Here is a 144,179-nt window from a genome sequence, read left to right on the forward strand (position 1 = left end):
TGAGATAATTCAAGGAACTTCTGGGACAACTTCAAGTGTAGCAACAATTGCATAATAGGGATACCAGAAAGAGAAGGGAGAGAACAATGGATCAAACAACTATTTGAAGAAATAATGAAAAATTCCCTAACCTGGTGAAGAAAAAAGACACACAAGTCCAGGAAGAATAGAGTGTCAGAAACCGATCATTGTCCCCACTAGCAGAGAGGTGTGGACAAGAAACCCGGAAGGCTGGTTAACCTTGGAAGCTCTGAAAGGTCAGAGCTAATCACTCACTGTCTAATTGAGACAATGATAGCTGAAGCAACTTCCACCAGTCAATTTTATGTAAATCCTTGCTGATTGGCTATTCCTGGAATTTCCTGACTCTATGGGTAGATCCCAAACCTTAATAAAAGGGATAGCTAGGCCAGAGCGGGGGTAGTCCTCCCACTAGAGTTGGGCTGCTGCCTGGCCCCCAATATCACCAAATTAATATTTTTCTAGTCTCTTTGATTTGTGTGCAGCCTCCTCCAGAACCTGAACCCTGAACCTGAACCCTGAACCACATGGGGCATGAAAGGGGTTCCCACAATAGAGAGTCACAAATAAGATGAACCCAGAGAGACTCATACCAAGATACATTAAAACTCAAGTGCAAGTTAAAGACAAAAGAGAGAATCTTAAGAATAGTAAGTGGAAAGTAGTTAGTTACCTACAAGAGAGCTCCTGTAAGACTATCAGATGACTTCTCAACAAAACTTTACAAGTTAGAAGGGACTGGCATAACATATTCAAATTGATGAAAAGAAAAGACCTACAACCAAGAATACTCTACCCAGCAAGGCTATCATTGAGAATCAATGGATAGATAAAGAGCTCTCCAGACAAGAAAAAGCTGAAAGAGTTCATCACCCTTAAACTAGAATTACAATAAATGTTAGAGGGACTTATTTAAAAAGAAGACAATAAAAAATCTGAAGAAAATATCAGAAAGAATATATTCTCACTAAGAAAGGTAAACATAATATAATCAGTGGATCAACAAACACTAATGCTTGTACAAAGGTTAAAAGGAAAAAGTAGAAAGATCATGTGTAATTACAACAGTAAATTAAGAGATACAAACATACACAAGTAAAAAATAATGAAAAAATATAGACATGTTAGGGATGAATAAAAATGGTAATGATTTTAGAAAGTGTTAGAATTTAAGCAACTATCAACTTAAAACAGACTGCTATACACATAATTTGGTATATATAAAGCACATGGTAAAAAAACAAAACAAAAATTTACAAGAGATATACAGGAAATAAAGAGAAAGGAGTCCAAACACAACACTACAGAATGTCACTAATATACAAGAGAACAAAAGAATAAGGAAGGGACAGAGAATTATAAAAATAAACAAAAGACAATTAATAAAATGGCAATAACTTCATAACTATGAATATTTAAAATTAAATGCAAATTATTTAAATACTCTAATTAAAAGATGAATGGATAAAGAAGAGATGGTACATATATTCGGTGGAATATCACTTGATCATAAAAAAGAATGAAATCTTACTATTTGTGACAACATAGATGGACCTAGAGGGTAATGTGCTTAGTGAAATAGTCAGAGAAAGACAAATTATTTCACTTCAATGTGGTATCTAAAAAACACAATAAATGAACAAATAAAACATAAATAAACTCATAGACAGGTAAAACAATCTGATGGTTGACAGATGGTAGCGGGGTTCAGGGACTGGGTGAAAAGGGTAAAGGGATTAAGAAGAACAATTGGCAGCTACAAAACAGTCATGAATATGTAAAGTACAGCTTAGGAAATATAGTTAATAATGTTTTAATAACTATGCATGGTGTCAAGTAGGTGCAAGACTTATGGAACGTCACTTCATTAGTTATATAAATGTCTAACAACTATGCTATATACCTAAAACTAATATAACATTAAATGTCAACTGTAATTGAACAATTTAAAACATTTTTAAAAAATCAGATCATGTCATCCTTCTGCTTTCCACTGCACTTGGAATAAAACCCAAACTCATTATCATGGTTCTCAAAGTTCTACATTATCTTCCCCCTGCCTACTTACTATGCCTTATTTTCTACTACTCCTTCACTTTTCACCTAATTGTAGTCACATAATGATTATTGCTCCCTTAAACTCTCTAAGGCAGTTACTACCTCAGGACTATTATAGCTACTGATTCTTCTCTGTGTTGGCACCTTATCATCATTGCAGGTCTCTTTCAAAACACAACTTCTCAGAGGGTTCCCTTACCACTCTAAACTTCCTGCCCCCACCAGTCATTAGCATAGAGTCGATTTTATCATCACCATGACGCTTTTCTACTATTTCCCCTAATGTTTTCCCAGCACCTTGCACAGTGCCTGGCACATAGTAGGTGCTTATTAAATGTTACTTAGTTGATAAATTCATTGAGTCTAAACCTGCTAGATTAATTCTAATGATTGTTTTTAAGAGAGAAAATCTGTGAGTGCTATATTAGGAGACTACTAAGTGATCAATGAGAGGGCTTCCTCAAATCTCACCTGTAACAGAAGCCTTCCTTTATTCACCTGCCAAAATGGTACTTTCTCTTACTATGGCCCAGCAACCAATCTCTGTATACCTCTTTTATATTATATCAAAACCACTTGTAAATAACTCTTTCCGGTATGCTCATATCTCCACTCAGGTTTTTACTTTCTGAAATGCAGGTGCTGTTCTTTCCTCATTCACATATCCTACCATAACCCTCTGCACACATCGGGTGCTTTAGCAATCCTGTCCAGTGGCTGAAGGACCAAAGAGGATGTGGCCCTTTAAAGAAAGCTCATATTGCCAAAATGGGGGAGGTACATACACAACATACTCACCCACAGGGTCTTAGTATTGAGGATGCAAACAGTCCCCACCATATAAAAACGATCCTCCAAAGGAAGCTCAGTAGTAGATGACTCAACATACTTTGGGCTGGGGAAGAAGCGAGTCAAAAATCCCAAAGGCTCTAAGGGAGATATAGACACACATGTGACAATAATAGAAAGACAGGCAAGTTACACAAAAAGATGGACACCTGCCACCTTAGTGTGTGTTTGCTAGGCCATCAACAACTTTTGGAATTCTGAGCCATGGATTTTTCCTATCTTCCTTCCATTCCAGTTACCTTCCCCACCATGGTGTCCACCAAAATATGAAGAAGTCATTACTAAGAAATAATTATTGTAAGTTCAGGGCAATTTTCAGTCCTGTGTTCTTACCCTTTCCATGATGTTTTAGTTTCCAAAAGAAATTAAGCTCCCTTCTTTTATCAAGACCACTTGAGTACTAAGGGTGACATGTAATTTGTGTGCGTATGTAGTCAAGCAAGTTTCCTTTTAAAGAAAGGTATCTGAATTTTAGTTTCCAAGACACACAAAAACATATCAATCATTGTGTGAGCTAATTTTTGTTTATTTACTCATTCATTCATTTTATTTGTTTATTATGTTAAGACCTCAGTGGCAAAAACTGAGTTAATTATACTCTTATTTCATGGCGTGTTATGAACACAGATAAAGTCTCTGCCCTTTTTATTTTTCCTCTCTGCCCCTTCATCACTCAAACACCCACTGTCATCTGCCACCTTTAATATATACTTGTAAAATATGCAGTTTGGTTTTATTTATATATGTTTACAATTTTCAAAGGTGGCATTGGGTGATAGGTCTCATTCTATTTCTTACTTTTTTCAATCAACAATATGGTTTTTAAGATCTATGTTGTAGTATGTATATCTTGAGTTCATTGCTTTAAACCAGTGGTCCGCAAACGGTGGCTCGCAAGCCATATGCGGCTCTTTGGCCCCTTAAGTGTGGCTCTTCCACAAAATACCATGTGCGGGCGTGCATGTACAGTGCGATTGAAACTTTGTGGCCCATGCGCAGAAGTCCGTTTTCGGCCTGGGCGAGTCTATTTCGAAGAAGTGGCATTAATACACTCAAGGAGCTAAAGAGCCGCATGTGGCTCACGAGCCGTGGTTTGCCAACCACTGCTTTAAACTATTACAAAGTTTTCCTTGTTGTATATTTCTCAAATTCTACTTGTCCATTTCCCTAATGATGCCCACTGAGGCTGTTTCCAACTCTCTCTTACCACAAACTACATTATGGCATACATAGTACATGTACCCTTAGACACAGATCTCTCTGAAAGTTTTTCTCTGAATTATTTAAACCCAGTGATGTGATTGCTAAGCCATAGGATAATCAACATAACTTAAATTCACTCTGCTTTTCAAGAAGGCTTATGAGTTTACATTTCTGTCAAGTATATTAGTTTTTATAGTACTCACATTTTTATCAATGTTTGGGAACATTCACATTTCTAATTGTTAACATTCTGATAGGTGTATAGAACTCTCATTGTTTTTTTGTTTGTTTTTTAATATTTGTAATATATTTATATTGATTTCAGAGAAGAAGGGAGAGGGGAGATAAAGAAACATCAATAATGAAAGAAAATCATTGATCAGCTGCCTCCTGCAACTGGGAATCAAACCCGCAACCTGGGCATGTGCCCTTGACCGGAATCAAACCCGGGACCCTTCAGTCCACAGGCTGATGCTCTATCCACTGAGCAAAACTAGCTAAGGCTCTCATTGGTTTTTAAATTTTTCATTCTTTGCCCTGCTGGTTTGGCTCAGTGGTTGAGCATCTACCATTCAACCAGGTTGTCACAGTTTGATTGCTCAGTCAGGACACATGCCCAGGTAGCAGACTCGATCCCCAGTAGGGGGCATGCAGGAGGCGCTGATTGAATATTCTCTCTCATCATTGATGTTTCTCTCTCTCTCTCTCTCCCTTCATCTCTGAAATCAATAAAATAAAAATATATTTTTTAAAATTTTTAATTCTTTGCTTACTAGTAAGTTCAAGCATCTTCTCACATATTTGTTGAACTATTTATCTCTGATTCAAGCCTTAGATGTTTTAATGGCCCCAAATCCATGCTTTTTTTTTTTTTTCAAATCCATGCTTATGTTAATTTCTCAGCTTCTAGCTCCTGAAAACTTAAAAACTATAAATTAGGACCCCATATTCATAGGACACAGATCTGGCTTTTGATTTCCTATAAATGACACTTTTTTTTTCCATTCAAATTCTGAGAGATGGCAACCTTACTCTTCCTCTAGACCAGTGGTTCTCAATCTTTTTAATACCACGAAACTTTAATACAGTTCCTCATGTTATGGTGACCCTCAACCATAAAATTATTTCCATTGCTACTTCATAACTGTAATTTTGCTACTGTTATGAATCGTAATGTAAATATCTGTGTTTTCCGATGGTCTTAGGTGATCCACAGGTTGAGAGCTGCTGCTGTAGAGCCTAAGACCATTGGAAAACACAGATGTTTACATTATGATTCATTAACAGTAGCAAAATTACAGTTATGAAGTAGCAATGAAAATAATTTTATGGTTGGGGGTCACCACAACATGAGGAACTGTATTAAAGAGTCGCGGCATTAAAAAGGTTGAGAACCACTGCTCTAGACCAACAGAAAGAATTAACTTATTTATTAAGTCTCTAGGTTTTATGTGTAGGTCCTTGAATGAGTGTAAGAACTCCTGACCCCAAACAATGGAGCCTATGTATTATTTAAAAATCACCTAAGCAACTAAATAATCAGCTCCCTCTTATCACTGTGGTTCTGTACTTCATCCATTAACTTCTGTTAGACTTTCCTTTCTTTTAAGCTTGGCTATGCATTAAACTTCTTTTGTTATTTTTTAACAATCATTTCCTTGTTTTTGTATAAGGAAAGAACCATCCTTAACATCTCAGTTCACCATGTTACCATATGACCCCCACCTTGTAAATTTCACTATTAATTTTTAAGTCTAATTCATGTCTGTAACCAAAACCTGTGATCATATGGCTATCAGAGTTTGAGTACTGACAGCAGAAGGACATTTATGTTAACAACAAAGGGCTGCATAACTCATGAACCTTATATATATCAAATTAAAAACTGAACTGCTTACCATCAGTAACATCTTTTAGACACAGGAAAAATTTTGAATGTTCATAAGTAATTTTGTCATCATCTTGAAGATCTCCTCTTTTCAAATGACAGCAAAACTCCATACGTCTCCCAACTTTAAAAAAAAGAAGAAAAAAACAAATACAAAACAAGGCTACATTTATATTTTACCATATTCTTTGGGATTATTTCATATGACTACTGTCTCAGACTAGATTTTAAAAAATTATTTTCTTTCCATGAACATCAGCACTTGCATAACTATCTATGCTGTATCTGTAGAATGGGTTACCAGCTAGAACATTATTTCTATAACACTAATGCAATTATACAGAAACTGAAGCAATTGGGGTTAATAATAAAGAACAATATTCAATGTAGAAGAGATTTTTAACACTAGAAATATAGTTTGTAAAATTACATTAACCTTTTGCACTCGGATGTCGAGTGCAAATTACTCTTTGATTGTATCAATAATTTGAAATATAAAAAATCCAAATAAATAAGTTTATATGAAAAGAAACTCCAGTTTTTTATTCTACTGCCGCTCTTTGTAAAATCTGGGGTATTTAAAAAATTAAATCCTGAGTAGAATAAAGGAATCGAGAAAAAAGCAAGCGAGTACAAAGGGTTAAGTCAAACCAATATATAATCAGCAGCTATATTGGCTCCTAATGTCTTTATTTTTACTACTCTTCAGAGTGTTACCTGTTTCTTAAAATCTAAGAATTTACCATTTGAAAAAAATCTATACCTGAGTTTGACACAGGAAGTTTAAGACAAATCTTTTGGAAGACATCTCTTTTCTCTTCCTCAGGCAAAAGGCTTAGTAATTTTTTACCCACAATTTCATCCTTAAGAAGGAAAGAGAGAGATAAATTTTGTTATATGTGCTACTACTGTTCACTTTATCTCCTTAACTTCAGTTAGCTTATCATCTGCCCACCTCAGCCATTTTATAGTCATACCTATTGTTCCTCTTAAAGTCCCAATTCACATTACCCCACTCTGCGACTATCCCCTCTTACCTTTCTGGTGCACTCATGCAAGTACCACACCTCTCCAATAACTATGCTATCAACTGAAAACCTCCAGTCCATTCCTATCACATTTTCACTGTGCATTATCTCCTTCAAGTTGTCACATCCCTCCCTACTCAGCTCAGATTTCATAGTCAATCACTATAATCCCTCCCATGTGCTCTTTCTCTCTGAAATATTTGCATGCAAAAATCCCAACCCTGGTTAATTACAGCTCTTCATCTCCTCTGTACCTTCACCAAAGCAAGTGAACGTATATGGAGAAAAACCCACAAACATGCTGTGTATCATTTATAAATAGGCACTTAGCTCTGTCTAGAAATCATTTCACATTTTCTTAGACAATTCACTCTCCTACTCTTCAAGATAACTATTTCTTGCCTACAATTCACTCTCTGACTCTCCAAGCTAATTATTTCTTGCCATTTCCTCCTTTTTCAAACCTCCAACCACTCACCCTCTGCATATTCAGCCGGGTTTCTCATTTCTTATTTCAATGAAAAACAAAGGGGGACGGCAATGCTAACATCGTCCTGACACTAAATGTATCAACTTATCTCTTCTTGTGGCCAGAGAAAATGTATCAATGTATCTGTTCCTGTGAACAGAGACCTACTTTTTCTTCCATGTCAATTAATAAGATTCTACTTAAGTTTAGTGGACTGCCTCTCATCCTCTCTTGACTTTTCAAGGACATCATTATAGAAAATTTCCCTCACCCCCACATCATCACTCTATTTCTTTCTAATAGGTCTTTCCCATGGTATGCAAATGCTATATCAGAGATGCTGTAATAATATGTTACCTCAAAAACAACACAAAATCCAAAAATCCAAAACCTTCCTTGATACTACATCCTCTCCTACAGCTCTATTTCTCTGGTCCACTTTAGAACAAAAATCTTTGAAAGGAACTATACTTGTGGTCTCTCATTTCTTCACTTCTCACTTTCCCTTGAAACCACACTAATCAGATTATTATCCTAACCATGGCACTTTTTTAAAGGTCACCAATGACCTCTACATTTCCAAATCCAATAGTCAATTCTATACCCTCATCTTACCTAACATTTTAGCATTTGGTACCACTGACCCTTCCTTCTTCCTTGAAACAGAACAGGTAGAATGATCCATTTAAAACATAAGTCAAATTTCTGTTCACTATGGTGGAGTACATAAGTATTGTGCTTGGCTCCTCCCAAGACCACATCAAGATTACAACTAAATTATAGAATAACCCTTAAGAACCACCTGAAGACTAGCTGAACAGAACTCATATAACTAAGGATATAAAGAAGTCATGCCAAGACTGGTATGAGGGGTGCAGATTGAAGAAAGGGCAGGTCCCACACCCAGGTGTGGTGGTTAAGAATTAGGAGCAATATCTCAACTGCAAAGGTCCTTTCTGAGGAGCAAAGGGTCCCAGCCCCACACCAGGCTCCCAGCCAGAACCAACAGTACCAAGAAGAGAATTCCCCACAACATATGATTGTGAAAATCAGTGGGGATTCCATCTGAAGTGGAGGACTGCTGGAGTTCTGGGTGTTCCTCTTACAAGGTACCCACATGAACTTATTTAATGACAGACTCACCTACTCTGAGCTCAAGTGCTTGAGCAGCAGCTCAAAAAGCACCAGGGACAAATGAGGCAAAAAAAAGAATTGTCTGGCTATAGGGCAAGAACTGGAGGAGCAGCTGTCTCCAGGAAAAAACTGCTGGCAGGTTCCACTGTTCTTTTATTAAGCCTTCCCACCAAACAGCTGGCAGGTGGACCCCATTGTTTCTTTGCTAATCCCTTCCCCAACCCAAGCAAATCTGAGATTCCGTCTAACTTGCCCCATCCTAGCACCAGCCTGAACCTCTTTCAGTGGCTGTTCCTCACAAGCTGCCAGCCTTGGCGCATATGGAGATGTTCATAATATCTCTCAAAGTGCCACAAACCCAACATTACCAAGTGGCCCCTGGTAATGTTGGCAGTCCTGCTCTGTTTGCAGCACAGCCTCTCTCCAGTGCCTCCATGTCCAGCATGGGCAGCCACCAATCACAGATCACTTTGTAGCTTTTACCAGGTGGCCCCGGGCCAGACACGGGCAGTGGTTGACCTGGGACAGCTCCCAAGCCCCCAAGCCCCTCCTAAGAGGCTGCAGAACCAACATACCTGGTGGCCAGCTTCTCACCACAATAGAACACTACCCAATTAGCTACACTAATTATAAACTCAAAGGGTGAACTTGACAGGCACCAGATCCTCACTACAGGGAATTTCACTGTGTGGGTTCAGCTCCCACACTATAGTTCATCTGCTGTATTCATGGCTAGTCCTCACAGCCAGTCAGACTGAGGGTCAATCCCACCCACTGATATGCCAACAGCAATAAAAGCTCAACTACTACAAGAGATCATAAAGGACCCATACGAGGGTTACTCCTGGAGCACCTGGCTCACGTGAACAGTTAAACTGCACCACTAAGCCCCATAAGACATTTACTGCATAAGGTCATGCTACTGAGACTGGGAGGTGTAGCAGATGTACGTGATATATAGAAACACACACAGGGAGGCAGCCAAAATGAGAAAACAAAGATACATGTCCCAAATGAAAAAACAGGATAAAACCATAGAAAAAGAACTAAACAAAATGGAGGCAAGCAATCTACCAGATAACAGAGTTCAAAATACTGGTTATAAGGTTGTTCAATAAACTTTGGGGAAGAGTAGATGAAATCAGTATGAATTTATACAAAAAGATAGAAAGTATGAAAAAGAAACAGTCATAAATGAAGAGTATAATAACTGAAATGAAGAATATATTAGGATGAGATTGACAGCAGATTAGATAAAGCAGATAATTAAATCAACAATTTGAAAGGAAAGGTAGCAGAAAACACCCAATCTTAACACCAAAAGGAAAAAGAAATTTAGAAAATGAGGATAGTTTCAGAGACCTCTAAGACAATTTCTAGCATAACAACATCTGCATTATAGGGGTACCAGAAAGAGAAGAGATAGAGTAAGGGATTGTGAATCTACTTGAAGAAATAATGATGGAAAACCTCCCTAATTTGGTGAAGGAAAAAGGCACACAAATCCAGGAAGTACAGAGAGTCCCAAACAAGATGAACCCAAAGAGGCCCATACCAAGATATGGTTAAAGACAATGAGAGAATATTAAAAACAGCAAGAGAAAGGCGGTTAGTTACCTACAAGGGAGCTGCAATAAGACTGTTAGCTGATTTCTCAACAGAAACTTTGCAGGCCAAAGATGGATTGGCATGAAATATTCAAAGTAATGAAAAGCAAAGACCTACAAACAAGATTATCCAGCAAGATTATCATTTAGAATGGAAGGAGAAATAAAGAGTGTCCCAGAAAAGAAAAAGCTAAAGGAGGTCATCACCACCAAGCCAGTGTTACAAGAAATGTTAAAGGGATTTGTTTAAGAAGAACATAATATAATATATATATATATATATATATATATATATATATATATGGCAATAACTACATACCTATCAATAATTACTTTAAATCTAAATGGATTAAATGCTCCAATAAAAAGACATAGGGTGACTGAATAGGTAAGTAAACAAGACTCAGACATTATGCTATCTACAAGAAACCAACTTCAGATCAAAAGACACTCAGGCTGAAAGTAAAGGGATGGAAAAAGATATTTAATGAAAATGGAAATTTAAAAACTGGGGTAGTACTTATATTATACTTTTATCAGACAAATAGATTTTAAATCAAAGGCTATAAAAAGAGACAAAGAACATCCTATATAATAAAAGCCTAATATGCACATTGTCCCCTTGACCGGGAGTTTGACCAGCAGTTCGACCACTTGCTATGATGTGTACTGACCACCAGGGGGTGACACGGAACATGGTGGGCATTGGCGATACAGCATTGGCAGTGGGTGGCAGTGGAGGTTCCACAAGCCCCAATGGGTCTCAGCAAAAGCTGGACTGCGGAGGGATGATGGAGCAGGTGAGTGGACGGTGCCAGGCCAAGGTGGGTATACGAGCGGGGCCCAATCACTCCACAGATTGCCTCACAGATGGCGACCAACTGCGGTGGCAGGGGACGGGGTCACTGCCCAGCTCCCAGGCACTGAGGGAGCCAGTCAGGGGCCCAATCACCCCGCAGACAGCAGGTGGTAATGGGTGGCGGCGGCAGTGGAGGGGGTGCTGATGCCCAGCTCCCAGGTGCTGAGGGAGAAAGGGAAAAGAGCAGTATTAAAATATTTTTTCCAATTATTTTCCTTTCAATGTGCATGAATCAGTGCACTGGGCCACTAGTTTCATATAAAATAGCCAAGATATGGAAACGACCTTTGTGTCTGTCAAGAGATAATTTGATAAATAAGTGTACAATGTAATATGACTCAGCCATTTAAAAAATAATGAAATTTTACCATTTGCAATAACATGGATGGACCTAGAGGGTATCATGCTAAGTGAAATAAGTCAGACAAAAACAAATACCATATGATTATTTTCCTTAAATGTGGAACCCTAAAAAGAAAATAAACAATCAATCAAAAGAGAAACAAATTCATGTATAAGAGAAGAAACTGATAGTTTTCCAGTGGGAGGGGGTTTGGTGGACTGGATGAAAAATGTGAATGGATTAATAAGTACAAATTGACAGTTACAAAATAGTCATAGGATACAACATAGGAAATATAGTCAATAATATTGTAATAACTATGTATGGTACCAGGTGGGTAGTAGACTTAGGAGGGGATTACACTGTAAGTTATATGAAAGTCTAACCACTGTTGTACACCTGAAACTAACACAAAATAATATTGAATGTCAACTGTAATTGAAAAGTAAAAGTAGAAAAAAAAAACATTTAAATAAAACATAAATTATAACAGGTGAATCCTCTGCTAAACATTTTCTACTAGTTACCAAAGTCATTCAGAGTAAAAGCCAAAGTACTTACCGTGGCCTTTACAACTTTACATTCTAGTTCTTTGCTGCCTATTGACCTTAGCCCTCTCACTGTCCCTTTTGCTCAGTGTAGCCCTTCAGTGTAGCCCTCCAGGTACACTGAACTCCTTATTCATATTCAAATACAACAATCAAATAGTCTTCTCCTTGGAGCCCTTAAATTTGTTCTTCATTAAATGTGTAACACTCTTTCCCAGATATCTGCAATGACTTTCTCCTTTACTTCCTCCAAGTCCCTACTCAAAAGTATTGTAATGGCAGCAATTCCCTCACATTCTCTTATCTTTTTTATAACACTTATCATTACCTGACATTATAGCCACATGTGTTTATCTGTTTATATTCTGTCTCCCTCAGTAAAATGTAAATTGCATTAGAATAGAGACCTTTGCTGACTTATTCACTGCTACATCCTCAACACCTAGAAAACAGCTTGACACAAGTGAGTACCCAATAAATATTCGTTGACTTAATTAATAATATTGTATCATGTAACTAAAATATGGTGACACATAGATAAATAGAATATCAACCAAAAAGTTATGAGTTTTTAATGTGATAGGAATAAAGCAATAAACAAAGTATCCCCCCCCCCTCTCTCTCTCTATCTCTCTCCCCCTCCCTCCCTCCCTTCACCCTACTTCTCTCTCGAGATCAATAAGAGAATATCCTGAGGTGAATATTTTTTAAAAAGATGGACCTGATATGAATTCCAATTTCAATGAATACATAGTTCAGTAGGACATATATGCACAAATAATTATGTGATGCAAAGTACAAAATATTATAAGAGTTACAAAATGCTATAGCTCACCAGTTCTTTTATTAGTAGAAGAATGTGATAGCACTGTAACTTAAAAGAATTCAAAGTAAGCAGTCTTCTGATAGTGTACATTCCCTTGGATGGAAATAGTGGCCATGAGTTACTTATTAACTACATTCTTCAAGAAAGGTAACAGTGACAATGAAAGCCTTATAACTGACCACCAACTAAAAACAGTGGATATAACGATCATTCCAGTGACCCTACTCATAATTAAATAAAGGGTAGAAACCTCAAAGTATTATCAACAACATGCTACTTTTATAAATCTTTGGCATTTGCTCTTCTTGTTACACAAGGCAGCAAGATCAAGATACTTAGAATGTAATGAAACAAAGATAAATATCAGTTAAAAATTAAGGAGATTTTTCAAAAGCCAAGTTTGAAAATACCTATTAGTTATCCCACAAATATTACTATGGTGAATCTCAGTCATACAAAAAAAAAAGAATAAAGAAATTTACTCCATGACATTTACTGAGAATCCAGACAAGCCGCATTTTTTGCTGGCAGAGACATTCACATTAAACATGCATTAGAAAACTGTACAGAGCACCAGGAAGGTAAGAGCCTCTGTACCGGACTGACACTACCCTGAATCAAACAAGATTAATCATTAATAATTTACCTATTATGCTATAAATTTCATAGGGACAACAGAGCAAAATTCATCACAATTATCACAAACTAACCATATACCTATGATTAAAAAAATGCTGAAGTCTCTTAAATACTCAATGCTGAGAAAGTCCATGATGAAATTTGTATTTTTAAAGTTTCATTTGTATGAAAACTATAAAAGAGAAAAAAATTTTTTTGGAGGGGGGAAGAGGGATGAAGTAAGGTGAGTAGGAGGGCAGACTGCTAGGAACAGAGGGTAGTGACAACAAGTTTTTCCAAAGGAAAAACTGTCAAGGAAATCAATGACTAGGAAAATGTAATGGCAGATTTCGAATATAAGTTTAATACCATGATGATAATAGCCATCATTTTATTCATAGTATGTGTTATAACATCATAACTTAGTTCTTCTCATCTTTTTATCACACTCATCCATTTCATCAGCAAAATGTATCTTGCTTACAAAATGCTAATTCCACATCTACCTAATGCAACCAATTACCATCTATTATTGCCTGGACTATTACAATAGCTTTCTTTGCAAATGGACTCCCTACTTCCACACCTGCTCCCATAACCAATTCTTAACACAAGAACTAAAGTGTTTCTGATGAAACTGAAGTTCTGATCACTTCCCTCATCTGCCCCAAACTCCCCAATGGCTTCCTCCCATCTCATAGGAAAACAAAAAGTCATTGCAATGGATAGAAACAAGGTGGACCTCTGATACTGCTCTGACCTCATTACTTCCTAGTACTTTTCCTTTTGCACACAGTACTCAATCACAATGGCCTTTTACTGCACCTTTTGTACACCAAGCACATTCTGCTTTAGTGTAGTCTCACTTGTTCTTGCTTCTGCCTGGAACACACTTGCTCCAGTTATCTGCACTACTCACATTCTCACTCTATTTAGGTCTTTGTTCAAATGTCACCTAATCAGACAGGTCTTCACTAATCACACCATTTATAAGAACCCCCTCCTGTTACTCTAAGTAATATATTTTTCGATTTACAGATGAGAAACTAAAGCTCATGTAGTTAGTGAGTGACAGAGCTAAATTTTAATATGCAAATTGACTCAGAAGACCAAATTCCTCCTATCCCACTTGCTATTAGGTTAGAGTTGCCCAACAGACAGGAGCCTAGATTTTTAATGAAATTGTAGATTCCTAGGGCCAGGCATATATTCTATAATTGGTTTGGTCTCCATATTAATATAAGATGTGTGATTTATAAAATATTTTTAATCAAAGCCTGAAAAAAGAGTGCATGTTACAAATTAGGAATAATTAGGATTTAATGAAGAAAAAATGTAAAATGCACCTCAGGTATAGTTCTTTTTAACCCTGTTTTATAAGAATATATAACTTCATTAACATTTGCCGAAACCGGTTTGGCTCAGTGGATAGAGCGTTGGCCTGCGGACTCAAGGGTCCCAGGTTCGATTCCGGTCAAGGTCATGTACCTTGGTTGTGGGCACATCCCCAGTAGGGGGTGTGCAAGAGGCAGCTGATTGATGTTTCTAACTCTCTATCCCTCTCTCTTCCTCTCTGTAAAAAATCAATAAAATATATTTAAAAAGAACATTTAATGTTTATGTACAGACATAATAGTTATAGCTTAATTTTTTTAATATTCATAGTTGGTTATTTTTTATTTTTAAATATGTGTTTATTGATTTTAGGGAGAGAGGAAGGGAGAGTGAGAGAGAGATAGAAACATTGATGAGAGAGAAACATCCATCAGCTGCCTCCTGCATACCCCTAACTGGGATCGAGCCCACAAGCCAGGCATGTGTCCTGACCAGAAATCCAATTGAGGAACTCTTAGTTCATGGGTCGATGCTCAACCACTGTGCTACACCGGCCAGGCGATAGCTTTATTTTTTTAATTCTTTATCATTGAAAGTATTACACATGCCTCCTTTTTTCCCCATTGACCTCTCCCAGCCCACACCCATTCCCCATCACAGACCCCTACCCCCTGACCGCCTGCATTCATCTGTCAGGCCCATATGCATGCATACAAGTCCTTTGGTTGATCTCCTATCTCCCCTCCCACCCTCTTCCGCCCTCCCCCTGAGGCCCAAAGGTCTTTTTATAGCTCTATTTTTAAGTATAGCTTTATCTCAGGCAATCAAGTCCATGGTATAGGATTAGTCATTCAAATCTATCATGTCCCAGACACCTTTACTTCAGAGTGACTGTGTGTGTGTTTGCATGTGCATGTGTGTGTTATTTGTGTATAATACCTCAAATGTTGAAGGGTGAAAGAGTCTCTTGAGACAGAAAATTTTGAACCAAAATATATAAAGAATCAAGAGTAGAATGTCAAACCTCAGGGAAGGTAGGGAACAGTGGGGGTAAGGGGGAGAGATCAACCAAAGGACTTATATGCATGCATATAAGCCTAATCAATGGACACAGACAACAGGGAGGTGGGGCATGAATGGGAGGTGGGGGGTAATGGGGGGATAATGACACATATGTAATACCTTAATCAATAAAGAAATTTAAATAAATAAATAAATAAATAAATAAATAAATAAAAGAATCAAGAGTAATATCATAATACCATCACTGTGAAAAATCCCCATGTAATAGGAAAAAGTCACCAATCTCAGTAAATGACCAATTTGGTATAAGTAATATCTAAAACCATAAAAATTGGAGTAGTTCTCTCCTCTTTGATATAACAAAATTTAGTATGTAATGGGTCATACTAATACATTCTTTCTTTTAATACAGATTCAGTAAGATAACTTCCCTTCCATGATATAAATACATTAAAGTCCAATTCAATGAATATGTCTAATATCTGTATTTTATTCAGCTCTTTTAGTATCCTATGAATATAAGCTGAATTTGAAAATGTAAAGTGTTTTTTAAAAGAAAGAGAATGAGAAATAAAGAGACAGATCACATTATCTGTAAATAAAGACAAAAGAGTAGAAAAGTTCTCTGGGTTTCTAAGTGAGCTAGGAATATGCCAGCTGGAATGGCATACCTAGTGGAATAGTAAGCTTCTAACCCACTTCTAACTTAACTAAAGGGAAACACTGAAAATATCTTTCATGAGTTGTATGTTCCTGAAAACAAAACTTCTATTGATGTACACATTCCAAACTTGAATGCTATAGGTCTCTGGGTCAGGGTTTGCAACTTTGTGGAGTAGTGAAGAATATACCATGAAGGCAATAATCCATATATTATTAACATAAGCAGCCAAATGACAGAGACTTCAGGAGTGGTTGTGGTGGTAGATGTATTCTACACAGCCCTTCTTCACATACATGCAAGAGTGGAATATGAATGTTTTAGTACTTCCATATTTAAGTGACATATTTGTTAGGTGTGCAGCCTAAAGATGCAGAAAAATTTAGGAAATCCTATATTCTAAGTCAATGATAGTATGAAGATGGAAAACGCTTTCCTGAGAGGGGCATAGGAACATCAAAGGGCTCAGGATGAGTGATCATTTTAGACACCGGAGACCCTGATTACAACTCATGTGGAAAAATTTCTCCAGCAATTGCTAAACTATGCAATCATTTTTGTATTTTTCCTAAATAATATCATAATTTGTTATCTATACTAATAAAAGGGTAATATTAGACTGGACGTCTTCCGGATGAACTTCCGGACATCCTTCCTGACAAAGCTGGGCTGGGGTGAAGCCACCTGTGGTCCTGGGCACCTGCAGAAGTGGCTGGCCCAGGAGAAGCCACCCCTGGTCCCTGGCACCTGCGGCTGGCCCAGGTCCCAGGTGCCTGTGGCTGGCCAGAGGGAGGGAAGCCTGAGTCTTGGGTGCCTGCAGCCGGCTGGAAGAGGGAAGCCTGGGTTCTGGGTGTGGGAGCCGAGGCTGAGGCAGTTAGGGGCAATCAAGCCAGCAGGGGAGCAGTTAGGGCCAATCAGGCCAGCAGGGGAGCAGTTAGGGGCAATCAGGCAGGCAGGCAGGTGAGTGGTTAGGAGCCAGCAGTCCCGGATTGTGAGAGGGATGTCCAATGGACATCCTCTGAGAGGTCCTGGATTGGAGAGGGTGCAGGCCGGGCTGAGGGACTCCCCCATCCCATGCACAAATTTCATGCACCAGGCCTCTAGTCTTACCTAATAAAACAGTAATATGCAAATTGACCGCACCTTCGCTACACCCATAAGCCACGCCCACCGGCCACGCCCACCGGCCAATCAGAAGCAAATATACACGTTAAACCAGCAAAGATGGCCGGGGGAGGGGGCAGCACCTATGCCAGTGAGATCCAAGCCATGATGGTGGACTGGGGCAGGCGGTTAACTCCGCAGCCGCCTGCCCAGGTCCGCCATCACCGATTGCGGACTGGGGCAGGCAGCGCGGGTTAACGCCCACAGCTGCCTGCCCAGGTCCACGATCACCGATCTGCCCAGGTCCACCATCACCGATCTGCCCAGGTCCACGATCACCGATCGCCCGCAGCTGGCTGCCCAGGTCCGCCATCACCGATCTCGGACCAGGGCAGTTGGCATGGGTTAGCGCCTGCAGCCGCCTGACCAGGTCCCGGATAAGGGCTTCCATTCAGCTGCTGCTGACAGCGGCTGACTCGAAGTCCCTATCAGGGATCATGGACCAGGGCAGGCGGCGTGGGTTAAAGCCTGCAGCCAGCTGCCCAGGTCCGTGATCACCGATCTCAGAGCTGGGCAGGCGGCGTGGGTTAACGCCCACAGCCGGCTGCCTAGGTCCGCCATCACCGATCAGGGACCAGGGCAGGCGGTGTGGGTTAAGGCCTGCAGCCACCTGCCTAGGTCCACGATCAGGGATCATGGACCAGTTAAGGCGGCGTGGGTTAGCGCCCGCAGCCGCCTGCCCAGGTCCACGATCACAGATCACGGACCAGGGCAGCAGCCTGCCCAGGTCCACGATCACCGGTCTCGGAGCTGGGCAGGCGGCGTGGGTTAAAGCCCGCAGCCGCCTGCCCAGGTCCGCCATCACCCATCTCGGAGCTGGGCAGGCGGGGTGGGTTAAAGCCCGCAGCCGCCTGCCCAGGTCCGCCATCACCCATCTCGGAGCTGGGCAGGCGGCGTGGGTTAGCGCAGGCAGCCACCTGACCAGGTCCGGGATAAGGGCTTCGAGTCAGTTCCCGCCAGCAGCAGCTGACTCAAAGCCCCTATCAGGGATCATGGACCAAGGCAGGCAGCGTGGGTTAATGCCTGCAGCAGGCTGCCCAGGTCCCCGATCACGGATCCAGGTGGCGTGGGTTAGCACCCACAGCCATCTGACCAGGTCCACGATCACGGATCACGGACCAGGGCAGACGGCATGGGTTAGCACCCGCAGCCGCCTGCCCAGGTCCCCGATCACGGATCCAGGTGGCGTGGGTTAGCACCCACAGCCATCTGACCAGGTCCACGATCACGGATCACGGACCAGGGTAGGCGGCATGGGTTAGCACCCGCAGCCGCCTGCCCAGGTCCCCGATCACGGATCCAGGTGGCGTGGGTTAGCACCCACAGCCATCTGACCAGGTCCCCAATAGGGACTTGGAGTCTAGCATAACGAAAAGAATAGTCAGCAAAAGCAGGAGACAAGGTTTCATAAGTTCTCCCCCAGGTCACCACTGTTCTCTTATACATTTTAATTACCCCAGACTTTGCATGATGGGATTTGATTTGAATTATGCCTGATAGAGATTACGTGGCATGAATTGTAGGCTCATTCTTTCTTTTTGTGGTTGCCTGACTGAGAAAGGCCTTGGAATGAGAGAAGGCACTTTTATTTTCCTTTTCATTCTTTAGAGGCTGAGGAATTACAGTTATATGAAGAACTTAGTGAGAGAATGAAAGTCTCATGCTGTATTTTTCTGTAAGTTTTATCATGTGGACTATCAAAAACTTGGTGGGATCCTTTTCAAGAGGTGTTACAAAAATTATGTTGGAATTAACATTCAAGAGTAAAAGGAGAGAAGTAAGTGGTGGGTAAAGGAAAGAATTTTGTCCTAGAAACCAAATAAAAGCCACATAAACCTTCAGATTCTTACTCATTGTGCTTTGGAGGTATTAAAGGATAATTTTCAAAAAAGTTAAAATCATGACTTATAATCTGTATAGATAAAAGGCTAAGTGACCGACATTTGTCCATCCGTCCGACCAACTGGTACATATGATGCACTGGAAATATAAAAATAAACTTTGACTCGCACACGTGCCATACATATAAAGCTCTCGCTGGCGCTAATTTGAATGTTGCATTTGGTGGGAAAGTTCTTTTCAGAGGGGATTTTTGTGTTGCCATGCTATACGATTGGCCACAGTACAAATAAGTTTTAAAGTACTGTAGTGTTTGGGGATGTTTCAGACAGTTGTCTCTTAAAACAAATATGAGATCAGAGGATTCTGCTTATAGTGAATGGTTAGTAAAACTTGGAGATGGCAAACTTGATAGCAGTTTTCATTTAGGAATGGATATTATTGAAATTCCCCATGAAATGATTTTTAATGGATCTATTATTTAAGCCATCTTTGGAAATAGTATATCTATAGATAATATTAAAAATATATCTAAACATGCAATTCTTTGTTCAAAAAATGAGCACGTTCAAAAATTAAATGAAGAAATTTTGGATATACTTGATGGAGATTTTCACACCTATTTGAGTGATGATTCCATTGACTCAACAGATGATGCTGAAAAGGAAAATTTTCCTATTGAATTTCTTAATAGTATTACTCCTTCTGGAATGCCGTGTCATAAATTAAAATTGAAAGTGGGTGCAATCATCATGCTATTGAGAAATCTTAATAGTAAATGGGGTCTTTGTAATGGTACCAGATTTATTATCAAAAGATTGCAACCTAACATTATCAAAGCTGAAATATTAACAGGATCTGCAGAGGGAGAGATTGTTCTGATTCCAAGAATTGATTTGTCCCCATCTGACACTGGCCACCTATTTAAATTAATTCGAAGATATTTTCCTGTTATGCCAGCATTTGTGATGACTATTAATAAATCACAAGGACAAACTCTAGACAGAGTAGGAATATTCCTACCTGAACCCATTTTTGGACATGGTCAGTTATATGTTGCTTTCTCTCTCGCTTTTTTGAAAAGTATTTTTAAAAAATATTTTATTAATTTTTTTTACAGAGAAGAAGGGAGAGGGCTATATAGTTAGGGACATCGATGAGAGAGAAATATCGATCAGCTGCCTCCTGCACACCTCCTACGGGGGATGTGCCCGCAACTAAGGTACATGCCCTTGACCGGAATCGAATCTGGAATCTTTCAGTCCACAGGGCAATGCTCTATCCACTGAGCCAAACCAGTTACGGCTGTTGCTTTCTCTTGAGTTCAAAGAGCATGTTACGTTAAAGTTAAAGCTGTAAATACTTTATCTCAAGGGAAATTAGTCAAGCACTCTGAAAGTGTTTTTACTCTTAATGTGGTATACAGGAAGATATTTGAATAAGTTTAATCACTTTATCAATCATTATTTGCATCAATGTTGTTTTTATATTATGAGTTTGTTATTGTTATATCAGTTTGTTATTGTTATATCATTTTGTTATTGTTTATTTATTAATAAATTTATGTATTATTTTCATATACATTGTACTCATTTCCTTTTATCTCTCACACTTTTATTATAAAGAAAGGGCAAATAGCAATATTAAAATATTTCATCTAATTAATTCCCTTTCAATGTGCACGAATTTCGTGCACCGGGCTACTAGTTTAATATAAAGGGACAAAAAGCAAATCAGAACTGGAAATGAATGTCATGAGCCAGCATGAACAGATTATGACATTCATCATTTAATCAGTACATGTTGGACTTTAAAGGAAATGGACAATCAAACATACCCACACCGGGGAAAGCTGCCTTGTTTGCAGCCACCTTGGGGACCATCCACTGATTCTGAGGAGAATGCTATTTCAAAAATCACATTCTTATTTGGAGATTGCCTTCAGGGACAGTTTACAAGCCACACACACACACACACACACACACACACACACACACACACACACACACACACAGGTTTCATTATCTCATATCAGAATTTGTTTTTATAGATTTAAGCTGAGACCAATGGAGACATCAATAGAACAGGTGCACATTTTGACAACACTGAAAATATCCTTCATCAGTTGTATGTTCCTGAAAACAAATAATAACCCCCTAAACAACAAACCAAATGATCCTTTCCCAAATTGAGCTGAAGAACTTACTATTGTATAGCCAAGGAGAGGAGAGACGTTTTCCGTTGCATAAATGATCACTCCATCTGTGCTCAGTATTATAATGAAGGTACCTACGGACTAATGAAGAGAGAACAATAATGTAAGAGTGGAATAATAATAACGTGATAGCTTTATTTCTAAATGCATAAATAATTATAATAGCACACTGAAAATGTATTGTGGTCCTTAAATATCAATAAAGCAGACACAGACTTAATAGAAATTCCATTATTCTGCCTCCTACACAGAATCTACTTAACTATAAGCATGAGATGTTTATCGAAGTATGTGTCACTTAGAAAATGGATTTCAACGTACACCAAATTAACACAAAACTCTCCAACACAAGCTAGGAAGATTCATTTCCATGTCTAGGTTGTTTCACATTTAGTTCAAAATTAATTTCAAAACATTAAGAATATTTTGGAGGCCATTTTCATTTGTGGTTAATTTAGTCATCTACTTATAAATATGGATATTGCCATCACTTTCCTGCTACATAATGGATTAGATATCCAGACAAATGCCTTCTGGTAGAGAACACCTAAAATGATGAATAAAATATATAAATACTTGTATTTCAAAATAGGACCAAGCTTCTGGTAAAGTAAGGAAAGAAACCTGATATCAGGAATTATTAGAACATGGGAATTAAAAGGTAGGGTGATATTGGAACTTGTATTTTCCTTGAGAATACTGCATAACACTAATAGCATAGAGCTTGGAGATAAAGAAAGCAAAGCCAGGGCCTGCACAAGGTGGGAGGTGAAATTGGAGTTGCTTGTATAAAGCCAGGCCTCCTAAATAGTAACACTCTCAGCAAGAACAATAGAAAGATCTTATCCAGCAAAGGGAGACAGGAATGTGCATGCCTGCCTCAGTTTCGGCTAAAAAAGAAAAGAAAAACTGGTCTCATCTGCTTATAGCTAAAGAGAAGCACACACTCACATAGATTCTGAGCTGTAATTCACAAACTACCTGTGTAACCCTCAACACCTCAAGCCTATTATTTAAAGTTTGACTACAATTATTTTAAAACCAAGGCTCAAAGAATTCATGCAGATAAAGTTTCAAAAGCATGAGCTTATAATAAAACATTAATAAACATAGGAAAAATGAAACAGTGAATGAGGGGCAGTGTAAGTAATAAAATGAAGAATCAGATTTTTAAAAAATGGAATTCTAAGAGATAGAATAAAAATAAATATGATTAATGTGCTTAAATAAATAACAAAGGGTATTGAAAATATTATAAAGAAACAAGAGACTCAAAACTAACCAAGCATATGTGAAAATAATCAAACAAAATGTCTAGAAATTATATTAACATAAAAAATAAAAACAATGTATAGGTTAATGAGCATCTTAGAACACAGCTAGAAAGACAATTTTTGACTGGAAATAGAGCTAAAGAAATGACTCAGACTGCAACACAAAGACATAAGAATGAACAATAAAAAAATTAAATGACATGGAGAAGAGAGTGAGAAAGTGCACTAGACAATTTATACCTGTTTACTTTATTCTAACAACAACTAAGTGAAATAAAGATTTTTAACCCAGTTTACAGAAAAAGAAAGCAAAGCTCAGCAACAAAGGCACAATTCATACCCTTGTCTGATTCAAAAGACAATGGTCATGAAGGCATTAGTTTGTGGCCTTTGAACTTAGTGAAACTAAACATCTCATGTCCTTGAGGGGAAAAAATAAGATTTAAAGGTTTATTCTTTAGAGTCTAACAGTCTATGTTGAATGAGTCTACCAGATAATTACTAAATGTGACACTAACCTATGCAAGGACTTGTGCGTATTTGTTATCACCCAAGATCAGTGGTTTTCAAAACACAAACAAAACGGAAACAGATACGAATACAGAGAACAGACTGATGGTTGCCAGGGGGAGGGAGTTTGGAGGACTGGGTAAAAAGTGAAGAGATTGAGAAGTACAGATTGGTAGTTGCAAAATAGTCATGGGGTGGTTGGTAGAGTATAGCATAGGAAGTATAGTCAATAATATAGTCATAACTATGTATGGTGATAGTTGGGTATTAGAAATATTAGGGGGAACACTACACTGTAAAGTATATGATTGTCTAACCACTATACTGTACACCTGAAACTAATTCAAAATAATATTGAATGTAAACTAACTGGAAACAAAACAATTTAAAACAATAAAAATTTAAAAAAGGAAACACTATTAAAAAAAACTCAGTTGGCATAAGAAGTGTCTGGGAAGCCTGTTAGAAATTCAGGCTCCTGGCCTTACCAGGATTGAAATTCTGATTCAGTTTAAGGTGGGTCCCAGGATTCTGTATTTTTACAGAACTCCCTAGGTAATTATTTTATACATGGTTTCCCAATCGCGCTTAGAAAAACACTATTCTTTATCTTCTACTGCAGGTATTCTACATATGAAGTAATCAAAGAACACACTCTTACCTGTAGTATGTTAAGGTGGAAGTCGTCATAGCTGTGAAATGATGGAGCGAAATTAGGCACCGCTTCAGAGCTTTCTGGATTGCCTTCTTCTTAGAAAAAGAAATAAAAGATAGAAAATTGTCATATTAAAATTATTAGCTATAGGTATTATATTTTTCAAAGTTAAAATTAATTTTATAAAGAACACACATGAAAAAACAGAGTGCTAGTGAGGGATCTGATGTAGGCTGTTTATAAATTATCATAAACAGAAGTGTTTGGAATTGAAAAAGACCTTGAAGATCATTCAACTCGATTTCTACTATACACATTATGACCTGTCCAACAACTTTAAGATTTTTTACCTCCTGTTCTTTCCTTTTATTGACAACTTTAAGTCTTTTGAATTCTATCAGACCCAGTATTCATGACATGCCAGATAAGATATGGCCTGTGTCAAGGGCTCTAGGTATATCAAGGCACCTAAAATCTTCTCCACCCCTGGATGACATAAGGAATTACACAATTTAGTTTCATCTAATAATTAAGCTTTTATCGAGGGCCCTTACCTAGATAATCTTTAAGCCCCATCTTTTATCTCTTCAATGCAAATGACACTGTTCTATCTCCTACTCATCCTTCTCCATTCTTCAAGGTTTTCTGATTTTCCCAATGATCAGTGTTTCTGCTACTATACTAACTCAGAGCCCTCTCCACCCAGGCTAATCCCACCTACTCCATAACTTCACTAATTCATGGACTTCAGTAACACAGCCCTACAATCTCCAGTAATTATAATACATGTCAATAAATGCTAGTTTCTTCTCCTCACAGAAAAATTAGAGACCCATGGCATACAGCTTTGATCCCTATTAAAAATGTTAAATGCCCTGGCCCATGTTGGTTGGGTGTCTTCCCATGCATCTAAATGTTGCTGGTTCTATTCCCGGTCAGAGCACATGCCTGGGTTGCAGGCTAGATTCCCAGTAGTGGGCACCCAGGAGGCAGCCGATGGATATGCTGCTCTCACATTGATGTTTCTCTTTCTCCCTCTCCTTTCCTCCTCTCTCTCTCTCTCTAAAAAGAAATAAAAATCAATAAAATATTTTTTTAAATGTTAAATCCCCTGACAAGGACAATTCTCTTTTTTAATGTTTTTATTGATTTGAGAGAGAGAAGGGAGAGGAAGAGGGACATAGAAACATCAATGAAAGAGAAACATCAATCAGCTGTCTCCTGCATGCCCCTACTGGGGATTAAGCCCATAAACTGGGCATGTGTCCTGACCAGGAATTGAATCAGTGACCTCTTGGTTCATGAGTCAACACTCACGAGTATGATACTAAAGAGGGAATGAGAAGAGGGTGTATAACTCTATGGGAAGTAGAAATATCGTGAAAAATTAACTCACCAACTGCACAACTGCCTCAAGATCAGGGTTCTTGACCACTATTCTAGCCTGGAAACTCAATTCTTGTCACAGCTCCTCAAACTCAGGAAACAACCTATGACACTCTCCCATAGCTGATTTCTAAAGTCATTTTCCCACTGACTTTCAGCTGTACCTAGTGACTCTCATCTCCTATACATCTTTTCAAAGAAATAAAAAAAGACATAAGAGTGTCCATGTATTTCGAAGAAAAGAAAACCAATGCATTTTATCAATCAATCATAAAGGGCTTTCTAATTCACTATTACCAGTGAAATTGTTCTTGTTTTGTTTCTAGGTTGAGTGTCATATCCAATTCTTCACTAAAACCCCAGTGTCCAGCATAGTACTTAACTCACAATAGGGACTTGGTAATTCTTGTTAAACTGAACCCTATTCATTATTTAATAATTACCAAGATCCTACTATGCATCCTGCTCTCTTTTTAGAGACTCAGGATACAGTATGAACAAGATAAACAAGGTGACTGTATTTTGTATCTTATAGCCTGGCTATAGGGGTTGACAAATAATTAACATGAAACCAATAATTTCATATATCTTTTAAGTACAATAAATTAGACTGGGTGATCAAGGAAAGCCTTGCTGAGAAGGTAAAATAGGAGCCAAAATCTAAAAGACATCTCAGGCAGAGGAAACCAAGTACAAAATGAGCCAGGGAAGAATTTGGCCTATACCAGTGGTCAGCAAACTCAGTCAACAGAGCCAAATATCAACAGTACAGAAATTTCTTTTGAGAGCCAAATTTTTTTAAACTTAAACTTCTTCTAACACCACTTCTTCAAAATAGACTCGCCCAGTCTGTGGTATTTTGTGGAAGAGCCACACTCAAGGGGCCAAAGAGCCGCATGTGGCTCGCGAGCCGCAGTTTGCCGACCACAGGCCTATACAAATAACAAACAGGGGGCCAAAGGGGCTTTAGTACAGTGACCAATGAATAGAGTAAAAGGAAATGAAGTCTGAGAGATAGGGTATATGTAGGGTATATGGTAAGGAGTTGGCATTATTTTAGTGGAACATGAAGTCTTTTAAACATATAAGTAACACGTTTTTAAAAGATCACTCTGGCTGTGAAAATATATCAAAATGAGGAGCAAGTGTAAAAGCAGAGAGTCTAGCCAAAACCGGTTTAGCTCAGTGGATAGAGCGTCAGTCTGCGGACTGAAAGGTCCCAGGTTCGATTCCGGTCAAGGGCATGTACATTGGTTGCGGGCATGTCCCGAGTGGGGGATGTGCAGGAGGCAGCTGGTCGATGTTTCTCTCTCATTGATGTTTCTAGCTTTCTATCCCTCTCCCTTCCTCTCTGTAAAAAAATCAATAAAATATATTTTTTTTAAAAAAGAAAAAAAAAGCAGCGAGTCTAACTAGGAAGCTTCTAAGAAAGTAATAAATGATGGTACACCAATGTTAAGGAAATAGGGAGAAATGAATGGATTTCAGATATATTTTAGAGGAAAATCCAAAAGGATTTGATGATGGATTGGGTGATGTGATGAGACAAATGGAGGACACAAGAATTATTTCTAGATTTTTAGCTATAGTACCTAGGAGAATGATTGGTAGTACCAGACACTAAAATTCGGAAGCTGGGGGGTAAGGGTGTGGTAGGAAAGCCAATGGAGTGAAGAAGAATCAAGAGTTCCTTGGTTCTTTTATTAGATATCCAAGTGAAAGGTCACATAAGAAACTCTCTTACTGGTTTAATAAAAAAAGTGGGGGTCACTGACATCAAGGTAGAACTTCAAATTTAGGGACTGGAGGAGATTACCTAGGAAATAAAGGTGTATATAGAAGAGAAAAGGTCCAAGGACTGAGCCCTGGGGCACACCAATATTTAGAAGTTTAAAGGGACAGTAGGGAATGCAAAAAAAATAACAGAGAAAGAGTGGCCAATGAGCTAGGAGAGAAACCAGGTATGTTCTCCTGGAAGCCAAGAGAAAAGTGCTTCAAGAAGGAGGGACTGGTCAACTGTCCAGTGTTTCATAAAGTTAAGAAAGATGAGGACATTTAAGGAATGGAAGTATTCAGCAATGTGGACGTCACTGTTATTTGTAAGAAAAGTAGTTGAGGAAAGAATAGGGCATGAGGAAGTTGAGACAGGGTTTATACACTCATTTCAATAATATTTTCTGTGAAGGGGGTACAGACATAGGTCAATAGCTAAAAGGTATCATGGAGGTCAATAAAATATTTTTATATTTTTATTGATTTCAGAGAGGAAGGGTGAGGGAGAGAGAGAAACATCAATGATGAGAGAGAATTATTGATCGGCTGCCTCCTTCATGCCCCCCACTGGAAATTGAGCCTGGAACCTGGACATGTGCCCTTGACTGGAATTGAACCCAGGACCCCTCAGTCTGCAGGCCACTGCTCTATCCACTAAGCCAAACAAGCTAGGGTAAGAAAATATTTTTTTTAAGGTAAGAGATTTTTACATGCTTATGGGCATAACCTGCTCAGATATTTTGAATTAAAGATACTTAAATATTATGAGTACTATTTTGCACCCCTGGGGCCATGTTTCCCTTACCAGCATTCACCATATGCCTTTAAGTGCCTAAAATACAGAAATCTGCCTATTGCTCAGTATACCTCTACTAATTCTCATTTCCTTATCCCACTTTTGTATAAACGGCAATAACATTTTCAGCTTCAACCATAAATAAACTTATGAATGGAGAGAAATTAAGTATCTATGTATTAGAAGGTGTTTGAGAATATACCCTAGTAATTTATCCCTCTCAAAGATGTTTGAGCTGTCTCACCCACAACTAATTTTCAATATGGCTATCAAAAACCTATAAAGACAGGTTGAGATGCTTAGATCAAACCTTCTTTCTTCTGTGAAAGATCAGTAGTGTTATGCAATGCTTTTTCTCCCCCTTCTTTTTCAGGATAGCCATGAGTGTGCAGGAAGGTACGCAGTTGAGCAAAGAGGACTTTGTGACGGCTCCTTTTAGTTTCAGATAGAGTAGGTGAATCCCTAATTGGTAGGAAAAAAAAATCAGGGTTATTAATGGTAAGGTAGGGATGGAAATTCAGATAATAGAATAATGGATAGGGAGAAATAAGAAGAGAGAAAGGGAAATGTTAATGTCGACATTTGAGCAAAAATCCAGTCCCTTAATCACTCATAGGACAGCAATAACTGTCAATATGAAAACAAGGAAATGAAAGCCAATCTCATTTCCCTTAAACTGTGAGGCTCTTAACGATAGGTACCAGAACTGTCTGTCTTCTATAGCAAAGCCCAGCACAGTGTCTAACATTGTGGCCTAAGAATAATCCTATATAATAAAGAGGTAATATGTAAATTGACCCTCATGCCCTCGCATCATAAGATGGGCTCCCCATGTCATCACAAGATGGCTTCCCCCACATCATCACAAGATGGCCATCCCCACGTCATCACAAGATGGCCACCCCCACGTCATCACAAGATGGCCACCCCCACGTCATCACAAGATGGCAGCCCCCACATTGTCACAAGATGGCCGGCGGGGGAGGGCAGTTGGGTGCAACAAGACCTGCAGGGGAGGGCAGTTGGGGGCGACCAGGCCTGCAGGGGGGGGCAGTTGGGGGTGATCATGCCAGCAGGGAAGCAGTTAGGTGTCAATCATGCTGGCAGGGGAGTGGTTAGGTGTCAATCAGGCCAGCAGGGGAGCAGTTAGGGGGCTATCAGACTGGCAGGCAGAGTGGTTAGGGGCAATCAGGCAGCCAAGCAGGCAAGTGGTTAGGAGCCAGAAGTCCCAGATTGTGAAAGGGATTGGGCCTAAACCAGCAGTCAGACATCCTCCAAGGGGTCCCAAATTGGAGAGGGCGCAGGCTGGGCTTAGGGACACCCCCCAGTGCATGAATTTCATGCACTGGGCCTCTAGTCCTATATAATAAAAAGGTAATATGCCAATTGACCATCACTCCAACACACAAGATGGCCACCCTCATGTGGTCAGAGATGGCCGCCCCGACGTGGATAAAAGATGTTCAGCAGGGGAGGGCAGTTGTGGGCAATCAGGTCAACAGGAGAGGGCAGTTGGGAGGAACCAGGCCTGAAAGGGAGGACAGTTGGGGGCAATCAGGCCTGCAGGGGAGGACAGTTAGGGGTGACCAGGCCAGCAGAGGAGGGCAGTTGGGGGGGACCATGCCTGAAGGGGAGGAGAGTTAGGGGGGACCAGGCTGGCAGGGGAGGGCAGTTGGGAGGGACCAGGCTTACAGGGAGGGCAGTTGGGAGAGACCAGGCTTACAGAGGAGGGCAGTTGGGGGGGAACCAGGCCTTCAGGGGAGGGCAGTTAGGGCCAACAAGGCCTGCAGGGGAGGGCAGTTGGGGGCAACCAGGCCAGCAGGGAGGGCAGTTAGGGGCAACCAGGCTGGCAGGGGAGGGCAGTTAGGGATGAACAGGCCTGCAGGGGAGGGCAGTTGGGGGTGACCAGGCTTACAGGGGAGGGCAGTTGGGGGGGACCAGGCCTGCAGGGGAGAGCAGTTGGAAGTGACCAGGCCTACAGGGGAGGGCAGTTGGGAGGGACAAGGCCTGCAGGGAGGGCAGTTAGGGGCAACCAGGCTGGCAGGGGAGGGAAGTTAGGGGCAATCAGGCCAGCAGGGGAGGGCAGTTGGGGGTGACCAGGCTTACAGGGGAGGGCTGTTAGGGGCAATCAGGCCAGCAGGGGAGCATTTAGGTGTCGATCAGGCTGGCAGGGGAGTGGTTAGGGGGTGATCAGGCTGGCAGGCTGAAGCAGTTAGAGCAATCAGGCAGGTGAGCCGTTGGGAGCCAGCAATCATGGATTGTGAGAGGGATGTCCAACTGTCTGAATTTTGTGCACCAGGCCTCTTGTCTATATAATAAAAGCCTAAGCAATCATTATGGCGTAATGACCAGAATGACCGGTCGCTATGATGCGCACTGACCACCAGGGGGCAGATGCTTAATGCAGGAGCTGCCTACTGGTGGTCAGTATGCAGAAGCTGGGCTCATGGCTGGTGAGCACAGCGGCGGTGGTGGGAGCCTCTCCCACATCTGCGGCTGCACTAAGGAGCAGCCAGCCGAGCATTAAGGAGCAGCGAGAAGGCAGGCAGTAAGGAGCAAGGGGTCCCAGACTGTGCGAGGGCACAGGCTGGGCTGAGAGACCCCTCCCCCTCAGGGTACGAATTTTATGCACTGGGCCTCTAGTATAAAAAAAATTAAATCCAAATTAATTTGAATTTAATGGTTGGTGTTTGTTCTATCATATATTCTTACCTGTTTTTACAAGAGTACTCCTGATTCAAGAAAATTCTTTCTAAATTATCTATAATTACTCAAGAGGCTCTCTCAAAGTCATTTCTCCTCAGAGAGCGGGCTGAACAATAAAATGCTAATTGGGGTGTTTTTTTTTACTTTTAAAACACATAGATCATACATACTGAAAAAAATTTGACAAAAAAAAACATTTTATCTGTGCAATGCAATTACTTCCAATGCCTAAACTAAAAAAGAAAAAATAAGGTAATTTATCTTCTCAAACATAAATTAATTTAAGTTCTAGGCAAGCTGAAGCCTTAAAACAGACTTCTAAACCTATCAGGGATTGTAAACCATCCTACCTAATAATAGACAACTATGCAAATTGACCGCACTTTCGCTACGCCCAAGCCACACCCAGCAACCAATCAGGACGAGTATGCAAATTACCCAGCAAAGATGGTGGCTAATTTGCATATCAAGACAGCGTAGAAAGAAGCCAAGAGCTGCAGAAGGGAGCAAAGCTGCAGAGAAGCAAGCAAGCCAGGGGGGAGGAGAAGGGAGGAGCGGAGGCGGGGCTGGGGGCGAAGGAAGGAGAGCAGGTGGGCTGGCGGAAAAGGGAGAAAAGCAGGCAGGCTGGCAGAGAAGGCAGGGCGGGGGAGAAGGGAGGAGCGGAGGCAGGGCCGGGGGGAAAAGGAAGGAGAGCGGGCGGGCTGGCGGAGAAGGGAGAAAAGCAGGGGGGCTGGCGGAGAAGGCGGGGTGGGGGACAAGGGAGGAGAGCAGGCGGGGCGGGGTAGAGTGTAGCAGGAAACCCTATTGCAGGATTTTTCCTGCAACGGGAATGCTAGTGTATAATAATACTAGTGGCCCAGTACATGAAATTCGTGCACAGGGGTAGGGAGTGTCCCTCAGCTGGCCTGCACTCTCTCCAATCTGGGAACCCTCAGGGGATGTCCAACTGCTGGGGGATGTCCCTGTGGGATCAGGCCTAAACCGGCAGTCAGACATCCCTCTCACAATCCAGGATCACTGGCTCCTAACCACTCACCTGCCTGCCTGCTTGCCCCCAACTGCCCCCCCTGCTGGCCTGATCACCCCCAAATGCCCTCCCCTGCCAGCCTCATATGGCCCCCCAACTGCCCTCCCCTGCCAGCCTCATGGCCCCCAACTGCCCTCCCCAGCCAAAGGCCCTGCGCGGCTGGGCACTGAATGCTTGCCTCGTCACTGGGGCAATGACACAAGCGTTCCCTGCCCCCGGCCGCTCCGTGCCCGCTGCCCAGAGGCCCTCCGCAGCTGGAGTGGAATGCTTGCCTTGTCGCTGTGGCGATGAAGCAAGCATTCTGCCAGGCTGCTCACAGTGCCCGCTTTCAGCAGCCACCCCCCAGGAACTGGGGTACTCCGGTGGGGCTGAGAGGACTGGGCGCCGCCATCTTGTGGCTATGGGAGCCACCATCTTTGTGGTGGAGTAACAGTCAATTTACATATCCCCTCTTTATTAGATAGGACAAGTATAATATGACCTTCCAGACAAAGCCTAGGCTGCAAGGGAAGCTGAGGTCCTGGGTGCCTGCTGGCAGTCAGAGGGAATCCTGGGTCCCGGGTGCCAGAGGGAAGCTGGTGCTAGCAGCCAGGGGAAGGAAGGCCTATTCTTGCATGAATTTCATGCAGCGGGCCTCTAGTTTATTTAGTGTTAGCTCTGGGAAGCCACTGTGTAAGGCATGTAGCACAGAGTTTGATGAGGGAGATGACAGATACATAGGTAATGTACTAAATATTATAATAGAGTCAGGGCTATGGGGTTATGGGAAACCCACTGGAGAGACCAAATTTCCATGAGGGAGTCAAACTTCCCCAAGGAAATAGGATTTTTCTAGATGTTAAATGGGAACAATGGATGTGGTACAGGGCTTTTATGGAAGTATCAATCAGTTATGAATTCAAACCTGTTCTCGTCTTCTCTTTTATCCTTATCCATTATTCAATGATGCAACAACGAATTCTGAAATCAAAGTGGAGCAACATTTTACTAAGAAATCAGTCTATGATGCATCACAATAAAGCAATAAGACTAATCAAAATCCTCAATGGCTTAGCACCTTTCCCTCAAGGAATGCCTACTTCATTTAAAAATAGAATTTCATTAAGTACCAATAACCCACTTACATGTTATGTAGATATTTAAAATCTACTTAACTGTGTTATCCCCAATGAATACTTGTCATAACATTACAAATAAATTTATTTGAAAAGTTACAACATTCTGTGAAGTTATATAACTTAATCCAAAAACCAAGTATTTGCAGTTTTAATACCATACTCTTAAATACCTTTAACTTTCCACTAACTTCAAGAGTACTTATTGTAATACAGACAGATGTGGGTTGAAAACTTCATATCTAACCACACACAATACCATGACACAACAAACAGCCTGCATTTTAGTGTTGACATCATAGAAATCCTGGGTATACAAAAAATGGCCATGAAATCACCAGAGTCCTCTGCTTTGAATTGTATAATTAGATTCACACATCACCTCAAGGTCAAAGCTTCAAGGTAGAAATAATGACATTCAAATTCATATGTACTAAGTAAGAAAAAAACATTTAAAACATAGCAAACATCTTTTTAAATTCTCTTAAGAAAGTTAGGGAAAGCTCAGGGGTCAAAGAACACACTGAAATCCAAAGCCTGTTAGGACACCAGTCTACGCTGCTATGGGGATGGGGAGTCATAGCTATGCAATTGGGGGCTTAGTTATTAAGGCCCTCTTGGGTGAAGAAGAATCCAAGGAGGGAATAGAAACTAAAACCCACTACCTCCTCCCTATGTATATCCAAGACTTCTAGAGGATATAATTTCATTTTAAAATTGTCCCACCAACAAAGTAAGAAAATAAGGAAGTTTCTTTATCTCAGCATGCTCTCCAGGTGGGAAAAGAAGGGTATTACTAGACTGAATCAACTTTAGGGTTCCAGGAAAATCAAAGACAAACCCATTCTGGAGGAATTCTTTCTAAATCCAGTTTCCACCGAATTTTGACATATAAAGCACCACTGAAGATGACTTCATCATCCAAAATTAGAATTTATGTAAGGAAATACTTCACCATATATCAGAATTAGCAAACACACACACACACACAGCAGCAGCAGCAGGAGACCTCCAAGAACTTCAAATAATTAAATATCTGAAATCCATCCTATATAATAAAAGCATAGTATGCAAATTGTCCCCTCAACTAGGGGGTGGGGCTGGCTGGGGGAAGGGAGGGTGGCCCCCCTGGCCAGCAGCTGTGGTGGCAGGCAGCCAGGGGAAGGGAGGGAGTACCTGGGCAGCCGCAAGGGACCCTAACAGTGTATGAATTTCATGCACTGGGCCTCTAGTTATAAAATAATTCTGTTTAAAAATAAAAAAGACAAACTAGATAGAATTTAAAATATGAGAAAAGACCAGGTAAACAGGAAAAAGAACAAAAAAATTCTATAAAGGCATATTCAATGAAATTAATTTCAAAAAGATGGATTAAGCAATGTATTAAGACACACCAGTTTGGCTCAGTGGATAAAGCATAGGCCTGTGGACTGAAGAGTCCCAGGTTCAATTCTGGTCAAGGGCACATGCCCAGGTTGTGGGCTCAATCCCCAGTAGGGGATGTGCAGGAGGCAGCCAATCAATGATTCTTTCTCATCACTGATGTTTCTATCTCTCTCTACCTCTCCCTTCCTCTCTGAAATCAATAAAAAACATTTTTTTAAAAAAAAACATACACCAGATAAGAAAATTAGTAAAACAGATATGAGGAATTTTACCATATTACCTTTATAGCGCAATAATAAAATGGAAAATATGAAATGATGTTATGAAACATGAAGGACAGCTCTGACCAGTGTGGCTCAGTTGGTTGGAGTGTTGTCCCATGCACCAAAAGGTGGCAGGTTCAATACCTGGTCGGGGCACATACTCAGGTTGCTGGTTCCCATTTGATGTTCCTCAAATCAATGTATCTATCTATCTATCTATCTATCTATCTATCTATCTCTATCTCTCTCTATCTCTCTATCTCTCTCATTCTCCCACTTCCTCTCTCTCTAAAATCAATTAAAATAACAACATAACCTCAGGTGAGGGTTAAAAAATTTTTAAACATGAAGGAAACATAGTAAGACCTAATACATATCTAATAGGAGTTCCAGATGAAGAGAATAGCAAGAATGGAAGATAAGCAGTAAAGAGTTAATACTTGAATTTTTTTCCAGAATTAAAAAATGTGACCAAATCTAGATAAATTAAAATAAAACCACATCTAGTAATATCAGAACACAAAAGACAGCAAGGCCATTGTAGGCAATCAAACAGATCAGAAATATCAAAGAACAGTATCATATAGACCATATGCTCTGGCCCTAATGCAACTGAATTAGAAATCAAGAACAAAAAAACAAAATAAAACCTTTCTGTCTTGAATATTTAAAATAATAGCAACACCACCAACAAAATCTCCTAAATAGCTCTGTAAATCAGAAAATATTCAGAACTGAAGTATTGTAGGAATACTACATATTACAACCTATAATACGCAACTAAAGCAGTACTGAGAACATTACACTTTTAACTGCTTATTAGGAAAAAAGACAATAAATGAGCTAAGAAATCAATAAAACAAATTATAAAAACAAGAGTGAAGCTAAAGAAAGGAAAAGCAAAGATATAATAAAGATAAGACCAGAAAACAACATAATAAACAATAAAGATATGCCCAGCTGGCGTGGCTAAATCAGGATGTCATGGTTCAATTCTCGGTCAGGGCACATGCTTGAGTTTCAGGCTTGATTCCCCACTGGGGGTTGTGCAGGAGGCAGCCAAAGTGATGTTTCTATATATCTCTCCCTCTCCCTAAAAATCAATTAAACACATTTTAAAAATAAAACAGTATTACTAGATTAATCAAGAAATAAGGGAGAAGACACACTGTGGAATGAAAAGTGCATACTTATGAATAAGAGATGGAAAACAGCAGTATGATCAACTCTGAGTCCATAAATTTGAAAAGAGAGAAAACAGCATACTTCCCAGAAAAATGTATTTTACCCAAAGCTACATAAGAAAACAATGAAAATCTGAATAAAGCCTGCAAATGTAAAGAAATTAATTCAATAATTAGAATTTCATTCACAGAGAGAAAACCTAAGCAAACAAACAAAACAGCCTCAATGTTTTCACAAATGGATGTTTCCAAACATTTAAATAACAGGAATTTCATATTTCATTCAAATTATGCCAGAAAACATATAAAGAGAGAAGCCACCCACCCAACTTATTTTATAATGCTAATGTCTTTTCTTATTTTTAATTGTTTTTGCTTTTCAATTACAGTTGACATACAATATGATATTAGTTTCAGGTGTACATCATAGTGATTAGACTTTATATAACTTCCTAAGTAATCATTTAAATGATATTAGTTTCAGGTGTGCATCATAGTGATTAGACTTTATATAACTTCCTTAAGTAATCATTCCAACTGACACCATACATGGTTATTGCAATATTATTGACTATATTCCCTATGCTATATTCTTAATCCCAGGACTGTCTTTATGACTGGTAATTTGCATATCTTAATCCCTTCCCCTTTTCCACCCATCCCCCCAAACCCCTCTGATCTGGCAACTATCAAAATGTTCTCTATATCAAGAAGTTTGCTTCTGTTTTGTTTGTTCATTTACTTTGCTGTTTAGATTCCACACTGAAGTAAAATCATATGGTATTTGTCCTTCTCAGCCTGACTTATTACTTCACTTAGCATAATCCATGTTGTTTCAGATGGCTAGATTTCATTTTTTTATGGCTGAGTAATATTTCATTGTATGTATGTATCATCTCTTTATTCATTCATCTATCAATGGACACAGGTTTCTTCCATAACTTGGCTATTGCAAATGATGCTGCAATGAACATAGGGATGCATGTCTTTTCAAATTAGTGTTTTGGGATTCTTCAAATAAATATCCAGAAGTGGAATTACTGGGTACATTTTGTCTCTTGTTATAGTCTTTGTTTTAAAGTTTATTTTGTCACCCAGATGGTGTGGCTCAGTAGTTGAGCATTGACCTATGAACCAGAAGATCACAATTTGATTCTCAGTAAGGACACATGTCCAGGTTGCAGGCTCAATTTCCGTGAGAGGGCTTGCAGGAGGCAGCTGATCAATGATTCTCTCTCATCATTGATGTTTATCTCTCTCCCTCTCCCTTCCTCTCTCTGAAATCAATAAAAACATATTTTAAAAAATAATAAAGTCTATTTTGCCTGATGTAAGTATTGCTACCTCAGCTTGTTTTAAATTTTCATTTGCATGAAATATCTTTTTCTATCCCTTTACCTTCATTCTGTGTATCTTTCAATCTGAAGGGAGTCTTCTGTGGGCAACATATGTATGGGTCTTCTTTTCTAATCTATTCACCCACTCTATGTATTTTTATTGGAACACTTAATCCATTTAAATTTAAAGTCATTATTTATAGTTATGTAGTTATTGCCATTTTATTATTCCTATTTTTAATCTTTTTTTTCCCCTCTTCCTAAAGAAGTCTCTAACATTTTTAATAATGCTAATTTGGTAATGAGGAACTCCTTTAGCATTTTCTTGTCTGAGAATGCTACTACAGTATATCCTTTATACTAAACCAGAAAAGGGCAGCAACAGAAGGAAAACTTTTACAAGGCAATTTTATTTATGATCCAGATTCAAAATTTTAATAAAAGTATTAAACCCAAACCAGCAGAGTATTTAAAAAATCTGAGCTAATTTCAGAAATACAAAGATAATTTCACATTAGAAAAATATACACTGAGTGGCCAGATTATTATGATCTCTGAATGCATAATAATCTGGTCACTCAGTGTATATCCTATATAATAAAAGGCTAATATGCAAATTGTCCCCTCGACCAGGAGTTCGACCAGCAGGCAGGCCGGCCAACCGCCCATGTCCCCTCCCCCTGGCCAGGCTGGCCGGACCCCACCCACACACAAATTCATGCACCAAGCCTCTAATATATATATACATATATATATATATATATATATGGTATATATATGTACATATATATGTATATATACACACACACACACACACACACTGAGTGGCCACATTATTATGCATTCAGAGATCATAATAAATAATCTGGCCACTCAGTGTAATTCAATATATCAGACAAAAAGAGAAAAAGAATGTGATCATATATAGTATATACATATACACACTAGTGGCCTAGTGGTCCAGTATATGAAATTTATGACGGAGGGGGGTTCCCTCAGCTCAGCCTGCACCCTCTTCAATTGGGGACCCACTGGGGGATGTCCAACTGCCAGTTTAGGGATCAGGCCTAAACCGGCAGTAGGAAATCCCTCTCGCAATCTGGGACCACTGGCTCCTAACCACTCACCTGCCTGCATGCCTGATCACCTCTGTCTGCCTGCCTGATCACCCCTAACCCCTCTGCCTGCCTGCCTGATCGCCCCTAACTGCCCTCCCCTTCCAGCCTGATCTCGCCCCCAACTGCTCTCCCCTGCCAGCCTGATCTCGCCCCCAACTGCCTCTGCCTGCTGGCCTGATCTTGCCCCCAACTGTCCTTCCCTGTCAGCCTGATCACCCCTAACTGTGTCTGCCTGCCTGATCACCTCTAACTGCCCTCCCCTGCCAGACTGATCTCGCCCCCAACTGCCCTCCCCTGCAGGCCTGATTTCACCCCCAACTGCCCTCTCCTGCTGTCCAATTTGGTTCTGATTGGTCGGTTTCTATGCCAGTCAGCATCTCCGGGCCTATCTCCAGGCCTGATCAGGGAGGTGGGACTGATCAGCAGCCCCAGGAGGCCCAGAGAGAAACAGAGGCACAGCTGCTGGCAAAGCCCAGAGAGAAAGAGAGAGGCAAGGGCTGATCAACAGCTGCCACAGAGGCTGCGGATCAGATCCTGCCTCTCTCTCTGGGCCTCTCTCAGCCTGATCCGCAGCCCCCTCAGCAGTAAGTACTAGGTCACTGCGCCTGTACCAGCAGCAGTCAGTGCTGGGTAGTCACGGCAACCCAGCACTGACTGCAGGACTGAATTCCAGTGTTCAGTCCAGCCTTCAGTCGTTGTGGATGTTATGGACCCTGGGTTTTTATATATTAGGATAATTTTTTAAAATATCCTTAACAGACTAAATATATAGACAAGAACTTCCTTAACCTTATAAAACAAGTTAAACAAAAACATACAATACAGTTAAAGGTGAAACATTAGCCGAAACCGGTTTGGCTCAGTGGATAGAGCATCGGCCTGCAGACTGAAAGGTCCCAGGTTCGATTCCGGTCAAGGGTATGTACCTTGGTTGCGGGCACACCCCAGTAGGGGGTGTGCAGGAGGCAGCTGATCAATGTTTCTCTCTCATCGATGTTTCTAACTCTCTATCCCTCTCCCTTCCTCTCTGTAAAAAATCAATAAAATATATATTTTTTAAAAATGTGAAACAAAGTAATTTTTTAGTTTCAGGGAAAAAACAAGAGCAGATGCTAAAACATCTATCTATATAATAAAAGCCTAAGCGACCTTTGTGGTGGTACAACCATCAACCATAACAACCGGTCACTATGGTGCACACTGACCACCAGGGGCAGACGCTCAATGCAGGAGCTGCCCCCTGGTGGTCAGTGCGCTCCCACAGTGGGAGCGTCACTCAGCCAGAAGCCGGGCTCACTGATGGCAAGTGCAGCGGTGGTGGCGGGAGCTTCTCCCGCCTCTGTGGCAGTGCTAAGGAGCAGCAAGCCCAGCGGTAAGGAGCAAGCAGGTGGGCGGTTAAGGAGCAAGGGGTCCCAAACTGTGAGAGGGATGTCTGTCTGCCGACTTAGACCCAATCCCTGGGGGATCAGGCCTAAGCTTGCAGGCAGACATCCCCCAAGGGGTCCTGGACTGTGAGAGGGTGCAGGCCAGGCTGAAGGACCCCCCCATGCATGAATTTCATGCACCGGGCCTCTAGTTTAACCTTTTGCACTCGGATGTCGAGTGTGACTCGACACGGTTAGCATCGGTAGCAGCTCGAGAAAAAAGCAAGTGAGTGCAAAGGGTTAATATATAGTGATAAAATCACTAACTAATGTGTTAAGAAAAATAAATAACTCTTGGAAAGGAAAAGTGTCCTCAGTCATGAACACTAAGATTATCTGCATAAGAAAACCAAGAGATTCTGTAATCTACTGGGAATAATAAAACAGTTCAGCAAGGTTGTTATATATAAGATTAACATTTAAAAATCATTTTTTTCCCTATATGCCAGTAAACAAAGTTAAAAAACATTTTAAAATTATTTTATCCTTTTTATTGAATTTATTGGGGTGACAGTGGTAAACAAAATTATACAGATTTCAGGTGCACAATTCTACAACACATCATCTGTACACTATATTATGTGTGTTTCACCCCAAGTCAAGTCTCTGTCCATCATCATTTATCCCCTTATATCCTTATCCACTGGATAAGATAGGCATAGACATAGGTATATCTGTTAATGCACTTAAGTCTTTTCCACAAAGTAGTCTATTCTAAAAGAAAGACTTATATACTTACTAGAGGCCCAGTGCACAAAATTCGTGCACGGAAGGGGGTTGTCCCTCAGCCCAGCCTGTACGCTCTCCAATATGGGACCCCTCGAGGGATGTCCGACTGCCCGTTTAGGACCGATCCCGGTGGGCAGTCGGATCCCTAAACGGGCAGTCGGACATCCCTCTCACAATCCAGGACTGCTGGCTCCCAACTGCTTGCCTGCCTGCCTTCCTGATTGCCCCTAACCGCTTCTGCCTGCCAGCCTGATCACCCCCTAACCACTCTGCTCCCAGCCTGTTTGCCCCCAACTTCCCTCCTCTGCCGGCCTGGTCACCCCTAACTGCCCTCTCCTGCAGGGCTGATCACCTCCAACTGCCCTCCCTTGCAGGCTTGGTCCCTTTCAACTGCCCTCCCTTGCAGGCCGGGTGCCTCCCAACTGCCCTCTCCTGCTGGCCATCTTGTGGTGGCCATCTTGTGTCCACATGGGGGCAGGATCTTTGACCACATGGGGGCATCCATATTGTGTGTTGCAGTGATGATCAATCTGTATATTACTCTTTTATTAGATAGGATAGAGGCCTGGTACAGAGGTGGGGGCCAGCTGGTTTGCCCTGAAGGGCGACCCAGATCAGGTGGGGGTTCCCTTAGGGTGTGGGGCGGCCTGAGCAAGGGGCCTGTGGTGGTTTGCAGAGCAGCCACGCCACCTGGCAACCCAAGGGGAGGCCCTGGTATCTGGAATTTATTTTCCTTCTACAATTGAAACTTTGTAGCCTGGAGTGGAGCCAAGCCTGGGGCTCCCTCCGAGGCCGGTAGCCATTTGTGTTGGGGTTGTAATTGAAACTTTGTTGCCTTAAGCGGGTGGGCCCGGCCAGGGTGTGCGAAAAGCTTTGCTTCCCCTGTTGCCGGCGGCAACCCTGGCCTGCTCTCTCAAGCTCCATTCGGCCGCCATTTATTTGAATTTGTTTACCTTCTATAATTGAAACTTTGTAGCTTGAGTGGAGGCTTAGGCCTGGCAAGGGCAGGCGGAAAGCTTGGCTTCCTCTGTTACCTAGGAAACCTTGCTCTCTGTGGCTGTAGCCATCTTGGTTTGGGTTAATTTGCATACTCGCTCTGATTGGATGATGGGTGTGGCTTGTGGGTGTGTCGGAGGTATGGTCAATTTGCATATTTGTCTATTATTATATAGGATACCAGTGAAAGAACATACAAGGACTAAAAAGCAATAAGGCTAACCTCTCAGGCCAAGAGTAGCCAGCCTTCCTATTCAAAGTAATAATTAATTTGTTCAGAAGAGCAGAATTATGTACTGAGTGCCTTTTCCCCCATATAAATGGGAAATAATCTAAAATCTCATCAAATTTTATTACTGCAGTATAATATAAAGGTCAAAAAGGTCATGCATGCAAAGCTTTCTTCTTTTTGGGAGACAAGGGGAGGGTGTTGTTCCCATCCACTTTTAATTTTCTGGAGGGTGTTGTTCCCATCCACTTTCAATTTTCTGGTGCTTTTAATAAAAGCATAATATGCTAATTAGACCAGACAGCTGAACAACCTTCTGGATGTCATTCCAGACATCCTTTCTGACGACCTTCCAGATGAAGGCACGGTGGCGGGGCCAAGGCAGAGGTGGCTGCCACAGCAGGTGGAGGCCAAGGTAGAGGTGGTTAGGGGCAATCAGGAAGGCAGGTGAGTGATTAGGGGTGATCAGGCAGGCAGGCAAGCAGTTAGGAGTGATCAGGCAGGCAGTCAGAGTGGTTAGGGGCAATCAGGCAGGTGAGCAGTTAGGAGCTAGCAGTCCCAGATTGTGAGAGGGATGTCCGACTGCCAGTTTAGGCCTAATTCCGCAGGGATTCCTGTGTGATCAGGATCACTGTGGGATCAGGCTTAAACCAGCAGTTGGACACCCCCGAGGGGTCCTGGTTTGGGAGAGGGTGAAGGCCGGGCTGAGGGACCCCCCCCCACCATGTACGAATTTCATGCACCAGGCCTCTAGTATATATATATATATATATATAAAATGGGACTATAACATGAACTGATTTCTGTAATTAATCATTTTCAATCTGTGGTTGAAAATCACTTATACAGATACTTTCTAGTGTGGCAATTATGACATAGGTCATCAGTGTTCAATTTAGATAACATCCTCAACCAAAGGAATCTTCACTCTTAATCTCTCAGTATCAAAATTGCCAATACCAAATAATTTATCTGTTCAAGCTCCATGACAATACCAATCTTCTAGTACAAGTGACTTGCAGAATCTGAATTATTACACTCTGCAGCTGGGGAAGGGGAGAAACTAGACAGAGGAGCAACAGAGAAGCAAGATTATGACTTTCTCTGATGCATATCTAGGGCTGTAGAAAAGTCTTAGAATAAAAACTACAAAATTATAATCCAAGGAATTTACTTAACTATCTGAGGGCTGATGACTTTTCCAACAAATTCTCTCCAAATTCAGATAAATACTTGGACTCATCTACCCGTGCCTGCCTGAGGATTTATAAAGTTAATGAAGTTCCACATGAAATGTCTATTCTTGTCACATTCTTCAATTTGAAAAAAGGAACATTTATCTAGGACTGGGAATCCAGGCTCCCTTCATCGTTCCTCCGGAGAGTACATTTCTAATTTCACGGAAACTCTCAGCATTTATGACACTCCCCAGTAGATTTTTCATGTTTTTTAATCAATAGAGGAAACTGAAAAGCATGTTTGTGAAGAATCTGTATTATGAAGAAATACTTGTTAATTAGCTAAGAAAGGGGTCACAATGTTGTATATGCTGTATCAATCAGCCTAATCATATAAAACATGATACACAAATGAATAAATAAAGTACTATGTAGAAAGCAAACTAGAGAAATAAAACATTCAGAGGTGTCTTTGGGTGATGCAACTATGAGCAATTAAAATATTTTTTGCATTTTTTTCTTTTCTTTTATAGTTTTTCTGGTTTGCACTTTCAAAGTTTGCTATAATTAGTATGTCTGACATTCAAAATTAAGAAACACCTCTCAAAAATATAGGAGACAGTATTTAACAGTGAAGAATATGGCCTTTGGAATCAACTGGACCTTGTTTCAAATTCCAACTCTACCTCTTTATAGTTGTGTAACTTTTGGTGAGTTCCTTCACCTTCATAAGTTTCAATTATCTCAATTGTAAAATCTTGGTTTTAATATCTACATGTGAAAGTTTTTGTGAGAATTAAGTTAATGTATACAAAGTGGCTGGCACTGAATCTGGCACATAGCAGCCATTTAATAAATTGTAGCTTTAATTACAACTACTAATATTAATACCAGTACAAAATCTAAAGGACTGTGAGTAAGATGCACTCTAAGAGAGGGAAGCAATAGCAAATATTTGGAAATAGAGGTTTCTTTTTAAAAAATATATTTTTTTATTAATTTCAGAGAGAAAGGAAGAGGGAGAGACAGAAACATCAATGATAAGAGAGTATCATTTATTGGTTGCCTCCTGCAAGCCCCCTACTGGGAATTGAGCCAGAAATCTGGGTATATACCCTGACCAGGAATCGAACCATGACCTCCTGGTTCATAGGTTGAGCCAGGCCAGGCGGGCAAGAGGTTTCTTCATACCACTTGTGGTGAGAATGGGAGAACCGTGAAATCAAACTCCATGCAGTGAGCCAGCTGGGTAAATAACATGTCATGAATAAGTGGTGTCTCAGGCCTGGATACCGAGTCAGGGTATAATGACACCTAACATATGCCCTCATCGTGGGTAACATGTGACAGAAGAGCATGACCCCATAGTAGTACTGAGCTGCACAGAAGTGACATTCTTCTCCAGCAGCACTCAGTAGCCCATATACTATAAGAATGGAGGAGGAAGGAGCTCAGATTTACCCTTGATCAGAGTTTTTCTGGGCATGAAGGAGAACAAGAGGCTCTAAGGATATTGGCCAGAAAAAGAAGATGAAGATTTGGACTATAGTACAAAGATTAACTAAGTCAAGAAGTTGTGGACAAGGATGGGAGAGGTTCACTGAGAAAAAAAGTACAGCAGTCAAGGGACTGGAATAAATTTGAGTTGGGCAAAGAATAGGGGTATTAAAAGTATCACAGAAATAGCAGTAGAAGAATAGAAGGCTCTGGCATAATTGGAGAGAATCAGTTGAAAATGATACTGGTAGTTTCTGGTGATACCAAATGCAACCATGAAAAATATTGTTTCAAAGAGAGAGAGTAAGAAAGAGAGCACATCTTCACTCTTCCACATACAAAGAGGCTGAAGTTAACTAGTTAGTACTCTATAACCAGGAACAGCTGCCCTTTCTGTGGGGTTGCCTGAATCCCAGGCAGTCACTGGCAGACATATGAGTTATTTAACAGATTTAGTCCTATTTCAAGAGCAGCCAGAAACCAGAAAGATGCTCTCCTGATCAGTCTGTGCTCCCTGCCCTCCTCCCACCCACCCCCCGACCGGTCTATCAGTCAATTCAACTTACTGACAGAGAAAAGGAAACCTCTGTGGCCTTCACAGTGCAATAATGGCCAGAAAGTGTTTGGCTCATGTAAACATCATTTAAAAAGTTTATATAGAATTTTAAAAAAACCCAGAGAGGATCTGAAGAAAAGTAGAATGTAGAGGTGAATATATCTTAGACTATTTCTCTGGTTACGATATTTATTTATTTTAAAGTAAAAACCTCAAAGTATTTAAAATGCCATTGTGGAAGATAGTCACGCCACATATTTATAGTTATAAAATTTTCTGTGCATTATCAGGGATCAACACTTTCTATACAGAGATACGCACCACATATTTTATAAACAAGTAATTAAGGAAAGTGGTCTTTCAAATCTCAATATGATTCTGGGGATTTTTTTAAGCTTATAGGGGGGAATGCATGATGGCATGCTTCATCAATTTGAATAAGGTCATGTTATCTCACTCATATAAGGTGTATTAAAGATATTTAATCAGTGAGAAAGAATAAAACATTTACAATTCTCATGTAGACAGTAATGATATTAAATGTGTATAGCATATCAACCAAGTCAGTGGAATTTTCAAATTTATTTTCAATCAAATCTTTCTTAAAAAATTGTAACTCATAAAACTGTATTTTATCAGTTACTCATCCATCTTAAGGGAACATAATTTTCCAATGAATAAAATCAATAATGGAAATTAACCAGAGTGGACTATGTAATACTAGAGGCCCAGTGCATGATTGAATCATGCACATGTAGGGTCCCCTACACGCTTTTGCTTTTCGCGGTGGAGCTGGGTGCCTGTCCACTGGTGCACCAGGCCTTTCAGAAGCCTCCAGCTGGGCGGAGGCTTCTGAAAGGCCTGGTGCCAGAGCAGACAGGCACCCAGCTCCCCCACTTTTGATGGTCCACGGCCGCTGAGGAGGGCTACCCTGCTGTTGAGAGGTGCAGAGGGTGGGACTCCCGCCCCCTGCGCCTCTCAACGGCAGACCGCTGAGGGGGGCTGCCGCGGACACCTGGCTACCCTGCCGTTGAGAGGCGCAGCTGGGTGTCCGCGGCAGGCCCCCTCATTGGCCCCGGATCTGGCCGTTGAGAGGCACAGGGGGTGGGAGTCCCACCCCCTGCACCTCTCAACAGCAGGGTAGCCCTCCTCCGCGGCCGTGGACCCCCTGTGCCTCTCAACAGCAGGGTAGCCCCCCTCAGTAGCAGCGGATCCGTGCCTCTCAATGGCCGAATAGGCCACCCCGAGTCCCGCCCCCCAGCCTCCCACCGCCCAATCGTGGGCATAGCGGAGTGATGGTAATTTACATGTTACTCTATTATTAGATAGGGTGTGTGCCATGTATCACACCAAATAAGCCAGAAAGGGGAAAGTGGCAAAGTCATCTTTCAAAAGAGATCCAGAAGCATGACCAGGCTTCTTGATTCCTTTGGAGTATCCCTAGTGCGTGGCTTTTCTTTTCTCAAACCTGAATTCCTTCAGCAGGCTCTCAGTGCACAGGCATGAGCCCTGGCCTGGGTGAGGGAGGTGGTGGGGAAGCCAGGCAGTGAAGGAAATGAGCCATCTGCACAGAAGCACACACACCTACACAGGTAAAATGTCCACTGTTTCCTAGACCAAAGCTGAGGCTCATTCTGTGCACATTCTGTGGTCCCTTCTGAGAACAGGGTCAAGTCAGTTTTGTCCATTATTGTATTCCTAGCACCCCAAACTGTTCCTGGCAGAAAACCCATGCTGAATAAATGTTGGGTGAATGAATAAATGAAAGAAGAAACACTGAGTTCTACCTGGCAAAATGCTGATGAGCAGCCAAAGATTAATAAACACCTCTCGCCCATCTAATCCTGTTTCTAAAAGACAGACAGGCAAAAAAAAAAAGACAAACCCAGATCCTCAGAGAAACAATGTCATCTCTAAAGGGGGAAGGTCAATTGGGGAAAAGAGGAGACATATGTACTACTATTTGTAATACTTTAAACAATAATAAAAAATAAAATAAAAATAAAGGTGTGCCTCATTGGTTTCACACTTTTGGGAATTCCATATGGCATGTTCTCCTAGCCTGAGGCAATAAGGACTATTATGAAGCAAAAAGTTTCTTACAACCTTCAACATTTTGGCCAAATATTGCATGTTTCCACAGGGACACTAAAAACTGAACCTGGCCCTGAAAGAGATCAGCAATCCATTAAATTCCTAATCCTAGTTTTATTCCTTTAAGTCTCTGGATCTTCCACAAAATCCTTCCATAGTCCCGCAGATTCTAAAATTTCAGCAATTTATTCAATACCTGTCCCCTCTACACCTTGGCAGCACACAGGTTTACAGGGAAGAATGACACCTATGTAAGTCCATTGATTCAAGGCAAGGTGTTCATCGCTACTGGACTAGAAACTTCACAGCAGGTGGCATCTGAGATAATTGCATAATGGATGCAGAAGACCTCAACTGGTGAATGGAGAGAAAAGGTCACTGCAGGAATAAAACAACCTGAGTAAGGACACTGAGGTGGAACATCACAATATGGTGATATCAAATTGTTCTTACTGCTTCCTAGTGTGTGAACTCAGGCAAGTTATTTGGCCTTTCAGGGCCTCTCATCTATAAAATAGGAATAATAAAGCACCATTCATTACACAAGGCTGTTGTGATGATTCAATGAAATAACGTATAGCAAAGTGCCTAGCTGGCCTAGTGGCAGATACAAAGTAAGACCTCAAACAAACTTTGATAAGAGTCAGAAGTAAAATAGTGGTTACCAGGGAAAAATGCGGAGGTATCACTTAATGGAGACAGAGTCTCAGTTTGGGATGATAAAGTTTGGAGATGGAGAGTGTTGATGGTTGCACAGTACTGTGAATTTACTCAATTGTATGCTTAAAAATAGTTAAAGTGGTAAATTTTATGTTATGTACATTTTACCACCACAATAAAAAATGCAAAATATAAACAAAAATAAAGTGCAAGGTCTGCCTAGCAAGCAGCACATTGTGACTGAAATAAAGGATACTTAGGAAGGTAGGCTGAGACCAGAAGCAAAGAGCTTTGAATGTCAGGCTGAGAAGTGTGAACCTGATCTACCCTAGTGCTCCCTGGGGACACTTGGAAGGGTTATTATTTGAATTGGAATTTAAAAATATATCATTGATATTTATTTTTATAAAGATAACCCTGTGGTTCTTGCTGATTTGGCTCAGTGGATAAAGCATTGGCCCATGGGCTGAAGGGTACTGGGTTCGATTCTCGGTCAAGAGCACGTACCTTGGTTGCAGACTCGATCCCTGGCCCTGGGTCAGGGTGTTTGCAGGAGGCAACCAATTGATGTGTCTCCTTCACATTGATCTTTCTCTTTCTCTGTCTCTCTCCCTCTCTTCCACTCTCTCTACTAGTAAATATCAATGGAAAAATATCCTCGGGTGAGGATTAACAAATAAAATTTTTTAAAAAAAAGATAACCCTGTGGATGGATTAAATGATTAGAAAATAAATTGAGGCTGAAAGGAGGGATGCCCATTAGACTTCCACTATTTAAAGTGTGGTCCCCTGCCAAGCAGGATTGGTCTTATCTGAATGCAAATTCTCAGCCTGCCCAGACCTTCTGAATCAGAATCCTTGTGCTACAGGATTTTAGGTAATGCCCATGCACGTGAACCTTTGAGAAGCACTGGATTTGAAGACCAGAAGAGTCCAAATGGGAGAGGTTGAGTACTTGCAGTGGAACTTTGACAAAAAGAGGTGGAACCATAATCATCAATATTTATGGAGCTTACTACATATAAACTAGGTTCTGTGTATTTCAAACACCACCAGTTAACCCTCAAAACTGCCCTGTGCAATAGGTACTATTTATTCCCATTCCCCACATGGAATATTAATTAGCCATGAAAAAGAAGAAAATCCTGTCATTGGCAACAACTTGGATGTACCTTGAGGTCATTATGCTAGGTGAAATAAGTCAGACAGAGAAAGACAAATACTGTGTGATCTCAGTTATATGTGTAACCAAAAAAAGAATAGAAACAGAGCACATTGGTGGTTGCCAGAGGTGGGGTCTAGGAAGTGAGGAAAATGGGTGAAGGTGTCAAAAGGTATAAACTTCCAGTTATAAAATAAATAATTCTTAGGGATATGTATAGCATGGTGACTGTAGTTTCCAAGAGAGTAAATATTAAAAGTTCTCATTACAAGGAAAAAAAAGTGTAACTATGTTTGGTGTAAACTTAGTGTGGTAATTATTTTATAATATATACATATATCAAATCATTATGTTGTGCACCTTTGTGGATGAACAGGGGCCACATACTAAACCTAACAAGCTCAGAGAAGGCCTGCATGGTGGCCTTACAAACTCAGACCTAAAATAACCTTAAAGGATGGTCTGAAATTAAAAACTGTTTAACTAAAAGCAGTTCATGGTGGGTAGTCATGTCCTAGGCTAGAATCTTCCCTGACAAAGGTCAATTTTCACCTTAATTAAGCCTGTCTATTGTCTTATTACATCTATGATAGCACATCTTTGGAATGTCAAAGTAATTTCCTTTTTCCAGATCCCTCAAAGCACAGGTACCACACCAGTGCAGAGACCACAAATCCCCTCACTGTTATTGAGTTAATTGTTGACTGTTAACTATCCTTCACCCACCTATGTAAAAGAAGTATGTGTCTATCATTTTACTTTTCATCCAATCCCAGAGGTTTCCCCGGAGTTGCTTTCTCCTGCCTCCCTAATCTATCACCAGTGGATTTCATATAACCCACTTACATCTTCTATTTTGACTATAATGTATAAAATAAGACGCAAAACTGCCTTTCTCTGGAGCATTTTCTCAATTCATTGAGATTTTGCTTCCCAGCAATTGTAGACAGTTTGGCTCAGATAAACTCACGAAAATTCTCTACAGGTTTGAATGTTTCTTACACTGACACCTTAAACTTACACACTTGTATACGTCCATTATACCTCAATAAAACTGGGAATTTTTTAAAATTAGAGTTGAAGTAATTTGTCTGAGGTTACACTGGTAGCACCTGACAGAACTAGGATTTGAAACAGTTTGTAAACGTTTGCTTTATCATCTCCTCTGTACTGCTTTTCAAACCTCACTTTCTTTCTCTGTTATTATACTCTGAGATGATTACACTAGAGGCTCTCTAAACTATTTTGGAGGTCTATCTGATGTGGAAATAGCATATGAATAAATGGAAAACTTCTGATCTTTCTAGCTTACCATCACTCAGATTCAATCTTCTATATCCTGTCTTTCAGCCTTTGCCTGGGTTGTACATGAAGCCTCTAAAGAATCTGATTCTTCATCTGTGATCAAATTTAGTGTCTCTTCTGCAACCCTGTCCTCCATAATCCCAAGACTATGTAGGAATTTGACTGATCGGTGGCAGGAAGGTATTTAATGGATGTTTCTTCTCCTTCCTTATTTATCAACAGAACTCAACATTTCCTTCCCTCGGTAGCAACAACAAAAGTTCAAAACTAAATTTCCACTGTATTGTACAATTACCCTCTAAAAGGAGTAAAAAATCAAATTTGTCATCTTTACCAAGATATTAGCAGAGAAAAATCCCAGTTATAGGACAAAACTCCTCAAACATGAGTATCATCAACCTATTCCTGCAAATGAAGGCTGCCAAGTTATCTTTCATAATTTTCTCTTCCTTCTCTTCCCTTATCTGGGCCCATCTGATTGGCACTCATGGCCTCTATGGATCCCGCCTCTGCACTGTGACTCATGCCTACCTGCTCCTGCTTATGCTCAAAGACTGACCTCAAGCTCAGGCCTTTCACTTTAATTCCTGCAAACACCTCCACATCATGGGTCTCCACTCTTGCCCTGCTCCAGTCCATCCTCACCTAGAGACCAACATGATCCAATTAACCAACTTAATCCTGTCCCTCCTCCTAAAACCCTGCCCTGGGTCCTCCACTATCCCAGACTTACCGGGAAGCCCTAATCTCTGCAGCAAGTAACTTATTTGATTTTCACATTTCTGTGATGTATATTCTGATGTTATCATCTCAGTTTCTCAGGAAACTCAGGCACAGAAAGATAGTTCAAGATCACCCAACTAGTAAGTGTTACATCAGATAATTGATTCTAGAGAGTCTGGTATTGGAGTTAAAAACTATACTAGACTGCCTTCCATCCCTATGTCACTATTTCCAAGAAGTCTTCCCAGATTTCCCGTTTTCCTTTGAAGACCTCTATACAAACTGTGCCCTGTGTGCATTAAAATGTAAAGTCCCTCATGGAAGAGACATCTTATTGTACTTTCTACATTCTAAAGTATCTAAAATCATTCTCAATACACACTAATTTCTGGATATTTGTTTAATCCAAATTAATGTGCATAAGTACAAAAGACAATATAGAGAATTTATTTCCTATCGTGAGAGTGCCAGGAGCAAATTATTTCACCTTAACATCTCTCTGTGCAAAGTTCATAGTGGCAGAATATGGTCCTACACACCCAGATAACAGAAAAGAAAGAATGGAATTTAGAATGCAAAAATCAAAGGGATGTGGTCCCTGGGAGTCCAAGGATTTCAGAGAAGAAATGTTTCCAGAGAAGTCCAGCCTATTAAATGTCCAAAGTTAATTTTGTGTGAGGCTTATGAAATCTATCATGTATTAAGCCATTTTAAAGAGTTAGAGAATGGGTAATGGCCTATGAAAACATTTACAAGATCAAGGAATTCCAAGTTTCTCACATCTAATGGTTAAAGTGCTGTTTAGCACTATCTTTAACTGTCCAGGGCTACCTACAATCCAAATAGGAACAGGGAAGGTCAGCATTGGGCTGATTTCCAGTAAATGAACAAGGCATCTCTGCAGGAGTTAACTTCTTCGAAATGTAGAATTGATCCACCAAAGTCTCTGCTGCTCTTATGAGCACATTATATTTGCTAGCTGAAATAGCTAGACAATGACAAAACCTATTGCATGAACCCTATAGATATCTAGGTGACAAACAAGATTTTAAGTTGAATTCAGTCAGCCTGTAGAACTTAATGTTTCCTATTATTCCCAAAGCATGTCCTAGTATTAAACACAGACATCAATCCTCATAGAAATAGAAGCTCTAACCCCTGAGATGGAAAAAAGAAACTTCAATAATGGAAGAATGATGAGGACAATACTTCTGTTTTTCTTCTGGATGCCCTATCTGACACTATCTTTCCCTGTTTCTTTCAATCTCTATTACTTGGGCTAGCTTTCATTTCACAGTGAAAGTGCTCTACTATAGCATCTGGAAGGGAATTCTATTTTTTCCAGCTTTATTGAGGTATAACTGACAAATAAAATTATATTTATTTAAGGTGTACAACATGCTGATTTGATATACATGTACATTGTGAAATGATTACCACAATCAAGTTAATTAACATCCATCACCTCACATAATTATTTTTTTATGATGAGAACACTTAAGATCTACTCCCTTAGCAAATTTCAAGTATACAATACAATATGATTAACTACAGTCACACTGCTGTACATTAGATCTCCAGAACTTATTCATCCTATAATTGAAATTTTGTGCTGTTAAAACTATTGCTCGCCAAGTCCTTGCATTTCTAGCTATGCCACTGTATACCAATCTTCATTTTTTATTAATCCACTAAATTTAGAATATTCTCCTAATTGACATTTTTTAAAAATCTGAGAACTAACAGGAAGCATCTGTATATTTGTATCATACCTCTTTTTTATCTTCTTTTGATTTCCCCTAGACTTAGTCTGAATTCTTTTAGGACTAGGATATATGAAAATACCATAACTTGAAAAGCTAAAGTACTTCACTTATCTCCAATTCATTCATGGAGTGCCTACTCTTTGCTGGGCTTGGCAAGGCCAAGCATGGGAATCTAAAGATAAAGCTGACGTAGGTTTTGCTCTAATGAAATTCACTGTCAATAATGGGGAGTGTTTAAACCAATACTTATAACCCCTCACTTAAAAAGAAATTCATCAAGTTAAAATAGTCTGTGAATTTCAAAAGCCATGTCAAACTGAAACATACTGCCAACTTTTTCAATTTAATTACCAAGAGCATGTTGTTGTACTTCCCCTTTGAAATCACAAAGAAACTAGGGTTGGACTTATTAGGAATTTGTCTTCAGGCCCCTTGCTATAACAGTTTCTTGGATATTAAAACATCCTTATTATAATATTATTTTTATATTTAATCAATAAATCTCCCTTGGAATTGGGTGCATACTCAAGCACATTTACAGAATTTAGCTTTATAAGTAGTAAGAAGACAGATTTTTTTAAATTAAACATAGTTGTAACATTAGGTGACATTAATTAAGCACTTACTATATTCCAAGCTCTATTATTATCTTTCCCATTTTACATATGAGGAAAATGGGTTTCAGAGAGATTAGATAACTTTCCAGGCTGCCATGAAAGTCAGTGACAGTTACCTGAATATTCACTCACTAATATACTGCCTCTCCATGACTTAGCATTGGCCTTCTTTCAAAACCCTTGCCCATCTGCTAATTCATTGTGTCATCTCCCACCTACCCTCCTTCCCCCCTGCCTCCATTCTCTATCTGTGACCTTCTAGATAACTAGGAATAAACACAAACACCTCATGTTTCTCTCAATTCTGGTTCCCCAGCCCATTGACAAACTACTTTGAAGTTCTGTAGCAATCATATTTATGGCCAATAACCTTTCTGCAATTGATCATGTCCTTGAAACTCACCAAATATTATAAATATGCTGACAGACTGTCTAAACACATCAATGTTCTTCACTGAAAAACATATGGAAGTTTATTTTTTATCCCTGTGAGGGCCCAGTCCCTTGACAGTGATTTGTGAGACCCAAGATTGAGCACTTGAGAATCTCTGCTCTACAGCAGAGTGACAATACAGTATACTTTGAGACTCTAGACAGCATCAAGGCCGAAGTGCAGCAGCCCTCAAGCTTGGTAGGTGGTAAGAATCTTGAGGTGCATTCCATAGACTCTTTCCCAACTCTCCTCCCTCCAGTGGTTAAAGATGATGGGTTCCAAGCCCCTGCTACTCCTCTCTCCAACCCAACAGCTCTCCCAGATCCTTAGAGTGTTTATTACTATTTTTATCCAAGTCGGCCATAGCATCAAATGAAGTTTAATACTCTGAGACTCACTGAAGACCCAAGAACACATTGTCGAGAATACTGCCCCTGAAGTCTCCTAGTCATATATTTATTTACACAGAAAAATGTTAGTCTATCCTGAACATATGTCTCCAAGGACATAAACTCGTAACTTTGTCCTATCTATTTTAGCTACTTATTGATACTGTGCAGAACTGACAGAACTGGCTGTGCACTGCTTTTCTTCCCAGGCTTAGTCAATAGATACTTTCTTCCTCTACCCTGCTCATTTACTCTCCCCTTTTTTCATCGTTTAGTCACCATGTTCCAATATAGTTTCATCTCTAAAGAATTAACCCAATAATTTACCAAACATGAAGAACAAGAAACACGAAAGTGTCGTTGATAGTTCATCTGTTTAAAAAAAAGTAGTAAAGAGAACTGAGCATTCTGTGACAGTGGTGCATAAGGACAGGCCAAGGCCACAGGCATGGACTTCTGAGGTACAACCCAGGCTGCCAGGGTTCATCCTGCTCCTAAACTGAGTTGCTAATCAAGAAGCTCCTTACAAAAGCTTATTAATAACTTATTCTTGACTTGAATGCTACAGATCTGCATAACACTTTAAAAACTCCTCTGCTATAACTCATGGAGGGATAAAACTTTATTGCACATTACATTAGAACTTATAGAAACTAGACATTCACCCAATTCAAACACTTTATAAAAATGGCCAACATATACTGCAATTAAGTCGGAGGCTTATGTTATATTTTCTAGTTTTTTACTTACAAGTCTTTACTAGCTCATAAGATAAACATATGGTCTGAAATTGTCCATTTTAGATTTACCTTATATGCAATATAAAGAGATGCTGGTATTTTTAATTGTGTATTAAGTAAAATTCCAATTCAATTTATTGAAAAGAAAACTCACTGAAACTTGATGCCAAGAATTTCAAAACTTTGCAGAATCACTGCCCTAGCTGGTTTGGCTCAGTGGATAGAATGTCGGCCTGCGGACTGAAGGGTTCTGGGTTTGATTCTCGGTCAGGGCACATGTCCGGGTCGTGGGCTCGATCCCCAGTAGGGGGCATGCAGGAGGCAGCTGATCAATGATTCTCTCTCATCATTGATGTTCCTATCGCTCTTTCCCCTCTCCATTCCTCTCTAAAATCAATAAAATATATATATATTTTTAAAATTGGCAGTATGGGGAAATTACTTTTTTTAAAATATATATTTTATTGATTTTTTTACAGAGAGGAAGGGAGAGGGATAGAGAGTTAAAAACATTGATGAGAGATCAGCTGCCTCCTGCACACTCCCCACTGGGTATGTGCCCACAACCAAGGTACATGCCCTTGACGGGAATCGAACCTGGGACCCTTCAGTCCACAGGCCGACGCTCTATCCACTGAGCCAAACCAGTTAGGGCAGGGAAATTACTTTTTAGTGTTTCTTTAAAGAAAACTAAATTTGTCAAATCACAGGCAAGCTCATTTTTCTAAAATGGAAAAAGATAGGTTCTCAGCAACATGGAATTGAATTTGGTCTGTGACCTAAATGGCTCAACAGATGTTTCTTTCGAAAGAAAGAAAATCAAATTATATTCTGAAACTCTTTTCTTTAACTCTTCTCTAAAGGAACACACCCTTCCAGCTTCCTTGGAAGGAGAGGAGCCTCTGTTTGCCACAGGTATAGTGATGCTGGTCCCTCCCTGCACTTTGTCTCCAAAGACATAAACTCAGTTACCAAAGTTCATCCTCTCAAAGACATTCAGTGAAGAGGGAGAGAGAAGAGATCTCTGGAAAATGTCATCCCTGTGCAGCAGCATCTAAGAGCAGAGGGAACCATGTCAACAAATCTCATTCTTAGTTTTGGGAACTCGAGTTGTTTTCCACCTTCTCTGCAACAGAGAAAGTGCTACACATATAAGGCTAGTCTCTGAACCAGCTGGAGATACCCCAAGACCTTCAAACCTCCTGGAACTTAAATCACTGCAAAAATTCATGGCCAGTTATCCTAGAAAGTTTGAAGTTGCAAATAAATGCTGGTATTCTTCTTGATCACAAATAGTTTGTCAACCTTATTCCTGGAGAGTTCAAGAATGCCAGGGCCAGATGTTATTGCTCACTTATATGAAATGGCTTAATGCAAATAACCCAGACTTTCTTAAAAGTCATTGCTCCCACAGAACACTAACACCAAAGGAGGTTGAAGCATCCCTTGGTTGGGTATATTTGGAAAATTCTGAGTTAAATATAGTGAAGCAGATTTCGTGACTATGAGACATCTCAGGACTTTTTATAAGTTTAGGAGCACTCCAAGACACCTTCACCGGGTCTTTTTTTGCTTTACCTCCCATCCTCAAGCACCTTCCATGGCAAGATGAATTTTAGCTTATAAATGACAGAAAGGACCTTTGAAAACCTAACAATAAATACTTAATGATATCGGGGATAAAAATAACAGTCTGGGATACCCCCAAAGATTATGAAGTGTCCAGGGAAAGGGAAAGGTGATAACTGCAGAGGTCATTTTATTCTAGTTTACTGATTTAATCCAAGGTGCTCCTAAAAAGGCCCCCAGCATAACCTGCTCAAACATCTGGGACACAACTCAGAGGATAAAGGACTCTCACCTAGCGTTATTAAAAAAACAAACAAACAAACAAACAAACAACAACAATTGAACCCTCAATGGTTTGGCTCAATGGATAGATAGAGTGTCAGACTGCGGACCAAAGGGTCCTGGGTTCGATTCTGGTCAAGGGCAGGTATCTCGATTGCAGGCTCCTCTCCAGTCCAGGCCCTGCTCATCGGGGTGCTTGCAGGAGGCAACCGATTGGTGTGTTCTCTCACATTGATATTTCTCTTTCTTCCCCTCTTTCTTCCAATCTCTCTAAAAATCAATGGAAAAATATCCTCGGAGAGGATTAAAAAACAAAACACACAATTGCAAGGAGTGCTCACTTCGGTAGTACATCTGCTAAAATTGGAACGATACAGAGATTAGCATGGCCACTATGAAAGGATGACACACAAATTCATGAAATGTTCCATAATATTTTATATCAGGTGTGCTATATTTTTTATCAGTTGTACTTCAACAAAACTGCAATTTCAAAAAAAAAAAAAAAAAACCAAACCAGAATATTTTCTTTCAGCGTAAAAAATAACAAATGCATGCCAAAACCGGTTTGGCTCAGTGGATGGAGCGTCGGCCTGCGGACTGAAAGGTCCCGGGTTCGATTCCGGTCAAGGGCATGTACATTGGTTGCGGGCACATCCCCGGTAGCGGGTGTGCAGGAGGCAGCTGGTCGATGTTTCTCTCTCATCGATGTTTCTAGCTTTCTATCCCTCTCCTTTCTCTCTGTAAAAAATCAATAAAATATATTTTTTAAATAAATAAATAAATAACAAATGCAGTGATGTACATAAAAATGTGTCTCTCTCTGAATTATATATGTAAGATAATGTTCTCCTTTGTGCAAAAAAATATGAACCATAAATTAATATGCACTTAATTCCTAACATCTAAATAATTTTTGAAGCGAAGAACAAGGTAAAATCTGTTCACTAGGTGTACCACCACACTGAAATTCCTATATTAAGGAAATATTCCCATATGGAATTTCAAGGATGCACAAGGACAATTTATGTTTCTATTGAGATATTTTTATAAAATGAGCAAGTTGGCATGAGATACATATGAGTCCTAATCAATTTTTGAAAATATATTTGTGAATTGGCAGTTACAAAATAATCATGGGGATATAAAGTACAGCACAGGGAAGTCAATAATATTGTATTAACTATGCATGGTGCCAGGTGGGTACTAGACTAAACGGGGGGCGGGGAGTCACTTTGTAAGTTATATAAATGTCTAACTACTATGCTATAAACCTGAAACTAATATAATATTAAATGTCAACTGTAATTTAAAAGTTAAAAATTATATATATTTGTGGAACTGATAAGTTGTATACCTGGGAAAATGCCCCCTTTGAAAAAAATATGTGATAATGATTATAATTATTACATCCTAATATTTATATGCCCTTTTTCCACATTTCTTCAGTTTTTCACCACAGAGGTATCAAAGTTGCCAGAGAATCTAAAAACCAAATTACATTTATTGCAATATATATATTTTATACATCACAATTTAAAGGAAATATATAAAGTTATTTTCATTTATGAGAATATGATCATATGCATAACTATATAAATATATAATTAGATGCAAAAATTAACATTCAAGTTTAGTTCTACTTGCATTTGTTCTACATGCAACACACAAACCTCAATGATCTAAAATGTCTAATTTATCATAAACAAAACATATTTTATTTCCTTCATTTGATTTTATAATTCTCTCAGGGAAATGGGTAGAGTGCTACATTTAGAGCGATCAGATAGAATCTCTTAAGATAAAATATAATTTGCATTTTAAATCTGTAGCTAGTGAAAATCAAAGACACCTGTAATCAGATATTTTTATTATTCATGCTACACAATTCCACATGTATTTAATTAACAAGTGTTAAGAGTAAACTGTGGCCATAGCCGGTTTGGCTCAGTGGGTAGAGCGTCATTCTGAAAACTGAAGGGTCCCAGGACCATTTCAGTCAAGGGCACGTACCTCAGTTGCAGGCTCGATCCTGTGTGGGAGGCAACCAATCAATGTGTCTCTCTCTCTTTCTCTCTCTCTCCCCCTCCCTTCTTCTCTCCCACTCTCTCTAAATATAATGGAAGAATATTCTCAGGTGTGGATTTAAAAAAAAAGAGTAGATTGTGACTACTGAATGATGTTATATCTTGATTTGTGCTTTAAACCTGACTGAGCATGTCTTCATTGTATGAATTATTGACTAATTCAGTATTATTACTTTAAAGTGTAGCTCATTACTTAGATTTTCCCAAATCACTTACAACTTGTTGATCATTTTCAAAACACAGGGAACTCTTACTTTCATTAAATTATTATAAGTGCATGTTAAAATATAAAAGGTAAGCATAAAAGAAAAGTCTAAAAGATAAAAAATGTTCTCTTACCCAAGAACAAGAAATGAAGAAACTGATGAGTGTTGTCTGTAGACACTGGAGAGTCTATCCAGAAGACCTTAAAAGAAACAGATGTTTCCAAATCAAAAACAGCCCTTACAGAAATACAAGGGAAGTCAATTATCATGTAACTGTACATCCTATATAATAAAAGGCTAATATGCAAATCGACCAAACAGCAGTATGACTGGTTGCCATGACGCGCACTGAGCACGAGGGGGCAGATGCTCAAAACAGGACCTGCTCCCTGATGGTCAGTGCACTCCCACAAGGGGAGCGCCGCTCAGCCAGAAGCCCTGAGCTGGCTTCACACCTGGCAAGCACAGCAGCAGTGGAGGGAGCCTCTCCTGCCTCCGCGGCAGCGCTAAGGATGTTTGACTGATGGCTTAGGCCTGGGGGAGCAGGCCTAAGCCATCAGTCAGACATCCCACAAGGGTTCCCGGACTGTGAGAGGGTGCAGGCCGGACTGAGGGACTCCCTTGAGTGCACAAATTTCATGCACCAGGCCTCTAGTTTAAAATAAAGAGAACCCTTTTTAACTACCAAGACTTTCCAGGTTAGAGAAACTGGGATTGCTCCTCACCCAAGAATGTTCTTCAAGTACTTCTAGATTCTGCATGAAGTTTAATTTCTTTAGTCTCTTAATTCTAAGCCCCTTCAATCACCATCGTAGCCTCCTTGACCAGAGGGTCTAAGCTTTCTGATGTTATCTTGCCCAGTGGCCTTGATACAAGACCTAGAGATGATGAGATCTGCCTCTGTACTAATTCCTTTTGTGCAACTCTTACTTGTAATCCTTAACTCAAAAAACTCTTACTTGTAATCCTTAACTTGGTTTATAGATATAGAAGTGAATGTTGATGTTCATGAATTTCTTCTAAGAGGTGCTATGGAGTTGCTTTGCATTAGGCAGGGAGTAGTCCTGCCTTCTCTAAGGGACACACAAACCTTGAAACAAAATGGCATGGTCCTAAAATAGAAATCTGTTTCTAATGTTTGGCAAACATACTCCACACCATCTATGAGGCCTAAAGGTATTTGGGGATCTGTATACATGGTTTTGGATCCAAAACGACATCATTTTCCCCAGTTTTATCAGAATCATGTAGAATGCTCTCTTGTGCATGCTCTCCACAGATTTCTCCTTCCTGAGCCCTCCAGAGCTCTTTGTCTACCACTATCTCAGGAGATGTCACTTTCTAGGATGTGTAATTACTATCCAAGCCCTTGTCGGTCTCCCCCACTAGAACATGAGCATGAGGGCAGAATCTGGGCTCATTATTCCCTGTCCCAAGCACCTGACACAGAGTAGAAGCTTAGCATCCACTTACCCTGCCAGGTGGCTCAGTTGTTTGAGTCATCCTGTGCACCAAAAAGGTTGTGGGTTTGATTCCTGATCAGGGCACATACCTGGGTTGTCTGTTAGATTCCCAGTGAGGGCACATGCCTGGGTTGTGGGTTTGATTCCCCGTCAGGGTACATACCTGGGTTGCAGGTTTGATTCCCAGTCAGGGCACATACCTGAGTTGTGGGCTTGATTCCTGGTTGGGGCTCATATGGGAGGCAACTAATTGACATTTCTCTCTGACATCAATGTTTCTCTCTCTCTCCCTCTCTTCTCTCTCTAAAATTGGTGAAAATATCCTTGAGTGAGGATTTTAAAAAAAGAAGCATCCATTGAAGGGAATCATGGCCATTCCTCAACAGATGACCTTGGTTCACATTAACCCAAGAGCATCTGCAAGAACTCAGCTGGGTGCCTGTGGTAGCACTCATGCACAATGCTTATTCCACTGGTAACTGGCATCTAGGACTACTTGTTTGGTACCGTCCTGACCTTGAGAAATATCTTCTAACAAGATTCATCACTTGACACCATTATGAAGCAAGCAATGATGTATATACTTTGGAGCCCAAGTGCTTCCATTTACTTATTCAGTTATTCATGTCCAAATAGTTATCTACTATAGGCAAAGCACTATGCCAGCTGTTTTTATTGTGTTGTTGTCATCATTGTTAGTAAAGCTAAAAAACCTACAGAGAAATAATAATTATTATTTCAAAGAAGAGTTACATAACTGTAATTTATTTTTTTTTTTTTACACTGAGCAGCTGGAATGTTGAGAAGTATAGGAATCAAATGGGAAAATAAATGCAGTCAGACAGGCTGGATTCTATTTCAATTGTAAGATAGCTGGTCACTACTGCAAATTTCTGCGAAGGGACTAACAAGATCATGTCATTTTTGAGAAAGATGATGCAAGAAGCTCAAATAGGCTGAGAAACATTTGAGTTTAGAAAGTAGTTGTAGGGGAAAGAAGAAAAGAAAGTTGTAAGAGAAAATTGATATCAGACATGCTATATAGGAGACCTCCTAATATGAGAAGGGACAATGAGTAAGAGGTAGATGTGATACCATTATGGGCCTGGGGACAATAAGGGCTGAAGTGGCCGAGGGTCAAAAGGCCAGAGCTATTCTTTATTAAAGGAAAGCTTGGTAATAGAAGAGTCTGGAGAGAAAACCCACCAGCTAAGGGTTATTTTACATATTGAGGCATCAATGAAACATTCAGGAAAACCTACCCTATATCTGACAATTATTAATTTGACCATAAAGACATGATAGGTAGTTGGACAGATGACTTGGAAATCTCTTCCAGTTTGGAGAGTCCATTATTCTATAAGATAGGGGTGGGGAATGTATGGTCCTCAAAATCATTTGATCTGGCCCTGCCAAGGCATTAGGGGTGAGTTCATTAAATGTTTGACTAAATATAGCAGGCTAATTTTAAGTTGGTAATTTTGTATGGCCCACAAATGACATTATAAATATCCAAGTGGGCCCTTGGCAGAAAAAAGGCTCCCCACCCTTGCTATAAGACATGTGGACCAAGAAATTCAAGTAATCACTAGAGTGCCCTATGATGAGAGTGACCTGAGGACAAGAAGATAAAACCCTGGAAATATTCAATTAGAAGGACGGAGGAGAAAAGCAGTAGCAGAAGAGAGAAGAGAGCCAAAGCAAGTGAGGAGGTAAGCACAGAAAAAGCTTCTCCACTCCAGATAAAAACAAGGAAGCCCAGCATCAGAAATGAAACAGTGAGAATTGGAAACAACAGATAAGGATATGATACTTTGCATAACATCAAAGAACAACAATTTCAGCACTCCTGAACTCTGTGCCACTCCAATATGTTCCATTTGAGGAATAATTTGTTCTTTACCAAAAATATCTTAAGCACAAGAAGGTTTTGCCAGTGTTCAACTTATTAGCAATGCCATTTACAAAACCATTTTATTCCACTTGTCCTCCTAGAATAAGGTGACCAGACGTCCCGCTTTTGGCGGGACAGTTCCGATTTTTAACAATTTGTCCCGCTTCCCGTGGCGTTTTAAAAAAGTCCGATTTTTGGAAAGAATGCACGACAAGCTAGGGAATGGTGGGAGAGCGGGAAGGGAATATACGGTTTTCGGAGGCCATGTGGCTATTTAGCCAGGATATGAGTTTTATATTATTTTTGTTAATTTTATAATGTTAAACTTTAATAATAACAAATAATTGTTGAGAACTGATTATCGAGAACTGCTTATCAAAGTTTGCATTGTTGATCAGTTGTTAGAATTCGACCAACATTGTTTGGACTTAATGAACAATGGCATTTTTTGGGATTGGCAACGATGAAAACATTTTGTAACTGTCTCTCAGACGATACACATTGTACTGCGTGCTAGTAAGCTAGTTAAACAAGTGATGTCATTACAACTCAGCTATTCAGATAATTTAGGTAAGTAACTTATTTATTTATTTCATAAATACATAAATTTTCTTGAATTTAGCAGACAGTACTCGTATTATTTATATTTTATAGTGGCGGCAAAAAGTCTAGCACCAGCCTTGAAAGTGACACTTACGACTTACATTACGGCAAATTCAGAGGAAAAATAATACAAGTTAGTATTCTTATTATTTAGAAAGAAATATAGGATTAAAATTAAAATAATTTTTAAAATATAGTTACTTTATAACAATCAAATTAATTTAATTTATAAACAATAAAATATGTTCATGTAATTATGTACCCACTTACTGTGTTTTTAAGCAATATGTATATAATAATTTATAATATAATTTTAAATTATTTTTTTAGATTTTTAACATAATGAGTAAGAAAAGAGGATGCAAATTCAACGATGATCTAAGAAGTGAATTTCCTTTTATTAAAAAAACCAAAAGCGATTACAATATAGACAAAATTTTTAATCAAGAACACCCACTCCCCCCACCCCCCCCCCACCCCAGTCAATGGTGTCCCGCTTTACCAATGTTAAAATCTGGTCACCTTATCCTGACCTAGAAACATCTAACCTGGTTGATCTCCCTCCCAGCCCTGCTGCCTCTGGTGGCGGGGAGGGGGGGGGGGGGGGGGCGGGCTGGAAGGAGAGGCAAGACTCTGGACAAAGAAGAGGGATTTGCATAAAGGTGGCTGGTTGAGTAAAGCCCCTATTTGAGGCTGCACAGTGCTGAAAGGACCATTCTTTAACCTGGCAGTTTAATCCTAAAGGAGAACTTTTGTCTTAGAGGCTGTGGTGGGCTGCTTTATTCAGCTGACAACCCATAGTAAAAGAATGAATGAACCACTTCCTTTTGGTAAAGCTAAGGCAGCTGGCAGCCCACAGGCCTCACAGCTTACCAAATAAGAGGCAGGACCCAAAAGGTGCTCCTTAAGGGAGTGCCCTCTGCTAGTGTTCCTGGCTGCATGCTGGGTGTGCACCACTCAAGACAAAGGTCCCAGAGCCCAACCTCCACATAGGAAAGGGGCTTTGGGATCTGGGAGCTCCCACAAAGCCCTTTCCTACAATACTTCCTAAAGAGATCAAAAACCTTTCACTACTATGTAGAACTATATAATCATTTCCTATTAGAATGCTGGGAAAGAGCCAGGCTTCTTGCTTCTTTTGAAATTTCATTTTTTTAAAACAAATTTATTTTCGTTTTCCTATTTTTGAGAGTGTTAAATTTACAAAATAGAACAGGGAAACAATCCTATATAATAATCCTATATAATAAAAGGGTAATATGCAAATTGACTGAAAGGCAAACTGACAGGAACACCTGCAGCCCCTAGCCCCAGCTGGCCCCGCCCCTGAGCGGGCACCCCCACCCCGATCAGGGGCAGGGCTGGACAGCAAACTGCCTGTGGCCCCTCACCCCAGCCATCACGCCCCCGGTTGGCCCCCATCAGTGTATGAATCCATACACTGGGCCTCTAGTATCAACATAATTCTACCACTCAGTGGTAAATATTACCATTTCAGATGATTCCTTCCCAATATTTTTTATGTAACTGTGAAAATTGTAAACACAGTTCACAGGGCAAGTCTAATTGACCCCTATTTTTTAACTGAGGAACAAGCCCTTTCAAAATTAGGTGGTTTCTCCTAACTTATTTTAGCTCCCTTGTTTCAGGTAATTCCTCAGCCTACACACCAGTTTGCCTGAATCCTATTACATGGTTCCATATACCTTAGGCTGCCTTATCCAAAAAAGCAGGGAAATTATCTCCAGAATATGTTGAATATTTTTAAAAGGGGCCATGTCCACAAATAAAAATCCATATGCAACAAAATTTAAGATCATTATATGAATTATGTGCCAATATCACGTGAAAGATAAAAGAAATGACATCACCTTAGTAAAAAGTAAAAAGGTGCTCAATGTATTAGCCACACAGTTCTCAAATTAGAAGTACAAGCCAAAGAAACCTTCCATTTCCTGAATGAAAGACTGGACCTCCTCACTTAAAATGATCTCCTTAATTGTTTCTGACTCCTGGCTACACCTATGACAGATCCTCTCCTCCCTATCTCACTCTCAGCCCCTGCTCCCACACAATTCCTTTTCTCAATACTTATGGTTAAGACATAGCCACATTAAAGCAAGGCTACTCAAATGCCCTCACTGACAACTACACTATTCTGCTCAATACACTTCAGATACCTTCTGTGATCACATATGTTGGCGCTTTACACAAAATGTTCCAGCTTGTTTCTTGTGGAATGCATAGAAAAAATGAAACAGCTCTTACTGAGAGTTTCCAGATTCTTCATGGTGATTAACTTTGTTTGTGAATTTCACCTCAAAGTACAATCATTTTGTACAGACAGACCTTTCAATTTCCTGGTCAAACTCCTGTCTGTTACTTTAAAGCTTTCTCATTTCAAAGTGCTGTGTGGTCCATGCCTTAACGCACAACTCACAATCTGGGTTTCTTGAGAAGATCAGAAAATAGAACTGATACCAGAGAAGGCAAAAGAGTAAACAACCTTTATTAAGTTCTGTCTGCAGAGTATCCAGGGATGTTTCAAAGTGGTCTTAACTCAGCCTCAGGAAGAGAGTGAAGCTCCCACAACTTATTGCCTATACTAAGGAGTATACTTATTGCTTTATACGAGAAAACAACTGCCTTACAAGTTCATTCTCCCAAATGGAAGACAAAGTTAGAGGCTAGCAAACCAATATATATCTTTATATATAAAAAGCCAGTGACCATAATACCATAAGTTCTAGAATGACCAGTGACTATGACGCCCACTGCAGCCAGGCAACTGGACCGATCAGGGGGTGGGGCCAGCTGGCCAACCTCCCACGGCCCCTCCCCCCAGCCACCCTGCCCCTGATTGGCCTCTCCCACCCTAATCAGGAGGCAGGGCTGGCAGACTAACCTCCTGCAGCCCCTTCCTCCAGCTGACCTCACCCCTGATGGGCCCCCACCACCCAGATCTGTTCATAGCCCCTCCCCCCAGCTGGCCCCACCCCTGATTGCCAACCCCTATCCCAATAGGGGGCCTGGCCAGCTGGCCAACCTCCAGAAGCCCCTCCCCCCAGCAAGCTGCACCCCGATCAGCCCCACCACTCCAATCAAGGGCAGGGTCAGCCAGCCAACCACCCATGGCCCCTCCCTCAGGCCGCCAACCCCATTCTGGGGTGGGACCAGCCAGCCCACCACGCACAGCTCCTCCGCACCTCCGACCCCACCCTGGATCAGCCCCCACCACCCTGATCAGCCCGCAGCCCCTCTCCCCAGCCAGTTCTGCCCCCAATCGCCCCCCCCCAACACCAATTGGGGGTGGGGCCCACTGGCCAATCACCCACAGCCCCTCCCCCCAGCCAATCTGGCCAGGATTGGGCACCTATCAGGGGTGGCCAGCCGGCCAACTTCCCACCTTCTCCTCCTGAAAGGCCTGGCCCTGATTCTCCCTGATTGGGGCCAGGCTGGCTGGACCCTAACCATGCATGAATTCGTGCACTGGGTCTCTAATATATATATATTATATATATATATATTTATAGAGGCCTGGTGCACGAAATTCGTGCACAGGGGCAGGGGGTGTCCCTCAGCACAGCTTGCACCCTCTCCAATCTGGGACCCCTCGAGGGATGCCTGATTGCCCGTTTAGGCCCGATCCCACCAGACATCCCTCTGACAATCCAGGACTGCTGGCTCCCAACTGCTCGCCAGCCTGCCTTCCTGATTTCCCCCTAACCACTCCCATGCCAGCCTGATTGATGTCTAACTGCTCCCCTGCCAGCCTGTTTGCCCCCAACTTCCCTCCTCTGCCGGCCTGGTCACCCCTAACTGTCCTCCTCTGCAGGGTTGATCGCCTCCAACTGCCCTCCCTTGCAGGTCTGGTCCCTTTCCACTGCCCTCCCCTGCTGGCTATCTTGTGCCGGCCATCTTGTGTCCACATGGGGGCAGGATCTTTGACCACATAGGGGCAGCTATCCTGATCTTGTGTGTTGGAGTGATGGTCAATCTGCATATTACTCTTTTATTAGATAGGATAGAGGCCTGGTGCATGGGTGGGGACCAGCTGGTTTGCCCTGAAGGGTGTCCTGGATCAGGGTGGGGTTCCCTTGGGGTGTGGAGAGGCCTGGGCGAGGGGCCTGTGGTGGTTTGCAGGCCAGCCACACCCCTGGGGACCCAAGCAGAGGCCCTGGTATCTGGAATTTATTTACCTTCTACAATTGAAACTTTGTAGCCTGGAGTGGAACCAAGCCTCCTGCTCGATCCGTGGATTTGTTTACCTTCTATAATTGAAACTTTGTATCCTTGAGTGGAGGCCTGGGCCCGCCAGAGTGTGTGGAAAGCTTGGCTTCCTCTGTTGCCGGGGAAACCCAAGCCTCCCTCTGGTAGCCATCTTGGTTGGGGTGGGGACCAGCTGTTTTTCCCTGAAGGGTGTCCTAGATCAGGGTGGGGTTCCCTTGGGGCGTGGAGAGGCCTGGGCGAGGGGCCTGTGGTGGTTTGCAGGCCAGCCACACCCCTGGGGACCCAAGCAGAGGCCCTGGTATCTGGAATTTATTTACCTTCTACAATTGAAACTTTGTAGCCTGGAGTGGAGCCAAGCCTCCTGCTCGATCCATGGCAGCCACCATTTCTGTTTGGATTTGTTTACCTTCTATAATTGAAACTTTGTAGCCTTGAGTGGAGGCCTGGGCCCGCCAGTGTGTGTGGAAAGCTTGGTTTCCTCTGTTGCCCGGGAAACCCAAGTCTCCCTTCTGGTAGCCATCTTGTTTGGGGTTAATTTGCATACTCGCCCTGATTGGCTTATGGGCGTGGCTTGGCTGGTGGGCGTGACTTATGTAGCAGAGTGATGGCTAATTTGCATATTACTCTTTTATTAGAGAGGATATATATATATATATATATATATATATATATATAATATACTTTAATCCACACTTAAAATATTATTAACCCATTGGCTTATCTAGTGGAAGTTGCAAAACTATGGAAATCAACAATATTATTGAAGGCAAAATGCTTGGGATCCTGTCCCAGCTCTGCAGTAGCTGTGACCTCGTCTCTCTGAGTACCTGTAAAATGGTTCTAATCCTTGACTGCTCACCCCCATAGTCACCCTCAGGAGGTCAGATACCATAAAGAAGGGGAACTTCGATGGAAAGTCTAAGATGCATTGCACACCCATGTATTTGCGAGTATCTCAAATAAGGTTGACCTAACCTTGAATGTTAAGGTTCACATTAACAAGGAGACAAACAGCATGATAACACCCTGGGAGTTCAACACCTCTTAGGTGGCTTTCTCCTGGCAAACAATAGCATTCATGAATTCAACAAATACTGCAACAACAAGTAAAACATTGTCAAAAATTAAAACAAAAAGGAAATACCTTGGAACACTGTGTGCATACATATATTATAATTAAATATCAATGCAGAGAGAACACTAATCAAATACACGAATTTATTCTTTAATTTCAAAGCTAAATTATTAGTTTGATGGTGTAATATTTAGTATGTCTTGATCCAAGGTATTAGCATATGAAAGATCTGACTGTCCTTAACTACTGTCCTCCCAAAAGTACGACTTGTATATTTAAATATGGGATATATTTATTGGTGGTCATGAACAAACTATAATCAAAGAACAACCTGTTACTTAAACAATGTGTTTAATTGTTAGAAACAGAAACAGAAAAAAAAAACAAACTCACCAACCTCCAAAACATCCTTCCCTAGTGGGACATTAGGTAGATTCAGGTCAGGACACATACTCCATAAATATGGATCAAATAACAAGAACAATATTCTCTCTCTCTCATAAACAATGTTTATCAGTTCATTTAATATTTATGAAGTCTTTGGGAAAAGCCTTACAGAGATCTTAAGCTCTTTATAAAGGACAACTGGAAAATATAGTTTCTTTATAGAGTGTAATCTGGGAGGCCTATGTTTGTCTTATTTTAAAAACTGACAATTGTTTAGCTCTTGTCTTTCCAGAGACTGATGTTCTAGGATTGTCACTTAAAAAAACCCAGTGGGGGCCTTTGTCACACACAGCTTGCAATTATCAACATTCAGACATAGCACAAGTAACATGGGTATGACAGGAGACATAGCAGCTTTTTTATGGCTGCAGTGGGTAGGTACCAAAAATCCATAGAAGCCTCTGACAAAGCAAAACCTCCATGACTCTGGGTCTTTATTTTAAGCACAGGCTGCTCCCTTGCATTCTGTCCCTGGCTGCACATCCAGGTTTTGTTTTGTTTTGTTTTTTATTTTTGTTTTTGTGGGGGGTTTTTTGTTTGTTTATTTGTTTTTGTGTGTGGGGGGGGGTGTGTGGCGGGGAGGAGGTTTTCCCTATATGTCTCACCCACACCTCACATTCAGGTTCAAAATGAAACTTGCCCAATCTGCTCATGCTTCTTTGGGTACCCCCATCTTAGTGAGTGAAACTAGACACACAAGTCAGAAAGCTGCGGGTTTATTCATGGCAGCTCCCCTTCTTCATCGCCCCAAATCCAACCATCCCAGCAAGTCCTGATGAGTCTACCTCCCATCACATGTGGGATCTGTAATCTCATTCTTTCTTAAAATCCTGTCATGGCTCCCTATTGTCCAAGAAATGAAAGACATTTCCTCAAAATGTCCCTTCCATCAGATGCTGTCTCCTCCTACAAAGGCTACAGGACTAGCTACCCTCCAGTGACCACCTCCTGCTTTGGAAAATGCCATGCTTCTTCGCTCCTCCTTGTTTCTGTTCATGCATGCCCTTCCCTCTGCCTTCTCCTTTTAGGGATATGGAACTCATCCTTCAAAACCCAATCTAAATCCTCCTCTTTAAGAAAGATGTGCTGAAGCCCATCCCCCAGGATAAGTCAGTCTCTCCCTCTTCTGCAATACCAAAGATACTAAGTTACAAATTCAAGCACAACGTAAACACTTTGGAGATACAATGATTCATTTCCAAGTCTTTCTGCCCCTTTAGCCTGTGGGCTCCCAGGAAGCAGTTTTTATTCCCACTGGCTTTTCCCTAATCCCCAGCTCCAAGAGCACCTGTAACAATGGGAATGTGTGTTGAATGAAATTTGAGTAGAAGCTAAAACCAGAAGAATTAAGCTATGCTTTTATCATATTTTTTTGTTTTTGTTTTACCACCATTAACCAACTGCTTTACCCACAACTTTAATTACCACATAAACCTAAAAATCTTTCACTTAATTTAAGAGGAGTAAGAGAATTTTAGTCCCTCTCATTCTTATCGTTCGAAAATCTTGGTACTTATGAATTGCTCTGTAAACAAATTTGCACACAATGGTCCTGGCTAGGTGGGGCAGGGAAGGGTAGGGCAGACCCTACAGCTGCCCTTGGCTGATTCGGAAGAAGGGTCCAATTCCTTCCCCTTCTCCCAAATGCTAAACCTGTCAGAGCTGGCCATGCTCAGAGGCAGAGTTATCTGTGTTTAATGACTGATGGGAGGTGGAGGTGGGGGTGAGGGTTTCCCAAAGGTTTTTTCACATATCTGACCCAAGTACTTTTCAAACACATTAGTCAAATGCTTTCCACCTATTGCCTGGAGTTTAATGGAAAGGGTCATCCCTCTTTTGCTGCCTTGGTGTGGCTTCATCTCAGTGCTTTTCTTCTAGAACGGGCAGAGAAATAAATAAGCAAAACAAACCTACGTACTTCAGACATAACTGGACTATTTTCTAGAGCAAGTACTTCAGTTCAGCGGACGCCAACCCTTCGGGCCTCGCGGACCAAGCGGTGGTCAGCGGACCGGTACTTATTTCTGAATGTGATCATTGTTAATGCCTTCTAAAGTAATTATACTGACTACCTATTTGACTGCAGAATTGCTTAATTTTATAAAACAGAAGGAATTTATGATTACCCAGGAAATTACATTTTCTCCTTTGTACAGCTGCAGCCCTGGGTGAGAGAAGAAGGACCCTGCTAAGAGGTCCTATCATCATCTGGGATAGAATTTTAGCCTGAAAATCTCCCTTGGTCGTGATATTCAGGGTCAAGTAACTAAGTTTGAAATAAGTGAGAATAAGTGGATCAAAGCAAGAGTTCATTCCATTAAAAGTAGCAAGGAATTTGGGTGGGAAACACACAATTCAATGTATATAGAATCTATTATAGAATTATACACTTGAAACCTATATAATTTTATTAACTAGTGTCACCGGATAAATTTAATTTAAACAATTTATCCTAGCGTGTTTTCAAATATTTAAGAACTGATCACATTTCACAACCATGTCTTTTTTTTTTTTTTTTGGATATTTCCATTTTAAAATTTCTAGCACATGGCTTCATGGTGGTTTTACTTTCAGAATTATAAATTGTTATTATTTTCAAGTGGAATTTGAATTTATAGAAGAAAGCTACTACATGTTTGCCAATAACACAGCAAAATTAAGGACCATTGCTAAAATAACTCATTAAATTTTTCTAGCTATACATTGATTTCATCTGGTCCAATTATTAAATAAAAACTCAATTTAATTTTTTAACTTCATAGAAGAGTTAAAAGCCACAACTGCCCTCCCCCAACCAGGTTCAGAACATGCCTTTTGTTGCTAATCCTCACCGAGGATATTTTCCCCATTGATTTTTTTCTTTTTTAGATAGACCTGCGGGGGTGAGGGGGCAAGAAGACAAGAGCATGAGAGGGTGAAAGGGTGAGGGGGCAAGGGGGCAAGAGGAGGAGGGGGCAAGAGTATTAGAGGGCAAGGGGGCGAGGGCGAAGGCGAGAGGGTGAGGGAGCAAGGAGGGAGACAGTGAGGGGGCGAAAGGATGAGGGCAAGAAGGCAAGAACATGAGGGGGCGATGGGGTGGGGGCAAGGGGCAAGAGCAGAGGGCAAGAGAATGAGAGGACAAAGGGGCAAGAGCAAGGGTGAGAGGGCGAGGGGATGAGGGCAAGAAGGCAGGAACATGAGAAGGCCACGGGGTGGGGGCAAGGGGCAAGACGACAGGGTAAGAGAATGAGAGGTCAAAGGGGCAAGGGGGCAAGGCGAGGGCGAGGGGGGCGAGGGGATGAAGGCAAGAAGGCAGGAACATGAGAGGGCCACGGGGTGAGGGCAAGGGGCAAGAGGAGACTGCAAAGGGGCAAGGGGGCGAGGGGGCAAGAGGGCGAGAGGGCGAGGGGATGAGGGCAAGAAGGCAAAAACATGAAAGGGCGAAGGGATGAGAGCAAAGGGGCAAGGTGGTAAGGGGGCAAGGGCGAGAGGGCGATGGGGTGAGGGTGAGGGGGCAAGAGGACGAGAGGACAAGAGCATGAGAAGGCAAGGGGGCGAGGGCGAAGGCGAGAGGGTGAGGGAGCAAGGAGGGAGACAGTGAGGGGGCGAAAGGATGAGGGCAAGAAGGCAAGAACATGAGGGGGCGATGGGGTGGGGGCAAGGGGCAAGAGCAGAGGGCAAGAGAATGAGAGGACAAAAGGGCAAGAGCAAGGGTGAGAGGGCGAGGGGATGAGGGCAAGAAGGCAAGAACATGAGAGGGCAACAGGGTGAGGGCAAGAAAATGAGAGGGCAAAGGGGCAAGGGTGAGGGCGAGAGGGAGAGGGGGAGAGAGGGCGAGGGGGCGAGAGGGCAAGGGGATGAGGGCAAGAAGGCAAGAACATGAGAGGGCCACGGGGTGGGGGCAAGGGGCAAGACGAGAGGGTAAGAGAATGAGAGGTCAAAGGGGCAAAGGGGCAAGGGTGAGGGCGAGAGGGAGAGGGGGAGAGAGGGCGAGGGGGCGAGAGGGCAAGGGGATGAGGGCAAGAAGGCAAGAACATGCGAGGACGACGGGGTGAGGGCAAGGGGCAAGAGGAGAGGGCAAGAGATTGAGAGGGCAAAGGGGCAAGGTGGTAAGAGGGCAAGGGCGAGAGGGCGTGAGGACGAGGGGGCGAGAGGGCAAGGGGATGAGGGCAAGAAGGCAGGAACATGAGAGGGCCACGGGGTGAGGGCAAGGGGCAAGAGGAGATTGCAAAGGGGCAAGGGGGCGAGAGGGCGAGGGGGTGAGGGTGAGGGGGCAAGAGGACGAGAGGGCAAGAGCATGAGAAGGCAAGGGGCGAGGGCAAAGGGGCGAGGGGGCAAGGAAATGAAGGTGAGAGGAGGTGAGGACGCGAGGGCAAAGGATGGACTGTCTACTCATTGACTGGCTGCTTCCCACAGGCTGGCCGCAATGGGGTGGGAATGGGAGGGGCGACGATTGAACCGCTACCAGCATTCTTTCTTTTATTGACAGAAAAAGAATTAAGAACTTAACAAATCCCTTCCCTCTCTCACCCAATTTGACTATATTCCTCAAAGAAAGAACAGTTTCAGAGATAATCAACTAAACACAAGAAAAACATTTAACAAATGCTTCTACAAACCACAAAGGCTTTTCCCCAAACTCAGATCTCACACATCACAACCGCTAATTTTTATCATTTGAAACAAAAGAAAACAAAACCAAACAAAAGATCTCAAGTGGATCCTTTGAAAATCCCCACTTGCAACACGGCCTTCAAAAGTGGACAAACTGCGAATTCACAGTGACCAACGGCCGCCTCTACAAAATGGCGGTTAAGCCTCGAATTGAAAACGGCGCCTCAGCTCCTCCCTCGCTTTGCGAAATGGCACCTTAGCTACCCGCTCCCTTCCCTCAAAAATCTGTTCTTGAAACAGAATCAAACAACTGCGGGATTATAAATAGTAACAGTACCGGATGCTACATTATAAAAGAAGTTTGAGAGGAGAGGGGAGGGGGGAGGAGTGTGCAGGAGTCAACTTTCACAGCAGAGAGTTTATACATACTATCAAAAATTGAAACATGTTTATAAAAAATAATAAAATAAAATAAAATTTAAAAAGAAACATGTTTATAAAGTAAACATAATGACTTGTAACATACAATCTGTTCTTGAGGTTTAGGCTGACGCTAGGAACTTTCTCGAAATTTCCAGAGGCAAAGGATGCCTCCTCCAGTGCCACCTGCGATGGCCGTCTTATAGAGGCTTCCAAACCGGGCCCACCCCACGGTCCTCCCAACCAGTTCTCCCACCACCGGGTGCTCAGGGAGACGCAGGCCCCAGGAGACGTCTCTCTGAGGGGACCCTTTCATTCCGACCCAGCACTCGGGGATGAATAAAGTGAACATTATTAATATTAAATCTTATTCATAATAGTGACAGCCCTTGCCCTCAGACAAGGAGGATGTGTCACAGAAAGGGCTCCAAAACGTTCTATCGGCAGTTTTCAGGCAGCAAAGGCGAAAGGATTCCACACCACCCAAGGCCTTTTACCTCAGAGAAGCCTTCGCATCCGTCGCGGCCCAGTCTAACTGCGGTCACCCTCTTCGAAGGTCCACCGTGAGCCGGGGGCTTGGAGTCGGGGAGAAGGGGGGGAGTCTTAAAGGAAGCTCTCAAGCTCCTTCTTGCCCCCCCAAATCCTCGCTGAAAGCCCTGAGGGTTTTAGGACCAACCGTTGCTTCTGACTCACTCCTCAGAACCACCAACGGTCGAAGCTTCGACCAACGGAATGAAGCCCTTCCACCTAGAGCCTGAGGTGTTAAGGTCCCCCGAGACCACTTCCGGCACTAAGGGGCAGGGGTCCCTTGCAGCCCTTAGCTGGCTGAGTAACAATGTTCCACTTAAATCCAGGCCCTCTGCCCTTCTTGGATGCCCGGACACTAGTGTCCATAGCTGAACAATACCTTATGAGGGGTGCAGAGCCGGAAGCTGAGGTTCTTTTGAGTCCAATCTGGGCTCCGTTGTGGAACTAAAAAAAGCTCAGATCTCACCCTGTTCAAAAAGGGGGTTGTAGCCGGAAGGGTGCTAAATTGTTGTCTGCAATTAAGTATCAAATGAAGTATCAAGTCCTGCGGGCTGGTTGCAGCTCAGCAGTGCAAAATTCAGTTGTGCCCGGAACACAAGAGATCTAAGGGAGAGGTACCGCTGGGTGTTGCCCCTTAACACTATCTCCTTAAGCACGGCAATCCCAACAGAAAGGCCAGCTTTCTTTCATACTTTCCAATCTGCCCTGTGCTCCTGCTTTTTCCTGAAGCTCTATCCACCAGAGCTTTTCAGGGTTGACCTACATTACACCACTTGACTCCTTAAGTCTGTTTCTAAACACCCCCGGGTAAGACAATTCCACAACATCCCTCAACCACTCCAGAATTGAATAATCTTCATTATGGAATAGATTTAACTAAATGTTATTTTCTCAAGTCAATCTTGTGACAAGTTAAAAAGACCTTCAATGAATTTAAAGATCTAAAACCAACTTTAATTCTGATCCAGCACTCAGGAATGAATAAAGTGAATATTAATTTAACAACATTATTAATATTAAATTTTATTCATAATAGTGACAACTCTTGCCCCTCAGACAAGAGGATGTGTCACAGAAAGGGCTCCAAAACTTTCTATCAGCAGTTTTCAATATTTTTCATCTCACGGTGCACATAAACTAATTACTAAAATTCTTCAGCACACCATAAATATATTTTTTCCAATTTGACAAAAAAAAAAAAAAATAGATACAATTTTGACTCGGTCACATCAAACGGCTGTTGTGTTGGCTCTAGTCAGTTTTTAATTTGATAATATAAGGGGAAAGAAGTCAATGCCTCTGACTAGTCAGGTATTAAATATTTTAATAATTCTTGTGGCACACTGGTTGAAAATCGCTGTCCTGCACAATCCTTCTGATTTCAATAATGGACCACTCAATCATTTCACAATATATACACATATCAAAACACTACATTGTACACCTTAAATATATATAATTTTATTTGTCAATCACACCTCAATAAAGCTGGAGGGGTGTGGACCACTCTGAGGAGTAGTCATTGGATGTATTCTTTACTTCATACTAAAATTAAAGATAAAATTCTAAACTTTTATGGAGTTTAAAATGAAGCTCCTAAACTCAGTTTCAGGAGGGACTCATTTTAAAACATAATGATTCCTGTAGCAGTATTACAGCCTTCAGGCATCACAAAGTCTAATTACTACATTTAAAAGCTTCAGCATGGTATGACATCTGAAATAACCAGGAAATCATAAAGCAAAACGTTTTTCAGTGAGGCAGGGATTTATGTAACACTTCCAAAATCCTAAAGCACAATTTTGCATAAGGGTCAGAGAAGCTAGGTCCCATCTTCCCCAACTCTCAATTTCTTCTTGTCCTTAAATCAGTTCTTTCAATGCCATATTACCTACAAGGGAGTAGTGATATTATGCATATACAGGGTAGGGCAAGAGTAGGTTTACAGTTTTGAGTATGCAAAATAGAGTTTATTATTGTATTATTATTTATTAATTATTGTATCATTTCCCATATAAACAACTGTAAACCTACTTTGTCCCACCCTGAATGTAATACTAGTTGTTTGTAGAGCACAGCATCAGCATTAATTTATTTTAATTATGTAATTTGTATTGAGTTGTCAGAGGCAATATTCAAGAGAGATTGATTAGTAAATGCATTAACACTAATAACTATTAGCCAAGCTTCCTTAGAAACAAGGCTCGACTCACCCCCAAAAGCAGAGAGATTAGCAGCAGCGAAGCAGAGCAAAAAGAGTTTGGGCTTAAGTATAAATCCTGGCCAGTTTTGAAGAATGTAATTAATGTCTCTGAAGCCATGGTGCCCTCTGGACAATGCACTAAATAATAAATAATACCTGCCTCCTAGATGTGGGAGGATTCAATGCGATGATGCCTACAACGTGTCTGGCGCTGGAACTGGCAGGTAGGAGGTCCTGGTCGGTGGGGCTGTAATTACCATCAGGAATCACTATGAAATATTCAACAAAAGCAAGGAGGGCTTCCAGATGTCCACCCCCCTGGAACACAGCAGGCAGGACTCAAGGACTTCCACCTGAGACTTTTCTTATCTTACTTGGAGGTGCCATCTTACCTCTGGTCTTTCTTACAGAAGATCAGGAACTCCTCAGCAAAGGAAAGGCAGTTATGAGTAGTCTCTACAGCAAGCCCCAAAATACCATGGAAATCTCCAAAAGATGTAAGGTTTTACCTCTGCATGGTCATCAGACTGCCAGTTGTTTGGTTAGTCCCCAAAGGAGATAAGTATCTCCTTTTCACATTTCTTAAAGGAAAAGAGAACACACTTGCACAAAATAAACATCAAGTCACTATTGGCTTGTCCAGACACCCACAACCTTATTCATCTCCAGTTCATTCTGTGGAGGTATGGTAATATTTCTACTACATCTGAAATATACTGATCAACATGTAATTTTTGTTTCCATTAAAAGCCCCCCATTTTTCCTGGTATGATATTAGTATATAGTGGTCTACCTGAATGAAATATAGTCTTCTGCTACATCTCCCAGTCTTGGCAGAGTGGTCTTATGTGGCAAGTGTCCTGTGGGTCCCAGTGGCACAGTCTCCCTGTTCACCTGAGCCAAGTGCACCAAGGGTGCCCTTGGTACGGCTTGTGTGTGCTCTCATGTTGTAGTTGAGCCTTGATTGCTGTTGGTAGGTTAGTGAATGGGATTGACCCTCAGGTTGACTGGCTGTGAGGACTGGCCATGACTACAGCAGACAAGATGTTGTACGGGAGCTGACCCCATGGAGAGGGATTCACTTTAGCAGGGCTTTGGTGCCTACACAAGTCCACCCTTTTGGTGTGTCATTTGTGTGGTGGTCTGGTGTGATCTGAATCTGGCTACTAGGTATGTTGGTCCTGGGGCTTTTGGGGAGGGCCTGTTGTGCAAGTCAATGTCAGCTATGCCCTGTGTCTGGCCCCAGGGTCACCTGGTAGGAGCTACAAAGTGATGGGTGCTTGGTAGCTGCCTATGCTGCACTCAGAAGTAGCTGGGAGAGGCTATGCTGTGAACTGAAACTAGCTGCCAGTCTTAGGGCCAGGTAGCAAGAGGTACAGGACACCCAGGCCAGCCACTACTTGTTTGGAGTTTGTGCATCTTTGAGAGATTTTAGGAAATTCCACAGTGTGTGTCCTAGGCTGGCCACTTGTGTGGATCAGCCTCTAAAAGAGGTTCCGGCAGGCACATGACTTGGGTCCTGCAGGGTCTCAAGAATCACCAGAGCCTTAGGCGGTGTGGCTCAGTTAGTTGGGGCATTGCCCCATACAGGGCACATACCTAGGTTTAGAATTTAATCCCCGGTCATGGTGTGTATAGGAGGCAACCCGTCAATGTTTCTCTCTCTCTAAAATCAATAAACATATCCTCGAGTGAGGATTAAAAAAGAATTTTAAAAAAAGAATCACCAGAGTGTGTGTGTGGGGGAGCAGTGTTAGCCAGGTTAATGTAACATATCACTTCCTAATTGAGGACACTGATGCCCATTGAATCCTGTGGGAAGGGCTGTCCAGGATTTGAGGGATAGATGAGAAGCCCTGGCTGCTCCCACTTTAACATGTCCATATGTACTTTTCCCCCACAAAAATTTGCTTTGTAATAGAGAGTGAACAGGTTCCTAAAGCTCATCTTAAATCTCCAACAAATAGGAAAATAGACTTAAACTAAAACATATCAATGATTACATTAAATAAAAATAGCCTAAAAACCTCAGTTAAAAGATAAGGATTGTCAGACTGAAGAAATAAAGCAAGCTGAACTTTACTAATGTCTACAGGAAATGCATTTAAATATAAAGATGAAAAGAGGTTAAAAGTAAAAGGATGAAAAATTAGATATCATGAAGATTCTAATCATAAGAAAGAGAGGTGGCTATACTAATATTAGACGAAATAGACTGCAGAGCAATAATATTGCCAGAGGTAGAGTAACATTTCATAATAAAAAAGAATCAATTCAAGAAGACATAACAATTCCATTTACAATTGCATTGAATAAAATAATTAGACATAAACATAGCCAAGGAGGTCCCCTTTCCCCCATACCTTACCCTATGCATTCCTTCCATCTGGCTGATCCTGAGTTACACATCCTTTTATAATGTGTGTGTGTGTGTGTGTGTGTGTGTGTGTGTGTGTGTGTGTGTTTAAGAAAAGAAAAGAAAGAACAGAAGGACATGCTCCTGAGGCATCTGCAACAGGAAACACCCAGGTTCAAGTTGACCACAGAGTCCCCTGGCTCTGTGCCATTGAAGTCATCTTTTCCTCTTATTAGAATCTAAGCCATCTCTCCCATGGATACTTGGTATGTGCATGCCCATGCATAGCCAGGTTATTAGTGTTTCTACCTCCCAAACTATAAGCAATTCTCCAGGAAGTTCTTGATAAGGAAATAAATATACTAGGTACAAGAATCCTCCCATATGAACAGTGCACTCCAGTCAGTTTCAGTTGGAGTCCCTATTCTTGGCCTCTAGTATAGGCCTCTGTGCTAGACTGTGGCAATGTTTTTCTTTAACTGTTCTGGCTTTGACCTCTTTAGCCATCAAAACCAGGGGTAGGGGTGTTTCCCTTTATCGGGAAAATAGTGGACTTGATACATGTTAGTTCCTCTTTGCCTCCCCAGTCTAACCCAAGGTCTCCTTTCCAGCTTTATGTCTCCTGCCTCCTGTTATGGTACCGCCTCTGTGCTAGCCATGACATATTTCTCACTTTTCCAAAGTTTGCTTGGCCCTAAGAGTGCCTGCTCTTCCATGCCTCTCCTAGCTGGGTTCAGAGTTATGTCAACTGTCTGGCAGCTCACAGAAGGTAGGGACCATACAGGGTTTTTCAGCATCAGACCCAAGTGTTGGGGGGATCAGGACAGGACAGGGTATGGGAGTGAATTTAATTTTGTGATTTGATACTACCATAGGTCAGGTAAATTTCTCCTCTAAGCTGCCTCAGCATTCCACCTTTCATATTTCCAAACAGGTCATGTACTTTTGCTTGGCCCCAAGAGTGCCTCCTTAAATGTTATGCCCTAGGTACCTCACTTGCCCCACCCAAGTTCCAGTCTCGTCTGTCAATTCTCTTTCTATGTGAGAGCTCAGGCAATTTGGGCCATCCCTGATCTTTTCCATCTTTTTAGGCTGGTTGTTACAACACCCTAGACCTGACTTCACCACACCAAGAAAAGAGCCCCCTTTCCATTCTGAAATAGTTATTATTGCCCAAGCAATCTTGGGGCAGCTGAAACCAAAACCACACAGAACCTTAAGATGCTTTTATAGGAAAAAAATATCTTCACCTTTTAAAGACTGTGAACAAGGAATTTTTTCCCTCTGGTCATTTTTTTTTCCCCCCAGCAATTGTGCAATTTGTCGCTTCAGTTGTCTTGGAAAGAAAACATCACTTACCATGACAACTGTAATAGTTTAGGGTGTAGAGTTTGGCTCAGGCTGTGAAGTTTCAAAAACACTGAAATATGTAGGGCTTTAAAGTCTTTCCTTTTAAAAAAAAATTCAACCAAATGTTCTCCTTAGTAAAACCACCTGAGTATTCTCTACGTTCTCCGTGTTATCTGTCATGAAAAGCCAGCAGATTTCAATAAGAAATACTCAAGGACTGAAATCAAAGGTAATTTTAGTAAAAAAATTTACTTTAAAAAGATTTGTAAGAATCAAAGAACCAATAAATGTAGAGGTACTATGTGGTGCAATTGAAACCTTCATACACTATTGGTGGGAGTGTAAAGTGGTGCTGCCACACTGGAAAACAGTCTGGTAGTTCCTGAAAAGGTTAAGCATAGCTACCATAAGACTCAGAAAGTCCACTCCTTAGGTGTATGCCCCAGAGAATTTAAAATATATGCCCACACAAAAATTGTTTCAGGAATGCCATACAGCATTATTCATAAAAGCCAAAAAGTGGAAAGAATACAAATGTGTTCTAATGAATGGATGGATAAACAAAGTATGGTATACCCATACAATGGAATATTATCTATAATAATAAAAGCATAATATGCTAATTAGACTGGACATCCTTCCAGACGTCCTTCCAGATGACCTTCTGGATGAAGCTGGGGCTGCAGGGGAAGCCCAGGTCCTGGGTGCCAGAGGGAAACCAGTGCCAGCAGCGGGGTGGGGGGGGGGGGGGGGGAGAAAGGCCTACTCTTGCATGAATTTCGTGCATCGGGCCTCTAGTTCAACCATAAAAATGAACAAAGTACTAAATGAAGCTACAATATGGATGAAGCTTGAAAACCTTATGCTAAGTTAAATAACCTGGATACAAAAAGACACATATTGTATGATTCCACTTATATATGGTACCTAGAGTAATCAAACTCATACACAGAAAGTAGAATGATGGGCTAGTTTCCAGAGGCTAAAGGAGAGGAGAAATAGAAAATTGTCATGAATATAGAGTTTTAGTTTTGCTAGATGAAAAGAGTTCTGGAGATTTGGTTGCACAACTATGTAAATGCACTTAACGTGACTGAACTGTCCACTTAAAAATAGTTAAGAGAGTACATTTTATGTTATGTGTATTTAACCACAAGAAAAAAATTATTTCCTTTATAATGAAATGTCCAAAATAGGCCAATCCATGGAGACAGAAAGTAGATTAGTGGTTGCTTGGAACTGGAGAAAGGGAGAATGTGTAATGTTTACTAATGGGTGCAGGGACGAAAATGTTCTAGAATTACATAATTGCACAAGCTTGTGAAGAGTCTCTGAATTATAATCTTCTAAGGGGGAAATTTTATGATATGTAAGTTACATAATAAATAAAAATTTTATAGGAGAATATGAGTCTAGGAGTGGGAGCTGGTGTATATGGCAGAAATGAAAAGGAGAAGGACAGGAAAATGACAATTATGAGAAGCCATGCAAAGGCAATGCACTGACCTGCCTGACCACAAACATCTCATTGTATTGTAGATGCAGACAATCACATGTCAGTTGTTTCAAACCAAGGGTGGACTTCATGGTTGGAGATCAAATATTTGAACAAAAAAATATATACCCATCCATGTGATTATTTTTAATGTGACACTAAATTACTCTAAAACACAGTTTGTAAGGAGTCATAATGGATAGCTAGAGGATACAAAGGAATAATTATGAGAATATGCTAATAATCTATTTGAATACAACCTGAAAGTAATTATATATCCTAACTCCATGTCTTTTGAATAAGATCCACCTCACTCTCACTATTGAATGTTGGATAATATAAATCTCTGTAGAAAATTATGGGATGCTGTGGTAAATTAACAATAAGCATCATTTAATTAAGCTATTTGGGAAAGTCTGGTTCCTACTGGATTTATTAGCAGTGCATCAAAACGCTTGATGTATGGCAGTTTATGGCACAATTTTCTGGCTTCTCCACAGGACAAGGAATTGTCACCAATCTTTTAGAATGAAGAAAATTGAGGAGATTTCCTGGAAACGGAACTGAGCCTTCAACTCTGCAAGGAACCTTTGGTATTTATGGTGCATTAAAGTAAACGTCCTTCACAATGTAGCCACTTATCATCAGAAGATGCTGTCCACTCTGAATCCAACAGGTGAGTCTCTTTGATTTGTCCTGCAAAGTTGAATTTTCTTTTTTTTTTTTAATTAAGGAATTATATGTGTACATATCTTACCATTGCCCCCCCACCCCACTCCCATACATGCCCTCACCCCCCAGTGTCTTGCGTCCATTGTTTATGCTTATATGCTTGCATACAAGTCCTTCGGTTGATCTCTTATCTTCCCCACCTCTCCCTAACCTTCCTGCTGTAATTTGACCTTCTGTTTGATGCTTTACTGTCTCTGTATCTATCTTTTTGTTCAACAGCTTATAATTTTCTTTATTATCCATAGATGAGTGAGATCATGTGGTATTTTTCTTTCATGGACTGGCTTATTTCACTTAGCATGATGTTCTCCAATTCCATCCAGGTTGCTGCAAATGGTAGGAATTTCTTCTTTTTATGGCAGCATAGTATTCCATTGTGTAGATGTACCATAGTTTTCTGATCCAGTCATCTGCTGACGGGCACCTAGGCTGTTTCCAAATCTTTGCTATTGTAAATTGTGCTGCTATGAACATAGGAGTGCATATATCCTTTCTTATTGGTGTTTCCAGTTTCTTAGGATATATTCCTAGGAGTGGGATTTTCTTTTCTTTTTTGAGGAAAGTTATTATTTTACTAACACTGAAGAAAATGACCAACATGAATGCATGTGGAGCCATCCTAAAGTCATGCTAGAGACACTATCAAATTTAAGTAAACCATGGGACAGAATAGACCCGTGGTCAGCAAACTGCAGCTCTTTGGCCCCTTGAGTGTGGCTCTTCCACAAAATACCACGGCATGGGTGAGTCTATTTTGAAGAAGAGGCATTAGAAGAAGTTTAAGTTTAAATAATTTGGCTCTCAAAAGAAATTTCAATCGTTGTACTGTTGATATTTGGCTCTGTTGACTAATGAGTTTGCCGACCACTGGAATAGACAGTTAGAGGGATATTTAGGTATATTTGGGATCATAGGATACAATAAAAGTGATACCAAAAATTATGGGAAAGGATAGATTGTTTAGTAGATGGTGTTAGAAAAATTATCTCATTCTGGGCAGAAAAAAATCAAACTAGGTTCCCATCTAACAACATGTACGAAAGTGTTTTCCAGGTGGCTTCAAGAACAATTGTGAAAGGAAAACATAACAAATTGTAAACATATTTTTCTGTCTTGGAATAGGGAATAATTTCTTAAATAAAACTAAAAAATCAAAGATATGAGGGGAAAGTTAATGTGATTATATTAAAATTAAGGATTGCTATTCAATGAAAGACACTATGCATAAAATTAAAGACAGATGGTAGGATAGTAAAAGATATTTGCAATATGTAAAACCAAAAAAAATATAGTTTAAAGGCATTACAAAAAAAGATAGGAAGTCTAATTTTTAAAATGGGCAAAGGATAAAGAAACAGGACATTCATAAAAGAGGAAGCCTAAAAAGAAAACATAAGAAGATGGCCAAAGCATTAATTAATGCAAATTATAACATTTAGCCCTAGCTGGTTTTGCTCAGTGGATAGAGCATGGGCCTTTGAACTGAAGGGTCCCAAGTTCAATTCTGGCAAGGGCATGTACCTTGGTTGCAGGCCCCTACTCAGCCTGGGTTCTGGTCTGGGCATGTTCAGAAGGCAACCAATCAATGTGTTTCTCTCTCATCAATATTTCTCTCTGTCTTTCCCTCTCTCTAAAATAAATCAATGGAAAAATATCCTCAGATGAGGATTAAAAAAAACATCTACGTGACATCTGCCTACATCTGTTGGCCTGGAAAAATTAGAAAGCTAAAGATTACCAAGTGTTGAAAGAGCTGAGGTATTTTAGGAATCCTCATATTTTGCTTTAGGAGCATAGACAGGGCCAGCCATTTGGAGAATAGTCAAGTAATATGCAGTTAAATTAAGTATATACAAAATTTGTGTGTGTGTGTGTGTGTGTGTGTGTGTGTGTGTGTGTGTACAGGATTAGACAAAAGTAGGTTTATAGTTGTGAATTAAATTAATGCATGCCCAATGGTTCTATATATAATGGGGGTACAAATGAGGGAGGATCAAAACAAAAGCAGGAAAGGTAGCTAAAGAAAATTCTGTAACTAGAGTAAAGATTTGGGAGTCTCAGATATGCAATGTTGTGGGAAAAACTAGTAAATCATCTTGCTTCTCTGTTTTGTAGCTAACCCTTGGATGTTTCATTCTTATCACAAGTCAGGCAAGCCTTGGAAAATTATATGTTGGTATGTGTGATGTTGATATTAAACAAATAGACAGCCAGATATTTCTCTGGCAAAATTGGGTTTATTTGCAAACAACAAAAAATTGCAATTAGGCCTGACTGGCATTGCTCAGTGGTTGAGCATCGTCCTGTCCTATGAACCAGAAGGTCATGGTTCGATTCGTCAGGGCACATGCCCAGGTTGCAGGCTCCATCCCCAGTGGGGGGCATGCAGGAGGCAGCCAATTAATGATTCTCTCTCATCATTGATGTTTCTATCTCTCTCTCCCTCTTCCTTCCTCTCTGAAATCAATAAAATATATATATATATCCTACCTAATAAAAGAGTAATATGCAAATTAATCACCACTCTGCTACATGCACAAGCCACGTGCACCAACCACGCCCACCAGCCAATCAGAGCAAGTATGCAAATAAACCCAACCAAGATGGCTACAGCCACAGAGAGCAGGAGGGAGGCTTGGGTTTCCCTGGTAACAAAGGAAGCCAAGCTTTCTGTGTGCCGTTGCAGGCCTAAGCCTCCACTCAAGGCTACAAAGTTTCAATTATAGAAGGTAAACAAATCCAAACAGAAATAGCAGCAGCCACGGAGCTGGAAAGAGCAGGAGGCTAGGGTTGCCCCCTGCTTTCCACACACCCTGGCCGGCCCAGGCTTCTGTGTAAGGCTACAAAGTTTCAATTATAGAAGATATACACAAACCCCAACAGAAACAGCTGGTGGCCACGGAACGAGCAGGAGGCTTGGCTCCACTCCAGGCTACAAAGTTTCAATTGTAGAAGGTAAATAAATTCCAGATACCAGGGCCTCCACTTGGGTTGCCAGGGGGCGTGGCTGGCCTGCAAACCACCACAGGCCCCTCGCTCAGGCCGCCCCATGCTCTAAGGGAACCCCCACCCTGATCCAGGACACCCTTCAGGGAAAACCAGCTGGCCCGCACCCATGTACCAGGCCTCTATCCTATCTAATAAAAGAGTAATATGCAGATTGACCATCACTCCAACACACAATATGGATGCCCCCATGTGGTCAAAGATACTGCCCCCAGGTGGACACAAGATGGCCACCACAAGATGGCCAGCAGAGGAGGGCAGTTGGGAGGCACCAGGCCTGCAAGGGAGGGCAGTTGGAGGCGATCAACCCTGCAGGGGAGGGCAGTTAGGGGTGACCAGGCTGGCAGAGGAGGGAAGTTAGGGGCAAACAGGATGGCAGGGGAGCAGTTAGACATCAATCAGGATGGCATTGGAGTGGTTAGGGGGTGATCAGGCTGGCAGGCAGAAGCAGTTAGGGGAAATCAGGAAGGCAGGCAGGCGAGCAGTTGGGAGCCAGCAGTCCTGGATTGTCAGAGGGATGTCCGACTGCCCATTTAGGCCCGATCCCAGTTGGACATCCCTCGAGGGGTCCCGGATTGGAGAGGGTGTAGGCTGGGCTGAGGGACACACACACCCCCCCACCCCCGTGCATGAATTTTGTGCACCGGGCCTTTAGTTAAAAAATAAAATAAAGAATTGCAATTCAGGACATGCAGTCTAATGGCAAGCAATGACCAAGTCCTGAGAAACAAAGGAGAGGAAACTCTCTTGTAGAGGAGAATAGGAAATTGGGAGAGCTGAGATAAACAAATAGTTCTTCCTGTTGTGCTTCTCAGTCAACATAGAGTGTAATACCTTCTCCTACAGGCTCTCCATACTCCAATACAAACAAGGTTTCTGTCCATTAATCTTCAGAATGACCACACTCTGGCACAGTTGTGTCCTTCCTGATCATGATCTCCAAAGGGGGAAAAAGTCTAGGCATAAGGCTACTTGCTATAGTTTTACATACTATATGAATAATTCCAGGAATGAATATATAGTAAAATGAATATTACAAAATAAATAGGTGAAGTTATGAAGATTTTAATAAGGAAAATAAAAGGGCTGCTTTATTCAATATCATGTTCAGGATATTTTCAGAAAGCAGTCAAAACTAATTGAAAAGTTTATGTCATTTCTCATAGTGACTCTTCTACTTTGACATAAAAGAAACAAGAGTTAATGGACATCTTGGTTAGAGACAAGACATATTTTGTGCAATATTTTTGGTTACTGTAACATTATTATTTATAGTCAATAAATGTCCTGATCAGATTAACTCAATGATGCAGTTTCCAATGCAGGTATTTTTAATGAAATTTAACCAAAATATTTGTAAATGCTTACTTTTAAGACTATTATGTAGATGATTCTTTTAAATACTGTCATGTTTTAGAAAAATCATATATTTGGGCACAACTTGCCTGCCAAATGAATCCAATTTTTTAAAAAATCTAAATATACATTACCTATATCTATATCTGTTAACAACTGAAAAGCAAAAACTTTACCTCTATCCATAAATTTATGCTCTTCTGTCATTTATTGGTTATTTGTGAAGCTGAGTTTCTTTCTTCTCCACTAATTTATTCATAACCATACAAATTAAGCTAGTGACCTTAATTCTCAAGTCAGTTTAAGTCTATAAACACTTATTGACTACCTACTATACACAAAGCAACACATTTATCAGGAATATTTCATCAGAAGTATTTCGGCAGCAATATTTCAGAGCTATTTCCTCAGAGAAATGAATGGCTTGTAAGCATTAGAATTGCTACTTTACATACAATGGTATTTAGGTTGGGTAAGTTGATATTTACATATTAATCAAATGAAATGCACCATTCTTCAACAACTCCCCCCTCTTCTGGTTTATAGTCAAAAGAAACTATTTTCCATTTTTAAATTGAGCATCATTTTTCCAGATGCTTATTATAACTGTGTTCTTTTTATGTCCACATTCTCAACTTTCTTTAAATTCTCTCATTTTACCTTCTTAATTAACTCCACATCCATTTTATCCAGCATTGATTTTTGCTTTTCTCTGACTACATTAAATATTGATCATCTGTCGTATATATATGTGTTTACATTGACTATTTATGATTATAAACTTTCTCTAAGACTTACTTTTCCAGCCAGATGGTGATTTTCCCAAGAAATGGGGACCAGGCCTGCTATTTTAATTTTTTTTATTATTACCGTTGGGCATGCCATGAGAATACATGTGGCTCAGTGGTTGAGTGTTGACCTATGAACCAGGAGGTCACTGTCCGATTCCCTGTCGGGGTTAGGGGGCATGAAGGAGGTAGCCAATCAATGAATCTCTCTTATCAGTGATGTTTCTATCTCTCTCTCCCTCTCCCTTCCTCTCTGAAATCAATTATATATATGTAAATGTGAATTGATTGCTTGATAACCCTGCAGCAGTATCATCTGCAAATAAACTGTAAGCAACTAATATCCATAATAACTCCTTAAAATTTTGGAATAGCTATAATCAGTCATTCAAAAATGCAGTAAAGTCTCAGAAATTCTAGCAGAGTACAGGAGTTATCCTAAAATATTTAAAAATTGAGCTTAAAAATATTTTAAAAGACAGGTACTTTTCTTATTTCTATGTTTACCAGCAACACACATGAATGTGGGATAATTATTACCAGGAGCCTGCACCAAGAAAGAGAGAGAAATGAAATGCAGACAGGATGCTACTCACTTGGCAATGGATAATTTTTAATTTACCTACACACTCCCTCAAATTCATGCACACACATTAGTTAGCAAGCTACTAAATATGAAACTTAAGTATTTTGGCCCAATTTATCACATATTCAGAATGTCTAAATTAAGAACTTGTAATGTCTGACTATGGAGGAAACTCATGGCTGGTCAAATAAAAAAAAAATCTCCTGGGAAGCTTAACTTAGAATTTCTCCCCTGAAGGAAAATGACCAAATCCTGCCTAATGTCTGCCCCAGGGAAAGACTTCAGAACCAGGAAGAAGGATTTACAAATTCTTAAAATTGCTCACTGTTTACACTTGAATTTTGGAGACTCAACAATTCCTTTAAATTCTGCTCAATGCCTTAACCAGAGTGTTTCCATATTGAAAGCGTTAAGTGGAATAGCTTCTGGCTGGAAACTACAAATAAGTTTCAGTTATCTCAATCACTAAGAACTAGAGAATAAGGCCCACCCCACCTGGTAAATAAGCAATTAGTCCTAGGATTTGTGCATTAGTTGAAAATAGTTAATGAACTTGCTAATCTTCACTGCTTGTTGAGGAATTAGCTGATTTCCCAGCTCCACAGGTACATTATGAGAGGTGGAAACTCTCAGTCAGGTTGTTTCAACACTTCTGGATCCCATGAGTAAAAGAAAAATATCACTAAATGGTCTACAAGACACACACAGAGAGAATATTCAATATTAATAAGCATCTCAAAAGCCATAAGCTGCCCAGTACATATAAACAATAGGGCCCTTCAAAACAGTGTTTTAACAAAAATGTTTAAGTTTTCTCTGGGAGCTGATTTCTTAAAACTTCATGGCTTTACAAATTCCATGGGATGCCATAAGCTTCACCCCATAGGACATTGCTTAGATGAATTCACTATTCATGCCTAATACTTGGAAATGGGTTCATCTGCAACATTGGACTGGGAGACTGGATAATGTTTGGTGTCAGACAAAAGAATGGAAAATGATTCCCTTTAAATGTTTTCAAGTTGTATACTTCCTTTCCAATGTGGTAAAATAAGCTCTCACTTAGATGGCCCTTCTGGATAATGTTGCTTGTAGGTTTGTTGTTGAACTTCCACATATCTCTTTTCAACTCTAATTATTTGTTTATTTGAACTAGGCATAGCTATGGTCAGTGGTGAAATGTGAAGGGCCAATTTCAACAGATGTTTGAAGCCAGCTCTGCTGAGAGCTGGGCATGGACCCCTGTATAGGATGAGGGGTAAGAGGCAGGGTTTGGTCCTTGGAATTGAGAAAGAAAGATGTCACAGAGAGGGCTAAAATACAGATGGAGGAGATGATGATGCAGGGAGGTAAGGACCGAGTAGCTGAGGGCAAGGAGCAAGCAGACACTAAAACAAAAAGTAAGATAGACTAATAACAGGGTCAGACCAAGTTTGATGGTTGATTGGTACCATATATGAGAATGAAATACAGGAAGTAGAATGCGTATACTATTTTCCTGCTAATTATTATACCTAGACACTTCAATTTACATTTTGGAAATGCATTTCCTTGATCACAAAAACAAGTTGAGAAGAGAATGGGCAAGGCTGAAAGTACTTTCATCTTTCCAGTTCACCTGGCGCTAGCAGAATCAAAACACTAAACACCAAGAATTGTAGTGGAGAAATATTGGCTTATTTTACTATGAATGGTGTCACCCAGAAGACTGGAAAGCAAAACTCCTTGATGGCATGTAGGTTACAGATTACATAGGACAAAATCAAAAGACACCAGGGGTTAGGGGTTTGGTGTTGTGCTGGGAGCTAATTGGTCAGAGGTTAGGTAAGGGTGGTAAATCATTTCTTCAGGTCTTGAGGTCTTTTCTGGAGTCCCTCTATCCAGCCTCATGGCAAAATAGCCAAAGGTTGCTCCACCTTAGAGCTCAGGAACTAAAACATAATTTAGGTCAATATGTTATCTTTAGTCTGCCAGAGTTCTAGACCATGAAATCCTTATTCAAGTCCAGGCTACTGTCTTCTACTGACTTGGGGGTTGCTGATTATCATGAGGAAAGGTTAGGTCTCTGAGGGGTATAGTGAGAGAGAGACAGGATTTCTAGAATTAGGCTTTAAAGCTAAATGTAATCAAAGTCATAAGGACCCCTGGTTTCATCCCCACAGCTAGACAAACATCACCTACTGCCTGTAAGTCAGCAGCACCTCAATGCATGAAAGACCCTGTAAGCATTCATTTCCTTGCTTATTTATTCAAAAAGGACCCTTGCCCCTTTGTTCATTTCAAAATAGATTAATTTGCATCTGAGAGATGTATTTATCAAATGGGCACAGATGATCCATCACCTGATTCATGAGCTATTCAGGCAGCTAGGACCACATAAATACAGAAAATATTCAAATGAAGGTGACCTTTCTGTGCAGAAAGTTCCCTGCCCATTAAAACTTGTAAAAGTTGTCTTTGTCCCTTGATGGAAAAACATGGTTGTTAAATAAGTGCTAGTCCATTATGTTGAACTTTAAATTGAATATTCAAAATATTTACATAATGCATCTTCAAACTAAATTGAAATTTTCAAGATATATATATTTAAATTACACTCATTGTGTGAAATTACAGGACATGGACAAAATGTTATTTTTGCTGGAGAGTAAATGACCTTTTCATGTAGTAATTTCAAAGTGTCACAATCAACAGAGATCTCTGGGGTTACCTTTTATGCTTTTTACCAATGTTTCCCTGGCATTGTATTGGCAACTGTGTGAAGAGTATACATTGTTCTTTTTGAAAATAGGGAGTAATAGAAATTATTTTCCCTATAAATAATGCATTACAAAGAAAACATAGCCCTTTTCATTATTACTTGTCAAGTACTTTATCCTAATCATTTTGGAACAATTGAACATACATCATCTTTGTCTCTTTTTGTGATTATAAAAGCAATGTGTGTTTTTGTAGAAAAATAAAAAGTTGAAGAACAAGTTTAAAAAAACAATCTCATTAGGCAGAAGCAATCATGATACTATTTTGGTACATTTCCTTTCACATATATATTTTACATAATTAAGACCACACTGTGCATATAATTTTTACATTCTGCTCTTTAAAATTAATATTGTATGGGGTGGAAGGATTGAACAAAAAAGAAAAAAAAAGAAAAAGAACTCATGATCATGGGGGTAAAGAGAGTGGAGATGGAGGAGGGTATAGGGGGGATAAATGGTGATGGAAAAAATAAAATCAAGATAAAAAGAAATTTACATTATAATAAGTTTCTTCTTCATTCTACTCCTGATTTTAAAGACTTCTCAAAAACATATTATATGGGGAGAAACCAAGATGGCGGCATAGGTAAACAGCTATACTGCTGCCTTGTACAACAATTTCAAAACTGCAACTGGAAGACAGAGCTGACATCGTCCAGAACCACTGGAAAGCTGGCTGAGTGGAAATTCTACAACCGGAAGGAGAGATAAAAGGACACTGAGACCCAGAGGAGCTGTGGAGGACAGAGGTGCGGAGACCTGTGCGCACGGAAAGGGTGGACAGCTGAATACGCGACTGGCTTACTCTCGGCACGTGGAGAGGGCAGGCAGCAAGCGCGCAGCTAATTGTCTCGTTCGGGAGGGAAACAAAACCTCCCAACTGCACTGAAATCCAATTCCGGGTGAGACTTTGGGTACCCAGACTCATTCGGGGAGAAACTGGACTGTCTGGCAGCGGGCGAAACTCGAGGGCAGCCTTCTCTCAGAGGTGTGTGCAGCCATTGCCACAGGACACTGAGATGCAGGGGCCTCATAGGGTGGGGCTGATGGGAAACCAAGGCTGTCTGCTCCACCCTGAGACTCCGCCCAATCCAAGCTGAGCACAGAAGCTCTCCCAGCAGAGACACAGCTGATCCTCACAGCCAGTTGGCCTGGAGGTCCCCACAGTGATACTAACAACACTATAGGCTTAACTACAACAAGACTGCACACACAGCCCAAAAAGGGGCACACCAAGAGTGTCCACCTCAGGTAACTGGGGAGGCTGAGCCACTGGGCCCTATAGGACACCTAGCACACAAAGCCACTCCATCTACTCAGGGAAGCAGCCAAAATTCGGAAACAAAGAGGCAGGTCACAAATAAAGGAAATGGAGGAAAGTAAATGACTGGATATAGAGTTCAAAACAACGGATATAAGGTTTTTCAAGAATTTCCTAGAAAGGGCCAATAAATTTAGTGAGACCCTCGAGGATATGAAAAAGGATCAACTAGAAATTAAGCATACACTGACTGAAATAAAAAATATTATACAGAGACCTAAAAGCAGACTAGAGGATTGCATGAACCAAGTCAAAGATTTGGAATACAAAGAAGCAAAAAACACTCAACCGGAAAAGCAAAAAGAAAAAAGAATCCAAAAAGTTGAAGATAGTGTAAGAAGCCTCTGGGACAACTTCAAGTGTACCAACATCAGAATTATGGGGGTCCCAGATGAAGAGAGAGAGCAAGATACTGAAAACCTATTTGAAGAAATAGTGACCGAAAACTACCCCCAACTGGTGAAAGAAATAGACTTACAAGTCCAGGAAGTGCTCAGAACCCCAAACAAAAGGAATCCAGAGAGGACCACACCAAGACACACCATAATTACAATGCCAAGAGCAAAAGACAAAGAGAGAATCTTACAAGCAGCAAGAGAAAAACAGTTAGTTACCTACAAGGGAGCACCCATACGATTGTCAGCTGATTTCTCAACAGAAACTATGCAGGCCAGACGGGAATGGCAAGAAATATTCAAAGTGATGAATAGCAAGAAACTACAACCAAGATTACTCTACCCATCAAAGCTATCATTCAGAATTGAAGGGCAGATAAAGAGCTTCACAGATAAGAAAAAGCTAAAGGAGTTCATCACCACCAAACCAGAATTATATGAAATGCTGAAAGGTATTCTTTAAGAAGAGGAAGAAGAAGAAAAAGGTAAAGATAAAAATTATGAACAACAAATACGTATCTATCAACAAGTGAATCTAAAAACCAAGGGAATAAAAAATCTGATGAACAGAATAAGCTGGTGAATATAATAGAATCAGGGGCATAGAAAGGGAGTGAACTGACAATTCTTGGGGGAAAAGGGGAGTAGGGGGTGTGAGAAGAGACTGGACAAAAAGCATACAACTATGGATGAGGACAGTGGGGGGGAGGTAAGGGCAGAGGGTGGGGTAGGAACCTAGTGGAGGGGAGCTATGGGGGGAAAAAGAGGAACAATTGTAATAATCTGATCAGTAAAAAGTTATTAAATTAAAAAAACATATTATATGGGATACCATGGTTTATTTAAACATAACCTACTATGGACATTTAGATTGTTTCTGCTTTTCCCTATTATAATATGATAATCATCTCTGTGCATAAAACTGTGGACAAAAAAAAGGGCCACATGCTAACCTAACAAGCTTAGGGAAGGCCTGCATGGTGGTCTTACAAACAAAGTCCTTAAGTAACCACAAAGCATGATCTGAAATTAAAACTTTAACTAAAAGCAGTTATAGTGGGTAGTAACATCCTAGGCCAGTATATTCCCTGACAAAGGTTACCTTATCAGTGGTCAGCAAACTCATTAGTCAACAGAGCCAAATATCAACAGTACAACGATTGAAATTTCTTTTGAGAGCCAAATTTTTTAAACTTAAACTTCTTCTAACGCCACTTCTTCAAAATAGACTCACCTAGGCCGTGGTATTTTGTGGAAGAGCCACACTCAAGGGGCCAAAGAGCCGCATGTGGCTCGCGAGCCGCAGTTTGCCGACCACGGCCTTAAGTTAAAGTTTACCTTAACTGAGCCTATGGTATTTTTGCATCTATAATAACATATCATTGAAATGTCAAAGTAATTTTCCTTTTTCCAGACCCCTCAAAGCACAGGCATCACTCTGTGGAGAACACAAATCCCCTCATTGTTATTGAGTAAATTGTTGACTGTTAACTATCATGCACCCACCCAAGTAAAAGAAGTATCTATCATTTTACTTTTTATGCAATCCCAGAGGTTTCCCCCTCTTTGCTTTCCCTAATCTATATATATAAAACCCTAATATGCAAATAGACCGAATGGTAGAACAACCGAACAACTGAACAACCGGTTGCTATGATGTGTGTTGATCACCATGGGGCGCACGTGGAACATAGTGGGCGTTGGCAGCAGTGGGATGATGGAGCAGGTAAACAGGGGTGTCAGATCAAGGTGGGGTGCTGGTTGCTGTCATTGGGGCAAGCCTCTGGTGGTTACTGAAAAGTATTTATTCCCGCATGCCGTAGTCCTGCCTGGTGCTCGCACCTACTGCCAGTGCCATTCCTGATCACACCCACTGCCGGTGCTGGAGCCGCTGCTCACACCTGTTGCCGGTGCCCGACACCAGTCTCAATCGCTCAGTGCCATCAATGGGTGTGAGTGACTGCCGGCCCAGATCACCCTTCAGGGCTTCTCCACCTCCTCCTGCTCCTGAGGGGCGATCAGGGCCAGCAGCTGACATTCACACCCAGTGACAGCACCAATCTTGCTCGCACTCACTGCTGGCACCAACCCCAATCACTCCACCATGGCCGGTTTTGCTCAGTGGATAGAGCTTCAGCCTGTGGACTGAAGGTCTCGGGTTCCATTCTGGTCAAGTGCAGATACCTTGATCCCCAGCCCTAATCTGGGTGTGTGTGGGAGACAAACAATCAATGTGTCTCGCTCACTTAATGTTTCTCTCTTTCCCCTCTCCCTCCCTAACACTTGCTCTAGAAATCAGTGGAAAAAATATCCTCAAGTAAGGATTAAAATAAATAAATAAATAAATAAATAAAAACCAATAACCTAATACATATCAAAGAATAGAATTCTAAATGGTCAGGGCTTAGAGGCATCTTGGTGAGCATCTTGTTTCAACTCCTTTTTTCAGAAGGGTACTTGAGGAGCAAAGAGAGCATGGAACATGCCCCAAGGTGACACAAGAAATCTTGGCAAAGCTGAAACCAAGCTGTAAGTCTCCTAAATCACAACCCAACATTCTTCTCATTGCATTGTACTGTATTGCAGGGTTTAAAAAATATGAAAAATCCCCATAATTTTATTTTAAACCTTGAACAAAGCCAGCCCATTTCACATCACTGTATTTCAATATAGCAAGTTAGATACTTTTATTACTATTAACCAAATATTTCATACAGCAAGCGATCTGAAATTGATATACATGATTGTTTATTTTCTGATATTTTTTGAGCTGTACCTTGTGCTTTGTGAACTTTCCTCTAAGTATGTTATACTCGAACACATTTTAAAATCATATACCATATGAAAGCAAGAAATCTCCAACTCAGTAAATCAGGTATAGTACAAAAATTATTCTCTCATCTGCATGCATGTAAAACTGTACATATACTTGCTGGAAAATAAAATAGTACATGTTTTATATTTAATTAAAAATAATTGCATCTAAAATTGAAGGAGTAAGAAGATATCACTAACAATAAGATTGAAGAGGCAATAAATGAGAAATTATAGACTGTAAAATAATAAAACCAATATAAGTCATATTGAATCTATGAAATGTATCTGAAGATGTATTCAGAAGTAAGTGCCTTTTCATACTTTTATCATTTAAAAAGCATAAATAAAATAAAATTGCTGATATATTAAGGGGAAATAACATTAAATCCAGAGGACCATTGTTGGGAGTGGTGAGGTAAAACAAAGCACTCTGAGATCATGAGGCAGTATGATATATGTTATAACATAGGCCCTAGTATCAAGTGACCTATATCCAAATCTCAAGTCTATCACATTCATGGCAGTATAAAGTAGGGCAGGCTATTGAACTTCTTGGAAATTTAATATTCTGATCTAGATAATATCAACTTAGTAAATATATCTTTGTAAAGGGCCAAATTGTCAATATTTTAGGCTTTCTGCGCTGCATATACAGTAGCCCCCCCTCCTTATCTGCAGTTTTACTGTCTATGGTTTTAGTTACCCATGATCAACCATGATCTGAAAATATTACAAGGAAAATTCTAGAGATAAATAATTCATAAGTTTTAAATTGTGCACCATTCAAGGTAGCATGATGAAAACCTGCTCCATGCCATCTTGGGCAATTAATAACTTTTACCACTTTCAAGTCTCATTCTTCATGATTCTGCAAATAAATTTGTTTTTTGTTCAACAAATATTTAAATGACCACCGTGAGCCAAACAGGTGCTGCTATTACAAAAGTGTGTTTGTTATTCCATCTAAAAAAAATGATTCAGGCCCAGGGAATGGAGTGTGTGTGGGAAAGGGGGTTTTGATTCCTTTAAAACTGCTGTGTGTTCTCCTACTGTGGTCTCCTTAAAACTTGGCTCTAAACTCCTCTTTACCTTGAATGTAGCCTTTCCTTGACTGGATGTCCCTGGGAGTCTCTGTTCTGTGTTACAAATAAATATCAGTTCCCCTTGTGACTTGACCCATCCTTGGCTTTTGACCACAGAAAACTTTCTGCATAACAAGGATGAGCTGTTAGTCCATCTGGGTCATCCCTGGATCCATTATAAGCATGCTGCAATTGAAACAATGAACTATGGCCTCAAAATATCCTACCCTCTGTTAAACTGCTGTAATCTAGCATTTCAAATAAGAAAAAAAGTATAATCTACTCCAGGAGATTGGGTTGGCATGATACATACGCTTTCTCTAATGAGCACCTCTTTTGGCTGTGCAGGAAGCAATAACTCACTTTAGAAGCCCAGAGAATTGCATATGCTTGATTGGTTGATGTTGGGGAGCCTTGAGGAAATCTTTGATGGGAATAACAGTGACAACTGAGATGGGACATTAATAGCAATAGCCATTCTTTACATATGCACATTGTTTTCAAATGTGCCATCTGTCTCACTTGATTAACACCACAGTACTGTAAGGTAGGCAGGATAAACATTACTATTCACATTTATCATAGGAGGAAACTGAGGCCCAGAGAGGCAAAAGGTTTGTTTAGTATCAGAAAACTAGTAAGTAAAAGAACTGGAAGAAGAATCTAGGATTTCTGACTTCTGATTCACAACTCAGTGGGAGGAAGTCTTCCTGTGATCTTGCTTTTGGCTAAAGTGGAACCACAAGAGCCCTGAGTACCTAGGGTGTCTGAGTAAGGTAGGGGTAAGTCTATATGGTTGCTGTTTGGTTCTCTACCTCCAGGATTGACATTTCTGCCTGAACTCTCAGGTACTTATTAATTTATTCAATAAATAAATATTGAGCCTCTAGTATGCTCCAGGCACTGGGAATACAGCAGAGAAAAAACAAACAAGAAAACTGCTCACTTCCTAGAGCTATAGCCTAATGTAGAAAAGATCCATTGAACAGAAAATTACCAAAATAATTACAAAATTTGATAAGTTCTATAAAGGAAAAGCATAAGGTATTATGAAACAGAATAAAAAGGGGACCTATTCCAGTTTGGGAAGGTCAGAGAAGGCCTCTCTAACAAAAGCATATTTAACACATTGAAACCTAAAGAATGGATTAGAAGTCGCTCTAAGAGTTGGTTGAGGATGGTCTAGCAGCAGAGGTGAGGGGTATACTAAGCAAATTGAACAGCATGGGTAAAGGAGATAAGACCAAGCTTGGTGCATTAGAGAAAGAAAGAAAAGATACATATGTCCAGAGTGAAATGAGTGAAGGGGAAATTGGAGAAATATGAACTTGGATGGTGAACCGTGAACAGAGGTGAGATCATGAAGGCCAGGGACAACCTTCTTTTGAGCCTGCTTTGAATATACTTGACTAAGACCTAGACTCCTGAGACCCTGTGGATGCTTATGGATTTATAGATCTGGAGCCACTTAGAGATCAAAACACAGTGCACACTGGGGGCAATTAATGCTAAAAAAGGCAGAGAGTATTCTTGCTATGAAGAAGAAGATGAAGGATTGCATGAGACATTGAATTGGCTGGCAGCTTCCTGGCAGTCAAGGCATAAAGGGCAACTTATTGGTTTTTGTGGTGTTTGTTCTGGCAAAAAAAAAAAAAAATTAAAGTGAAAGCCAACTGAGCAACTTCTGAGGCCAATGAGTCCTGAAATTCAGTTGCATGGAGAAATCTTCACTTGGGACCAAGAAACAATGTCCTAAGTCTTCAGCAAATGCTGCCCCAAAGAATGGCAACTCTGTTCCTTCCCATGGCTTCATTAAGCCTGGGAACATGGAGTACACCCTGCAGGAAGAGGGGGACAGAGATATTTCTGCAAGCTGGAGTGATAACCTAGTTCAGTTTCTCCCTTCTCTGATGTCTGAGTTTAATGCAGGAAAATGAATAAATACCTTCTTTTTTCTCTCCAGAAATTGCTAGTGGAGCTTCTTAGAGATGACAACCTCAAACCCTGGATTAAGTTGGCTAGATTTTCACAAAAATGGAAATCGTTAGTTCTTGTTAGAAAAGGTTGTGGAAACTTGAGGAGCCTTGATTAAAAAGACAGACAACCAAAGGACTTGTGTGCAAGCATATGAGCCTAACCAGCGGTTAAGGACAACAGGGGGGGGGGGGCATGTGTGGGGAGGGGTGTGGGATGGGAATGGGGGGGGGAGGATGAGGACAAGTATGTGATACTTTAATCAATAAAGAAATTTAAAAAAAATAAAATAAAAAGATAATTTTAAAAATGGAAAAAAAAAGACAGACATGGCTTGTAGAACATTAAAGCTGATGTTACAAAAGCCAGATGCCATATAAACAGAGCAGCACATGACTGAAGGTATCTGTGCCTAAGTAGCTAAAAGCTCCAGCTTAGTCAGGATGACTGTCCCTGAAATCTGAAGCAGAAATATCAGCCTTAGTAATAAATGGGGTTGCCTTCCCAATGGTACACTTGTATTCCTGGAGCAGGGTGGGGATAGGAAGAAAGCAGGCAGGAGGTGGCCAGGGTAGGGCAGTCCTGTTTCAGGTTGACTGCCATCAGGGGCTCAAGGGGTACTCATTGATATAATAGAAAGGAAGAAGCTCCAACAGCTTTATCAAGGAATAAGCTGACTTTGTCTAAGAGATGACTGCACAGTGGGCCAGATACCTGAGATCTGATAGAAAACCTAGAACCGGGTAGTTATAGGTGCCACCACTTGAGCATAGGTTCAAGTATTCTCAGGATAAATATATGCTCACTTGGTCAAAGGTTAAAGAGAAATTCAAGGGGTAAACATGGAGGATTATTAGACTGAGCTCAGACATAACAGAAAGTATATAAATACCAGGAATAGCAATAGGCAGAAGCCTGGAGACATAAGCATTTAAAGGGCAAGCCAAGGAAGAGTTCACTAGACCAGTGGTCGGCAAACTCATTAGTCAGCAGAGCCAAATATCAACAGTACAACGATTGAAATTTCTTTTGAGAGCCGAAAACTGACTTCTACGCATGGGTCTCAAAGTTTCAATCGCACTGTACGTGCACGCCCACACGTGGTATTTTGTGGAAAAGCCACACTCAAGGGGCCAAAGAGCCGCATGTGGCTCACGAGCTGCAGTTTGCCGACCACTGCACTAGACTATATACTCCTTGAGGGCAGGGACAGGCTCTTATTTACTACTATAAGCCTGGTGCACAAATTCGTGTACAGGTGGGGTCCCTTGGGGTGGCCTGTAGGGATTGGGCCCCACCTTGTGTCCCCAGCCTCGAAGCCCTGCAGCCCTGCCTGGCACACCGCCTCCTCACCTTCTCCACCATCCCCCCTGAGGGTGATCAATCTGGGCCAGGCCCCCTGCCCTGCTCCCTCAGCACCTGGGAGCTGGGCGGCATCCCCCACCATCGCCACTGGTTGCAGTCTGCAGGGCGATCGGTGGGGCGATCAGGCCCCTGCTTGCACCTGCCTTGGCCTGGGGCTGCCTGCTCACATGCTCCACCATCCCACCACGGTCCTGCTCTCATCTGGGCCCATTGGGGTTGGCAGTGCCTCCATTGCCACCCACTGCCAGCATCATGTCACCAATGCCCGTCATGTTCCACACCACCCCTGGTGGTCAGCGCACATCATAGCCAGCGGTCGAACACCTGGTCAAACTCCTGAGGGGACAATTTGCATATTAGGCTGTTATTATATAGGATGGTATCCTCGACATCTAGTATTTCACTTTGCACATAGTAGGTTCTCCAGAAATAACAAGAAGGTGATCTAATTAGTTTTGGGTTTGTAGCCTCCAAACACTATTATTTCAGTCCTTGGGATCGCTGTCATTGACTTTTATAAGGGTGAGATTATTTTGTCCTTTCGGGGGCCTTTAGCTGCTTACAGCATAGGGCAGGATGCAACAAACACCACTATGAGGTAGATGGCCTAGAGGTAGTTTATTTGATGTATTTGTCTGCCTTTTGGAGGGGGCTAGCACTATTATCCCACACACTTCACCCAATATAGGTTCCTGTAATCTACACCCTGATGTCGCTGCCCCTTACCAAATCACCTGCAAAGACAAGCAGAAACACCAGAGGTTTTCCCTCCTTGCCTGTAGGATAGTGTTAAGGAAGAAATTTGTCTGTAGTGCTCAGACTTCATCCAGTCCTTACTCCCATTAGTTTGACCCTTAAACCCAGAAAACCTTAGCTCTCTTGCTTCTCACACACCTGCCTCTTCCCTTCTTACCATCAGAGAACTCATAAACACACACACACACATACACACACGCACACACACACGCATGCACACATGTGCGCATACACACATACACTTTCACAACAGGTTTATTTTATTTTATTCACCACCACAGGTGTACTCTGTTAGTGCATGGTTTGGTCTCTAAGTAGTTGGCCATTTCTTATTGGCTAAACCTTGGAGATTTTGTAGATTGTTCTGCAGTCTCTGGTCTCCTTCTGAAGTTCTGGCTGCCCAGATAGTCACTTGAAGTACTTACTGGGTTAATCCTCCACTTTCTTAATCCTGTTGTGGCTCATCTCCATTTTGAATCAGTGCCTTACTCAGCCTGGGATAATGGCCAAATAGTGTTGGCCTTCTAGACTTAACTGAAAGACTGGGAGTTTTTGGAGAGGCTTTTATTCTTGAACTTCCTTGAAAGGGTCTTTTTACCTTCCTTGAACACATGGAGGGACAAGAGGATGAGCAAAGAATGGCATTGATTTGGGAGAAAAGGGTGGGGGATTGATGGGAACAGGGGCTTCAGGGAAAAGGGTACAGTTCGAGGAGAAGGTATGTGCCAGACAAAGACAGGGAAGTAGTCTAGAGGGTAGGGAGTCAAAGGGAAAGAGGAAAAGAGGTTGGATGGGGTCATCTTAATTTGCACCTGCCTCAGGATCTGCATGGACAGGTGGCCTTCCTCTTCTTCCTCCCTTTGGCACTTAAGGTTGGGTTTTCCATAACTGCTAGGTGCTTGTGGTTTCCTGGTCACCCTTGCCATCTTAGTGCCTCCCAGTGTTCTACCCCAGGTCTTCCAAACTTTCTATATATGCCCCTCCCCAGGAAAATTAGGAGCCACACCCTTCAGCTTTGTTTGTTCAGCAAGGCTCTACTCTAGGCAATAGTAGCACTGGAGGGGCTCAGATAACACATAGCATCATCCTGACATCACCATGGGGGAGGAGAGAATCTGACAAGGCCAAGATGCTCTGGCGAAAGAAAGGGTAACTTTTCTTAGCACCCCAAAAGAACCTTCCAAACTGACCTGCCACACTCCTTATCTCCCCATGTTAATCTGGTAGGTTACATGGCAGAGAGAGAGGGTGTCTCCTCCAAACCTTTCCACACAGCCATTAAATTCAGTGGCACATTCTGTTTTCTCTCACCTTTCACCATTACCAAATTCTTTGTATGTCTTATCTTCAGTACATCCATGGTAATGTGACCATATTTGAGTCTATGTGGAAATATAAATCATCTCATTCCCCTCCCACAAATCCCCATACACACTTTGAAGACCATTTAATTATTGGCCACTACCAGGGATCTTTTCCAGTCCACCTCCTTTTCCCAGTGCCTACATAGCTCTCCTCAGTTTTCTTTTTTCCCAGCCTGAAATCACTGCCTTCAGTGAATAACCTTGCTCTGATGGATACCCTAGTCTTGTTTTAAATGTGGGGTTTTGCTCATCTTAGTAGGTGTACTTCACAGGCTTAGGTTTTAACAGTGTAGGATAGATGAGACAGATACACAAATGCTGCAAGTTGTGCTTGGTATCTTCATGTAGAAAACTACAACCTAAAACTGATGAATGCACCCAGGAAGGGGCATGGCTTAACCTCTTCTCAACAAGTGTCTTCACCCACAGGACACTTTTACTACCTTATTTTACTGCTGGTACTGTTAGCATCCCAACTCCTTTCCTTCCCCTGAGGCCTTCTGGAGAAACATACCTTACCCTTCCTGGAGGGACACTGGTGGAATTCTTTTTTTATGAACAGTGATAACAAGCTTTCAGCTTCTTGGTGGAGACACTTTGTGATCAATTTCAATCCATTTATTTCCCACGGTAGAGAGTCTCTCATCTGGGTTTTGTCCCTGTAGGAAAGAGATGATGGAGTTAACCATAAACCAGAGTGGCTGTTAATTAGTGTCAGGCAAAAAATTATTTCAGAGAAAAGAATATTATAAAAGCTAAAGAAGTCATTTTATAAGAATAAAGTTGTCAATCAATAAAGAGGACAAAAAATCCTAAACATTTTTCTCCTAATAGCAGAGCTTCAAACTACATAAAAGAAAAACTGATTGAACTGCAGGAGAAACAAACAAGTCCATAATCATAGTCAGAGATTTCAATACCCTTCTCTCAATAACAGAAAAAAAATAAGTATAGTAGTCAAAAGTTTATTCTCTGACCACAATTGAGTTAATTGGAAATCAATAAGAGAAACATATCAGAAAAATCCCAAATTATTTAAAGACAACAATATACTCCCAAATAACTCATGGGACAAAAAAAATCAAAAGGAAATTAGAATATAATTTTAATCAAAATAAAAACACAACATAACAGAATTTAGGTGATGTGACAAAAGGAATACTTACAGTGAAATTTATATTACAAAATGCCTATATTTGAAAAGAATTGCTTCAAATCAATGATCTCAGCTCCTCCCTTAAATCTATTTAAAAAAGCACTTTAACCCTCCAAAAAGTAGATGCAAGAAAATAATAAAAGCCAAAACAATATCAATGAAACAAAAAACAGAAAACCAATAGAGAAAAATCAATGAAACCAAAAGGGGATTCTTTAAGAACAATAAAATTGATAACCTCTAGTCAGACAAAAAGGAGAAAAGACACAAATAACTGATATCAGAAACAAGAAAGGTGACATCACAACAAATTCTACGAATAATAAAATGATAAGAAAATACTATGAATAACATATACCGATAAGTGTGATAATTTGCATAAAATGGACAAAATCTCTGAAAGACACAAAATACCAACGCTTAATTAAGAAGAAATCAATTTTAACCATACCTGAGTTTATGCTAATGAGCTGACACTTGGTGAGCTCCTAGATAGCTTCAGGAAGGAGGCCAGAGGAATCAACCATGTGATTAGAGGGTAGGAACTTCTAGCCCTAGCCTGGACTTTTGGGGAAAAGTGAGTGATTGGAGATTGAGTAAATCACCTATGGCCAGTGATGTAATCAATCATGCCTACATAATGGAACCTCCATAAAAAAATTAAAAAAAATAAAAATAAATAAACAAAGTGGTTTGGAGAACTTCCAGGTTGGCACACATGGAAAGGCCATGGAGGCTCCTTGTCCCTTCCCCCATACCACGTACTACTCATCTCTTCCTTTTGGATCTTTCTGACCTGTAAGCTTTATAATAACCCAGTAACACTATTAAAAGAAGGAGAAAGCCCTAGCTGGTTTGGCTCAGTGGACAGAGCGTCAGCCCGCAGGCTGAAGTGTCCCGGGTTCGGTTCCAGTCAAGGGCATGTACCTAGGTTGGAGGCTGTATCCCAGGCCCTGGTCGGGGCACGTGTGGGAGGCAACCAATCGATGTGTCTTTTTCATATTGATGTTTCTCTCTCTCTCCCCCTCCCTTACACTCTCTCTCTAAAAATCAATGGAAAAAATATCCTCAGATGAGGATTAACAATAAATAAATAAAATGAAGAATTTTTTTAAAAAGGAGAAAGAGGATGTGAAGGAGAAGAAATATATAACCCAAATAGCCTTTTATATATTAATGAAATTGATCTTGTAGTTAAAGCTATTCCAGAGAGAACATTTCAGGCCCAGATGGCTTCATTAGTGAATTCAACCAATTCTTCACAAACCCTTCTAAAAAATAGAATAGGAGGAAACACTTTCAAACTTATTCTCTGAGGTCCATGTTACCCTGAAATTAAAGCTAAAGATATCACAGGAAAAGAAAACTACAGACCAATAGCCCTTATGAATATAGGCACAAAAATTATTTTTTTTTATTTAATAAAACTTTATTGTTTAGATTATTACATTCGTTTCTCCTTTTTCCCCCAATAGCTCCCCCCCACCCGGTTCCCACCCCACCCTATGTCCTTACCTCCCTCCCACTGTCCTCATCCATAGGTGTACGATTTTTGTCCAGTCTCTTCCTGTACCACCCACACCCCTTTCCCCCTGAGAATTATCAATCCACTCCCATTCTATGCCCCTGATTCTATTATATTCACCAGTTTATTCTGTTCCTCAGATTTTTAAATTCACTTGATTTTTAGATTCACTTGTTGATAGATATGTATTTGTTGTTCATAATTTTTATCTTTACTTTTTTCTTCTTCTTCCTCTTCTTAAAGAATACTTTTCAGCATTTCATAGAATACTGGTTAGGTGGTGATGAACTCCTTTAGCTTTTTCTTATCTGTGAAGCTCTTTATCTGACCTTCAATTCTGAATGATAACTTTGCTGGGTAGAGTAATCTTGGTTGTAGGTTCTTGCTATTCATCACTTTGAATATTTCTTGCCACTCCCATCTGGCCTGCATAGTTTCTGTTGAGAAATCAGCTGACAATCGTATGGGTGCTCCCTTGTAGGTAATTAACTGTTTTTCTCTTGCTGCTTGTAAGATTCTCTCTTTGTCTTTTGCCCTTGGCATTTTAATTGTGATGTGTCTTGGTGTGGTCCTCTTTGGATTCCTTTTGTTTGGGGTTTTGTGCGTTTCCTGGACTTGTAAGTCTATTTCTTTCACCATGTGGGGGAAGTTTTCAGTCATTATTTCTTCAAATAGGTTTTCAGTATCTTGCTCTCTCTCTCCTTCTGACACCCCCATAATTCTGATGTTGGTACACTTGAAGTTGTCCCAGAAGCTTCTTACAGTATCTTCAAATTTTTGGATTCTTTTTGCTTTCCCGGTTGAGTGTTTTTTGCTTCTTTGTATTTCAAATCTTTGACTTGATTCTTGTGTTCCTCTAGTCTGCTGTTGGGTCTCTGTATAATATTTTTTATTTGAGTCAGTGTATGTTTAATTTCTAGTTGGTCCTTTTTCATATCCTTGAGGGTCTCATTAAATTTATCGGCCTTTTCTAGGAAATTCTTGAAAAACCTTATAACCGTGGTTTTGAACTCCATATCCAGTTGTTTGTTTTCCTCCATTTTTTTCGTTTGTGATCTGTTTCTTTGTCTCCGCATTTTCGCTGCTTCCCTGAGTTGGTAGGGTGGCTTTGTGTGCTAGGTGTCCTATATGGTCCAATGTGTCAGCCTCCCAGTTACCTAAGGTGGACACTCTTGGTGCACCCCTTTGAGGACTGTGTGTACAGCCTTGTTGTAGTTAAGTCTTGATTGTTGTTGGTGTCACTGGGAGGAATTGACCTCCAGGACAATTGGCTGTGTCTATAATGGAAGAACTGTGTCTATAATGGAAGAACTGCTGTGCTGGAGACATGCTTACGGGGCAGGACTTGTTTCAGTGGGGCTTTGGTGCTCACTGAGTCTGCCTCTTGAATGTGTCACTTATGGATGTGAGTAGTTGAAATCTGGTGTCGTCTCACACTGACCACTAGATACACTAGCTTCTGTATCTCCAATGGGGTGCAGGTCAGCTATTGTCTGAGGCCATCCAGCAGGAGCTACAGCGAGAACTACAGTTTTCTCCTCTTTGCTTGGGGTTTGGAGGTTTTGGAGCTGTCTGACCAGAGCTGCAGTTTGTTTGGTTAAGCTGTGATAGGGCAGGCCATTTATATGCAAAATCCGCTGCGTGGAGCTTGGGTGGGTTTGTAGATTGTGCAGGGTGGGGTCTCAGGGAGTCACTAGGCTAGGGCATGGCAAACAGCGATGGCTGCCAGTCAGCCGTCTCTGAGTCTCTGAGTTTTTGCGTTCCCGCGTCCCGTGCCCCAGCACAGTAAACAATGATTCCTGCGTGTACCTCTGCAAGAAAGTCACCCTCACTTTCCGACCCGATGGCAGACAGTCCAGCTTCTCCCCGTAGGAGTTTGGGTCCCCAGCGTCTCCCCAGAAACTGGAGTTCAGAGTAATCGGGAGCTTGTCTCCCTTCAGGTTGAAAAAAGCAGCGCACCCAGAAGCCTGCTGCCAGCTCGGTTCATGCACCTCCATACCTCAGCTTTTCAGCGCTTGTGCATGTCTCAGTGCTCTTTTCTCTTTCCTTCTAGTTGTAGAACTTCCACTCAGCCAGCTTTCCCATGGTTCTGGGTGATAGACGTTTTGTCTTTTAGTTGTAGTTTTGAAATTGTTGTGTGAGGCAGCAGTTTAGATGTTTGCATATGCTGCTATCTTGGTTTCTCCGGCACAAAAATTCTTAACAAAATACTAACAAACTGAGTCTAGCAACCTATAAAAAAATATACCACATGACCAAGTGAAATTTATCCCAAGAATAAAGCATTGGTTTAACATCCAAAAATCAATCAGTGTAATATTCCATATTTATTTATTAAAGGGAGAAAAAGAATACACATAATTACCTTCATAGACACAGAAAGAGCATTTGACAAAATCCAACATCCTTGCATGATAAAAACACTCAACAAACTAGAAATAGAAGGAAAGTCTCTCAACCCCATAAAAGCAGTATACAAAAACACCATAGCTAACATCCTATATCCTATATAATAAAAGGCTAATATGCAAATTGACCGAATGGCAGAACTACCAGTGGAACAATCAGTTGCTATGATGCTCACTGACCACCAGGGGGCAGACACTCAATGCAGGAGCTGCCCCCAGCCCGCAGGCCCCGGGCCAGCCAAGGCGGGTTCCAGAGGGGGCCCCCCCTAGAGCCCCATTGGTCACCCCACAGATTGGCCCTGATCACCAGCCATGCCTAAGGACCCTACCCATGCATGAATTTCATGCACTGGACCTCTAGTTATATATATTGGGGAAAGACTGAATGCTTTTTCTCTAAGATCAGGAACAAGATAAGGATTCCCACTCTCACCATTTATGTTCAACAGGACAATTACCCTGAGTGACTCAATGGTTGAGCATCAACCTATAAACCAGGAGGTTATGGTTTGATTCCCAGTCAGGGCACATGCCTGGGTTGCAGGCTTGATCCCCAGTGTGGGGCATGCAGGAGGCAGCCAATCAATGATTCCCTTTCATCATTGATGCTTAATATATATATTAAAAAACAGGGCAATTAGACCAAAAAAAAAAAAAAAAAGGAAAGAAAAGAAAGAAATGAAAGGCATCCAGATTGGAAAGGAAAAAGTAAAACTGCCTTTATTCTCAGATGATGTGCTTCTCAAGCTGCTGCCTCAGCTCTGGAACTCAGAGTGAGTGAGTCCATCAGTGAGTAGCCCATGAGGTTGCCCTTTAATAGGAATGCCTGGGACTCTAGCAGCCCTCCATCTCATCTAGACAAAATACCTGTTGATTTTCACAGCCCCATGTTATGGGGCCCTGGGTTGGAAAGCCCAGTGTAGGGTGAGACCCCTCATTCTTCAGGGGTGACCTCTGCAACCAATATATCCCTTCTGTTTCTTAAACTGCCACACTGTGGGTATAGGATCTGCCCATTCCACTTCTCTGTCCCTCCTACCAGAGGCTTCTTCTTTATATACTTCTTTATATACTTACTTATAGGAATACTGCTCAGCTAGTTTTCAGGCAGTTCTCACTGATGACTGTTCTGTAATTTATTTGTAATTTTTACGTGTTTGTGGGAATAGGGGGGCACAACATTTACCTACTTCAATATCTTGACTGAAAGTCTCTAATAGGTCTTTATCACACATTTGATTACACTGAATTTTAGATCAAACAAAAGAGAAATCATATTTTTCAGCATTGGAAGAAAAAATTCTCATTGCTTTATAATGATCAATTTCACTTCCCAAAGTTTTATTTTAATCCTGTGAAAACATAAAGATATTTCCCAAACATAATTCTCCTGAGAAATATTGCATGAAAGTACAGGGAGATAATGGTATTTGAATGAGGAGGGAAATGAAGAACTTAGCTCTAAACTTTCCTATTCAAGAGATGATTGCTACACAAAAGAAGTCTAATGGTGGCAGAGAGTTGCTACTTTGCTTTGAAAATGTGAATGCAAAGTAATGTTACTATTGGTGCTATTACTTTTGTCATTAAATCCATCAAATATTTGAATTGCTTGTTTTAGTGGTCTGCCACTATATCAGCCTTAAAAAGTAGGCAAGCTCGGAGCAGGGAACCAAGATGGCAGTGTAGATAAACACCTGTACTCGCCGCCTCCCACAACCACATCAAAATTACAACTAAAATATAGGATGACCATCATCCAGAACCGCTGGAAAGCTGGCTGAATAGAAGTCCTACAACTAGAGAAGTAAAGAAGAAAGCACACTGAGACTGGTAAGAGGTGCGGAGACGTGGAACAGGCTGGTCCCGGGGCACCGCTTTTTTAATGGGGAGGGAAGGAGATAATCTCTGCAGAGGCCACCTGGAGGAGCAAGGGGTCCCAGCCCCACACCAGACCCCCAGCCCAGGGTCCCAGAGCTGGGACCTCTAACGATGGGCTGTAAAAACCAGTGTGGATTGGAACTCAGTGACACAGGCTGGTGGAGACCCAGCTGTTCCTCTTAAAAGGCTGGCACCATGAACTGAACTTACAAGGTCCTGCTTTGAGCTCCAGCACCAGGGCGAAGCTCTGGGGGACACATTTGTCTGGCATTGGGGCAGGAACTTGAGGGCAGCTTTCTCCCAGATGGAGGTACTCGCAGGGATCATTGTTCCTGTGCTGGGGCCTCCCTGGTCACAGGGCCGACTGGTAGCCATTTCTGTTTGCTCTGCCCTGGTGAATCCCTAAGGGCCCACCTCATTCAATTTATAACCCCACCCAAACTGCCTGTAGCGGCTTTACATAGCAATGGCCTGTCCTTGAAAATACCAAACAAGCTGCAGCTGGGTCAGGGAGCCCCAAACCTATCAATAAAACCACCTCACACCTGTTAGAGGTGGACATTATCAACAAGACAAGCAATAACAAGTGTTGGAGAGGTTGTGGAATAAAGGGAACCCTCATTCACTGCTGGTGGGAATGTAGACTAGCACAACCACCATGTAGCTTTCCAATTTTCCCAGCATTATTTATTGAAGAGGCTTTCTTTTCTCCATTTTGTATTTCTGGCTCCTTTGTCAAAAATAATTTGCCCATATACATGTGGTTTTATTTCTGGGTTTTCAATTCTCTTCCATTGGTCTATGTGTCTGTTTTTCTGTCAATACCATGCAGTTTTTATTATCGTAGCTCTGTAGTATAATTTGAAGTCAGGCAGTCCACTGCTTTCCTATATACTAACAATGAAACCTTGGTAAAAAAAATTCCTTTTGCAATTGCAATGAAAAATAAAATACCGAGGAATAAACTTAACAAAGATATGAAGGACCTATACACTGAAAACTACAAAGCATTGTTAAAAGAGATTGAAAAAGACACAATGAAATGGAAAGATATTCTGTATTCATAGATTGGAATAATCAATATAGTTAAAATGGCCATGTTACCCAGAGCAATATAAAGATTTAATGCAATCCCCATCAAAATCCCAATGTTATTTTCTAATGAAATAGAACAACAACAACAAAAAATCATCAGATTTTTATGGAACCACAAAAGACCCCAAATAGCCAAAGCAATCCTGCCAAAAAAAGAATGAAACCAGAGGTGTCATACTACCTGACTTCAAATTATACTATAAGCAACAGTAATCAAAACAGCATGGCATTGGCAGAAAATTTTATTGCTTACATTTGCAGTCAAAATTTCTAACAGTGTCAGTCTACACATGACTGCTTTGCATAATAGTAACCAGGTTTTTGAAAAATTATTTAATCTCCAATTCCCTTCTTGAAGCAGATGGGAGGGCCACTAAAATCCCATAAATGTAAAAATGTAAATACTTAGGGAGAGAGATGAAGAAGTATGTCTTTGAACAGAAAGGCTAATTCGTCACAGGAGATTTCTGTTTTCATAGGCCATTTATACTGAGATTCTCTGCTAGGTGGGTCCTTAGATGTCAGCTAGCTCAATACACTCAATCCCTTAGAAGAAAACTGTCTTTGGATAGTCAATCAATGTAGAGCAACAAAAATAGGGCCTTTCAGTTGAATAAAGGTCACTTTAATAAGGCTCAATACAGGAAGTCAAAACATCTGGATAAGAGATAGGTAACTATCCCCTGACAGCTGGATTACTTTTCTATGTGCCCAAACCAGGATCCTGTTTCTAGCCTCAGTGACTAGGACACTTTTGGATGGATCCCAATAAAGGACAATGTCATATGTTGTGTCTAGGTCCACAAATATATCTCTTGTGGGTACCCATGGTCAGGTTAATGCACAAATGTTAGTGGTATAATGGCCAGTTTATGAGTGCTGGCAACCCAATTTCCCAGTATGCTTTAAAGCCTGCATCTTCTTGACCCCTCACTGCCACAATGTGCAGAGGCATTCATTAAACACTAGAGGCCCAAAGCATGAAATCATGCAAGAATAGGCCTTTTCTCCAGCTGCTGGCACCAGCTTCCCTCTGGCATCCGGGACCCAGGCTTCCCTCCAGCACCCAGGACCTGGGCTTCCCTCACAGTCTCCGCTTTGTCCAGAAGGTTGTCGGGAAGGACGTGTGGAAGGATGTCTGGTCTAATTAGCATATTATGCTTTTATTATTATCGGTATATATTGGATTATAGGTGCAAATGAAGAATGAGGAAGTTAAGCTAAGAGATGTTGCTTTAATATAATAGGTCCAATGGTGTTTTTCCATAGTAAAGTGAGGAAACTGACAGATTTTAACATTTTCTTGTTTGACTTTAACATTGAGTCATCACAATGATGAGGTTAATGCATCCAGAGATATGAAATGCCAGAGGCAATAAAAAATATTGACACCATGATCAGTCTTTTACATTGTTAAGCATTCTTAAAAACTATAAGGCTTGGTTGCAATAAACTAAATAATGAACAATGACATAAAACACTGGGAGAACTGCAACTTAACTATCTTTGCTTCATTACCCAAGGTTCATTGAAAGAAAATAAAACCATAATTCAATTGTCTCTAGATGTAGAAACTAAGATTCAGGGAGGAGAAGGGGCTTGCCCAAGTCAATAGCAGAAATGAGACTGCAACCCAGACTTTTTTGGGCCCTAAGCCAGTAGTACTTTGTAAGCCCTGCTGCACCCATAAGTCATCAAGGAGCACCTTCTCTTATTAAGGGTGAATGAATTCTAGCACATGGCTAATCAAAATTTATTGAGCCATCAATGTCTGAAATAAAAAAATCAGCTATATTTTCTTTTTAATGAAAGTATTAAAAACATCATTTGAGAGAGCATTGTTTATTTGCAATATCTCCTCCTGCTAAACTTGATTTAGTGTTAAAACAGAGAGATCTAATCTTATATAAATCTCAACAGTAAATAATTCAAGTTTCAAATCAGGTAAGGTATGAATTCAACTTCTAGATTTGTGTTTCTTTCTATAATTGACAATGTAGGCTTTGCTGCCATTTATACAGGGAATAGTGTATCTCACCTGCAAATAAATAAATTTTTGAATTAAATACTTCTCAGTTCCCTTCTGCTTTGAAGGTTTTTTTTTAAACTATCAGAATCCACAACTTTCTCAAATTCAAACAGACATTTCTTTTTGTTTGCTGAAGTGTTTTTTAATTTCTATGTGGAGGTGGAAGAAATCCATAGAGTTTTGAAGTCTGAACTGTAACTGAAGTTTTATATATTGAAATTCTAAACACTTAAAGATAATATTAGATATTTGGATGCTGCATGGCATATACTCAAAACTTGTCTGGTTTCCCAGGAGCTAATGCAAAGAGAAAATTTCAATCATTTTTCTCATTTTTTCTTCTGGTTTTTCATGTCAGCAAACATTTTCTGATTGTCCATTCTGAGCAAGGCACAGTTATAGATCCAGAGATGAGATGTGTAGTTGGGGGGTACAGGAGCATGGGTGAACTGGTACAGGGATGACTAAACCCTGCGTTTGTCCTCCTATCACTCTTGATCTATAAAGAGTATTAAGACAGGGACACATGTATCACTCAGGATGATCAATGGAGGGTGGAAGTATTCCAGGGCAGAGTTTCAAGAGGGCCTCCCAGAGGATAGGGGATGAAAAATGGCCTTATAAGAATGGGGGAATTTCAGCAGGCATACCTGAGAGAGCTGGGAGCAAGAGAGTATGTGGAGAGAACAGCAACAGCAATGGTACAGAGGTGGGAAAGAGCAGATAAGACTGGGGACTGAATGGAAACAAGGCTACATATCATTGATCAACTGTATTTGGTAGGGTTCATGTATGTAGCAAAGCCATATGGCTAGCTAATTAGAGTCACTCATTTCCATGCCCCTGTGGCATTAAGATAAGCTATAGGCAGCTCGCAGTGCAAGATTGATTTTTGTTACTGTAATCCATCTAGTGGTAATGGCTTATGAACTATTGTCTAACTAAGCCCCATTGGAAGTTTTTATCAAAGTTAATAATGAGAACTGGGAGCTACAATGACCTGGGACAGGTGTAGAGCCTTCCTCTGTGTCTGACAAGGTACCATAATTCGTGTTTGCTTGGAACTTTGCAAATTCAAGACAGAGCAGGCCAAGACAATTTGTTTCATTTTGATGGGCCCCATAAGAGTGCTGAGGGAACCCTCAAGCTGCAAGCCTCTAAAATAACATTGACTGAAAATAAAATAAAATAAAATAAAATAAAATAACATTGACTGATTTCAGAATGTGCAAAGATAGAATCTGGAAGTCTGAGGCTGGGAGCTGTAATTCTCTACAGTTGCTCTCTAAACAAACCCACAGATGCAAACTATAGAAAAATCAAGAAAAGTCTGTTTGATTAAATCTGTACAATAGGCAATTTTTAAAAATCAATCCTTCCAGAAATTTTTATCTTTCATTTCCCACTAGGGAATTTTTAGGGGTAATGAAAATGTTCTGAAAGCTGCTCTCTTCTACACATGAAACACAGCTACAAACCCCACAGCAGGAAGGAGCAGACCCAAGAAACTGCTTTCATCCACATGCTATTTTCTCACTAATACCATCAGAGTTTATGATGATCACACATTGTGCATTTGACAGTAGTGGTCCAGATTGATCACCACTTTCAGACCTTTGCACTTGGAATCAAAATAAAGGACCTAGGAGCAGAAACTTGATTCACAAAAGACAATTGCTCTTTCTTACTATAAATATTGCCTCATGTTCATTGATTCATTTATTTTCATTCAACTAGTATGTGTTCTACCCCAGCAACATGAAGAATGGGCTATATAATACTTTAACTTAGATTTATTGAAGTATAATTTACATACCATAAAAGTCATCCTTCTTAGGATATAGTTCTATGAGATTTGATGAATATGTAAATTGTGTAACTGTCACTAAAATCAAGATATAGAACATTTTCAGTACCCCTAAAAATTCCCTAGTGCCTCTGTATAGTCAACCCCTAACAACATCCCCATTCCTTCACAACTATTGATTTGTTTTCTGCTTCTTGTAGAATGTTATGTAAATGGAATTATGCAGTGTATAGCCATTTGACTCTGGCTTTTTTCACTTGGCATAATGCATTTGAGATTCATCAGTGTGATTTTGTGTATCAATAGTTCATTCCTGTTCATTGCTGTATAGTATTCCATTGTATAAATGTACCAAATGCATTTATCCTTTTATCTGCTCAACACCATTTGAGTTGTATCCAGTTTTGAAAGTTGTGACTAAATCCTTTACAAGCATTCACACACAGAGCTTTCTGTGAACACAAGATATCTCAAACTCAATACGTCTAAAACTAAATTATTGATCTTTTTCTCCAATCTGCACATCCATCCATGACTTTCCCTTTCTTGTTAGATGGAAATTCTATCATTCCAGTTGGTCATGCCAAAAATATCTATATCAAACTTGTCACTTCTCTCATGCCACAATAATCTTTCAGCAAATTCTGATGGCTTTACCTTCAGAATATATCCAAATTCTCACCACTTTTCACTACCTCCACTGCTACCAACCTGATCCAATACACCCTCATCTCTTACCTGGATTACTGCATTAGCCTCCCAAATGGTCTCCCTGCTTTGGCCTTTGACCCCTATAGTGTATTCTCAACACAGCAGCCAAAGAAATCCTTCTAAACAAGTTAAATCAGATCAAGTCACTACTTTGCTCCCCATTTCATTCAGAGGAAATCTTAAAGTCTTTAAAATGTTTTGTAAGGTCCTATACTGGTTCCTTTTCCTGTTACCTGTCTTATCTTCTGCCACTTTCCTTGCTCTCTCTGTTCCAGCTACACTTGTCTCCTTCCTGTTCTTCAAACATGTGTTTCTTACTCCTGCTTCAGTACCTTTGCATTAATGGTTACCTTTTCCTAGCATGCTCTTCCCCCAGAATTTTATCAGGTTAACTCCCTCACCTCCTTCAAGTATGTGCTTAAATGGTATTTTCTCAGTGAGGCCTATCCAAACCATCTTATATAATGTAGCATCCTGCCCCAACTTCACTACATCCCACACACTCATACACTGTACTCTCAATCCACCTTACCCTGTTCTAGTTCTTCATTTTTATAGACATTTACCACCTTCCAATAAGCTATCAAAAATTTCATGTCTGAATCATGTTTATTTGTCTTCCCCTGCAAGAATGCAATTTACAGGAAGGAAGAACCTTTACTTTACTCATGTATGTATTTCAATCACTTACTAGTAGTATAGTGCCTGGTGCAAAGTAGGCACTCAAAAAATATTTGCTGGATGACCAAAAGAACTTCCACAAGAAGAATCCTCTGTGTGTAGTTTACTAATACCCAATTCCACTCTGGTATTTATAAAGGTCTTCATACCAGTAATCTGCAGCAGCCTGAGTGTCATGTGATGAGGAAATGGGCAATTTGGAGAGCTGGGAAAAGGCATTGCCAAGAATTCACTGCTACCAAGCTTAGAAGGGAACACCAGAGAGGTCTCTGAGTATTATAATGCTGGGCCCGGGAATATCTGGCTGATCTACATCAAGTTCTGTCCTCCATGCTGCAAATAGAAGCTCTCTTTTGTACCAGTGACATTTTGGGACTGCAGCATCAAATGTGTTCCAAGTAATAATTGTAAAAGAGGAAAACTGCTCCATATGTACAGTGCCTCCAAGGGGACAAGGTAAATACCAGCAAGCCCAGAACTTAAAAATAACTAAAAACACTTGGGCTGGGCTTATCCAAGTGATATTTTACTTGAGATGGAAAAAATATGAGAAGCTTTCCACAGTAAATGAACCCTCCTGACCATCTGTCAATTGATATAAAAGTGTTCTCTCAAGGAAAAAAAAAATGACTCTATGCAGTGGGTGATGCTTTCTGGTAAATATTGGGATGTTCTTGAAATTGTCTGCTGCCCCAAAAACACAGATCTTGGAACACATATTAAATTAGTATTGGTTGAGTGAGCAAATGAAACTCTAGGATCATAGAATTTAGTGTATGATGTAGAAACAGCATTAGATTTAGAGAAACAAAACATGAATTTGAGTCCAAATACTACTATTACGTATTAGCCTTGTGGTGTCACATTATTTTATTCTTTTTGATGTCACATCTTTGAAACTCAGTTTCCTACCTGTAAAATAGCATAATGATTCTTTCCCTGACTATTATGCAGAGTTATCTGGAGGATAAACAAATGAGAAAAAGGATATGAAAGTTATTTGTAAATTTTAAGCATGGGATACATGTATGTAATGCATTTTAGAGCTGAAGAGTCATCCCTCTTGTTAAACAGACAAAGATAACCTGAGACTTATAGAGAGGCAGATGCACGATCAAGGTGAGACTTATAGAGAGGCAGATGCACAATCAATGAGGCGAAGGTATGGCAGAGTCTAGAAACCAGGCCTCTTGACTCACAAACCAGTTCTCTTTTTATTATGCTACAATATTTTTGTGTTTCCCTGAAAATGAGGAAGGATGCTAAGAGTCTGAGGAGACTAAAGCAACTAGAATTAGCTAGAACAGAGTACCAAAGAGGAAAGACCTTCACAGAGAGAAAATTATGAAGATTCACAGAAAAACTCTTTCAAGTATTCAGTAGAGTACTGGTCAGCACATACATATGAGAAAACTAATCAAGGCTAGAGAAAGAACTTCCCATAAAACTGAGGGGACCTGTCATGGAGTTCTTATAGGGCTGGGAATATGTCTAGTTCCCACCAGCCACACTAGAAACCTCATTATTGACAGTGCATAGGGTAGAGTATTCAGAAGAGTCTTGCCTCAGTGGTAGGAAATAACTAACTGAAACAAATGCTGCTCTGTTTCCTCTCAAAGTTTAAAAAAAGACCCAAAAATATCAAATTATTCGAAATAAGTTAATTGTATACCACCAAAAAGTTAAAGAACACAAAGATATCTGGCACAATCAACAAACTATAGGCAAACCGAGTCCAGATATATAAAATGATCAAGTAGAACTTATCTCAAGAATGGAAAGTTGTTTCAACATCTGAAAAGTAATTAATATAATATGTCATATCAATAGAATAAAAAAAATCACATAATATTCTTAGTACATATAGAAAACATTTGACAAAATCTAACACTTTTATGATAAAAACACTCAACAAACTAGGAACAGAAGGGAACTTCTTCACAAGGTAAAGGGTATCTACAAAAGAACCATAGCTCAGTTGTCATGCCACAAACTGTGAAGAAATATTCACAAAATACACCTCTGATAAAGACTGTTATTAAAAATCCTATATAATAAAAGGCTAATATGCAAATAGACTGAATGGTGGAACAACCAGAACAACTGAACAATCAGTCGCTATGACGTGCGCTGACCACAAAGGGGCGTGTGCAGAATATGCTGGGTGTTGGCTGTGGCAGGATGGTGAAGCAGGTTAGCAGGGGCACCAGACCAAGGTTGTTGTCATCCGGGCAAGCCTCTGGTGGTTACTGAAAATTCTTTGCTCCTGTGTGCTGCGGTCCTGCCCTGCACTCACACCTGCTGCCAGCACTGGGCCTGCTCACACCCACAGCCGGGGCTAGAGCCACTGCTCGCATCTGCTGCTGGTGCCTGTGCCAGTCCCGATCACTCGGTGCCATCAGCGGGTGTGAGCTGCGGCTGCTGGCCCTGATCACCCCTGAGGGCTTCTCCACCTCCACCTGCTCCTGAGGGGCGATCGGAGCAGCAGCCACCACTTGCACCCACTGACAGCGCCGGCCCCGCTCACACCCACTGCTGGTGCTGGCCTCAATAGCTCCACACTGTCAGCGGGTGCGAGCGGGACCGGCACCATCAGCGCGTGGGTGCGGCAGCGGCAGTGGGAGCATGGCTGCAGGAAGACGGAATGGGGTTTTTGGCAGGAGGGGCCAGGTGGGGTTGCGGAGGATGGGCTGAGACCCACCCCTGTGCCTACCGCAGCCTCTTGGCCCACAGTTCCTTTTAAGGTGCACAAATTCATGCACTGGGCCCCTAGTATGTATGTATGTGTATATAACCTATCTAATAAAATAGTAATATGCAAATTAACCATCACTCCGCTACACCCACAAAGCCAAGCCCACCAGCCAATCAGGAGAGAGTATACAAATTAACCCAACCAAGATGGCTGCGGCCACGGAGTGAGCAGGAGGCTTGGGTTTCCCCGGCAATGGAGGAAGCCAAGCTTTCTGCACACCCTGGCGGGCCCAGGCCTCCACTCAATGCTACAAAGTTTCAATTATAGAAGATAAATAAATCCCAACAAAAATGGCTGCAGCCACGGAGCTGGAGACAGCAGGAGGCTTGAGTTGCCCCCGGCAATGGAGGAAGCCAAGCTTCGGCAGCCCTGGCCTGCCTTGGCCTCTACTCAAGGCTACAAAGTTTCAATTATAGAAGGTAAATAAATCCCAACAAAAATGGCTGTGGCCATTGAGTGAGCAGGAGGATTGGCTCCGCTCCAGGCTACAAAGTTTCAATTATAGAAGATAAATAAATCCCAGATACCAGGGCCTCTGCTTGAGTCGCCGAGGGGCGTGGCCGGCCTGCAAACCACCACAGGCCCCTCGCCAGGCCACCCCACGCCCCAAGGGAACCCTCATCCTGAACCGGGACACCCTTCAGGGCAAACCAGCTGGCCCCCACCCATGCACCAGGCCTCTATCCTATCTAATAAAAGAGTAATATGCAAACTGACTGTCACTCCAACACACAAGATGGCTGCCCCTATGTGGTCAAAGATCCTGCCATTATGTGGACACAAGATGGTCACCACAAGATGGCCAGCAGAGGAGGGCAGTTGGGAGGGACCAGGCCAGCAAAGGAGGGCAGTTGTGGGTAATCAGGCCAGCAGGGGAGGGCAATTAGGGGTGACCAGTCCAGCAGAGGAGGGAAGTTGGGGGCAACCGGGCCTGCAGGGAAGGGCAGTTAGGGGCAAACAGGCTGGCAGGGGAGCAGTTAGGCATCAACCAGGCTGGCAGGGGAGTGGTTAGGGGGTGATCAGGCTGGCAGGCAGAAGCAGTTAGGGGCAATCAGGAAGGCAGGCAGGCAAGCAGTTGTGAGCCAGCAGTCCTGGATTGTGAGAGGGATCCCAGATTGGAGAGGGTGCAGGCTGGACTGAGGGACACCATTACCCCCCCTACCCCCGTGCACGAATTTCGTGCACCGGGCTTCTAGTATATATATAACTTAAAACTGAGCAATAAGAAAACAACCAATTTAAAAATGGGCTAGGGACCTTAACAGATACCTCAGCAAAGAAGATATACAGGTGGCAAATAAGCACATGAAAAGATGTTCTACATCATAGGTCATTAGAGTACTGCAAATTAAGACAATGAGGTACTAGTACACACCTATTAGAATGACCAAAATCAAAAGCACTGGGAAGACCAAATGCTGGTAAGGATGTGGAGCAACAGGAACTCTCATTCACTGTAGTGGAGAATGCAAAATGATACAGCAACTTTGGAAGACAGTTTGGCAGTTTCTCACAAAACTAAACATACTCTTACCATGCAATCCAGCAATCATACTCCTTGGAATTTACCCAAAGGAGCTGAAAACTCATGTCCACACAAAAACTTGCAAATGGCTGTTTATAGCCGCTTTATTGATAATTGCCAAAAACATAGAAGCAACCCCTATGTCCTTCTATAGGTGAATGGATAAACTGAAGTGGCACATCCAAACAGTGGTACAATGAAATATTACTTAGTGCTAAAAAGAAATGAGCTATCAAGCTCTGAAAAGACATGGAGGAATCTTCAATGCATAGTGCTAAGTGAAAAAAAAAGCCAATCTCAAAAGGCCACATACTGGAAAAGGCAAAACAATGGAGACAGAAAAGGATCAGTGGTTACCAGAGGTTCACGGGGAGGGAGGAATTAATAGGTGAAGCACAGGGGATATTAAGGGCAGTGAAACTATTCTGTATGGTACTGTAATGGTAAACACATATCATTACACATTTGTCAAAACTCATAGAATGTACAACCCTAAGTGTAAACCGTAATGTAAAATATGGCCTTTATTTAATGATAATGTTCTAATATTGGCTTATCATTCATAACAAATGTACCATGCTAATGCAAGATGTAAATAATAGGGAAAACTGTAAGGGGGAGGAGATAGTTAAGACACATATGTGTACTCTTTGTACTTTGCATTCAATTTTCTATAAATCTAAATCTGCTCTAAAAATAAATTCCATTATGTTAAAAATGCCATTTGTTATTGAAAAAAATAAAATGCTTAGTAATAAGTTTAACAAATTATGTGCTACCTCTTTATGAAGAAAACTAGTGGCCCGGTGCATGGATTCGTACACATTGAAAGGAAATTAATTAGAAGAAATATTTTAATATCACTATTTGCCCTTTCTCTATAATAGAAGTGTCAGAGATGAAAAAAATTAGTAAAATGTATATGAAAATAATACATAAATTTATTAATCAACAATAACATGATATAACAACAACAAAGACATGATATAAAAACAACATTGATAAAAACAATGACTGATAAATTGATTAAACTTATTCTAATACTAGAGACCCGGTGCACGAAATTCATGCATGGGAGGGGGGATGTTCCTCAGCCCAGCCTGCACCCTATCCACTCTGGGACCCCTTGAGGGATGTCTGACTGCCCGTTTAGGCTCGATCCCGGTGGGGCCTAAATGGGCTGCTCGCCTGCCTGCCTTCCTGATTGCCCCTAACTGCTTCTGCCTGCCAGCCTGATCACCCCCTAACCACTCCCCTGCCAGCCTGATTGATGCCTAACTGCTCCCCTGCCAGCCTATTTTCCCCTAACTGCCCTCCCCTGCAGGTCTGGTCCCTCCCAACTACCCTCCCCTGCTGGCCTGATCGCCCACAACTGCCCTCCCTTGCCAGCCTGGTTCCTCCCAACTGCCCTCCCCTGCTGGCCATCTTGTGGTGGCCATCTTGTGTCCACATGGGGGCAGGATCTTTGACCACATGGGGGCAGCCATCTTGTGTGTTGGAGTGATGATCAATCTGCATATTACTCTTTTATTAGATAGGACAGAGGCCTGGTGCATGGGTGGGAGCCAGCTGGTTTGCCCTGAAGGGTGTCCCGGATCAGGGTGGGGGTTCCCTTGGGGCATGGGGCAGACTGGGCGAGGGGCCTGTGGTGGTTTGCAGGCCGGCCATGCCCCCTGGCGACCCAAGCAGAGGCCTTGGTATCTGGAATCTATGTATCTTCTACAATTGAAACTTTGTAGCCTGGAGCGGAGCCAAGCCTTATGCTCGCTCCGTGGCCGCAGCCATTTCTGTTGGGATTTATTTACCTTCTATAATTGAAACTTTGTAGCCTTAAGCAGAGGCCTGGGCCAGCAACGGCAGGTGGAAAGCTTGGCTTCCTCCATCGCTGGGGAAACCCAAGCCTCCCTTCTGCTCTCTGTGGCCTCAGCCATCTTGGTTGGGTTTATTTGCATATTCACTCCTGATTGGCTGGTGGGCGTGGCTTGTGGGTGTAGCAGAGGTACCATCAATTTGCATATTACTCTTTTATTAGATAGGATCTCCCTGTATACCACATGGAGAGTAAAAACACTTTCAGAGTGCTTGACTAATTTCCCTTGTGATGAAGTATTTACAACTTTAACTTTAACGTCACACATTCTTCGAACTCGAGAGAAAGCAACATATAACTGACCATGTCCAAACATGGGTTCAGGTAGGAATATTCCTACTGGGTCTAGAGTTTGTCCTTGTGATTTATTAATAGTCATTGCAAATACTGGCATCATGGAAATTATTTTCAAATTAATTTAAATGGGAGGCCAGTGTCAGACGAGGACAAATCAATTGTTGAAATCAGAACAACTTCTCCTCCTGCAGATCCTGTTAATACTTCAGCTTCGATTATGTTAGGTGGCAATCTTTTGATAATAAATCTAGTACCATTACAAAGACCCCATTTACTATTAAGATTTCTCAGTAGCATGATGATTGCACCTACTTTCAATTTTAATTTATGACACGGAATTCCCAAGGAAGTAATACTATTAAGAAATTCAATGGGAGGTTTATATGTATCATACATGTGTGAGTCAATGTTTATTTTTAAACTAGAGGCCTAAGGCACGGGATTCACGAACTGGTGGGGGGCATGGCCTATGGGGATCAGCCTGTTGCAAGAGCACCACTCATCCTGGTCAGCCGAGCAGCTGTGGACCTGCCCTCTGAGTGGCTGCTCCCTGGTCTGGCATCTTCCATGGAGCTGGAGTACTTGCCTCTCCAGGGGACCTGGTCAGGCTGGGCCCAGGGACAGTAGCGCTAAGAAGCGGTGGAGTAGGCCTCAGTCCCACGGTGGCCACAAACCCACCTCCCAGCCTCTGGGGTCAGCTCTGCAAGCACAGTGGTGGCGCTGCCCAGCCTGCGGGCATCTGGAGGAGGCAGCAGGGAGCAAGGAGGAGGAGCCTGGGGCTAGGAGGTGACAGTTTCAGCCTGGGTTCCTGCCCATTGTCTCGGGATTCACGGGGGGAGCAGCCGCTCATCCCGGTCAGTCAAGTGGCATTCCCACTGTGGTAGCACACTGACCACCAGAGGGAAGCTCCTGCATTGAGTGTCTGCCCCCTGGTGGTCAGTGCATGTCATAGCAACTGGTCGACCAGTCTTTCTGGTTGTTCCGCCATTCAGTCACTGGGCTTTTATTATGTAGGATTGCCAGTGAGCGTCATATGTACCAGTCGGTTGGTCGGATGGTCGGTTGGTCAGACAGTCAGACGGATGGATGGTCGGTGACTTAGCTTTTTATGTATATAGACTAGTGGCCTGGTACACAGATTCATGCACATTGAAAGGAAATTAATTAGAAGAAATATTGTAATATCGCTATTCGCCCTTTATAATAGAAGTGTCAACCAAATTCATGATTGACAATGACAGATCAAAACACATGTGTGTGATTGGTGCCAGCGAGAGCTTTATATGTATCGTGCATGCACCAGTCAACGTTTATTTTTAAATTACCAGTGCATGTCATATGTACTGGCTGGTCAGTTGGTCGGACGGACGTACAGTGGGTCACTTAGCCTTCCTATATAATAAAAGCCTAATATGCTAAGTGTCTGGTCAACTGGTCAGCTGTTCAACCAATCAAAGCATAATATGCTAATGATATGCTAAGGCCACTCAACCGCTCACTATGATGTGCGCTATGACATGCACTGACCACCAGGGGGAAGACGATCCAACTGGTAGGTTAGTTTGCTGCTGGGGTCTGGCCCATCAGGACTGAGTGAGATGTGCCAGACACATCCTGGAGCCCTCCCGTGGTCCCTTCCTGGCTGGCCAACCTCCCACGTCCCTCCCCAGCCCTGATCGTGTACCGGTGGGGTCCCTAGGCCTGGCCTGCACCTTCTTGCAATCCGGGACCCCTCGGGGGGTGTCAGAGAGCCGGTTTCAGCCCGATCCCACAGTCCAGGCCGAGGGACCCCACTGGTGCATGAATTTGTGCACTGGGCCTCTAGTTTATATAGAGAGGTGAAGAAAATTGTAACACTTTATTAAAAACTCTTTTAAAGTACATAAATAAATGGAGAAACATATCATGATATTGGATATGAAGATTCAATATTTTAAAATATCAGTTTTGTCCCAAATGATTCTATATATTAAATGCAAATCCAATAAAATTCTCAAGGTTTTTGTGGGGATTTTTGTTGTTTTGTTTTACTTTATGTTTGTGGAATACAACAAGCTAATTCTAAAATTTATGCTGAAAAAAAAAAAGGGTCAAAAGTAGCCAAGACATTCCAAAAGAAAATGATCCAGATAGGAGAATAAACTCTGCCAGATAACAAGATTCATAGTAATCAACAGAAATAATGTGCTATAAACACTGTGTGCTTATGATTCACTTCTGATAATTACTAAGAAATAATTAAGGAGCCATAGCTGGGTTGGTTCAGTGGATAGAGCATTGGCCTGGGGACCGAAGGGTCCTGGGTTCAGTTCTGGTTAAGGGCACATACCTCGGACTGCAGGCTCCTCCCTGGGGCTCGTGCAGGAGGCAACCAATCGATGTGTTTCTCTCACATTGATATTTCTCTCTGTCTTTTCCTCTCTCTTCCACCCTCTCTAAAAATCAATGGAAAAATATCCTCGGGTGAGGATTAAAAAAAGAAAGCAAGAAAGAAATATTTAAGGAATTATAAGATGAGAAAATTGCTACCTGATGTGACATTAATACCTAAAAATAATCATATTTTTAGTGTTTCTTTTGCATTACATCTTCCTAATAGGAATAATTCAAGGGGGAAAACTATAGTAATTAATACCCTGTGGTGTTAGATGAGTAGACGAATAGTCCATTAGAATAGAGTCCAAAATGCACACATACACAGTATCTTGATTGAAGATAGAGAAGGAATTACAGATCATTGAAGAAGATGGACTAGAATACAAATGGTTCTTAAAGAACAGTTTATATTGGAAAAAGGAAAGAAATGCCTACCTCACACCATATGAAAATCACAGATAGAGTGAAGACTTAAATGTAAAATACAAAACTATAAAATATTTAGAAGACCCCATACAGTGTTACAACTTTATGACCTCAGATTAGAGAAGCAAGTACAAAGCAATAAGAAAAATAATAAGCTCAACTACATTAAAATTAAGAACTTCTGTTCATTAAAAGCCCCTAAAGAGGTAACAAAGACAAACCACATTTTGAAATAAGACATTTAAGTACATAAAGCTAATAAATAATTAATATCTAGAATACATAAAGAATGTCTAAAAATCAATAAGAAAATTATAACCTAAAAAACTGGACAAAAGACACATTCTGAAAGAAACAAACTGCACAGTGTCCATAAACATGCTTAGGACCATTTAAATAAAGAAAAATGTAAATTAAAATTAAAATGAGATATATTTCATACCTATCAAATTGGCAATGGTAAAAAAAAAAGTGAGAGCATATTTGTTAACAGTATGTGGGACAGCAGGAACTTACATCTACTGCTGGGAGTAATTGAACAAGTACTTGGGAAAAGTCTGGCATCACTTACTAAAATTGGCCTGCCTTTACCGTATAACCCCGCAATTATATTTTTTCGTTGTTTGTTTGGTTTTTTGTTTTTTGGAGTCTGAGAAAAAAAAAATACCAAGAAGAAGGACTCCTAGTGGCTAATTGTGCTCAAATTAACACACACACACACACACACACACACACACACACACACACACACACAACCTAGTAAGTCATTTCTAAACAGTAGCCTCTCACGCAAGCCCAGCTTCAAGAAAAACCGTGCACTAAACTTCCTGCCCCATGCATTGAATTGCCTGTTTCCATTGTGTTCCTGTCATCTGAGCCAGCCTTTATAAGAAATTCCTGGAATTCTATTTCAATCAATAGGACTAAGACTTTCCCAGTACCCTTATCATATATTGTTTAGTGTTGCCTGTTCGTTATATGAATGGAACCATATTATGTGTTTTCTCCATATTTTCTCTTGTGACTTTCTTCTTTTGCTCATTACGTTTCTGAAATTTAGCTTTGTGAGGTGCATGTAACTATAATTTATTTTTATTGCTGCATATTATCTCATTGTATGAATATACAACAATTTATTAACTTTTTAATAGACACGGGTAATTATTTCAGGTTTTTACACATTTCAAACAATTCTACACCGACTATTCTTTTATATGCCTGTAAATGCACATATAGTTTCTCTAAACTCTTAACAGATGGTTGTTGGTGCCAATTCATTGCCAACAGGAATCCCCAATTTGAAGTACAGTAAAGAAGGAAACTTCATTCAGTGCAAACAGCTCAATTGTGTTACAGCACAGCTGTGAAAACAGCATGGCTGTGGAACAGCTCAATAGTGTTACAACTTAATTATAAAGCAGCATGACTGTGGAACAGCATTGCTGGGAGGTGGCCCTCTCCTCTCCCTTGCCCCTATCCAGCTAGACAGCTCTGATCTGCTCCAGTCTGCTTTGTGTGCCCAGTCCACCCTGCTCTGCCACAGTAAGCCGTCTTCAGTCCTAGGTAGAAAGGGAAAGTCCACAGAGGGGAGCTGACTTAAGGAGAAGTCCCCACTTACTCACACCCACATCTGTTTCTCTCTAGCTCTGTGGACTGATGGTGAGTGCTGAGCATCAGCATGTTCCTAGAACCACAAGCCAGAAACCTGGGAGGCAGCCTAGATTTCGCCATTGATACAAAGCTATAACAACTACCATATTGAATGCTTACCTTTTGCTAGACCCAGTGCTAGTTTATGTACATTTTGATGATCTTGTCCTGTTGATCTTATCTCCTTAATATTATATGAAACTTGTCACTGCATAGCTCAGTCTTGTACAATCCCTTGTCTGGACATTTGCAGCAACTTCATTAATTTTTTTTCAACCAATATTTATTGAGGCTCTATCATGTGCTAGGCACTGTGCTGAGGATTCAATGGTATGCGAAACATATCCAGTCCCTCCTCCTATGGAACTTACATTAGAAGATACAAGGGTTAAGCCAGTTGTTCAATCCATTCTCACATTACAGCCAGCCTTCTCTCTCTCAAACACAGGTCTAAACTTTCAGAGCACTGCCATGCAGCCTTTAGGATAAGGTCCAAACTTGTTAACTTGGTATTCAAATATTCACAAGCCTTTATCAATTTACTTTCCAAACTCAATATCCATCCCCCTTCCTAAGACAGATGTGGACACACATACACACACAAACATCCCTGCTTTCTGCTCCTAACATCCCATTAACTAGCAAGACTAGGCCAAATCTGTGTTCTCCTAACATGTCATGCACTATTAAACTTGCAGAGTTCCTCTCTGAAAACTAGTCCTTGCGAGCTCTCCTCATTCCAAAAGCTGGTGTCCCATAAAACAAGATTGCCTAAAATGGGATTGAATATTAGAAGAAAGCCTTAGCTTCCTCTACCTGTAATTCCTTTCCTCCCTTCACCTGGCTAACTCTCACTTATCTATACTTCAGGTCCCAGCTTGGACTCATGTAGATCTTCAATGTCCTCTCCACTCCACAGCCTTCCCCCGTAGCCCCCTACTGGATGAGGTACCCATCCTTTGTGCGTCCTTCCTGGTCCCACTGTCATTGTTTACTGCCTGTCTCCCCTTGAAGGCCAAGGTCTTATCTGCTTTATTGACTACTCATCCCCAGTGTCTGCCATAGGGTTGACTAAATGAGTGAATAGCTGAATGGATAAGTGGCTAAATCTTTGAAAAAAGAAAGAAATGAAAGCAGCCCTAACCGAAAAGATTGATATACCATGTCCCGCTTGATAGACAATATTGTTAAAATTTCAAATCTCTTCAATTGATTTGTAGATTCAAAACAATCACAATAAATATCCCAGAAAACTTTTTAGTAGTTATATGTCAAAAACACAAATTTTAAAATTTATGTACATAAATAAAGAAACTAGAATAGCCACACACAAAAATAGAAAAAGAGAACAAAGTCTAAGGACTGGCATTATCTGATTTCAAGGGGCCATGGAACATATACCCAGATAGACTATATCCTGGGCCCTAAGACAAACCTCAACAAATTTAAAAGAATTAAAGTCATATAGATTGTATTCTCTGACCAAAATGGAATCAAACTAGATATCAATAACAGAAAGATAACAGGGAAATCTATGAACACAGAAACTAAATGACAAACTTAAAAATTTTTTCTTTAAAAGTATTTTTTAAATTGTTGACACTATTTCAGATGTCTCCCAATCCCCTCCTCTCTTTGTCCACTTCCACCCAGGCTCCACCACCCATCCCCTGGCCTTTACAACTTGGTTGTCTGTGTCCATGACATATACATATATATATTAGAGGCCTGGTGCACGAAATTCATGCACGGGGGTCCCTCAGCCCAACCTGCACCCTCTATAATCCAGGAGCTCTCAGGGGATGTCCTACTGATGGCTTAGGCCCACTCCCGTGGTTCTCTGCTCTCTGTGAGACCTGGGGATTTCTCTGCAGCCATGGAGATGAAGCCCCCATGCCCTGCTGTCTGCTCTCTGCCTGCCGCCGCCATGCACCATGCGAAGGAAGCCCCAATGCCCTGCAGTGTACTCTGTCTGCCAGGCCTGCAGACTTCACCAACACAGACACACTAAGGAAGCCCCCATGCCCTGTTGTTCGGGCTCTGTCTGTGGGGTCTGGGGGTGTTCCCGCCACCACCTTGCTAAGGAATCCCCCAAGCCCTGCTCTCCAGGCTCTGTCTGCCAGGCCTGGGGCTTCCCTGCCATCACCCTGTGAATGAAGACTCCATGCCCTGCTGTCTGGGCTCTGTCTGTTGGGCCTGGGGGTGTTCCCGCTGCCTCTGTGCTAAGGAAGCCCCCAAGCCCTGCTGTCTGGGCTCTGTCTGCCATGTCTGGGGACTTCCCTGCCACTGCCGCACTAAGGAAGCCCCCAAGCCCTGCTGTCTGGGCTCTGTCTGCTGGGCCTGGGGGTGGATCTAGCCTCACCGCTTGGTCCCCGCGAAACCCGGCGGGGCTGACAGGTCCAGACACTGCAGCAGCGTTGGAGTGGGGAGGCTGGATCCACCCCATTCAGAGGCAGATCCAGCCTCGCTGCTCCGGCAGACAGGCCCAGACACTCCAGCAGCAGGGCTGAGGGGACTGGGCGCCACCATCTTGTGGTTATGGGGCCATCATTTTTGTAGCAGAGTGATGGTTAATTTGCATATTTGTCTTCTTCCTCTTCTTAAAGAATACCTTTCAGCATTTCATATAATACTGGTTTGGTGGTGATGAACTCCTTTAGCTTTTTCTTATCTGTGAAGCTCTTTATCTGCCCTTCAATTCTGAATGAAAACTTTGCTGGGTAGTGTAGTCTTGGTTGTAGGTTCTTGCTATTCATCACTTTGAATATTTCTTGCCACTCCCGTCTGGCCTGCATAGTTTCTGTTGAGAAATCAGCTGAAAATTGTATGGGTGCTCCCTTGTAGGTAACTGACTGTTTTTCTCTTGCTGCTTGTAAGATTCTCACTTTGTCTTTTGCCCATGGCATTTTAATCATGATGTGCCTTGGTGTGGTCCTCTTGGATTCCTTTTGTTTGGGGTTCTGTGTGCTTCCTGGGCTTGTAAGTCTGTTTCTTTCATCAGGTGGGGGAAGTTTTCTGTCATTATTTCTTCAAATAGGTTTTCAGCATCTTGCTCTCTCTCTTCTTCTGGCACCCCCATAATTCTGATGTTGGCACCTCTGGGGAGGCTTCTTACACTATCTTCAACTTTGTAATTAACAAGGATTTGGCAATACTATCTAATTAAATACTGATCATGCAGTATGAATTTAACTTGATCACTATTAGTCTGAACTTTTCTTTTTTTAATTACTTTATTGATTAAGGTATCACATATTTGTCATCACCCCCCCCCCCGTTCCCTTCCCAAACCCTCCCACACGCATGCCCCCCTCCCCCTGTTGTCCGTGATCACTGGTTAGGCTCATATGCAAGCACACATGTCTTTTGGTTGATCTATCTCCCTTGTCCCCACCCTCCCCTACCTTCCCTCTGAGGTCTGACAGTCTGATCAATGCTGTTCTTGTTCTTCAGTCTATGTTGTTCATCTTTTCCCCTAGATGAGTGAGCTCATGTGATACTAGGAATACACATATAGGAACTGAAAATGAGACAAGCAATAATAGTTATGCTGAGAGGCAAATGAATCAGTCTATAGTGAGTTTCTTTCTGGGCCAACAGTTCTTTTGAGTCCCGGTTTCTATGTCCAACAGTTGTTTATGTGTTCATAACAGCAATGATATTTCAGTTCTGGATGGTGGACAAATGGTGGTAATGCAGGTCCGACCCTCTCTGGTTTGGTCCTGGGCAATCTGCAGTGACGCATATCTGCTGACTGCTAGTATGGCAAGGCATCGTCAGTGTCTTCCATCTCTGGACTGTTTCTCTTCTGACTTCATGGCTGGAGCACTCCTGTCAATTCCTCTCTGTTGCAGGAATCCACATGTCTCAGAGTTGTTTTCTGAAAATATACAAACATATTCTCAACCAAAAGTTAATAAAGGAATATTTTCTATAAATTTGACTTGTGATCCTTTTTTATTTTTTTGCCCAAACGATTTTCCTATGGCTTGTTTTGACACCATGTATGTTTTACCTGGGTGACTTGCTGTTAGCATTACAAATGAAAGTTAATTTTCTAAAGTAAAAATTTTCTAGATGTAATTTATTTGCAGGATATTTTTCCTTACATGATATTCTTCTACTATCCCCCCTTTTTTGGTTTAAATATTGAGAGGCTTTTGGAAATTTTATGCTGTAATCTTGATAGCTTTTAAATTTTACTTTTTTGCACTAAAATGTGACTGCTTTAGGTTCATTATATGTTACGCAATTTTACCATGAGATGAACTACCAATAAAAATTTTAGTTAACACTTTAGGAACAGCTTTTTTGTCCAGTACAATTGATTTTTCTAGAGTATTTGCTTATTTTGATTGGCCAATTTAAATTAGTCTGAAAACTTGACTACTATTTTACTGTCAAATTTAATACTCTAACAACCATCTTGTTTTACCCTGTAATTATTAGTGGAGAGGATTATTTGCCTTCTTGAGTAGGCCCTGAGCATTCCTGGTGCTAGGCTGGATTTAGATGTCATAGACCCCAGTTCCCCAGATCATGGGTGCAAGACATCTCCATCAAGTCTTGTTGCAGTGAGAGGGCATCTGCTGTCGGCCAAGTCTCTGTTACCTGGGTCCCGATTTGAGCTGGGCATGTGAAGCTGAGCAGCCATGGGGGCAGGAGATCTCCTTCAGCAGGGGTGAGGGTTCAGGCCCCTGCAAACTTGGAGGGGGGTTAGTCTGAACTTTTCAAGGGGCCAATTCTAACAATTAAATTAGCCTGAAGCCACTCCCACTCACTCATTCCCCTCTCATTGCAATCTGGCTTTTGTTCCCAACACTTTTCGTATCACTTATTATATACTAGAGACCTGGTGCACGAATTCATGCACAAGTGGGGTCCCTTGGCCTGACCTGCAATTGATCGGGGCTGGCTGGTGTGAGGGACCACGGGAGGTTGGCCAGCTGTGGGAGGTTGGCTGTGGGAGTGCACTGACCACCAGGGGGCAGCTCCTGCATTGAGCATCTGCCCCCTAGTGGTCAGTGCGTGTCATAGCTACCAGCCAGTTGTCCGGTCATCCAGTCATCCAGTCGTCCAGTTGTAACGGTCGCTTAGGCTTTTATATATATATTGCTGTTACCAATACCATCAGTGACATCCTTGTCAATCAGCAATATTCCCTTTCTCATCTTCCTTGACTACTCTGCAATAGTCAGTGAACCTGAATAATACCTCCTCTCCTGAGTGTTTTCCCTTGACTTACAGGACATGGTGTTATGTCTCCCCTGTCCCCTATGTCTTCCTCTCCTTCCCTTTTTCCTTCATAGGTTCACTGTCTTCCCACTTAGGCACATTATCTTATTCTTATAATATGTTTGTTGGATTCAATCTGCTATTATTTTGTTAAGGACTTTTATGTTTCTGCTCATGAAGGATACTGGTCTGAAGTTTTCTTATAATGTCTTTGTCTTTTTTTTTATATCATGGTAACATTAGTTTCATAAAGTTAATCAAAAAGTATTTTTTCTCTTCTACTTTCTGGAAGAGAGTGTGTAGAATTGGTGCAAAATCTTTAAATGTTTGGATATTTCTTTTTTGGGAGATTTTAAATTGTGAATTTAATTTATTTAATAGTTATAGGACTATTCAAATTATGTTTTATATTGAGTGAGAATTTGTGTTTTTAAAATAACTTGTTTTTGTGTTTTTCAGAGAACTTGTACATTTTGTCTAAATTATCAAATATATGTGTGTATAGAGTTTTCTGTAGTAGGCCTTTATTATCATTTTGATGTCTGCAGGGTCTGTTATGATATCCACTGTTTTGTTCCTGATATTGATCACTTGTATTTTGTGTTTATATTTCATTTTCATCAGTCTTCTAGGAGCTTGTCAATTTTTTAAAATTTAATATATCTTTATTGTTCAGATTATTACAATTTTTTCTCCTTTTTTCCCCCCATAGCTCCTCACCACCCGGTTCCCACCCCCTCTCGGGATCCAGCTATGTACGGACCAGGGGGATGGTACTTGAAATATTAGGGGGACCACTCTGTAAAGTATATGATTGTCTAACCACTATGTTGTGCACCTGAAACTAATACAGAATAATATTGAGTGTGAACTATAATGGAAAAAAAAGATGGAAAATTGTGTGTTATATGTTTTTCTTCATCATAATAAAAAAAGAAAAAATATTAACTCCAAGTGAATTTAAAGGTACAACATAAAATGAAACTATAAAACTTTTAGAAAAAAATAGGACAAAATCTTTGGGAATTAAGACTAGGCAAAGAGTTCTTAGACTTGACAACAGAAAGACAAACTATAAAAGAAAAAAAATCAGTAAATTGGACCTGACCAAAATGTAAAACTTTTGCTCTCAAAATCCCATGTGAAGAGGATTAAAATACAAACTGCAGACTGGAAGAAAATCTTTTTAAAGCAAATATCCAACAAAGTACTTGTATATAGCATATGTGAAGAGCTCTCAAAATTCAACAATAAAAAATAACAAGCCAATTTGAAAATGGGCAAAAGACATGAAGATCTATTTCACAAAAGAGTATACAGATTGCAAAAAGTATGTGAAAAGATGCTAAACATCATTAGCCATCAAGGAATGCAAATTATAACCATAATGAGATATCACTGCACACCTATTAAAATGTCTAGAACAAAAATAATGATACCATCAAAAACTGGGGTGGATGTGGAGAAACATCATTCATACATTACTAGTGGGAATGTAAAATGTTACAGCCACTGTGGAAATCTATTTAGCAGTTTCTTATATTACTAAACATGCAACTTCTGTACAACCCAGCAACTGCACTCTTTTTTTAAAAAAATATATATTTTATTGATTTCAGAGAGGAAGGGAGGGAGAGAGAGAGAGAGAGAGATAGAAACATCAGTGATGGGAGGGAATCATTGATTGGCTGCCTCCTGCACACCTCCTACTGGGGATCAAGCCCACAACCCTAGCATGTGCCCTTGACCAGAATCAAACCCGGGACCCTTCAGTCCACAGGCTGACATTTTACTCATTATGTCAAACAGGCTAGGGCAGCAACTGCACTCTTAGACATTTATTCCACAGACTTTAAAACTAATCCTATCTAATAAAGAGGGAATATGCTAATTGACCATCACTTCGTCACAAAGATGGCTGCACCCACAGGTGAGGCCAAGTTCCCATCAGGAGCCTTAACGAGCAATCAGCAGGGACCTGAGGCTATGCCCTCCCCTGCCCCTGTGGGGCTTGACAGGGGACCTCAGGCTGTACCCACCCCCCCCCCCCGCCCTGGAGTCAGGCTGGGGGACCTAAGGCCACACCCCCTGCCCCAGTGCCAGGCCAGGGGACCTGAGGCCATGCCCCCCACCCAGCAGGGCTTGACGGAGGACCTCAAGGTGCACTTCCCGTCCTGGTGCTGGGCTGGGGGATCTCAGGCCACACCCCCCATCCTGGCACCGGGCCAGGGGACCTGAGTCTATGCCCCCTGTCCGGCAGGGCTTGACAAGGGTGGGACTGGCCGGGTCTGGATCTAGCCCAATGTGGGGGAGGGGCCGGCCAGGTCTGGATCTCATGCGATTTTGAGGTACATGTGGGTGGGCAGGGACTTGACTCTGGGTCCCATGGTGAGCCCCAGACTCTGACAGGAGGAAGGTTTTCATATACATTTTACTAATTTTCTTTCATCTCTGACACTGCTGTTATAGAGAAAGGGCAAATAGCAATATTAAATTATTTCCTCTAATTAATCCCCTTTTAATGTGCACGAATTTTGTGCACCAGGTCACTAGTGTTTATATAATACCCCATACACAAATGTTTATAAAATCTTTATTTGTAATAGTCCAAAACTGGAAACAACCCAGATGTCCTTCAACTGGTGAATAGATAAACAAACCAGTCATAACATGGGATTCTAATCACCAATAACAAGGAATGAACTAATGATACACACAACAACCTGGATGAAGCTCTAGGGAATTATGCTGGTGAACAAGTCAGTCCTGAAAAGTTACATACTTCATGATCCCATTCATATAACATTATTGAAATGACAACATTGCAGAGATGAAGAACAGATTAGTGCTTGCCAGGGTTTAGGAACAGTACCAGACACTGGAGGGAGTTGAATGTGGTTATAAATAATTTTGTATTGTAGTTGCAATACAAAAAATCCTTGTAGTGATGGAAGATCTGTTCAGTGTCAAGGAAAACTGGAAAATCTGAATAAGATCAGTGGATTGTTCCATGTCAATATTCTGGTTGTAAAATTATACTATAATTTTGCAAAGTGTTACCATTGGAGAAACTATACAGTTTCTGGACAGATGCCGAATACAAGATCTCTGTATTATCTCCCAAAATTGCATGAGAATCTACAATGATCTCGTTAAAAAAAAAAAAAAGTTCAAGGAGGCATTAGCATTAAAGACCAAAATGTGAGAAACACCACATTAAAGCTTTTAGAAGAAAACAAAGGAGAACATTTCTATGACCTCACAGTAAGGAAAAATATTTTTTTAAACAAAAGGAGTACAAACCATAAAGTTAAAGACAAATATACATGTGACTACATTTAAATAAAAATCCTGTGTGGCAAATACCATTTTAAAAAGTATAAAGACAAGCTACAGAGTGCTAGAAGGTATGTGCAGCACAGGTATTGACAAAGGATTTATATATTAAATACAGAATATATATGAAATGCATCAATAAACATTTTAAAAGGACAAAAGATATAAAGAGGCAATTCCCAGAAGAAGAAACCTGATCAATGTACATATAAAAGGGTACTCAACCATTATAGTAATCTGAGAGATGCCTAAACATTACAAGAAACCATTTCACATCTATCAAATTGGCAAAAATTTATAAGGTCTTATAATTTCAGGTGTTGGAGAGGAAATGGGACACTTGTCTTATATACTACTGGTAGTGTGCAATTTAGAGCAAACACCTTAGGAAGCAAATTGGCAACATCTAGTAAAGCATATATTTTTCAATCCAACAATTTCACTCCCAGATCTATAAACTAGATAGTGATTTGAGATATTTTTTGGTCATGAGTAACACTATGAAATAATTTTAATACAACGTATATTTATAATTGAAGCAAATGTTTTCTGCAAGGCTTTTTATCCTGCATGCAAAGCCCTGTGACAACTTCTATTTTATTCAACTTCGTTTTTAATGCTCAGCATGATGAATTAAATTGATTTCATGATTCACTAATGCAGTTGTTTTCCATCTTGGCTGCATATTACAATCATCTGGGGAGCTTTTAAATCTCCGTTGCCAAGGCCACAACCCAAACGAATTAGAATATCTGGGGAGTGTTGTTTTTTTATTTTTATTTTTTTATAACAAGCAATCTCTTGTTTTTTTTAAATATATATATATATTATTATTTTTTTACAGAGAGGAAGGGAGAGAGATAGAGAGTTAGAAACATCGATGAGAGAGAAACATTGATCAGCTGCCTCCTGCACACCTCCTACTGGGGATGTGCCTGCAATCCAGGTACATGCCCTTGACCGGAATCGAACCTGGGACCTTTCAGTCCACAGGCCGATGCTCTATCCACTGAGCCAAACCGGTTAGGGCTGGGGAGTGTGTTTTTAAAGTTCCCAGGTGACTCCAATGTGTAGCCAAAATTGAGAATCTCTACATTAATGGGTCACAACATGAAGTCTGAAAAACACTGCTGTAACTTAGTTAATACTATTTTGCCACTGTTAATTTTTTTGGTTTTAATTATTGTACTATGGTTATGTGATATTAATATTAGGGGAGGCTTGGTGAATGATCTATGGGAACTCTGTACTACTTTTGTAACTTTTCTGTAAGTCCAAAATTATTTCAAAATAAAAATGTTTTTAAAAAGAAAAAAATATGGTCCTAGAGAAAATATTGCACCAGGAAACGTACGACAATGTTTGTAAAAGCAAAACCTGGAAACACCAAAATGTCCATCAACAGGAGAACAAATAAATATACTGTGCTATTTTCCTACAATGGAATACTATGCAGTAGTTAAGATGCATGAACCTAAAGTTCATATACCAACATGGATGGTTCTCAAGAATAGATAATGAACAAAGCAAGTTGCAGAAACATAATTTATAGTATGATACCGTTTTGTGAGACTTCAAAACATGCCAAACAAGAATACATATTTTTATGAGTATATACATAATGAGTAAAAGAAGAGAGAGAGGTACAGGAATGAAAACCACTGAATTCAGAATAGCAATTACCAACGGAAGGAGGCAAGAGAATGAAATCAGGGTAGGGTGGAGAGGGGACTTCAATTGCATTTGTACTGCTTAATTATTTAAGCTGAGTGGTGGGTATATAAGCATTGGCTGTACAGTATTACTCTTTTTTGTTTATTTGTATGCCTGACATGTATTATAATAAAAATTATTCTGAAGGACTAATAATCCTATCAGGCAGGATAGGGGGAAAAAATGACTGTATAGAAGCAGAGTTTGGGAGCAAGTGAGTGGGAGCAGCACACCATTCTTACTCTCTACCCAACTGGAGCATCTGCCAATGTGCTTGACCACCAATACTAAGCCATTGGGGCTAACATTTCATTAGTGACATGAACAAGAGTAAGCTCAATTGAGAGCCCAGTTCCTCTGATCCCACTTTAGAGACAAATGCCTCCTTGTTAGTGTTCTCTTGGGGTAGAACACAAAGCCCTGGAAACAAAGTTAATCTATGTGATCACCATCATCATTGACCATAAACATTTCTCTAGTACAGCCCAAACTCTGGAGATTAAGGCTGAGAGAGTAGTAAGGGAAAGAAAGGTGACATTCCTTATCCTTTGAATAAGAGTCATCCCCTGCTAGCGCTGTGAGTAATCAGATTTTTTGCCATGACTATTCTTGGGTGTAATCACACTGCTGAAATGACTCACCATTCCAATGAGAAAATAAATAATGGAGGCAGAAAAGGAGTTCATTTTGGATCCAGGGCTTCTTTGAAGATATGGCTCAGGTAGCAATAAATGATTGTGGGCACCTAAGGCCAGGGTACTGGTGCCTAGGGGACTTCAGAAGAGAATAAAAAAAAGGAAGGTGGGAGGCACCAAGGATAAATCCCAGGCCTGCTTCCCTCACTTTCTCCCAGATAGCAAATGGGAAATGCCTCCCAAGCAGGAAGAGAGTGTTTTGCTCCCTACTCCATCTACCCCTGCCAAAGTTTCAGGGTCTGGTTGTGGAGAGGCACAACAACATCTATCCTGCTTCCATGCTTCATGGCAAAGTTTCTCCCCTTTCTCTTGCCCCAGACATCCCCTTGAGAAAGGGAGGTCCATTCTTTACATCTGCCAGGGAAGGCTCCAGGGGATGCCTACCATCTGAAACTTGGAGAGACCCAGTCATGAATGGGGCCATAATGTGAATCCTCCTCAGAAAATTGGAATCCCAGATAGGTATCTCTTTGTTCAAGGAACTCTAAATAACTAGAGAGATAGTAAGGACATAGAAGGTAAGAGAGATTTAGAAGGCTGAGTTAACACATTTGGCTATTGATAGGAAGGAGAAGTTGTTGGGGATAGTAATTGAAGGAGTTGCAGAGTTTGGCAAATCAGTGGGTGCCATTTCCTGAGATGCTAGGTAGTGAAGATGAAGCAAATTTGGGTGGGATAAGATGATGGTTCTTTTCTTTTTTTTTACTTGCCCTTACAGGATGAGTTTGAAGAGTTTGGGGGACAACTGAGTGGAGGTGTTCAAAAGGCAGGTGGCTGGACAGGTCAGGTATTCAGATGAGTGGTCTGGGCTGGGCATTACCAGCACAAAGATGGTAACTGGGGTATGGACAAGATGGCCTAGGATGGAGAGTAAAGAGAGAAGAGGACTGAGCCATTCTGAGGACAGAACAACTTAGGAAACAGAGTTTACCTTGCTGCTTCTCTGTAACAGTTCTTTGAAAAAGAAAAGCAAAATTCTTTGTGAAAAAATGCCAAGATCTCAGTAGAAAAACAACATGTTTGATTTAATTTTCAATATGACATCTTTGCTACCACAATTGCTATACATTTTATACAAATTTAAGCAGTGGAACTTATTAGAGAGAAAATAAACCAAGAAGGATCTTTAAAGAAGAAGATGCTGTACTTTGATGAAATGAAGTTTGTTCCCTGAACCACTTTGAACAGCTCTTCATCTCATTTGTCAGAATCAAACTTTTCAGACAAAAAAAACTATTTTGGTCAAGTCTTTAGACACTGGATGTGAAAGGGCTCCTTAACTGATGAGGCTGAAGAGAATAATCAGACAGCAATTTCCTTGGTCCTAGTTGAAAAATCGTGATGAGCTGAGTAGAGGTGCTTTCACCAACTATATACCGAACATAATTTCAAGTTTAAGCTGCTTATGACAGTACATATTGCCCATAATAGGCACTCTAACTGCATGAAATAATGAACTGAAAGGAGGTGAGAGGCTGGTGATGTACTTACTAAAACCTTAGCAATAGCTAAGTGATACTGATTAAGGAGCCTTGAGAGTCCATATGAATAATAAGTCTTTAGCATTTTAAGTTCTTAGAATAGCCTCTCCATCTCAGCACTGAATTTTACAACCCTTTGTAAGTGACAAGAATTCATTAAGAGGGGGATTGTGTAAATAGAACATTTCCATCTCCCAGGTAGGCTCTGGTGATGAGTCACCTAGGTGAGGGCACTTGATGCAGTCCCTGTTCCAAGAAATGTGCTTACAGCCCTTTGGTAAAGAGACCCTTTATCAGCAGTCTTCTCAAGCTCCTTCCACTTCTAGAACCAGACCTTAGGAAGAGACAGGAATGACCTTGGAGACTGAGGCCTCTTTTGTAGAATGACCCCCTCCCTGGAGCCTCTAATGCCTGCTCAGTGGGGGACTTAGAGGTGAAGGTGAAAGGAATTCTGGGAAGGAGTTGAGCAGTAACTAAGAACAAGCATATGCCACACACACTGTCAGCTCCCAGTGAAGAAAATTTGGGGGAAACCTGCTTTACCTGTTGTATTAATTTTCTGGGCTGTTACAAATTTTTAAAAAGTACCACAAACCAGCCCTAGTGGTTTTACTCAGTGGATAGGGCATTGGCCCTCGGACTAAAGGGTTCCAGGTTTGATTCAGGTCAAGGGCATGTACCTCGGTTTAGGCTTGAACCTGATCTGGGCATGTATAGGAGGCAACCAATTGATGTGTCTCTCCCATATGGATGTTTCTCTCTTTTTCTCTCCCTCTCCCTTCCATTCTCTCTGAAAATCGATGGAAAATATATCATCGGGTGAGGATTAACAACAACAAAGTACCACAAACCAGATGATTTAAACAATAGACATCTTTTGTTTTGGTTCTGGAGGTTAGAAATCTGAGATTAAGGTGTGGGCAGGGTTGCTTCCTTCTGAGAGCTGTGAGGGAAGGACCTGTTCCATGACTGTCCTTGGCTTGTAGATGGCCATCTTCTCTCTGTGTCTTCATATGGTGTTCTATTTATGTGTGTATCTGTGTCCAATTTCTTCCTTTATTGGATTATGGCCCACACTAACATTCATTTTAACTTGATTACCTCTATATAAACACTATCTCCAAATAAGATCACATTTTGTGGTACTGGGAGTTTGGATTTTAACATATATTTTTCGGGGGACACAATTTAACCCATAACACCTGTCAAACATGTAATCTGGTCCTTTTAAAAAAGTACCATTTACACATTACAGGACCTCTTGCTGGTAAGAGACTTTGAGACTTGGACCCAGGGACTAACAGGGCCACAGGGGCCCCCAGAAACCATACAGTATCACAAGGGACTTAGCCCAATTCACAATTCAGTGCTTCAGTTGAAGCTACAACCTTGTTCTTAGGAAGTGTCAGATGCCTCAGGCAGAGTCCCTGGGGAAAAGGCAAAAGCAGTATTTTTTTTCCAAGGACTAAGCCACAAAGCAGCAGCCTCCATCAGGTCTTACTCTGAGGGCCAGTGAGTGGCATTTCTGGGCACATTTCTCAATGGTTAACTCCCTCCCTAATGTCCTCCTCCCTGCCCTCATCCATTCCTGATGTCCATGAGGACTTACAGTGAGTTCAACTGAAACAGGTTCTTTCACCTATCCAAGTGCACTTTAAATCCATTTCAAAACTAAAAGAGAGCCCTGGCCGGTGTGGCTCACTTGGTTGAACATCGTTCCATGCACTGAGAGGTTGCCAGTTCAATTCCCAGTTAGGGCACATGTCCAGGTTGTGAGCTTGATCCCCAGTAGGGGATATGCAGGAGGCAGGCGTTCTATGGATGTTTCTCTTTCTCCCTCTCCCTTCCTCTCTCTCTAAAATAAATTTTAAAAACCCACCACATATTATAAAAAAAACAAAAAACACACACACACAAAACCTAAAAGAGAGGAGACAGAAGGAGGAAATAAAGAGAGGTGACAGCCACTACAAAATGTGATGGAAAATTACAGTAACTTGGACATATACTGAATTTTCTCTTTTAATAATAAAATGAAGGATCAAATTTATTGCTCAATCTTCATGCAGTTTTCTCTCTCTGAGGTCTGCAGATCAGTTTGTTATTCATTTTTCTTCTTTTTCTCTACTTGTGGTAAAATTCATATAACATGAAATTAACCATTTTAACTGTTTTTAAGTGTGCAGTTCAGCGCTGCTACCACCCATGGCTCTTTTGTACCCATGAGTGCTCCCAGAAGCACTATAACTGGAAAATTGGGCAGGGACTTTTAGAGTCAGGCATACCTTTGCCTAAACCTCCACTCTGCCACATCCTGACTATGTGACCTTGGACAAGCTGTTTGACTTCTTCTCTGACTCTTACTGTCTTCATTTTTAAAATGGGCTATATCTCCCAGGGTACTGGGAGAGTAAAATGAGTATCAATTCACACATCACTTGGCACAGAGTAAAAACTCAGAGTGTCTAATCTTAGCAACTCCCTTGCAAGAGATAATAAAATTTAATCTATTAGCTGATAAATCCGTCATGCTGCTTTTATATTACAAAGCTCAGGAAAAAAAATATCTTCTTGAATTCTAAGTTACATGGAACCTTCTGCTTTCATTACTCAGCCCCTGCTGCTTCTCACTTATCCTTTCCCTACCTCCATAATCCAACTGCACTTGGTTCATGTTGGTCTCTCTCCCAGGCAGCCCTCTTACCTCATAGTTTCTGTAGGTCAGGAATTTGGGAGTGACTCCCTGGGTGGTTCTGGCTTAGAATCTCTGTCAAGCTGTCTTCTGGGAATGCAGTTATCTTAAGGCTTAAATGAAACTGGAAGACCTGCTTCCAAGATAATTCACTCACATGGGCAGGCAAGTTGGTGCTGGCAGTTGGCAGGAGGCTCCAGTTTTATGGACCCTCACAGTTTTGCCTGAGTGTCCCGATGACATGGTGTTGGCTTCCCTCAGAACAAGTAAGTCAAGAGAGAAAGGAAGAAGTGGCAATGCTGTTTATGACCTAGTCTCAAAAGTACATGCATTATATATACAAAGGAATATTATGCAGCCTTGAAAAAGGAGGAGATGCTACCATTTGTGACAACATGAATGAACCTGGAGAACACTATGCTAAGTTAAATAATCCAGTCACAGAAGGACAAATACTGCATGATCTCACATATATGTAGAATCTAAAACAAATTAACTTTTAGAAGCAGAAACTTTTAATGACCATTGCCTGACTGAGAGGTAGGGGGGAAAATGGAGAGTGTTGGGTCAAAGTGTAGTTTCAGTTATGCAAGATGAACGAGTTCTGGATATCTAATGTACAGCAATGTGGTTATAGTTAACAATACTATTGTGTATATTTAAAATTTGCTAAAAGGATAGATCTTAAGTGATTTCACTGCACACACACACACAAAGGGTGATGTAGGTGTTAATTATCTTGCTTGTGGTAATATGCACACAATATATACATAAATTAAAACATCAAATTGTATACCTTAATATATGTACTTTTTATTTGTTAATTATACCTCAATACAGTTAGAAAAAAGAGAAAAATATCAAAAAAGTTAACTTAATTTAATTTTTAAAAGAAGTAAATACCTGTCACTTCTGCAACATCCCATTGATCTTACAGGACAGTCTTATTTATTATGAGAGGGGACCACACAAAGTGTGACCATCAGGGAGTGAGGATCATCAGGGCTATCTTGGAGGCTAACTACCAGAGATATTTTTACATGGCCAATGCTTAGTATCGGCAAGAGTGGAAGAAAATGGGAGCTCTTATACACTACTGGTTTGCAATTTTCATTCTAGAAATCTATCCTAAGGAAATAATTATACATTCACAAAAAATGAAGTGTAAGGATGTTCATCATAATTAATAATCATGAAAATTTTACAACTTAAATTCCTGTAATAGAGAATCGGTTAAGTAAGTTAGGGTATCCATACAATAGAATACTATGTAGAAGAATATTTAATGATATGAAAAATATTCATTGCATATGGCTAGATTTTTTTTAATGGAAGCAACAAATCAGTCACTCACTTGTTGAGAACATTTTAAAGCATCCTATATAATAAAAGGCTAATATGCAAATAGACCGAACAGCAGAATGGGACAAGGGAACAACCAGTCACTATGATGTGCACTGACCACCAGGGGGTGCGCAGGGAACATGGTGGGCGTTGGCCGCAGGGGGATGGTGGAGCAGGTGAGAGGGAGTGCCAGACCAAGGTGGAACACCAGTTGCTATCATCGGAGCAAGCCTCTGGTGGTTACTGAAAAGTCTTTGCTTCTGCATGCCGAGGTTCCACCCAGCGCTTGCACCTGCTGCCAGTGCCGGCCCCACTCACACCCACTGCCAGCACGGGCAGCCAGCACCGGAGCCACTGATCACACCTGCTGCTGGTGCCTGGTGCAGGTCCCAGTTGCTCGGCACCAACAGCGGGTGCGAGTGATGGTTGCTGGCCCCAATCACCCCCGAGGGGTTCTCCACCTCCCCCTGCTCCTGAGGGGCGATCAGGGCAGCAGCTGTTGCTCACACCCACTGATGACACCGGCCCCGCTCACACACACTGCTGGCACTGGCCCCAATCACTCCACGCCATCAGTGACTGCGAGAGGGGCTGGCGCCGTCAGGATGTGGGAGCGGTGGTGGTGGGAGTGGGGCTGCTGGCAGACAGGGACCAGGGCCATGGCAGGAGGGGCCAGGAAGGGGTGCAGAGGATGGGCCGAGACCCGCTCCTGTGCCCACCACAGCCTCATGGCCCACAGATCCTTTCAAGGTGCATGAATTCATGCACTGGGCCCCTAGTTTGTGTATATACATAGAAAGATGATAGGCAAAGGATATACTTCAAATGTAAGCATCAGTTATCTCTGTTGGTGGTGTTACAGTGATTTTGTTTTTTGCTCTTTAGAAGTAGTAATCCTCTCTAATAAAATGATAATATGCAAATTAACCATCACTCTGCTACATAAGCCACGCCCACCAGCCAAGCCACGCCCACCAGCCAATCAGGGTGAGTATGTAAATTAACCCCATTCAAGATGGCTACAGCCACAGAGAGCAAGGTTTCCCAGGTAACAGAGGAAGCCAAGCTTTCCATAGCCATTGCAGGCCTAAGCCTCCACTCAAGCTACAAAGTTTCAATTATAGAAGGTAAACAAATTCAAACAAATGGCGGCAGAATGGAGCTTGAGAGAACAGGCCAGGGTTGCCGGCGGCAACAGGGGAAGCAAAGCTTTCCGCACACCCTGGCCAGGCCCACCCACTTAAGGCTACAAAGTTTCAATTGTAGAAGGTGAATTAACTGCCACAGAAATGGCTGCCACCCCGGAGGGAGTAGCAGGCTTGGCTCCGCTCCAGGCTACAAAGTTTCAATTGTAGAAGGAAAATAAATTACAGATACCAGGGCCTCAGCTTGGGTTGCCAGGGGGCGTGGCCAGCCTGCAAACCACCACAGGCCCCTCGCTCAGGCCGCCCCACGCCCCAAAGGAACCCCCACCCTGATCCAGGACACCCTTCAGGGCAAACCAGCTGGCCCCCACCCGTGCACCAGGCCTCTATCCTATCTAATAAAAGAGTAATATGCAGATTGACCATCACTGCAACACACAATATGGCTGCCCCATGTGGTCAAAGATCCTGCCCCCATGTGGACACAAGATGGCCACCACAAGATGGCCAGCAGGAGAGGGCAGT

General features: G+C 41.1%; 1 non-coding gene across 1 annotated transcript; it reads left to right on the plus strand.

Annotated features, from left to right (window-relative positions):
- The first annotated feature begins 56,900 nt into the window (after positions 1-56,900).
- Positions 56,901-57,004, plus strand: LOC114228759 (U6 spliceosomal RNA). The gene has a single exon (XR_003614876.1). It is a non-coding gene; the product is annotated as a U6 spliceosomal RNA (small nuclear RNA).
- Positions 57,005-144,179: the final 87,175 nt, after the last annotated feature.

The sequence above is a fragment of the Eptesicus fuscus genome, chromosome 1 (genome assembly GCF_027574615.1).
Source record: "Eptesicus fuscus isolate TK198812 chromosome 1, DD_ASM_mEF_20220401, whole genome shotgun sequence".
Classification (NCBI taxonomy): Eukaryota; Metazoa; Chordata; class Mammalia; order Chiroptera; family Vespertilionidae; genus Eptesicus; species Eptesicus fuscus.